At 50.8% G+C, this 142,208-nt stretch overlaps 5 protein-coding genes across 12 annotated transcripts; 2 read left to right on the forward strand and 3 right to left on the reverse strand.

Moving 5' to 3' along the window:
- The first annotated feature begins 5,798 nt into the window (after window positions 1-5,798).
- LOC122386622 (short stature homeobox protein 2-like) lies at window positions 5,799-19,208 on the forward strand. Its single transcript, XM_043375982.1, has 5 exons — window positions 5,799-6,146; window positions 11,732-11,958; window positions 14,106-14,163; window positions 15,247-15,467; window positions 17,239-19,208. Exons 1-5 carry the CDS (start codon window positions 5,918-5,920, stop codon window positions 17,488-17,490), a joined length of 987 nt encoding a protein of 328 aa, XP_043231917.1. The 5' UTR covers window positions 5,799-5,917; the 3' UTR covers window positions 17,491-19,208.
- Window positions 19,209-20,425: 1,217 nt separating this feature from the next.
- LOC122386623 (coiled-coil domain-containing protein 63-like) lies at window positions 20,426-27,090 on the reverse strand. Of its 2 annotated transcripts, XM_043375983.1 has the most exons (11): window positions 26,849-27,070; window positions 26,271-26,320; window positions 25,957-26,161; window positions 25,366-25,534; window positions 24,884-25,027; window positions 24,442-24,623; window positions 23,404-23,588; window positions 22,966-23,255; window positions 22,493-22,640; window positions 21,441-21,684; window positions 20,426-21,162 (listed from the first exon to the last, which is right to left on the reverse strand). In XM_043375983.1, the coding sequence occupies exons 3-11, from the start codon at window positions 26,106-26,108 to the stop codon at window positions 20,994-20,996; spliced, it is 1,683 nt and encodes a 560-aa protein (XP_043231918.1). In that variant the 5' UTR covers window positions 26,109-26,161; window positions 26,271-26,320; window positions 26,849-27,070; the 3' UTR covers window positions 20,426-20,993. The 2 variants fall into 2 exon arrangements, with proteins under 2 accessions (XP_043231918.1, XP_043231919.1); XM_043375984.1 differs by lacking the exon at window positions 26,271-26,320 and having other exon boundaries at window positions 26,849-27,090.
- A 489-nt stretch (window positions 27,091-27,579) lies between these two features.
- On the reverse strand, window positions 27,580-46,876 carry LOC122386595 (E3 ubiquitin-protein ligase TRIM37-like). Of its 2 annotated transcripts, none has more exons than XM_043375921.1 (16): window positions 46,638-46,876; window positions 45,066-45,204; window positions 36,017-36,279; window positions 35,464-35,674; window positions 34,974-35,120; window positions 34,549-34,718; window positions 34,113-34,217; window positions 33,101-33,205; window positions 32,295-32,474; window positions 31,822-31,936; window positions 31,339-31,569; window positions 31,007-31,115; window positions 30,572-30,747; window positions 30,084-30,267; window positions 29,408-29,645; window positions 27,580-29,071 (listed from the first exon to the last, which is right to left on the reverse strand). In XM_043375921.1, the coding sequence occupies exons 2-16, from the start codon at window positions 45,132-45,134 to the stop codon at window positions 28,909-28,911; spliced, it is 2,466 nt and encodes an 821-aa protein (XP_043231856.1). In that variant the 5' UTR covers window positions 45,135-45,204; window positions 46,638-46,876; the 3' UTR covers window positions 27,580-28,908. The 2 variants fall into 2 exon arrangements, with proteins under 2 accessions (XP_043231856.1, XP_043231855.1); XM_043375920.1 differs by lacking the exon at window positions 46,638-46,876 and adding an exon at window positions 45,430-46,090.
- On the forward strand, window positions 45,350-69,506 carry LOC122386596 (TRAF3-interacting protein 1-like). Of its 6 annotated transcripts, none has more exons than XM_043375924.1 (13): window positions 45,350-45,369; window positions 57,576-57,755; window positions 58,135-58,252; window positions 58,622-58,734; window positions 60,640-60,816; window positions 61,401-61,507; window positions 62,096-62,160; window positions 64,687-64,852; window positions 65,261-65,489; window positions 65,793-65,927; window positions 67,170-67,284; window positions 67,607-67,715; window positions 68,296-69,506. In XM_043375924.1, exons 2-13 carry the CDS (start codon window positions 57,621-57,623, stop codon window positions 68,465-68,467), a joined length of 1,641 nt encoding a protein of 546 aa, XP_043231859.1. In that variant the 5' UTR covers window positions 45,350-45,369; window positions 57,576-57,620; the 3' UTR covers window positions 68,468-69,506. The 6 variants fall into 6 exon arrangements, with proteins under 6 accessions (XP_043231859.1, XP_043231857.1, XP_043231858.1 ...); XM_043375922.1 differs by lacking the exon at window positions 45,350-45,369 and adding an exon at window positions 46,478-46,638; XM_043375923.1 differs by lacking the exon at window positions 45,350-45,369 and adding an exon at window positions 56,223-56,302.
- A 155-nt stretch (window positions 69,507-69,661) lies between these two features.
- Window positions 69,662-79,817, reverse strand: LOC122386597 (E3 ubiquitin-protein ligase TRIM71-like). The gene is made up of 5 exons (XM_043375928.1): window positions 79,690-79,817; window positions 75,172-75,784; window positions 73,171-74,731; window positions 72,661-72,837; window positions 69,662-72,262 (listed from the first exon to the last, which is right to left on the reverse strand). Exons 2-5 carry the CDS (start codon window positions 75,678-75,680, stop codon window positions 72,050-72,052), a joined length of 2,460 nt encoding a protein of 819 aa, XP_043231863.1. The 5' UTR covers window positions 75,681-75,784; window positions 79,690-79,817; the 3' UTR covers window positions 69,662-72,049.
- Window positions 79,818-142,208: the final 62,391 nt, after the last annotated feature.

A 142,208-nucleotide genomic window follows, 5' to 3' on the forward strand; every position in this document is an offset into this window, starting at 1 on the left:
TCACCATTATAAGTCAATGGGGAAAAATGAAAACTGCTATTCTGGCGCCGGGAACGATCTCCAACTATCTCAAGCACACAGAATCGTGATTTGATGCATTCCTTGCAAGGTTGGGTGCGTCACTTTTGCAATGTTGACCTTCCGTGACGTCATTTATGACGTCATCAAGGTCATATTAGTTTTTCGTCAATAACTCCCGATCAAATTGAGCTAGTGAGTCGAGAAAGCCACCAATGGACTCAGGAAGACCTGCCGAATCGAATGATATGCGACATGACCTCTTTCGACCAACTTCGTGACCTGGGGGTGCTGACCTGACCTTGACCTGAGGTCAACACCCTAAGTTGACCTGACCCGAACAAAAAGTATATCATTCGACGCGCCTGAGCGAGGCGAACACGATGCTGCCAAAATCGCGGCTCTGCGGCTGTTTTTTGCGAAGTTATTCACCAAAAACTGAACCGTACCCTGGGGCACTTGACCTGACCTCAGAGGTCACCGGTTGACCTAGGACCTTAAAATCGGGTACCAATCTCTGCGTCTCGTAACGGCGCACACGCTCGTTTTTTCCGCGACGCGCTAGCTCCACCAGGGGCGAAACGGCGAGGGGGGGTCGTACCCGCCCCCCCCCCCTCGGCCGGCGCGTATGTAGAAAACCAATAGGTCCGGCGAGGGTTAAGGTATTGGCCTAGACAGCGGTGGCAGATCGGCCGAGATACATCTGGTCAGTGGATGTCAGTAGATGTGGTCAGTGGTTCGGATGAACGGCATGTGGCGTATCTCCTGCCTTCCCGTTTGTGACATCAACGTAGATATTTTCGGAAGTTTGATGGGAGAACATTTATTGGCATTGTGTTCTCTATGGGTGTCGTCAGTAAAAAAAGCAACGCTCAACCACTCACCATTATCATAGCGTGGTACAGCGTGGTACGTCTCGAGCCCCGCACATTGCATCTGAATTGACCCTGTTAAAATCAAAGACACATGATATCAATCATCTTCTATTGCTTGGTAGATCAGTAACCACTAACCCTCTCCCCATTTCCCCACATCTCCCCATCTCTTCTCGACCCAGCCGATCGGCTCGTAGCATCTGTCGGCAACCGAGCGGCAGCGTCATTGAGGTCCCCTCGCCGCCGATTGGATTGCCGGCAAGCGCGGCCGATGTGAGTCCGCTGCGATGGCCGAGACGGTCTCTCTTTATGGTCCACGTCGGGCGGTGCTCGTTCCAAGTTGGCCGTCCGAACATCGAGTAAATCGCTGCAGCCATAACTGTCATTAAGTGAACAATGATTATCTCAATTTGCTATCACAGAATTGCTCCAGATATAATGCTTCGCTCGCTCTCAGTCGGCCACTGCCTCTTACTTGATGGACCCGGCCGACATGGAAGGGCTGCCGCGGGACCTACCTTGGTCTCCGATCGCCATAACCGTTGAACTTTATTCGGTGGCTCTAATCACTTACCGAGCGTTTTACGGGAGGCGACACAGTGGCGACGGAGCAGCAAGATGGCGTCAGTCGACCAAATCGGAGACCGTCTCAGAAATCGGCCGCGAAACTTCCAAACCACCCCTAAAGCCGCCCTAAGGACGCCAGTATATAACCACTTTACCACTTCCGAAGTACCCGGCGTGCCAGCCGAATCTCGCCCCAAAATACTCGCCAGAAATATGCCTCTCTTTGGCGGCGCACACTGGGCCGGGGGCCCGGAAAAGTGCTAGAAATTATTTGTGATTGAGTTGTTGATCTCAGTGACAAGCAAACATGCTAAAAACGAAGTGGGGCTGCTTAACCCTCGCCGGACCTATTGTCGGACCCCCCACCCCCTCGGCCGGCCGAGGGGGGGAGGGTTGGTACGACCCCTTTTTGCCGTTTCGCCCCTAATGGAGCTAGAGCCTCGCGGAAAAAACAAGCGTGTGCGCCGTTTCAAGGCGGAACGATTGATACCCGATTTTAAGGTCCCAGGTCAACCGGTAACCTCTGAGGTGAAGTCAGAAAGCCCAAGGTAGGGTTTGGTTTTTGGCAAATAATTTCGCAAAAAAATGGCCGCAGAGCAGCGATTTTGGCACCATCGTGTTCGCCTGGCTCAGGCGCGTCGAATGGTATACTTTTTGTTCGGGTGAGGCCAACTTAAGGTACTGACCTCGAGTCAAGGTCAGTTCAGAGCCCATCAGGCCACGAACTTAATCGAAGGAGGTCGTATCGCATATCATTCGATTCGGGAGGTCTTCCCGAGTCCATTGGTGGCTTTCCCGAGTCGCTGGCTCAATTTGATCATGAGTTATTGACGAGAAACTCCTATGACCGGTGTGACGTCATAAATGACGTCACGGAAGGTCAAAAATGCAAAAGTAAAGCATCGGATCTTGCAAGGAGTGCACGAAATCACGATTCCGTGTGCTTGAGATAGTTTGAAATCATTCCATGCGCAAACACAACAGTTTCCTTATTTTCCCATTCACTTTTAATGGTGAGGTCACGTGACCTCGAAGAGTAGCAGGCATTAGCAAAAATTGCGAGTAGGGCATGACAGAAAAATGATTAATGGTTTGTATGTCATGGCCATTTTTAGCGGCTCGAAATAACATTTCTCAAAAAGTCTAACCAAAGAGCAAGTTGTTATTGATTATCACTGACTTGTGTTTAGGGGTTAATAATGACTGAATTTTTTAGTTTGGCCCAGAACTGTTGACAGCATTGTGTCTGTTGATCAATTCTGAGCTCAGGGACATATATTTTATTTAGATTATAAGCGTTTGTTTTTCACAACTTCCAGCGTTTTAAAGAGCGCCGGGCCTTCAGTAGAGCGGCGAGGTGACAATTGCCCCTACATCATGTGGTTTACTGGCACATGTCTCGAAAAGTAGCAGGGAAAAGCAGCAAAGCACCTATATGGAACAAAAGATGAGTGATCAGAGGCTAGTATAAAATGTTCATTTTTAGCCGCTCGAAATAACGTTTTTATAAAAGTCTAATTAAGAAATTGGATATGATTTTAAATTACGTCTTGCAGCTGCTTGCAAACAGCTAGCTTATCTTGCAGAAAAGCGATGCAATATGTCAGAATGATGTTGGCACAGTGAACAACAGTGCCCTGAACTAGTCTGACATGAAATTTCGTTCAAAACGACGATTGGTCAACTAATAAATTACCACTAAAGTTCATCATTAAAATCGGTAAATGTGGTGGCCTATAGAGAGTCTAAATTGTCTTGTGTTTGGTGACAACTGACGACCTCAATTTTGACCTTAGGGCAAAACTAGCATCGGAATCGTATTCTTCGATCAATTTGGAATTAAATGATACCTATTTTGTTCATATTGCGGGCAGTCAGTTTGGGGGAATTTCTAGCGCTTTTTCAGGCTGCCGGCCTACAGTGCGGCGGCGGCTGCGGAGAATGGCGGTCGGATATCGCCCTCGATGCCCGTACCGTCACGCCAACCTGATTACGGCCGCGCTGTCGTAGCGGCCGACATGCTGGGCGCGCCGCGAGCGTCGCTCTCAAGCGCCTCCCATCCATCTTGGGTTAATCGCAATCGTAATCGCCTTACCAAACCACTAAAAGCCTGGCGCGTTATCTATTCTGCGGCGCGCGCCGGCGGGGGTCCGACGGATGACTGATGACGCGTCGCGGCCCGCATGCCGGCTCCGGTCTTGCGCACCTCCCGCTCAGTGGTAATTTGGACAAATGAAGCGCTCGCCGCCGCCGCCGCCGGCCGGCCGCCGGTAGTCTGCCGCAGTCGCCGGCCTGCTACACGGTCAGAGCAGTGATATTGCCGGCAGTAGGGCCGCAACAGGGCGGAGAGACGACTGCCATTCATAACCGCAAGTGGTGTGTGCGGAACGATGTGGCCGTGCCAGGGGTGCGCCGGGTCACTGCGGGGTGCCGACGACGGGTGTAATGGGTGCCGGGGTGCGCTGGGTGACTATGGGGTGCAACCAGCCGGCTGCAGCTGGGTGTAATTGTTGTAGATTGTAAACGGACTAGTCATTAGTAGCTCCAATAACATGAACTCTTTATTTGTCTCTAATTTCTTCGATGTCACAAAGTGTATGGCTGCAGCGGATTGTGAAGGAAAGAGACGGGATGTGTGAGAGTCCCTGTCCCTGATAGCTCGACGCATCCTTTGTCGGTGACAAGTGACAATTGTCGAGAACCAAGCTGCTCGATGACTATATTCAACTCAACACTGCATGTTTTAAACGCCTTTGATATTGATAATAAATCTTATATCTACGTGTATAACTGATCTGATACTATTAATCTGAAACTTGAAAGTTAAGTAGATTTAATGTCAGTGTTCAAGTTACAGGGGTACAAAGTGGTGGTTGAGATCCCCTCGCGGTTGCTGCTTCGTCCCTTATTCAGCTAGAGCGTCGCAGAAAAAAAAACGAGTGCGTTGGTCGTCAAGAAACGCGATGAAAAGGGTCAAATTTGAAGACCTCAAGTTAACGGTCAACCTTTTGTTGGAGACCTTTGGTGTCTGGGCAACGGTCCACAAGTCTGATTGTATTTTGTTGAACAGCTTTGGCAAAGACAAACCGAGAGCATCTATACTTGAACCATGTTTGTCACATCCGACCGCGTCGAAATCCTTGGTTTTTGTATAAAGGTTTTCGACGGCTAAGGCGGGCTAAGTCAGAACTCAGAAAGTTAGCCTTAGGATGGTCGTGTTACGTAGAAGGGAATGTATCGTTTAATTTGCGGCTTCTTTTGAGCCATGCTATCCATCGTGACTCGCTCAATTCGATGGAACAATTATTGACGTGAACTTCGATCACCTCAAATAACCGTTATCACGCAAGGGACAAAATTCAAATGTTATCCATGGGGCCATGAAAGAGGCAAGCTGTGAAACTATGATTTTAACGAAGGATTTTGCTCCTAATGAGGCTAAAGATTTAAGATCATGCTTTGTTTTGCAATGAATAAGGAGTTCCTGCATTTCCCCGTTCAACGTTTAGCTATCTTTAATGGGGAGGTCACGTGGCTGATCTGATTCGGAATAGTGATATGTGACCCTTGTGTATGTAACCATTGTGTATGTACTATGTTTTAGTGTGAAGGGACGAGTTACAACGCTTCGAAGATTGTATGCTATCTGATGGTTTCATCATCTTGCAGGAGATCCCATAGCACTAAGAGCGTTGCAAAGTGTGACATTTTTTTAACCATTTGCCTCTAAAACGAATAGCCAAGCCTAAAACGATTAGTTGCCGTTTCCATGAGATGAGTTCCATGAATTCCATGAATTCCAACAATTCAGAAATGGTGTGCACAAACATTATTTTTGTCAATTTTCAATTGAAATCACGTCTAATGTATCCAATGGGATTAATGTCTAAGCTCTTTTTATGGCAGCGAATGATACGAAAAACAAAAACCCTTTCAAATTTTGGCACGACATGTTGTTGCATTTCTGTCACAATTTCACATGTGGACTCTACATTACAAGGGACTCGGCTCAACACTGCAGATTTGATAATGCAGTCACTTGGAAATACGTCTCGTTTCTTAACGAGCTTTGCAAACTCCGACCCCGCCTGCATTACGGCGCTAATGCTTACCACTTGTTGTTCATCATCGCTTTCATCTGTCCCATTTGGCCCAAGTATTCAAATAATTACGGAGACAAACGACGGACCCTCGCAATGCAAGCGCAGCGACAAAGATAAACTAGGCGACCGCTTGTCATTACGTGGCTTAATTCGGCCGGCGCTGCCGCTAGGCCCCGCCCCCGGCCGCCGCCCATTGGTCGGTTGTGCTCGGAGCTCGTCAGTATAAAGCCCCGAGGCAGTATGTCGGCCGGTCGCGGCTGGCTGGGTGGCGACAGCTCAACGGAGGACGGAGCGGGGCGGGCGGCGGCACGGCGGGCTCAGACACCGGGCTAACGGAACTCTGCACTGTGAGCCATGGAACAGCTGACTGAGTTTGTGAGTAAATCGTTTGACCGCGCCGCGGCGGAGGAGGCGGCGACGCGAGAGGAGGTGACCCTCCTCCCTCCGCCGCCGGTGAAGGAGGAAAGTGAGGACGATGAGGACTGTGTGGAGGAGGAGGAGGACCAGCAGCAGCCTGTCGACATGAGGACGGCCGTGCTGCCCGATTCGTCCTCACCGACGCTCAAGTTAGATGAGACGGAAGGTACGACAGTTAAAATGATGATTTGACAATTATTTTGACACATTTGATTCATCTTGAACCAGAATTATTCATTTATGGAAAAGATGGCTATGATCACATTTAAGTAAAAGAGCAGTCCAATATCTTAGGAGCAGTTGACAACAATCCCTGAGAATTTGGTAAATAACAATTAAATGTATCTAATGCCCACTTTAAGAATGCATTAGAGGGCTTGATAGTTTGTTGCACCTACACCTTGTCCTTCCTGGAAGCCGTTCGAAGGCCTACTCTAAAAGAATTTCCAAGATGAGTTGCGCAAAAATAATTTCAACATGTATTCGTTTTAAATTGAATGTGTGAATACTGATCCCACTCGTAAACGCTGTTTGCTTGAAAATCTTGATCGATTAAAATTAAAGAGACAATGCAATTAGGTATTCAGCAATTTCAAGAATTATCGCTCTTGCTGGAAATATCGGTGCAAGACACATGAAACTCATAGCGATTAGCTACAGATTACAGATGGCAATGAGCAGACAGTCGTTCATTGTGCGGAATAACTTTCACATGAAGCTGGACTGGCTTGTGCCTTGTGGTGTCAACGAATAAGTGCAACTCATGCACCGTCAAGCCCGACGGATTTTGGTGAAAGATTCCCAAATCGTTATTATCTATTCATTCTAAGCAAGCTTCACAGCAATGAGCAATACCGTCCGTAGCTCAGTTGGTATATCGTAGGGGAGAGTGGGGTAAGATGCCCAGGGTGGGAAAGACGCCCCACCCCCTCTAGCGGGGAAACAAAGAATCGAACCTGGAAATTAATGGTCTTAGCGTAAAGCAGAAGCCTGCCTTGTTAACTGCACAAAAATTTGCAAAGCTCAGTTGGGCAACGGCTGGCTGGTGATTGCATGTTTTTTATTTGCTGCTTTCAAAAAATATTTTGGCGTCAAAACATTGTAAATATCAAAAAAGGTAGATAATTTTTGCGTCCCTTGCTATAGTCGTGATACATTAACATGCGTTTACTGTGTCCCAAACAGTTTGTTTCAGGGTGTAGTTTTATGACTAACAAATTGTGCTGATTTAATGTTACTTCGGTACCTTGGGGTAAGATGCCCCCTGACCTGATGGGGAAAGACGGACAGCCTAAATCCGTGAAGGACAGCCTAAATCCGTAGGCTGTCCTTCAAGCAGCCCGTCAAATCATGTATTACATACTTGTGATGAGAGACAAAAGCCGATCTGGGACTATTGAGAGTCCGGTACGGTCGGGTGCTTCCCATGCCGGTCTCTCGGCCCACGGGCGGCATCTGACTCTGAGAGCCCTCACGACGGCCTTTGTGGGCCCCATTATTGGTTCTATGGCCCCTCACGACATCCTTTGAGGGCTCCCACGTTGGCTCCACGGGCCGCGCTGGCATCTGAGGTCCCCACGATGGGCTCGAGGGCCCTCAAGCATCATGAAGCCTATAAGGGCCCCACAGTGGTCTCCGAACGCCACCACGGAGGCTTGTTTGGCCACGCTGGACTATGATGGCCCTAACGATGACCTCTGAAGCCCCTTACGACTACTTTTGAGGGCCCTTACGATGACGTTTGGTGTCTACTGCAGGCTCGAAGGGACTACTGATTCGTTCAGGCGATTCACGTGCCTATTTATGTCACTTTTAGTGCAGGGGGCATCTTACCCAGCGCCAGGGGGCGTCTTTTCCACCCTGTGGGGTAAGATGCCCCCTTTCACTTCTTCAGGAAAATGCTTGATAGCAAAAAAAGTTATCATATTTCAGGCACGGAAGTGTGATATTTTTGGAGAAAAATGATGTCGGCTTCCGTTGAAACTCCAAGTTTTGGCTTTCCGATCGTCATTTTCGAATAATATATGACATAGTCAAACCCTGGGCATCTTTCCCCACTCTCCCCTATAGCGTTCGACTCACAGTGTTCGCCCGGGTTCGAATCTGGCCGGCGCTCTATGTATGAATATGAGGCCCCTTTGAGGGTGGGTTTGTGGTTTATGGGCCCAGCCGCTGATCTTTGAAATCAGTTGAATGAAAAGGACTATGTCTGGCTTTGATGGTCTCGCACTTTGGCATTGAAATTCTCCTGCTAACCCGGAATTGCCTGAGCGGACGTCGACGATTGGGCTTCTGACCTGTGCATTGTGCAACAAGCTCTGCTTATAGCAGGTTCTGGCTCTTTCAAATCGATCATTTAAACATTTTAGCGAAATTTATGCAATTTAATGAGGAAGGAAGACTTACCTACAGATGCATATAGTCCTTTTATCTTGTCGCCTACGTTCTCTTGTGACACACTTGTTTTACTAGCATAACGCTATGGGCGCAAAATGACCTTGTAGTCGACGCTCTCTAAAGCTACAATAAACAAACAAGCAGAAAACACATATGTAGGTATGTATCAATCCATGTTATCTGAAAAGCGCCGTCGTCCGACAATCAGCCGCCGCCTCAGTCTGGACGGCTGGTGGTAGACAAACCCGCCTTACTCGCGTGTGCAGCGGCACAGTATACCACCGCAGGTAGCAGCCGCCGCGCCGGAGCGCCATTTGCGGTATGTGCCGGCTGGAGGGTTCTATAGTGATCCTAGCTAAGCCCGTGAGTCTCCGGACCATTTTTGAGCTGGAAAGACATGTTCTGGTTTTGATTTCACACTAAGTGTGTGCTCCATATGCAAAGATTGGATCATGCTTGTGAAATGTGTAATAAGCGCGCGTGATAAAAATGCTTGTGATGCGGACACTATTTAGGTTGGTATGCACTATAGGTACATATTGAAGTTGCATAAAAGACTGGTAACCACGTATTTTCTTCTGGATTTTCCATTTAAGCTTGTTTTTATATTAGATATTGCTGCAAACGTGCTGACTGAGAGGGATGGGTTGCCGGCACAACACCATCCGTCTATTTGTGTTCAAGGGATTTCATCGTTCTTAAATGAGGCTACGCAATCAGTTGGAACTGACGCATTGCCTGGAACTTGAACGAAAAAGCATGCTTAAAGTGAAAAAATGGCCGTTAACATAAAAAACATGGCGGCGACGCAATTATATTGTGGATGCATGAAAATGACCGACATAGCATGATTCAGCGTCAGATCATTAAAAAATTTTTGTCGGCACATAAGTTGATGATGATTTAGCGACGAAAGCTTAATTGCTTTCTTTCTAAGCCATTTAGTTACTACAAAATGTACCATGCACCCTACTGCACTACTGCAACATACACTGTTATGAACAACGCTTCTGCATATTGCTTTAATTTTATATGACGATATAAAATGTACAAATTAAATTACTTATGGTTCTGGCCTCCGGGTAATGTAGTTATGATTCTCTGTCATCCACCAGAACGATAAGTGGATTTTGGAGGGCCGATGGCCATTAAATAACTCTCATCTCCTCATAAAAACGAATCGTCAGATATAGACATCGGCCGTGTCATTAGCGATAGATCAACTTTCGGGAGCAATATTCGGAGACGGTTATCGACTGCCCGATTCCGGGAGGCTCGCTGAAGTTATGAACACTCCAGCTAGTCCAGCATCAGAACCAGTAGACAGACGGGACTGTCTGCCTTCCAAGCATCTGTTGTTCGTCATTGATGAGTCTAAACTGAACTGCCTGACATTGTCCTTTCTGTCAGTATCAGACAGTTCAGAGAGTTATTTTATCTCGTCACGTCCTGTCCCGTTCCGAGTTATTTTATCCCGGCCCGTATTGACCTATGTTCCTTTGAGCTGCACATCTGATCTCACTGTCGGTGTGTTGGCCTGTCCGCCCATCAATTAACCATTTATTATTCCATCCCTTCTGCCCTACCCGAGTCCCGAGCTTCCGTCTCCTCTGCTATTCCATTTATTCAGCCTGAACCCTCTGTCCCTTCTGATCACTTTGACCTGCCATGAGTGTCTACAGTCCGTCCTGTCTGTTCATCTGACCTGTGACTATTCTGATCTCCCCGCTGATACCCATTCGCGCGTCTGCTCTGTCGTTTACCCGTCTACTCTGTCCCACTTCACCAGCCTTACCCGTTCCTGATCCCGTCTCTCCGTTTTTAACCTGGGTCGTCCGCTCTCCCTTTTATCCCGTCCACCGTCCCATATGCCCAGTCTGACCCACAGTCTGACCCGTTCGCACTCCCATCTATCTAGTCTGACCTCCCTGACCTCCTATCTGTCCCATCTGACCTCTTGTCTGCCTTGTCTGTCCCGTCTGACCTGACCATCTCGTCTGCTGTCCCATCTATTCAGTCTGACCTTCCAGCTGACCTGTTTGTCCCATCTGACCTCCTGACCATCCCGTCCGCTGTTCCATCTATTCAGTCTGACCTCCCGTCTGACCTCCCCTCTGTTCTATCAGTCCCATCTGACCTTCTGACCATCCTGTCCGACGTCCCAGCTCTCCCTTGCCTGTCGTGCTGTGCTGTGCCGGTTTCCACTGCTCCCCGTGAACCTTCTCCCGACGGCACAAAGAGCTCTCCTCCCTCCGAGACGAACCGAGAGGGGCGCCGGGGCAGACCTCGCCTCCAACCTCCGCTCCCCCGGGCGACATTACTACATTACACCGATTGACCCAAACGCTGGATAAAAACGTGTAATCTCCGCTGGCTAGCACCGGCCGGCGCTCAGCGCAGACCCACCTGCCGCCGGCGCCGGCTGGTCTCCCCGGTGCGGCCGGCACGCCGCTGCGCTGCGCTGAGGGCCGGCCTTTGTACGACCATTTAGTTAATGTGATTAAATTAATTTGGGATTCACTCAACGTGTAGTTAATGCGATCAGGGCGATGGCAACAAATGCGTCCCCCGAGGCGTTTCGGACTAGTGGGGCGATTATATCGCTTTAATTGCGTGATCACCCGGGCGCACGACCATCTAACTGAGGCGGCCAGATAAAATCAATTGCCGGGCAGGGCTAATGGAGAGAAGTACGGACCCAAAGGGCGACCCGGACGCGGCACGAGTGGCCGGCTGGCGTACCAAGGAGATGGCACTAATGACGCCGGAACACATCGGGGAGGTGCTTTGGTCGCGCGGCGCCGCCGAGACCGGCGAATAAACCGAGATACCGGCGCAGATTTGATTTGGGTAATGGTGTTAAGTGGTGATAATTATCCAGACACAGCTACAACTAATGAAAATGGCTTCCTAATTCTCAGCCAAAATACAGAACATAGTGAAAATAAGACCTATGAACAGTTAAGCCGTTTTCTCATAATCATTCATGCTTTCTTACTGCTTAGATCGTATCAGTTGTTTCATTACTTTACTTTTTAGCATTTAAAGTAAAATTATGCCCCATGACTGAAAACGTTATTCGGCTAGCATGGCTGACAAATGGTTTCTGCGTCTGTTTTAATCAAATGCCTATCTCACGGATCAACATCATATATCCTGATTACAGCTGTTCCTAATTACCTATCTTGAATCCTGCAAGTTTTCAGCTACCTGCTTGTTATCATTGTTTCGATGCACCTAATCCTCACTCCTCGTATATTTCCTCCCATTGCCTCTATGTATGTATCTCGTCTCTCGAAAGGCCCAGCCTGTCTCGACACATTCCCCCACCTAACCCCACCTCCTCCTTCTCAGGGGCTCCCTGCAGTCGTCAGGAGGACAGCGACTCGGCCGCCGCTCCGGCCGACCCCTCCAACTCCAACTCCAGCTCCTCAAAGGTCAAACAGCGGCGCAGCAGGACTAACTTCACACTGGAGCAGCTCTCGGAGCTGGAGCGGCTCTTTGACGAGACCCACTACCCGGACGCCTTCATGAGGGAGGAGTTGAGCCAGCGCCTGGGGCTCAGCGAGGCCAGAGTTCAGGTCAGTTGAGAAGGGGTCATTGAGTTGGAAGTTCAGGGCAGTAAGAGTTCAGGTCAGTGAGGGGACGGGGGTCAACAGAACAATATTCCCGATAACATTTCTTTATGTATTTTGTTTTAGAATGAAACTCCGCTAAAATTTGAAAAGATTGGTCGAAATTTCTCGTTGACTTGCAAATGGTAGCACGACTTGTAGAAATAAACCTAAATATGAAAATTGAAACTTTAAGCAACGTTGCGTGCCATTAGCTTTAAATGCATAATTAGTAAGCTCAGGTGCAAAAAATCATTAGTGACTGATCATTATTGACCCCTGGTGATCCCGATACATCGCCAGCTATTATGTATTTATATCTAATATCAGCTGGATGGTAATGGTATTCAATCAATACTGACGGCCGTAACCTGACAGCCACTCCGTTCCCCGTCCCTTTACATATTCCCTGCTCTGTGCCGAAACATCGACGAGAGAGGAGAGATAAGACAGGGCATGAGAGAGAGAGAGAGAGAGAGAGAGAGAGAGAGAGAGAGAGAGAGAGAGAGAGAGAGAGAGAGAGAGAGAGAGAGAGAGAGAGAGAGAGAGAGAGAGAAGAGAGAGCCACCGCACGCAGCCTTCCTGTCCTTATGCGGGAGGACGAGGGATCTCCCGAGTGGGCCGGGTCGTTCCGGGTTCCGGCTCAGATTATCATTGGCGTGGGCTGCTCGGATAAATCGGCTAATATGACAGTAACGCCGGTAAGTAAGCAGCCGTCAGGGCCAATTGCCCGGAGGCGTTCCGAGGAATGGCTCCTTGGAGAGACGTCGGCCGGCCGGTGGACCCAAAACAGATAGCTCACTCGCCGGGCGCGAACTGAGATCTGCCCTCGCGCAGAGGTGGAGGTTGGCTCGGTGTCATCGGCACGAGATTGTGCCTGATAGTAGAGATCTGGGATTGCCGAGGCTCCGCGGGCATATGGAGAGGGTGGATGGGTACCTAACCTAACCCGATGCGTGGCTGCATAGTGCATGTACACGTTTTGTATACATTCTGGGCATTTGTCACTGTGCATGCATACGGACTTATGAATATATTCCAACATATACAGGGTGATTCATAGCTGTGTGACCGAAAATAAATTAAAACTACAGGAAATGCATTCGTGTTACATGCCATTGCCAAGTACCATATTAAACAGCCAAATCTGAAGTTTTGATCCATGTGTAGCATCAGTCAAAAATACTTTTCCTTCGACTCTCACACTTCTTTCAGACAAGATGTTCAAAAAAGCCACCTCGGCGACGGATGCACTCCAGCGCCAGAGCCTAAAGTTGGCGATGGCGCGGACGCACAACATTTGCAAAGAAATAGAACCAAAGCAGCTTCCAATGGCATCCTTCAGCCCCAGAATATCCTGGGGACTCTCCTCATAGACCTCGGACTTTGCATAGCCCCAGAGGAAGAATTCCACGACGGTGAGCTTCGGCGAGTGTGGCGCACACCTGACCTCAGCGCTCTTTGAAATCAACTTTCCGGGGTTCGCTTACCAATTGTTTTGTGCCGTGTTTATGATTGAACCGTGCCCTCTGCTTTGAATTGATTAACGATTCTATGAATTGTTATCTTCTTTGGAGTTTCTCTTGGGTGTAAGCCCTCAGACGTGCAGAAACATCTTTGTGTTTGCTTGACGGACTGCGTTAACCTATAGAAATTACACATTTTTACTTTTTGCTGCGCTGTGTACATCTTGAGCGATACACACAGACCAGACCAAGATAGAAAAAAAACTTCATAAAATTTTCTACTAGCACGTGAAATTTCACGCGGAAATATGCAATCCTCTTCTCAAGAGAGATCAGCTAAATAGGTCACATGGCTATGAATCACCCTGTAGGTGGCGGAACGGGGAGGGCACCGGGGCACCGTGCCCCCCTTTGATTTTGACATCTTAACATTAGCCCTATGGGCGTTGCATGGAAAGAATTGGACAACAAGTCGGTAGTGCCCCCCTTAATTGAAGGTGCTCCGCCGCTACTGTATTCCAATTATAAACAGCTAAATCAACTATTACTGTTCGCGCATTACCTCCCAAAAATTACGGCAATGAAAAAGATGAGGTAATGAATTGCCTTTGTTGAAAACGTCTCTGACTTGTACCTAATTTCTTTCAGGTCTGGTTCCAAAACCGCAGAGCGAAATGCAGAAAACATGAAAGTCAGATACACAAAGGTAAGTTAAAAGCTTAGCGGCCTAAATCTCGGTGACACTGCACAGAATTAAACTGGCAACACGCACACATCCGCTTAGCAAATAGAACGCAACTCATCTGCATTCTTCCCTATACTGGCTCAAGCTCACGAGTATTTAGCAAGTTGATGTCCATCTCGCTTTACCCTCATTGCTGAGTAGTTCGTTACTCCGCTCACCCACAGCTCTGGTCCGATATAGCCTCGTTGAGCGCTCCGTGACTCCGTCTGCTATCGGCACGGCGGCGCGCCGTTTGACACTCGGCCGCCCCGATCCCGCGTATGACGGTCCGCCTCCTGCGGTGTGTTTACCCCATTTAGATAATCCAATCTGCCCGAATCCCGCGGAGCCGGCGCCGCAGATTTGTGTGTAACCAGCTCAGTCTAACGAGTTTATGCATACCTCCCTTTATTGCCTAGGGATCTTAATCCAATAGAGCGCCGCCGTCCATTCAATAAAAAGCGGCCAAATGGATGATCAGTTGATTTGCCCTTTGAAAGCGGCTTGACACGCGCTGCGTTCGAATCGGCCAATTGAATTGGCCGCGCCGGGCAATCGGGAATCGCCGCGGGGCGCGAGAGAAATGATAATGAATCTGCGCCGCTCCGGTCGCGGACGTTTTATGGGATGGTGACACTCAGAGATGGTGCGTCGCCTGGGAACGCTAAAACCACTTCGGGGAAACGATTTGGAAGGTTGCTCTGAAACAAGTGTGCAAATCCCGTTGTGATTTAATTTTGTGCGACTTTTGATCAGAGAAAGATACCGTAATATTTGATGCAGGGTTGTTTCTGCCTTTTTTAGGTCGATGTAAAGTTTTGATTTTAATTACAGTTAAATCAGGTAGTTTTATATGTTGTAAGCAATGAAGATAACATTTCCATTAAATTTCCTCAAATATCGCTATGAAAATGAAGGTTGTTCTCATGTCCTGTCTTCTATCCGACTGACTGGGAAGGTGACGTCCCTCGATGTTCCTCAGTACCACCGACAGATCATTTAACACCCCGCAGTCCTCAACCGACGCCCTCAATCTGACGCCCCTCTGCACCCGTCCTTCCGCAGCCGGTATGCTTCTTGGTCCGACGGTCTCTGCCGCCGGCGTGTCGGGCCCGTCGGGGGCGGCGGTGCGGCCGGCCGGCGTGCCGCTCGAGCCGTGCCCGATGACGCCCCTGAGCCCGTACCCGGGCCGGCTGGCGGCTCACAGCAGTCACCTGGTGCCGCCACCCGATCAGATTACCGCCGCCGTCAGCCGGCTGTCAGCGCTCGACCCGGCCCTGCTCCAGGTATGGCGCGTATGTATGTAGGTATGTATGTATGTATGTATGTATGTATGTATTGACACCAAAAGCCTTCCAGATATGTCGTGGCGATTACGGCTTATGGCGTGGCGTACAGTACGTGATTAGATCGACGAAGAACTGTAGCACAAATGTACATTGTACGTACATACACGTTAAATAACGTGCAGTGTCTTTTTGTGTTGTTTTGTGGCATACCTACTTACCTATATGACGTAGATCTGCATTTTACAAAAGCAAAGCCACCACCCGACAGCTGGCACATAAGAATTGTATGTCCTCTTTTGGCTCTCTTCCTGTCATCTCTGCCCAACTACATACCATCGGGTCCTCTCTCAGACTGCCCTCCGGCACTCTCCCAGTCTGGGAGAGTGCAGTCCCAGTGCCCTCCGACCCTCCTCCCAGTTCCGGGCCCGGCAAAGTGGCGTCCGCGACGCGACATTTCATTCTCTCCCTGTGGAAACATTTAATCGAATTACGTCCAATGAGAATCGTCCGTCATCAGGCGTTTTATTCATTCGACCAATGGTAATGAGATTTGTATTAGCTCCGCCCCCTGCATCGATCGAGCGACATCTGACGGCTGGCGCCGGCGGCGGCCGGCCGGACGGCAGACTCAAAGCAGACTCAGAGTCGCCCGGACTTCAGTACCGGCCACCGGGCCTTTATTATACACCTGCTTTCATTTTAGGAGTCGGTAGTCAATTTGTAGGCACACTCGACTCGTGCCGCTAGCCTAAATAAACATTTTTTTTCATTGAAGGAATAAAAACGCTATTGGATGTGGCCTTACCAGTTACCAGTAGGTAGTTAACATGGGGAGCGATACACTTTCTAGATTTCATGTTTTCGAAGCAGAAACAGCAGTTAAGTTTTGAAATGAATTCGCATTCATTGCAGTTTTCTTTGGATGCGTGTTGCGTTACTATGAACCTTCTGAATAATTAATATTTAAATGTTCTTTACCACTAACCACATTAACCCGTGTTTACTGTAAATCTCTTTACAATCCACATAAGACGGTCCCATCACATTTCATTGCGCCGCGGCCGGCACCGATCTGCATATGCACCCTCGTGGCTGTCGAAGCGCTCAAATTTGCATGTATGAGATCACGCCTGTCGGGCCGCATCACGGCAACGCGTCTCCAGTGCGGCGTATGTCGGTTGCGATCGTGTCGACAGCCGCTGTCGGCCCCGTGGCTCGGCTGCCACCTCGGATACGTCACACCAAATCTAATACCCAGATTGGAGTCGCAGGCAAATACGCGCCAATGATTCCATTTCTATAGCTAAATGATTAGCCGGCTGAAGGCAGCCCATTTGAATAGTGGTGGGGACAATTTATTTTCGGTGATGGTGCATAAAATTTGCGTTCATTACGGTGGTCGAATGTCTTTGTATCGTATTAGCAAAGGGTCGGTCGACCTTTTAAAATACGATTAACGGTAATTCGAGCAGGTGCATTATCCGCAATGGCTAGTGATTCACTCCAAAACCAAAAATGAAACCTCAAGGAATGAAATAACAGCAAAGTGGGCATAAGTGCGGTTGGTATACAAGTGGTTGCAAGTTACTCTAGCATACGCCATCGCATGATCAAATGCATGCTGTAATGACAGAACACTGGCCAGCATAATTAACAAATATGCGTTTTGCACTTGTGTTGAGCTGCTGGGTGCCTTTACAGCCTCACCAAACATGTTTCTGCTGTCTCTGCGGACCCGTTCTGACGTACCATTCCGCTGCTGTTCCAGTACGCGGCGGCGGCGGCCTCTCTGTCAGCTGTGACCTCCCTGGCGAGTTCTCACCACGCACCACCACCACCCCCGCCACCACTGCTGTTTTACCCGAGCGCCGGCTACCCGCTGGGACTGGGCTCTGCCGTATGGAGTTCGGCCGGCCGGCTCGCCTCCAAGACGAGCAGCATCGCCGACCTGCGCATGAAGGCCCGCAAACACGCCGAGAGTCTGGGCGCCGCGCTCGGCTCCAGGCTCTCACCAGTCTGAGTCTGGTGTTTGAGTCTCCCAGTCTGAGTCGTGGTTGAGTCTCACCAGACTTGGCGTCGGACTCTCCTCAGTCAGTCCTGGTGTGAGAGTCTCACAAGTATGAGTCACGGACTCCGGAGTCTCTTCAGTCTGAGTCCCAGAGTCAGACTCAAAGGCGCTTTTAATAGTATGAGTCCTGAAGTCAGAGTCGAGTCGGTCTAAACAACGGGGTCGGAGTCTCCTGTTTGAGTAACAGTGTCAGGTTCGCTGGTATGAGTCACGGTAGAGCCAGATTCTCACCGATTGGAGTCTACATAGGGGTCTCAGTACGGTCTGAGCCGCACTAGGAGAGAGTCATTAGACACCTGAACTTGTGAGTCGGTGAGCCAGGAGGCTTCTTCAGATGAGCCAAATTGCCAGAAAAGCAGTTTTGAATGAGGGAGTGCTGTCAGAATAGGGAAACGTTCATTAAATGGAGTCATTGCAATGTCAGTGCTGCAGTAGCGTGCCCTTGCTGCATAAACTGGTATTGTGATATGTGCTTAGTGCAAGTATCTACAACTTTTATTTGTTCTCAGTGCAGCTTGAAAAAATAACAAAATTTTCGTTAAACATTGCTGGTAGGTATTGCTATTAACTTCACGGAACGCTAGTTGATAAACTGATTATTTTTGCACCGCAAATACCTACTCGAGCTCATTAAGTTGGTCTCATAGTGATCTCTGAGAAGTACACAGATCTCATGCGCCTAAATGTGAGCGGTGGTTAAAAGGTCCATCGTTGTGTGAAAAGGCTCGTCGCGTTTTTTTTTTTTAGAATATTTGTGCGCGATGTTGGGGTTCAAGCTCCGTTAGAGCTGAGTTTATTCGGCGCGGATGTACCGGGAGCATACAGAAAGTGTTACGGACATATTATTGCCTGTAGCGTGCTTTATTGGACGAAATGCAGCTGAAGCATCCTCTTGAAGTTTGACGCTGGCAGGGCATGCTGTAACCCGCGATGTGCCATCAAGGGGTAAATAGATACACGTGCAATGTGGGTGGGCTGTTGTCATTCTTGTGGAGAGCGTTCCCCGGCGCAACTGTTATGTGCCGATTGCTATTTTGGTATGTGTGTCAGTCTGGGTATGCCTAATGTGCTAGTGCGCTCAGCGACACATATTTCTGTGTAGATGTAGACTTATGTTCCCCTGTATTAAAGGTATCGTAAAAGTTATTATGTGGCAAAAAGTATATGTGTCAATAATTTCTTCTATGAATAATCGGGGATAAAATTAGTCAGTAATGTATGTAATAAAAAAGCAAGGGATAAGCGTCAAAAGTATTCTAGGCATTTATCGGATATATCCGATAAATGCCTTTGAGATCCGCTATAGCATATGCATTTTCATAACCATTTTCAGGAGCGAAATGTTTGATAAATATAGCTCGAATATATTTGTCTCAGCTCGAATATGTTTGTCTTTATTTTGAATTCATTGGCGATTTCATCATGTATGCTATTGCAAAAGTGTGGCGAATTCGGAAAAGCTTGCGATGTGCTATGCTTTTGCCGAAACATGTGAATTTCTTTAGTTTACCGGGTAATATAGTACATCGGAAGCTACCCATTAATATGCTACCAATTTCGCAATATTAACATGTAAATGCTGTTCCCACGCCAGCTTGCACAACCTTTACTTGCCCACCTTTGTGCATGTGTAGGTATAAGGAACCCTAAATAAATTGTTCGGCGATGTACTCGTGGTAATAGCTAATGTGAGAGCGCAGGAGTCATCTCGTCAATTTGTACTGGCACCGACTGAGCACAAGTCGACCGTTGGTGGCCTCTGGCAGGGCCGAGTATTCCAGCAGCTCATGATCACATAATAAATCGCAGACCAGCGCAATGCGCTCCTCCACAATGCACATTTCTTAAAAAAAAAAATAAAGACTTTAGCCTTGCTTATCGACTGTTTTTTCAAGATACAAGAAAAGCGATCGCTTCACTACTTTATATTGTTATCTCGAAAAGAGCAATGCTATTTCCGATCGCACTCAACACGAATCGACGACATTGAATTACATTTAACGCCAACAAAGCTGAGACCATCTGCAAACTGCCACATCGGAAACGAACGCCGGCGACATTTGTTCTCGTTAGTTTTCCATTTGCTGCGCGACCCTGCTAAGTCCGATCGACGCGGCTGGGCCGGCGACCACCGATCACCTCCCACCCTTCTCCGTCGTCCGGCGGCGCTCCGTTTTTACCATTCAGTCGTCCATCCGTCTTGTATGTATCGGCCTGCTCTCAGCGCCCGCGGCCCAAACGACAATTGCCCGGGACGGCGGCATTAGAGAGCCGCTACAAGTCGTTACTGGGACCAGAAGCTCGCGGCGCCGCCGGCCGCCGGCCGCCTCCGAGCATGTTTATTTTATTACCAGCTATTCCAGCCCCGGTCCACTCGCATCACGGGCCATTGGCAAACATCAGATTTTATCCGGCGCTAATCCATCTGGGCCGATTATTGGATTACGATGATATGTGTGTGGTGGCCGGCGGCCGGTTTCCGCTCGACCGCACGGCACGCCGCTGGACTTTGGGGTGGAGCAGCAGAGGCGGCGGAGGCGCGTGCACACACACACACACACAAACACGTCCCAACGTTCGACCGCACGGCCGAGGGGTGGTTTTTAGGGGAGCGGAGAAGGCTTTGGCGAATGCACACAATACATATGTAGACACCAGCGTTCTCCCAAGGAATTGCATCATGCTGGCATGGATAAGTTTTTTTGTCAATAATTTCTGTCGGAAATATTACAAACACATTTAACGTCTACATTGCATTACAATTAGCTCGTGGTAGTTTTGTCAAAAACTTATTTACAATATGTGTGCTATTGTTGTGGAAAAAAACGGTTTATTAATCTTTGGTATTGCTGGCATTATTCTTGTGCCAATTTGCATAAAAAGTTGGTGCTCATACAGGTATATTAGACAAAACCATTGACGATGAGCTACTAACTAAACATGAAGCTCACTTACCTCGGCATGATTATTGATCACCAAAGCCACCAGTAAACGATATAGACCACAATTAGTCAAAGTCAAAGCGATAAGGTAAAATGCATAGATCGAAGCATTAGCAAAAAGCATCATCGATCGTAACCAGATTTTAGATGAAAACATAGTTGAACGTAAGCCCCGATTAATGTTGCATGTTTCTTACATCCTCCTACCATCTGAGCCTCTATAGCTTCGGTGATCTTCGAAAGCATTGAACGGCAAAAACTAAGCAAAACAGCACACGACAAACCTGAAACTGTGATAAATGGCTAGTCACCTCCTATGCCTAAATTTCAAGCAAACTTAATCAGAATAAAACGACCATCGCAATAAAGTGCGCTTTTTAGATTTAAAAAAGAAATCACGCCACAATTTCACTTTCACGGCATGGTGTTTTAACCCTTCTGTTTACCAAGCACACTTAGGGCAACATGAAAAGAATCTTCTCCAAAACCGATCTTCCCCCCATTACCGCCACCTTAGACGATGGGTTTGGGTTTGGACGTCCCGTGAGCGCTGTTGTGGCGCTGGTGTTTCTTCTTCTTGTCTTGTGCGGACGCCTGTGCCGACTCGGCCTGCACTGCCATCTTCTCCTTGATCTGATCCTCGGTTAGCGGCACAGCATCACTCTCAGCTTCACTCTCGTCACTGCAAGGCGTCACAGGGACGTGAGATATCAGTTTAACGCAGATACTAAACGGTTTCAAATCATGGGAGGCAAATAAACTCGAGATTGTCATGTTGAAATCGGGATTACCAGTAAAATTCACCCGAACTTATTCACAAAGTACAAATCCTATCGATCCTGTCAAACTTCCTCTTAGAATACCCATCCTCGCCATTATCAGCCACCTACTCTCTCGTCTCTCCCCATTATCCGACACTTACCCTGGTTCAGCCATCTCTCCTCATTCCTTAGCACTTACCCCGGTGACGGCGCGGCCACCTTGATGTCCACTGCAGCCAGCTGCTGCGGTAGCAACATACGGCTGCTCTGCTGGCGAGCCGAGGCGATCGAGCCCGACGGAGAGTTCTCAGAGTCCTCCAGACCCTCGGCCGAGTCTCGGCGGAAGTCGATGAACTTGCGCACTCGCAGCAGGTCGTTGACGCGCTGCTCCACCATGGTCAGGTAGGTCATGATGTTGTTCTCAGTCACCTGCTGGTTGTCGCCTGTCGAGGAGGAAACGAATGATGTCGATCATGCCGCATTCATTGTTAGGGAATTGTAAAGCAGGCCTTGATTTTGTTCTTGCGACCATGAGTGGCCTGACTGATTGAGATGAGAATGGTTATCCAGAGCTTCAGATGTTTAGCGGTGCTCATTAACTGCAGGTTTTATAATAATGCATTAGTAATGTACTTTAGAGCATCATTTAAACGTGCAACTGCGATGTATAATATTTGTAAATCGATCGTAACGTAATTATGCGATATATTACGTTGCTCTCCCCTCTAACCATATGAGACATGTGAACCGTAAATCATATCTTTCAGAACCATTTTAAACGCTCTGACATTCCGGCGTAAAACTGTGAAGCAGAGTCCGTACCCGACCGGAAACGTCCCATCTCAAGAGATCGTCATTCAAAGGTCAGATACCATGGACGTTTCTACAGAACTCAATGGACAAGACATTTAAGCTGGACCACCGTCCACCAGTCATTCGACCACTGATGTGTTATAGGGCAAGGGCAACAAGTCACGAAATTGACATTGAGTTTCGTTGCGAGAAATGAGGATACGATTGATGAGACGAGATGTGACAAGTTCACGACAAGATCATCATTATAAATTCCCTTGACCACAGTGTTCTGTATTCTGGATAGAGCAGCGTATTCTGCAATCCGTAATAGTTTTCCGTGCCCGATTATTTTCACATGTAAGAAAAAATACTGTCAACTGTTAGCTTATTAGCCCCATTCCTTTGTAACACCAGCCCAGGCGTGCTAGCATGCAGCATTCTAATGTGATAACTCACCGAGCAGCTCGAGAATAGGCGACCGGTCGCACTTGGTCTCGGTGACGAGCTGATCCACGCCCTGGCAGAGCTGGCGCAGCAGCGCCTGGTACCGCTCCAGCGACTGTTCAGCCTGGTCCGCCAACTCGGCACTCTCCTGGGCCTCGCGCTGCGGAACACAGAGACTTTATAGGATCAACACATAACACAGGATTGGTCAGATGAGCCGGAAAGCCGGAAAGCCGGAATAACTTATCAGGAAGGAGAGATGTTCTGCCAAAATGAGGGACGTAAATATACTTTTCATTTCCTAGTTCTATGCATAACATGTCCGTCATATCTTTCGCTTATTCTGCCTCAAGCATTCGGTATTACGCTCTGAAAAGGTTAAATGTTGATGCAAAAGTTCGCAATTCGAGGAAACTTGATTTTCAAATGTATTATGTTGATCGGGAACGTTACGGCGCACCTGAAACTAAGCACGATCACCTCACCTCCAATTTCTGAATCTGCTCTTTCTTATTCTCCGTTTCTTCCACATCTTTCTGTTTCGTTTTCTCAATCTCGGCCTCGGTCATGGCGATCTGTTCCTGCAGCGTTTCTACCTCTGTGTTGAGCTCGTTAACGTAGTTAAAGAGTGCAAAGTTCTTATCCTCCATCTTGACGTACTGCGCTATCAGGTTATTAACGTCCGTTTCTCCCGCGATGTCTCGGATTTTACGGAATGCCTCGCGATAAGCCTGTACGGTTTCCTCAGCCGTCTTCTCCGCTGACTTCTCATGATCTAAGGGAGAGCACAAATGGTTGTCAGTAAGCGCACAAAGGGCTATGGCTATCGGCGAAACTCCCATAACAGTGCCAAGCAGACAAGGCATCGTTTAGACGCAAACAATGAATACATAATGCACGGCGCACGCTGTACATACTCTCACCTTTTTTCTTGAGCTTCTCCTCGTCCTCCTCGATCTGCCTCTCGTGCGCCTTTGTGGACATGAACTCCTTCAGCTTGTGGTCGTGGTCCAGCGTGCGCAGCAGGTCCTTCAGCTCCGTCATGTGTGCCACCGACTCCTTCGTGTTCCGATCCCGTAACGCCGCTGCCTTCGAATTCGCTTCATCGCTGATGAGGGAAGTGCAGCGGTTTTTATATTATTTTTGCTAATTATAATAAGCCTAATATTATCTGTTAAAACAAACGCGTCTAGAAAATTATCAACACCACAAGCCTAAGTTCATGAAATTAACATCACAAGTCTTCCACATACGGCGTGGCGATTACGGTTTTCATTATTTTTCATATTAAATTATCGGAGCTCACAGCAGGGTTGTGCTTGACTCATGAGTCGAGTCAGAAATTTGACTCAACTCTGACTCAAATGAGTCAGATTTGAGTCGAGTCGGATAAAATGTTGAGCTGTTGAGTTGAGTCAGAGTTGAGTCGGACAAAAATATTAAGGTGTTGAGTTGAGTCAGAGTTGAGTCAGTAAAATAACTTTTGACATTGAGTTGAGTCAAAAACATTTAGGAACATGAGTCAGCTGACTAAACTTTCTAGAAACAATATATAGTATAATTTTTCATTCTCCCCCGCTCAACAACTTAGGCCTGGCCCTGCTGTCGGATTTTTTCACCCCCCCCCCCCGCTCAACAACTTTTTTATCTGAGTCAATTTTGAGTCAACACACTTGACTCAACAAAAAATTTGAGTCAAGTTTGAGTCAACTCATATTTTCATTGAGCCGCTTGAGTCATGAGTCGAGTCAAGGGAAAAAATCAGCTCCTTGTTTGAGTCAGAGTTGAGTCAGGGCATTCTGAAGTTGAATGATGAGTCGAGTCGGCAAATTTTTTTGAGTCGAGCACAACCCTGGCTCACAGTATCGAATAACACTATTCCAAACGCAGAAATAAAACTTATCAAACCAGAACACATATATAAATGCAATGTTACAAGTAAGAGACGTTAAGATACGAACCGCTGGTCATAGGCCTGAGTGGCCTGGTCGATGATTTCCGACGTTTTCTGCTTGGTGGCGGCCAGCCGATCGATCAGCTTGTGGTACTGTTTGTTGAACGTAGCTCTTTCGATCAGCAAATGATCAATCTCAGAACGCAGGTTGTTGTTCTCAACCAGCATCGAGTTAAATTTCACATTTGTCTGCGAAGGAAAGGAAATATATAGAAACAACACGACAAATATTATAAAATACAAATCAAGTCATGTTTTTTTTTAAGCCGAAACTTTAGCTGGTATATGGAGCTACACGTTTCCGTTCGCTTTCCATAATATGTCTTTCCAAGACTTATCAGTCTATTTCGACGGTACACCTACCTGAATGACTTGAAAAGATGCTAAGATGGGTTATAATTAAATTATATGTTGTTCTGGATAAAAAAGATAAATTCTGCTGCACATACCGTGTAGAGCCTGTTATCGAGCCGCCGTGCCTTCTTCTGCAGCTGAAACTGTTTATTTCGAACCACGTCGTTGGCACCCCCTCGTTTGGCCTGTTTCGGTATCTCTCTTTCCACTCTCCGAATGCGACTCTCTATATCGGCCAACTGAAACAAAAGCACTTTTAAAATGTCGAAAGCTGTCCAGTGCACATGGACCTTCTAAAGGCTGAGTACGAGGTCTGTTCTATTTTACTTAATTCGACTTTCGAGAAACAGTAAATAATAATTCAAATATTGCTGAAGACCGGTTAAGCATAAAACGTTGGTCAAAGCTGCGAAATACAAACATTTAAACACAATGATTGTTGAGATTTTAGAACCATCGTTTATCGCATCTGTGTGAATCCTATCACGCATCTTTCATTTGGAACAAGTGCCGCGGTCTGCGTGCGCTATTTCTCCAGCTGGCTAAAGGAAACAAGTTGCCAAGTATCAGCCCTCACCTGCTGCTTTTCAGCCTCTATTTCATCCAGCAATTGCTTTTGCTTCCCAACGTAGGAGCTTAGCTTGTTTGAAGCTGCCTTATTCTTTCGTGAGTTGTAATTTGAATTAATGAGATTCATGTCGGTATCAATTTCCGCCTTCTCAGCCATCAAATTATCGATAATTCGCCTGAAATATGAGATTAAATGTAAGTACTATGATAATTTTCAAGGCAATAACGCGACTCAAGCAAACAGCATTCAATAAACGTCTTAAACGAATCCCAGAAAACGGGTGTTTGACCGGATATCTAAATGGATGTGTGTCGTAGATGGCACTCGGCAAGATTGCTACGCGCTAGTTGTGACTTGAGGCGTTCGGTATTGATCATTAAAGTCAATCGGTATGTTTGCAGAAGGAATCGTATACCTCAGTAAAAATTTGACTGTTACTTGAAGATTTATTATAAGACCTAGCACTCTTACGAATGAAGTCTACAATTAAGTGATGGGATTTTAAAATATAAAATGCCAGCGACTTCTGACTGAAAAAGCCGTCTATCTCAGCCATGACCGTCCGGGTCCGAAACTCCCGTCGTCTTTTGCTCTAACCTCTGTTTGCGGAGAACCGTCTGCGTCTCCTTGTAGTAGGCCTTCCTGTCATTGTCCATGATGCGGTACTGGCGCTGCAGTCGCGCCAGTTCTGTCTCAGTGATCCCCTCCAGCTCATTCTCCTCCAGCTCTGAGCGCTTCTTACGATCCATGGTTGTGACGATACCGCACAGGCGATGATGATGCTAAGCTAAGTCTTCAAACGCTGAAAATAAGTGAATAGTCATATTATACTTTTAGGAAATACAACCCAATACGCTCACTCATCACTATATTTCAGCATAGTTAAACACAACGCTCTACACCGTTCTTACCCTCCTTGCATCCTAAGCCGTATTGGTGTTGTTGAGACTTGAGAGCTGTGCTGCAGATATAGGACAATGTTGAGTAATGGGGTAAATAGTCATTATCAACCTCCAGTAATTTCCAACAAAAGGTTACCGGAGCGCCATTGAAGTAATGCTATTCTTTACACCTCGGAGATTCGATGCCCGGAAACGAAAGCGCAGCGTTGAGCGTAAGCGTACAATCGATCTGCGATCAGCGTACCCAAAGGCCGTGTTTCAGTATAGGAGCTATCCGGTACAGCCTACAGATTCAGGCGTTCCATGCTAACGCCATCTAGCGACAAGAACAAAATTATTTCTTACGGGAGGCCCACCCGTTTGAACGTAAAGGATAATGCAAGGACAAAACGATATAAATGGTTATTTCGATTCCTAAGATATTGCAGGTTTTTGAAGCATATGTAGGGGAACTTGGCTAGCAAACTCAAATGTTCACATAATGAGCAAATGCACATTTAGCAACGGCGAAAACGCGGTCAGTGCATACAGCTGGAGGACAGAGTTCAAAACATAACTTATGAAAGTAATGAAGAACTTAAGCTCACCTTCAGGCTTCAGTCTCCACCTCATCACATCATTCAGCCTATTCCAAAGCAATCACGGATTGCCATCGTAGATTATGACAGAAACTCATCGGCAATAATTTGGTGTCTTACCAGGCATACAAAATTGTTAAATAAATACCATTTAATGGCTAGTGTTTCGTTATATCGTTCGTTTACGTTTGCACAAAATGCGACCACAGCCAGCTGTTCACGCGTGCCCAACCGACGAACGCAATAACTCTGTTGCCTAGCAACGCCGTCGAGATCGACTACACCTTTGGACGAGCGAACCGCACGAACGTCAAAGGCTTTGGAAGGCCCGTGGCACGGTACAGTGTTCCTAGTATTACACTGGATAACAGAGCGTACATACACCCTGCATTTGATGGCATTGAGAGGATTGAACCACAAAGTTCACGTTTGAATGCGACTATTCTCATTGCAAGGCAATCATGCCCACCATCGTAACTGACATCCGGACTTTAAACGTCTCAGCTTTATGATAATCCCCCCCCCCCCCCGATTCCACGCAGATAACGAACTGAACACAAAATATATGACTCGCACGTGTTCAATATTTCATTAAAGTTTGTTAGCGAATATATACGTGGCAGCAAGCCGTATTCCTAAGAACGAAGTTCATCGTTATTTGGGGTATTACGTAGACAGAGCAGACCAGATGAAACGGTAATAACCATCTGCCAATAACAAGAGCGAACAGAGACATCCTCAAAAGCAGCATAAAGTGTATTTCTCTTCCATCGACCACACCGACCGCTGTTAAAACACGCACCGACGAGCCGTTTTGTCTATCGCTCCGACAGTTGGCCAACACACCCGGGTGAAACTCAGTACACCGGCTTAGATGCACAAATCAAACAGAGAGGGAATGACATTCAGCGTATCACAGCGAGACAAGTGGTCAGAACCGAGAAATTTCGCACGTATGACGGGCGTCTCCTAACCAGTAGCGACTCTCACAAACAAACTCAACAAAGAACGGAAGTTAAAGCTAACGATGACATTACTCTCACGCCAACATCTACGCACTTCTAAAAACCACTACGAAAACGAAACACAACACTTCTCAGCGAGCGGTAGCAGCTAGAATTTGAACATGACTGGTGAAAAGCGGCCAACCCTGCGCGGAACCAAGGACATGTGACAGAGATTGCACACCGTACGGCCCAGGGAGAACGCGAGCGGCGCGCTTCAAGCGCCGATGACTGGGTTGCACGTAGTATATCACCCGGAGTGAGGCTTTGAGAGGTCGCCCCGACAGTATCAAGGCCAGAGACTGGAGGAGCCTGCCCCCCCCCCCCTCCTCCCCACCCCGACCCGCACCGACCCCACATCGGAACACACATAGCATTGCACACATAATTCGGGTCTCGCCCACGTCCAAGTATAAGCATTTCCGCGGCTCTACTGAGTCCTTCATTCGCTCTCATTGCTCACTTGTTGGTCATCCGATCACACAGATCCACTTTGATGTCACACCCACTCGACGCCTTGTCCACATTTATCCACGTTCTGCCCACATCCGATCCGCCCTAGCATTACGAGCCACTTTCGCATCGTGCACGATCTTGTATGCTGTCTCTAACCGAGAAGCATCCGATGTGCAATAATATGAGATTTCTCCTTCAAGCTGAGCGTTTCGCTGCTACCATCCTACTAAAATGGGCAGTGCTCTGTGGCCGGACAAAATTTCGTCGTTATTCTGCATTCTGGAGCGGAATCGAGTAAAACTTTTAAGGATCAGGCCACCTGTTGCCAAGACGTCGCTATGACAGCTTCTATTTGTGCTCTTTGCCACCCTGGCGGACCTGTTTGACCAGTGATGGATCATTTTGAGCCCAAAGATCCCGGTACGGATGCCATCACGTATCCCAGTACCGCTCCTGTAACCCGTGTGTGCATTTCCCCAGACCCCATCCCCTCTTTACCCCGTGTTGGTTCACAAAGACCTCTTCTTCGACAGTCTGTGCACCGCCATACATCCCTCGCCGGGGTCAGTCTTCTTCTGTAGTGTCATTCTCCACGGCGAAACCATCCGCTCACTTGCCACCTGGCTCGGAGCTGCGCTCTCGGTCCGACACGGGCTGGGCGACCACCGACTGGGAGGGAGCCGCTCCAGAGGAGACCTCGGTGCTGGCCGCCGCCCGCGCCGGGCCCGGATTGGGCTCAGACTTGGCCGCTGCTGCTGCTGCCATCTGCCGACTGGTGGACGAAACGAGAGACGGTCAGTGAACGGGAACGGGACCACGGGTGACGGTGGCAAAACCTGAGCACGTTTATTTTGCGCTAAAAATATGTTTTTTAGTTGAAATCAAACAATCCTCACAGCCACGTCAGCGTATATAATCATTTCGAGCGGTAAGGTTAAATTATTTACCAGATATTAAGACTAAGACTTAAAAATCTGGAGCTGGCATTACGAGCTGAAATTGCATTTCAGATCCACAGCGTCACAATCGGCAGAAAAACAGCTATCAGAACACATATCTAAGCCAACCACCATCGGCCTCAGCCCTCACCGTTCCCCTCGCCACTCACCCAGGTCGCCAGGAGGCCCTGCCGCCGGCGGCGCGGGTCGGCTGCTCGCTCTCCGCAGTCAGGGTGCCACTGGAGGAGGACGAGCTCGGGCCGGGCCGGGCCGACAGCAGCTCGGCAGGCACGGGGTCCAGCGCCAGGCCCAGGTCCGACACGGCACCCACCGCAGGCGGCTGGTCGGACTCAGCGCTGGTCTTCAGACCGGAGACGCCCGGACGACAGAGGTCCGACGAGAGGTTCACTGCGGCGGGACGGAGGGGAGGGTCACATACAAACTGGGCGGTACAGATCAGAGAGGTTCACTGCGGCGGAACAGACGGGAGGGTCAGCTGTAAACTGGATGGCACAAGGCAGAAAGGTTTACTGCGGCAGGACACAAGACGGTATGGGTTACGTTCGAACACTCGAGTATGTAAATGTCATTCAGCAAGCATATAGTGATGTGACAGCCACTAAAATAAAATATAAATAATGTGCGACTATGAGCTAGACATAAAAACAATCTTCCGGCTCTGAGCTGGACAATTAGGGTCACCTCCAGTTATTTTTATCTTCTTAAAAATTGAATTCCTCTACCCCTCCCAAACTCACGTGCCACCAGTTGGTCAGCCAGTTTGGATCCGTCCAGCGCCCTGCTCTGCTGCAGTGTACCCCGTCCCCTCCCCCCCCCCCCACTCACGTGCCACCAGTTGGTCGGCCAGTTTGGATCCGTCCAGCGCCCGGTCCAGCTGCAGGGTGTGCAGTACGCTGTTGGCGGTGACCAGAGGCCGGCGCAGGGAACGCGACCGGGGCCGGGCGCAGGCGCGGTACCGGCCGCCGCTGGCCGACCGCTCCTGCATGTCCAGCAGGTGCAGCAGCATCACCTGCAACGGAGCGGAGTGAAGGGCGATTTGTAATAAAAACATGTCCAGTGAATGTATAGATTGAAGAGTGTGGTTACTTAAGCAATAGAATATACCGACAGATATGTTGAACTGATAAGAGGACTTATTGGGGATGGGATACACTTCACATGCGCTAGTGTTACTCTTCATGCGACCAGTTGGGTAAAAGATTATCTCATACATATACTCAACGTAGACCAAAGACACGATCCTATGTAAAATGTCCGACGTTAATTTCTTCGTCGTTATCTTCACTGACATCTCCGCTCCAGCCCTGCCCTACCTGGTCATCCTGCGAGGTGGATGTAGTGCGCGGGTCACAGCCGCCCACCGCGCCCATAGTATCAGAGAGTGAGTCCAGCTCTGCAGAGAGCAGCGAGTCACCGAGCAGGCTGAGCTGGCCCGAGCCGCGCAGCGAGGACGGACAGCCCGTCAGGGAGCGCTCCACGTCGTTATCGCCTGAGGACGAGTGGTTAGAAGGGAGTCAGAAAATAGTAGATGAGAGAGGCTCCGCGCGAGTAAACCAGACACCGAGATAGGTATTTGGCAACGAGGTTTGTGCTGTCATGGAAATGGTAACAGTGTGAAACATCACCACGAGATGGGTGTGAGACCATCACTTTTTTGTTTGTTGTTGGATTCATGAGATTACTCATCATTACTGGCTTTACAAAGTAGGTAACGAATGAACTGAGGACGTTCCGGTGTTGTTTATTACCCGACATGGCCTCATCATCGACGTCATTTTCGTCGTTGGAGTTCTCCTCGGTGTGTGTCAGAGAGGGCTCCAGAAACTCGAACACTTCGTGCTCTCCTTCGCTGATGTCCTGGAAACACATCGGACATGATGACTCCAATTAGTTACTCGTCACCTAGCAGAAGCTCCGATCGGCATTCGAGCGGAATATGGTGAAATACGGAGGATGTATTCTTTCAGGTTCCAATCAACAGCTGTGCAAGGGAGTTAGAGCTACAATCTTATCCTACTAAAAAGGCACTAGCTAGCTCATCACCGCACAACGCTGTGAAGAAAACATCCAAACCACGTACCTCCGAGTCGCTGGACGTATTGCTCTGCCTCTCGGCCTCCAGTTCCACCCCGACCGTCTCCACCTTCTTGTTGCGCGCCGGCTTGGGCCGGGGCAGCGGCAGCGGGTGCGGGTGCGGCGCCGGGCCTTTGATGCTGGTCGGACCCAGGCCGGCCTCCATCATCTGCTGGTGACAGTCTCCGGACGGCGTGCCCTTACCGCTGGCCACGCGGGTCAGCTCCATGGCGATACGCTGCCGGGGGAGAGCGGGGAGCGGTCAGTGGGCTGACACGGGGTTAGAGATGGGCGTTAAGTTGTGAGCATGGTCCATCAGCTAGAATAAAAACGGCCATGCATCAGTATTGATGATGATTAACAAGCCAAGCACGTCCGCAACATTAAATATCCTTATCAGCATCCCACAATAAGGATGAGATTTAACGTTCGATAGCTTCTTAGGCATTTGTGCTTACTGAAGAGTACCTATCTATCGGATGGTCCTTACCTCCTTGAGGTCGTTGATCTGGGCGACATACTGTCCCTGGATGGTCTGCAGCTGGTTAATGTACCACTGCTGGTCACGACACTTTTGGAAAAACGTCGGAGGCCGCACCTGGAACCTGCAACATAGACACGAGAATACGGTTAATATTCACTCGGTAACAATAGCTGGTAAGTGCTAGGAAATGAACAGTGATGAAGCAAGAGCAATAGGTTGAACTGATCAATCCAATCTGACTGTAAAACTTTGTGCAACTAAAAGAACACGAACTCACGAAAGCCTGATTCAGGTCCATCACAATTCTATTTGCATTTGCATTCTATTTGTCTATTTGCATCAACAATTAAACCCAAAGGATCGTATTCGTCCCTAATCTTATAATGCTTCTCACTACCACATCAATTACCTATCCTTTCCCCCACATCAACACTCGCTGCACCAGCCTCTACTCCCTCACCAGTCCCTCACCCACCCACCTCAGTATGAGTGTGTCCGTATCGGTGTTGAGGTAGCCCTCGCTGGCCAGCAGGTCGAGCCTGAAGAACCGGTTGTAGCCCCAGCACTCGCCCACCTCAAAATCAGAGGCAAACTCGCGCACAATGTTCTTGCTGGTATCGCGCGAGCCCTGGTGGATCATCTCCACGCGGTATTCGTATCTGGGGAGAGAAGAAGGAGATGATGAAGCCGAAGGGAAACAACAGTGCGGCTATTAATTGTGAAGCGAAACTTATGAGCTTCGCTTCTAAGGCTGATTGAGTACTGAGGAGTGAAAAATCCATCTCTCTGGTTTTCATCAGGTAAAAACACAAAGCAGAAAACTTCAAAACCATGCCCACCAAAAGTGGTGTCTGATCCTGTATGGATCAATCCCCGTGCACTATCACCCTCACTCAACAAATGCCAGTATTGATCAAACATTCATCGCAGCGACCGCGCCAAACGACATGAATGGCCTCAGGCGTTAACGACCGGATCCATCCATTTGGCGTCAATGGTAGCCGATGTCAAATGATCTTTAGTGTCGACATATCGACGTAGATCCATCATAAAAATACACTCACTTGTGACTAACATTTTCATACATGAGACGATCGCGGTTACGGTGCCAATGCGCTCATTTCACTTCATAGTTAAGTACTGTGCTCCTAAAATCAATTAAACCATGAATTATGTTCCGATAAGCTACTACAACAGTGCGTGCAGCTTGATCAATATCTTTTTGCCTTCATTATGGCACCGCGGCAGCGCAGCTGAGCCGGCGGAGGAGTGGAACTCAACTCACTTGGAGGTCTCCGGTAGGCCGGCGCTAAGCTCCAGGAACACGGAGAGGTAGTTGCCGCGGACCACTCCGTTACCGTCCGGGTACACCTTGAGACGCCACGACAGACTGAAACGACACACGATATGAGTGTAAATGTACAGGTAGTTGCCGCGGACCACTCCGTTACCGTCCGGGTACACCTTGAGACGCCACGACAGACTGAAATGACACACGATACGAGTGTAAATGTACAGGTAGTTGCCACGGATCACTCCGTTACCGTCCGGGTACACCTTGAGACGCCACGACAGACTGAAATGACACACGATATGAGTGTAAATGTACAGGGGACCACTCCGTTACCGTCCGGGTACACCTTGAGACGCCACGACAGACTGAAATGACACACGATATGAGTGTAAATGTACAGGGGACCACTCCGTTACCGTCCGGGTACACCTTGAGACGCCACGACAGACTGAAATGACACACGATATGAGTGTAAATGTACAGGGGACCACTCCGTTACCGTCCGGGTACACCTTGAGACGCCACGACAGACTGAAATGACACACGATATGAGTGTAAATGTACAGGTAGTTGCCGCGGACCACTCCGTTACCGTCCGGGTACACCTTGAGTCGCCACGACAGACTGAAATGACACACGATATGAGTGTAAATGTACAGGTAGTTGCCGCGGACCACTCCATTACCGTCCGGGTACACCTTGAGACGCCACGACAAACTGAAATGACACACGATATGAGTGCATCTTAGCACCCACTGCAACCATCACAGCCTGAGAGAACACAGGTGAGAGTATGAACAGCGCATACAGCACATACAAAGGCCACAAAACCCCGAAAAACGACGGCTGAGAGTGGCAGCATACCTCATTCACTACGACACTTGAAGCCTGAAACTGAACATGGCATATGTTTAACACTGTTCACGGAGTCTCCACACAGCTGTTCACTCACAGTCAACCACCAGTCCGGCCCCACTTTACTCTGTGTCGTTTCTTTACTCACCCACTGACGTGCAGAGGCGGCGAGTAGACCGGATCGGCCTTGCTCTGCAGAGAGCTGAAGTGGTACATGATGAACGTACTGCTGTCGTACGGCGGCACGATCTCACTGAAACGCAGACGCGGGACCACAGGTAAATCGCTACTGAAGGAAGGGAATGAATAACAAGCTGGTAACTGAAGACAGTACCAAGTTATTAATAAGCAAAACATGTGTATTAAACGTACTAAAACTTACATATCTACATCGTATGACTACGCTAAATTTTCCCGATAAAACGGAACAAGCTGTAGATGCAGCGTGCACCCAGAGAGAATAAACAATGCTCTCTTTCGCCACTCCCCCCCCCCCCCCCCCAATGCATAAAACCTTTTGTGGTGCCAACTGACAGCCGATCACATCAACCTGTCGCTCCCCGGAGCCACGGGCGTCAGCTCACCTCTGGAAGTCGGCGGGTACGGGGGCGGTGACGAACGAGGCCATCGGCTTCTTGTGCACCTGGTACACCATGTTGAGCAGCTCAGGCGAACGGGCGATCAGCTCGGAGCGGGCGCTGGTGTGCAGGCTGTGCTCGATCTCCTGCAGCAGGCTCTCCAGCTGCTCCGTCTCCTGCAGAGGACGGGGACTGAGTCAGGCCCTGGTGAGAGTCGGGGTCATGATGAAATGCCACTGATAATAATGAATTAAATCAAAAGGGCGTGATTGTACACGACACACATCCATCAGCACTCATTACTTCTCATTCATTCATTCCCATGAGACAGTCATCACCCACAACACGCAAGTCACCCAAACGATATTTCAGCACAACTAGTGCAAGTGCGTAGCGGCAGTATGCAGTGATCAAAATCTAAGGGCACGCACCTGGGTAAGCAGGTTCTTCTGCGACATGAGTGTCAGCAGCTTCTGTTTGAGCTGCGAGTCGAGCCGGGCGATCATCAGCTCCACGGCGTTCCTGATCTCACGGACACGCTCGTCCTTGGCGGCCCGCACCGACTCCACGTTACGCTCCTGGGAACACGGCGAGGGGTGCACTGGGTTATACGGAGACAGTGTGGCCCGACATCTACTCAGTTACGTACTTGAACAACATGCGTGTGCTATACAGATATGACACCCGGTAAATGAAGACATTAAAAGATTTTTGGTAAAAATGTACTTTCAACCACGTAAATAACGCTGGTCACTCGTAACGGTGACTATGGACCGTTATCTTACTTACTGACACTATGGACTGTTTGACCTACGGCGCGAAAGCTTTCTAGCTTATTAATGCAGTTCCGAGGGGCAGCAAAGATCGAGAGCGATCTACGAAGTAGTTCGCCATACCGTCCCACCTTGACACATCACTCACCACCTCCTGGACGAGACTGATGAGCTCCATCAGTCTCCTGCGCAGCAATGACACCTCGGTTTTGATCTGCCCCACGTGCTGCTCATACACCTCCTCCAGGGGTTTGAACACGTGTCCCGAGTGGGTTCCGCCCCAGAGCGCGCACTGGTGGCAGATGCACTCGCGGCACGTCCAGCAGTACACCGACATCTTCTCCTGGTGGGTCTCGCATCTGGCGGCGCACAGCGGGGATGGTTTACATGCAAACGTGCTTATTAAACGATATGTGACAAGCCGGACTTGAGCCAGTGAAACGCAATTAATGAAACACCTTTCCGCTCATTTATCCTATGCAATGAAATAAAACGCGTTAAAAACGTAAAAGTGTCAGGTTTGAAAGCACGCAACTTTCACGTTGCATCTCAGCTACCATGACAATGATACATTTCAGAGATCGGCCTCTAAAACACATAATCACAACAATGTGCCCCATCCATTCACCTATCACTATCCCTCCCCGCCCCGAGCACACCCATCCGTTCCCACCCCGCGACCCTCTGACGATTTTTCTCACTTGTCTCGCTCGCCGGTGTCCAGTTTGAGGTTGGCGCCGACCGCCTGCAGTGTGTCCAGCTGCTGAGTGACCTCCTGCACCCAGCGGCAGTTGACCAGCTCGTGTAGGTGCAGGCTGGCGCGGCAGTGCGGACACTGGCTGCGCTGCTCAGTCAGCCACCGGCGGATGCACATGTAGCAGCAGAGTTTGGAGCAGTGCGGGCACAGGTGGGCGTCCCGCAGACGGTCCATGCAGATGAAACAGCGGAACACCTCCGCCAGACTCTGAGACGGAACGGAGAGAAAGGGGCGGTCACGGAGGGCACCTGTAACATAGCAGGTCACGGAGAACACGGAGAGCGGGGAACCTGGCTTCTCAGCTGTCAAGGGAAAATACCGGAGAACAAGAATGGAACACACTGAAACGATTCGGAACGGTAATAAGATAAGTAATTGTGCCAGATGGATATGTTGTGATCGAAGACTACGAGTACAGCCCACATTCGTCAGGAAACAACCAAAACTTGACTTATACAGAATCAGAAAAGAAGCACACAATAAGATATTACGAACAAAAATGCCGACTCCTACAACGAGTGCCTTCAGCTCAATCGTCGTTTACCTCTTCGGGTGGAGACTTGGAGGCCATGGCGACACCGCACACGACCTACACTTCCTCGCCAGATGGCAGCTTAGCGACACAGTGACTGACTGAGCAAACCAGAGCGACACACCACGCGTGCACAGAGATACCAAAGATGTGGCGCCGGCAAAAGTGCCCCGAGCAGGATGCGGCCGGCACGACCCGGGTCTCGTCAGATGCACGAACTCTCTCGTGGAATGTGGATAAATGAACCAGATCAAGAGTGAGCACAGAAAGAAGATATAATATACGTGAGATAAATAACGGCGAATGAGGCTTGCGAGCACCGTAGACCGGTCTAGTCAAAGGTAGAATGGCCAATGATAGCCAGCGATTGCGAACGTCCCCCATCGGGCGCAGAGAGTACAGGGTGGCATATCGACCACGCAAAGGGCGACAAGCATTCACGGCGGCGATAGGGAGACGTGTCAGACGTGCGTGGGGTATTGCCGGGGCGCTATTTATCCGTCCCCGGGCCCACGGCGTTCTGTTGAATCGATAACCGGTGCACAGCCGGCTCATGCCTCGAACGATACGGCACTGACGCCGGGCATAGCGGCCGTTCCAGTACCTACGGCCTGGCTCGAGACTAAGCAGGGGCTGTACGATTCGAAAAAGTTACCGAGCAAATATGCCTTACTTCAGCACCTACAATCTACATACACAAACACATACATAGACCACTATATATCGATATATAGTGGTCTATGAGTGACACATATATGTGACTTTTCAAGAAATGGTAATGAAATCACTGAAACACTGTTTCCACACTCAATTAACAGGGAAATGATAATCTTATCATCTGGCAGCAATGCAAAGGTGGAATGTTCTAAGCACAGGTACCTGATTTCAAAACTAGTATTTTTCATGCTATCGTGAGCTCTGTTATGTAATTCTTCACTGGGCAAATGGGCTCCAGTTCTCATTCAAAAACACCACACAATTCATACCATACAACTTGGGTATGTAGGTCATAAATGGTGCCACAATACTGACAACAGCCAATCAACATCCAAGTGCCTTTGCTTATCATAGCTAATCAAACACACTTATGCTCAGAATGCTTTGCATGCTCAATTCTCAGAATGCTTTTCCTTCTGCACTACACTGCCAGGGGTTATAAGTCGATTGGGCATCAAAGAAATGATGAGAAGTGGCCTTATGGAAGAATGAGACATCCGTTTTCTGCACTGACAGGGGTTGGCCGGAGTTTTATGAATGGGGTGACCGATATCATGAAATGGATGTATTTTGTTAGAAAAATGAAACAAATGAGAAGCAAGATTGCACCAACATAATTCTCATTTGAATTCTTTATTTTCCTTTGTTAGGAGAGCTTGAACATTTTGAATGAGTGACTGGTTGTGAAGCCTGCATCTAGGTTGAACTTGTGTAATAACATTGTTGTAACCCCCAGGACATCTCAAGCCTTGAGCATTCAAGGTATGAATGTTGGAATCTGTCACATACCCACATAGCGTGAGTGAGGAATGCCCTACACTGCTAACTGCATTTGTTCTCTTCTACAGAAATACCAGATATGACCATATCTTCCAAAGGCATGGAAAGTGTATCATAGCAGGCCAGCCAAGATTGTGCCTGAGGCTGGATCCCACCCAGGCAACCAAACATGGAAATTGAGATAATCACCAAATGAATGGTCTTTAAGCGCACATTATTGTGGAAATATGTCCTTCTAAAGCCCTTGAAATAACTAAACATTCTTGCATTCTTCAGAATTGAGTTCTTAGGAACTCACAGAATCCAGCTCAGATCAAATAGCTCTGGATCCAAGATTCAGCAGGATCCTGGGCAGTGGCCATATGTGTAGATGAAGTATGGTTGGTAAATAGTAGGTTGGTAGGTTATAGGTTTTAGGTTGGTAGGTTGTAGGTTTGTAGGCTGTAGGTTGGTTTGTTCAATGTTGTAGGTCAGTAGGTAAGGTTAGGTCAGGTTGGATTGTTTTTTATCTTCACCATATTTCATCTGCACATTTACTGGATCCTGGGCCATGTTTTGCATGTTATGAACCTTGGAAGCAAAAAATTATCACACATTTGAGATGTTGATGCCAATATATGGGATGAATTGCAACATAGCATTGTAACTTGCTATATGTTGCCACTATCTCTGTGGAAAGCCGAAGGTAGAAGTGCCCGAGGCCAGGGAACAAGTCTGAAAGCAGCACACCACAAAAAATGCTTCTGCTTCTACCGAGTACCACATAACATTTAAGGGTAAAAGTATACATTGAGTCCGAGTGACTGTTAACCCTCGCCCGCACATGGGGGGGGGGGGGTGGTTGCCACCCCACCCCCCCCCCCAGGCAGTCTTTCTGCTCTGCACTCAACATTTTTAGAGCTAGAAGGCTGATTTTTCGTATAGCTGCTCGTCTATTCTTTCTTGATGTCCACTGAAAATTTCAAGTTTCTGTGATTTTTGGTTTCGGAGATATGACCTTGTTTTTCAGGTCATGTCATGACCCAAATGGCCAATTCTCAACATCTTGCGTTTGCCATGGGCCTTGTGAGCTTTTGACACCCTGATTTCGGCCTTTTTTGCCAGTCTTACCTCCCACCTATCATGGAACATGTTGTTCGACGATGTACAAGGGTCAAGGTCAGGGTCAAGGTCAACCTAGGTCATCTAAGATAATTGCGTTTTAGGCAAGCTGAATTTACTTTTTGTGAATTTTTTTGACTGCATTTTTGGTAAAAGCTTCTCAGATCATGATTTCATGTGATATGGACCCAAAAACAATCGGTGCACACATCAGTATACACACAGACACACACAGACATACAAACACATATAATTGACCTTGACCTAACTTGACCTGAAATGACCTCAGCAGCAAAATTCTGGTCGGATAGTTTGACAAAGAGGTTCTAGCTGGCTTGGCACCAGAAAACAGCCTCGTCATCGGTATTTGATAAGCAGCGCACTTGATATCTAACGGTGACCCAAAACAGCAACATTTTTTAGTTTGACCTGACCTGGAAGGTCAATGCCCGACTGGAAAAAATGCACGCTTTCGTCGAGAACTCGAGCGTAGTTGGGCGTTTGCGCCGAAAATTTTCGGCGTACTTCGGCGTAAATCGACGGCTTGCGCCGAAATTTTCGGCGTACTTCGGCGTAAATCGCGAAAAAAAACGTCCGGGGGGTGGCACCAACCCCCCTCGGCCGGCGAGGGTTAAATGTCTTCGGGAGTTAAACATCTTAAATATCACTTATCTTGTCTCGTGTTCGTCTCAGGGTATTTAAGTCATGTTCAGTGAACCTGATTGCGACTCTCCCACGGCGGGAACAGTTCACCGATCCAGAGTGAGGTTATGGATTGTCGGATCCCCTAGTTCAGATAACGTATGCTATCGTGTGCGTATTGACCGTTGTGATTCCTGTATTTCCGGCGTGTGGTTTGTGAGCGAACGCTGGCAATCGGTCCCGCGTGGCCTGGTATCTGCCCGATCCCATCGGCCGTGCTTGCACCATGCCTGTTGAAGGCCCAGTCAGGCGTCAGTCACCGGCTGGGCACTACTGCTGATCAGAGCCGGGCAACAAAATAAAGGTTACGTTATGGAACATGCCAGTGAGTTTGTGAGTCAGGAGATTTTGTGATAGCAAACCCTGGTGCTCGGTCCCGCATGGCCTGCTGATGTCTTTTGTCTGCCCGATCCCGTCGACCGTGCCAACAACCGTCTGTAGACAGTAGTCACTGGAAGACAGTCACACACACACGCCAGCCCCCCCCTCGACGAAAAGTGCGTGGCTACAGCCTGCAGCCATCAGTAAGCCTTGAAAATTTTCGGCGCATGAAGCATGGCTTGGTAAAATAATTTCGGCGCATAAACCCTTGCGCCGAAATTTCGGTGCATCACCTCCGCCGAGAACTTCAGCGTAGTGGAGGCATTTTTTCCAGTCGGGGGTCAATGACTGACCTGAGAAGGTAAAACTGGGTATCATTGGATTCGTCTCTTCCCAAAGAATCTTTTTGGTCTTTACTGCTAAGCTCTATCTCCAACAGGAACGAAATGGCGCGGGGGGGGGGGTGACAACCCCCCCATGTGCGTTCTAGGATGGGAAAATGGCATGTGCGGGCGAGGGTTAAAAGATAAAGTTTTCATATTCTTACATTATTTGACATCCTGAATCCAAAAATGATACTTATATGTCCTGGAAATAAAAGAAAAAACATAATCAAACCTGACCTAACCTTACCTATTTACCTACAAAGTACAACCTACCAACCTACAACCTACAAACCTACAACCTAACCTAGCCTAACCTACAAACATACCAACCTAAAACCTAAAACCTACAAACCTACAACCTAACCTAACCTAAAACCTAAATCAGTTGGGCAAACTAGGCGGCGTGAATCAAAATATGGAGGCATCAAAATATTGATTCTAGTGGGCGGAGCTTTGACCATATATGGGCATAGAATCAATATTTTGATTCAATTTGGGACGTTCCCACCTTCAGACGACCCGTTACGGCGGAAATAACCCCCATGACGGCGAGATTTTTCGACAAGTCAATACAAAAAACTTCCCCGCTTCAATTTTTCGCTGCATGGCTATCAGCCGTTTGTCGCGCGTACCTTTACGGATGGCATAAAGATTTCGCCGCCATAATTCAACAAAAACGTGCTGTTAAAACTTGCTCTGTTTATCATTAACGACAAGCCTCTGTAATTTTTTCATAATTTTGTCTAAAAGAAAATAAAAAATGCGTTATTTAGTTGTATAATTCATTTATAAGAAATATTCTTTTTCTTTGTATCTAGCCACGATTTCCGGTTCCCGCCATTTCGCGCCGGCGTCGTGGGTGTTTGGATGCAACGTAGTGCTCCCGGTTTTATTTTGTTTAAAGGAAATAGTTCACTTTTTAACATGGGTTTTGAACTGGAATAGCAGTTCCGTAGCTTGGGCTGAGACGAGCATAAATCAGGAGCTTTTACAGCCCAACGATCACCCTAGGCAAAGATATTCTATTTCTCGTCCCGAAAAAGGTGTCTTGCGTTGAGGATGTGTGCCTTGCATATATTTCCATCCAGTATGAAAAGAGCATGGGTCCCGAAAATTCTTCAGAAACTAGATAAATTATCTACGAGAACTCTAGAGAAATTCTCGTACTGATCAATTAGGACATTCAGGGGAACATTATTAGATCGAGCAGATCGCCCAAATGCCGGTGGCTGCGATAATTTCTCTGTTTCTGAAGAATTTTCGGGACCCATGCTCTTTTCATACTGGATCGCGTGTGCCTTACAGAAACTGAAAAGTTCTTCCTATATCAAAATATAGAGAAAAAAATCTTTTGTTATAAAAAGGTTTTATTTTCTTTGCTGATTATTTTGAACATAAAAAATAATAAATCGTTGCAAAAAAAATAATTTCGTGAAAGTGAACTATTTCCTTTAAGCGACCTTTTCTGAAGTGTAAGTAACAATGGATCATATTTTAAGATACTTTGAAGTGTGTTTTTCAATTTCAGGCATGTGATCTTAACGTTTCTTACCGAAAACTCGTTTTAAGAGATGGTTTTAGGAACATGGCGCGGTAGCGACGTCAGCGGCGCGGGACGCCTTCTCACTTTTCTGCTGTCTTTTTAAGCTATATTTTTTTGAAAATGATGTCTTAGGTGTAGTATTTCAGTGAAATATGATGTCCTTTAAAAGTTACGGTATAAATTAGTTACAAGAAGCCTAATGTTTTGTCTCACATGATAGAATTGTTGGGTGGACTCATGAAATGGGGGCAGTGCATGTCCAGTATTTTACATAATTTGGATGTTTTAGCCTCTGCTTGTGTCTCACTCACCCAATTGTTGCTACAACTTTAATTTGTAAGTGCAACAAAAGCAAGTTGCTGAATGGTGTAAGCCATATTTACATTATGCGTGATCTTCAAGAAAATTATGTGTCTAATGTACGTCAGTCCAGGGAATGCTGGATAGTTAATTTTCAGGATTGTCCATGCCAAAGTTAATTTTAGAGGCCAGTTTTATCAACACAAATAGTTGCATGCTGGAATTTTTTGCCTAAAGACTGCTTCACATATGGAGCGTTACATGATGGGCACGTAAACGGATAGGGCTGTACTGTTCATGCTCTGTATGTGAAGTAACTTTTAGACAAAAAAAATCCAGCAGCCACCTATTTTTCTGTTGGTACAGCTGGCCTCAGATCTACTTTTTTGGCAGAATTTATATAACTGCATGAGATGACAGTTGTTGGCGCACCTGGTGACGTTCAGTGGAAATTTAAGCGACATTAAGTATTTAATTTTTATTGAATATATTCTAAAATTAATAGTTGCTGAACAAATAGAATAATAACACATATAGTTTCCTAATCTATTGTCCACAAATGTCCTAATTATTGTGTTCTGTTCTGTTGTTTGCTGCAGGTCAACCAAGGCTCAAACACTGGTCGTTGCGGGGATCAGCTTCAGAGGGTCAAGGATGGCGTCTTGAATCGCTGTTCAGTCGACAGGCAACTGTATGACAACGCCATCCCTGTCAACCAGAGCGTCGACCGAAGAAGGGCGGCGTTGCGCGGACCTGGCCGCACCCGACCAACCGGTGGAGTACCTGACTCGGGCTGGGCGGAGACTACCTACATCACGACCTTTTGAACTTTGATCTCGTAGCGAGAAACAATATGACGTAAGGAAGTGTGTATGTGGCTGGCGGGGCCGAGGGTGAAATGCGCCACGTGTTTATCCTGCCGGATGACGACAGCGTCACCAACCTGTCAAAGAACGAGCTGGTGCAGCGCGTGATGACTGCTATCTCGTCCCTAGAACCGGAGTAGAAAAACGTGCGCATAGCCCAAATGAAGCGAACCAAAACACAGACAGGACTGATAGCTTTTCGGTCGAGAATGTTCTGAAGATGCTGATCAGTAGACCAATTGGTGACCGTTTTCGGTGGTAATATGGGATCTTGTGGTGTTCCAAAGCGACCTGCTTTGGGTGTGGACATAAGTGGCTCAACCTGACAGGATTGATGTTTTAGGTAGCCGTGCTAATCATAAACCCTATATTGAGTGTATCTGTACAAATTTTGTTTATATTTATTTCATGTATTTGATTCGAAACCGAAAATTGTTCTTTGTAAGTAGGCAACATCGAGACGTTGAAGTCATTCTCCAGACGTTTATTTGTTTTTCTTACCTGTCCATGGTATGTCTTATTGGTTAGGTCTCAGTTTCAAATATTATTAACTGCATGTTTTGCAAATACGTAGCCATATTGAATAAGAGACGTGTCCTAAAAGTGAGTATTGCTTTGCATGGGATGTGAGCATCAACGACAGGGCTTTGTGATGGCAAATGTGTGGCAATTGCAGGGATCTTTGTGAAATGTGTTATGAATATCATCGTATTATTTGCGAATGCAAATACATCCGTGTATCATATTTTCATTCAAATTGTGCAATTTGTGCAACGGGCTTGAGTATATTGTTCGGCGAAATATCTCTTACTGTACTCCACAGAAATGGGACGGGATACAGATGCGTAGAAACACATTCATGAACACGTGAAAGACGATAAGTTAACTTTTTTTTACTCAAAATCAATGCTACAAAGCAGGGATGTGGAGCCGTGAAAATGTCAGACGGCTTCGGCTCCGGAGGAAAAAATCGGCTCCAGCTCCGGCTCCGGCTCCGAGTAAAATGGTCGGGCTTCGGTTCCGGCTCCGACTCAGTACAACCCCTATACAAAGGTCAGCACGGCTCCCTTCACGCATTCCCTCGAAGGCTTGCAGCTTTGAGCAGGGAGCTAGGGTGAGTGCTGAAAATCCCTGGTCTACCGTGGGAATAAGGTCTAGAAAAAAATTACACGATCCTGTGCTGATAATATCTTCATGAATTTATTGAATTTGCATTATTTGCACACAAGAAACGTTCCATAAATCAATTTGAAGAGTGAAGTACATCTGCAGAAAGTCAGTTCGCAGAATCAATATATTGATAGACCAGCTGATTTCAGAATCAAAATAATGATTAGCCAGCTGTTTGCGGAATCAAAATATTGATTCTCGCCGGGATTAGCCGCCGTGATGAATCAAAATCTTGATTATTTTCAAGACGCTTTCCTAAACTAACCTAAGAGGTTAGGGCTATTGTTTCGTGCCTGGCGGGTAGCTTCAACGTTGCTCTTCATTTTGTGAAGAAACTATCTTGAAATTGTAGCCGGTTGCTGAAGAATTGACGTTTCTGTGATGGTCTGCACGTATGCCCATATATGGTCAAAGCTCCGCCCACTAGAATCAATATTTTGATGCCTCCATATTTTGATTCCCGCCGCCTAGTTTGCCCAACTGAAATTTTTTGCTGTTACATATTTGTATCAACAGCGTCACAATTATCCACTCGGACCTAATATATACTAATACCCATTTTAGTTTAGCCTTACCTCCACACTGTGTTCATTTTCCTTGGTTTCTTCAGGCTTTTTTCTCTCGGCAGGCTCCTCAGGATCCATCTTCACCTCTTGTTTGACTTTGGTATTAATTGCAAATCATTTCACATGGTATAGTTCACAAAAGCATGACCTGGAAAAGGAGCACAAACACTCATTCATCAGTCTTTCACGGCAGGACAAGGTGATAATAGATAAAGCGAAATCATAAATGACACAAAGAAGTCAGCACTGGCACTGAACTGAGAACTCAATCCCACCAGGCACCAGCCACTAGTTATCAAAACGGAGATCTCAGGCATTTATGAAATTTGTGAAGCATAGCAAATGGAGAAAGCTTGTCCCTAAGTTCACCTACCACGCCAAACGCTAAAACCTTGCACAGGCCTGGTCGGAATCGGCTGACAGAACTTTGTCAGCCGAGAATAAGCCCCGCCCACACCACGCTGCTGATGGGCTTGTTCATAATCGGCTGACAGGAAACGTCAGCCCAGATGGCGCTTAGATGCTAAGATGGCGCTCGACAGATAGGGTTGAGAGTTGAGACTTGAGGAGAGGTAGCATTTTCGCGCTTTTTTCAACGACTATCTTCCGTTAGTCGTTACATTATATTTCTGAGGTTTATTTGCCGAGGCTATAGAAAAAATTACAGGATTGATAATTGAGGCAGTGCTGGCATTTCGATTTGTAGGTACTGTTTTCAGGCTGACTCGCACATTGCGCCATGAAAAAGAAATAATTGCTATCTTTCGCGAAAAATATTTAATACAAAATACGTCAAAAACATCGTATATAAAAACTAACCACCTGCACTATAAAGCTGCGCTTTGACTTACATGCGCCACTTTCGAGCCACTTTGAATTTCGGCTGACGTGCTGCTGCCTTCTCCCAGCAGCCGAAAAGCCGGCTGTCAGCAGAGGTATGACGTCACAGCGCGGGAAGGCGTGATACGTCATCAATATCTCAACCAATCAGGGGCTTGGATCTCAGCTGACAACAGCACAGCAGCCGATTCCGACCAGGCCTCACATCTCATTCGGTTCATTCATTCATTTCACACGGATTGGGATTGGGGGATTAGAAACGAAATTTCTCTCTTCTTTTGTTGAGTATAAACTATTTAGCGTACTTTTCACTAATTTCTTTTTCTTCCCTAGCTTGATAAATTATAATCAATGGGCAACGAAAGTTATCAAACTTGGGCAAAGTAAGCGCTAAATAACATATGCATGTTTTTTCTTGCACTATTTGTGTTAGGAAATCTAAAAGTAGCTGAATTAAGCCTGCTACCAAAGTGCGAAAATAAAGTTACAAGTCAGATAATAGGAAGTTGAAGTAAAGCTAAACCCGGAACCAGAAATTCCTGCCAGCTGTTCACGACCCAATTATGATATGACATAAAACAATACATTTGCATCCTGTTTTTGAAACTTTTGACCTTAACATTGCTGGTAGCTGAAATTAAATGTTTCGAAATAAAATCTGTTGCGATTTTTATACTGAACTTGTTGCAACATAGCACAATTAGTATTCTTTCGCAACGGCAGAAATGGGAGCTGACTTACGGTAAGTGACGTAAAAATGAAATATTGGTATGTTTATGAGTCTACAGGTTAGATAGCTTAAAAGCAATAAAAGAATATCACAAAGCTAGCTAAAAAGTACCCGGAAATATAAAATTTGTGTTTCAAAGAATTTCACATTTGAATCCTTTTGATAAAGTGCTTGCCACAGCTGGTCGTTTCTATGGCAACGCCCCTGGCATTCTCCACAACACTGGGTGGATTCTCGGCACGTAAATAACAAAGCGTCTGGTCCGTCTGGTCCAACGTCTGGTCTTGCCCAGGGGGCTGTCATCCCGAGCTTTCCTATTTGCCGGGCACCCGGATCTTTAACATTACCCGTGACGTCAGCGGACCGGACACTTCTCAGCTGGCCTTCCCCGCAAATTTGGCCTTGAATTCGATTTTGAGGGTCACGGACTCACGGTTGTAAACAAGTTCATTTCCTGTTTCTTGCTTGTGTTGTACCTTGGTTGTACCCTCGAGTTGATTGTTTGAAACCATTGAAACTTAAATTGATTGAATGATTCAGGACTTGATTCAGGATGTCGTACTGTGCGGTGGCTACATGCCGAAGTTACCGAAGGACTGGCAAGTTCTGCACAAAATCGTTTTTTCGGTTCCCGAAGGATCCAGCCACATGTGCGACCTGGGTGCATAGATGTTCGAGGCAGGATCCTATAAATGTGTTGCAGGCAAGGATTTGCTCAGACCACTTTCTTGATTCAGATTATGATCCTTCCTACCTTGTGAAAGCATCCCTGATGCCAGGTGTGAGCCCATGTCTGAAGACTGATGCGGTTCCAACACAGAATCTGCGCAGTGCTGGGTCTTCGGGGTATGTATTTCATTTTAATGGATTTGATATGAATGCCAACTATTCAGTTGGTAATGTACTAATTCGAATCTTTCTTATTGTGATGGAAATTGTAACAAATTTATATTTGCTTTTGGATTTGCACTGTGACTGTGTGCGCTTGTCAGATATGTACCATGACACATTAATTTGTAAATTAGGTTGCTAGTAAGCAGGTAGGTACCAAGTTAGGTACCGCTACCGACATATTTGCATGATACTTGAAACATTTTGCATATCAATATAATCTGTGCATCAGTCACCAATGCTCAAAGCAGCTCACTGAAGTTGTGCCCTATTTGAATGTTGATGTAAATGGTGTTTTCACAGACCGGCGCAACAAAGCACTCGGGCTTCAAGGAGTGATCGCCGACAGATGAAGTCCCTTGCGCAGGACATCATCAACACTGAGGGAGCATCCTCATCTCTGAGTGATAGATCAAGGTGAGGAGATAATTGAATTTGATATTTTCTTTGTTAGGTGCTTGAACTGTCAATACAAGGGCCCTGTTTCACCAGTGATAGCAGCACGCTGCTATTACACGTGTCAAATTGGGTTTCCATGGAAACATCAACAAAGCATGACTCAGTCAATCTGTGTGATGTCATCAAATATTGCTGCTAGCATCTTCACGGCCATGCGATCAAACAAATGTATCAAACGCAATTCAACGAGACAGCAACTCTGGTCCAAACGAAGCTCACGGATTGCACGAAACGTCATTAGTGTGACCTCATCACATTACGTCAGCTCGTGCAATTTGATAGTAGGTAGCGTGCTGCTATCACCGGTGAAACAGGGCCAAGGGTTCCAGCAATCAGTAGTTTTGATAGAGACTGAATACACTCAGATGCTAGCTTTGAGAATGATGTTGCAATCAGACTCAGACTAAGCTTACCTCTGAATCACTTGAGTGGAAACTGTGGGCAAGGCTCTAAACCTGGGCCCTGTTTCACCGGTGATAGCAGCACGCGGCTATCAAATTGCGCGAGCTGACGTAATGTTCACGTTAGCTGACGCTAGCTGACATTAGCTCACAGTTGTGCAACTCTGAACTTATATTTATTCTATTGCTTTACATTACTCTGAAGAAGACTATTCCTTAACCTTCCAGGCAGGGGGAGTGGGGCCGGGGGGCATTTTCTTACATGGCCATAGTAAAATTGAGTTCATATTGTTTTGACTCTTGGTGACCTGACCTGTGACCTGAGGTGGTATTATCAGTGACCTCTCATAGCAATATATGCACTAGGAAACTGGCGCCCTATCGCTGATTTTCGATTAAATGCATTTTACTTGATGTTATATTGCATTCCCAAGAAGACCCGTGAACAGTTTATTTTTATTGAACATTTTATTTTTGACCTGACCTGTGACATCATCGGTAACCCCAAGGTCAATAAAATTGGATTTCCCCCGAAAAATTAGACAGGGCTAAAGCACGCTGTTTGATTTTGCAGATCCATCCAGTAGTTTCGGAGATATGGGGGAGGCAAAAAAGTCCCACCCCCGCTCGTAAGGTGGCCCGGAGGCCCACCGCCTGCTGGGTCAATTATTAATTTTCAGCTTAACCGTGATGATAATTCACCCTGAAAATGAAGCGCGCTGTTCATTTTTTTTATTTCAGATGCAAGAAAATACTAATGCTCTATTTCCTTCCCACAGATCTATCTCACTGGATGCTTCGAACCAGATGGAGTGGTCTCCTGCAGCTACGGATTTGCCGGCTGGCGAGGTCCAGTATCTGTCTCCCCTGGAGGAAGTGCAGAAGTTGAGCCAGCAAAATCGGCGTTTGAAGCTGCGCATGGAGAAACAGAAGCGGCAGTGGCGGCAAGAGAGACAGATGCTTCTGCGGAAGCTGCGAGTGGCTGAGCGGAAGGCGCACAAGCTCCAGAAACTGCTCAGATTGGGAGTCGTCACGGAAAAGCAGGTCTCGACTGTCCAGTCGGGTCACAGAGTGCAGTGGACAGCAGAGGACATCTCTCGGGCACTTGGACTGCGGTGCAGGAGCCGAAAGGCCTACGAGTATGTGCAACAAGTGATGCACCTGCCTCTTCCTTCCGCTGCGACCCTGTCTCGCTGGATCCGCGGCTTCCGCGTGACGCCCGGAGTAATAGAGGCAGCTCTCGCCGTACTGAGGGCAGCAGTCCAAGGTATGGGCGCCTTGGAGCGTCTATGTGTAGTGTCCTTCGACGAGATGGCACTGAGCAGCCGATACTGCTACGACGCATCAGCCGATCAAATCCTTCAAGGATCTAAACTGCAGCTTCTGATGGTTCGTGGACTCTGTGCTGCATGGAAGCAGCCACTATTCTACGAGATCGACTCTCCTATGACTAATCAGAAGCTGAACAGCGTCATCTCCGTGCTGGAGTCGCTGGGTCTGAGGGTGACAGCGGTCGTCAGCGACATGGGCGGAGCAAACGAGGGGATGTGGCGCTCCTCCGGCATCTGCGCCGACCGGACGTGGATCATCAACCCCGTGGACGATACCAGGTATTTCATTAGTGCCAACTTGAATCTCCTCTGTAGATCCAGAATCAATTTTGGCTTGTACTGCAATAACAATGTTAAACAGTTACAATTGTCGTAGTTTATTACGAAAATTATTTTTATGATGCATGAAAATGTAGTAGCTTCGTGATCAATAAGCCATTTAATGCTGTCGGTGACCGATGTGTTTCGCTCCACCACCCCCACTGAACCATACAGCATTGAGATAAGTGTTGTTGGAGGCAACTTTCAGACATATTCATGGACACCCTTGTCGTTAACGTGTGTGTCCGCATCAGTATAAAACATAAATGAATCTTGTTCATAAGGATCTTAAAATTGTTATCTTTGTATGTATGATTTCATTGCCATTTTGTCGATTGATCCCAGATACCTGACTGATCATTTGATGCTTTTCAATATCTTAACAGGTTTCAAGCAAGTGCAGTGGCGTAGTAAAATCATCCTATGAATTTATGAATCATAAATTATGTTTTCGCGGCATGGCCTTGTCCCCGATTCCCACAGATCCAGCCTCACAGTAATCTTAATCCTCACACGTATTGCATACAAAGTGAGCCTGCTGCCCGTGACCCGGTTAAAGTGACCATCCCTGATCCCACTCTAACATTAGTTTTGAGTTGAGATAGCCAAAATGGGGTCCCTGGCTTGCACTTACCGGTTTGAGCACTCACAAGATCGAGCAATGCCTCAAATCGAAAATATCTAATTTCAAAGTTGCAGCACTTGGATTCAGAGGGGCTAATGCATTAGAATGCTCCCTCTGAATGTGTGACGTCAGCGCAGATCTAAAGATTTCAAATCTTTTACTAAAACATTTGGTAGCACGCGATGGTATACGCTGCTTTGCGCGCAACAAGTGCCGCACTTTCAAATAAAGTCACTAGGAACAGCGGAGATCCCAAAAAGTAAACAAACGTAAAAGTCCAATGTCTTGAAAACCGGTGAATATTTTTCGATGAAATTTGGTAGATATTCGTTTTGGCTCTTTCTGAACCGAGCGACATCACTTTCATGCCATTTCATTAACTTTTTTATTTTAACCGCTTTTTGAGCCAGCTATTCGTGAAAAAAACGAGGGAGAGATCCGTTTGACACTCCCCCTACCCTCTCCATGAGTGTGATGGTAAAGGCAACTTCCCAATAACGTTTGGAGGAGCTTTCCTGATCCTAATCCTGCTTGTCCCGTCCATTCCTTTTATCCAAGGAGGGTGTGGGTGTTCGCCGACGCCCCGCACCTGATCAAACTGATGCGGGTGCACACGGTCGCGGACGACGGAGGACTCCTGATACCCGATGGTCGCGGCGGTCGAGCACTGCTGGGTCGAGGTACCTTCCTGGAGCTGCTCGAGCTGGATCGTGCCGAGCTGCGGGTCGCCCACAAGTTGACGAACCTTCATGTTCAGGTAAGTATTTTCAGACGTTTCAGACGAGGTAAATGCTATTTCGATCGATGTTTTTAAGCTTCTAGATCTCATCAGAGATCTTCCAACCGTTTTGCAACTACCAGAGTGGACCGGCTAGAGGGTGCCCTGCACTGGCCACCACCCTGCACTGTCATTTGGATGTCTCGCTTCGTGCTTTACGACGTGCAGGCTGTCTCGCTCCTTCGTTTGTCGCTCAGCTGGTGTCTTGCTGCGGGCTAAACGTGGTTTCTTTGACACATTGTCGAGCTTTTAATATAGCATTTAAGAACTGCTTTAGGGAACGCTGTGACTACCGAACATTACCGCCAACTTAGCTGCTTCAGACAGCGGCCCTGTGCAGCTATGTGTTTTGACTCCTCTGTGGCAAAACTGATGTAGTATTCGCCGCTTTGCTTTTGTTTGTTTGTTTGTTTGTTTGTTTGTTTGGTTGGTTGGTTGGTTGGTTGGTTGGAAGGTGGAACGATCAGTGAAAACATGCATTTGCTCGCAGAAGTACTGCATAGATTGACGCTTCACCTGGAGTTCCGCCAGCAGCCTCTTAGCAGCCTCACCGCATTTTTTATTGTTAAATTTTAAATAAGTGAGGTGGTACGATCAGTGAAAAATAAACTTTGCTGGTGCGAACCAACACGACGCACAACACCCACGTTTTCCCTTTCCACTAACACGACCTTATAGCACATATTATTGCTTGTAACGTGAAAATGCAATAATATGTTGTCAACATTGTTTTGCAGGGCACCGGTCAGGTGAGCCAGCGGGTCCGGCTGGCCACGCAGCTCTTTTCGCACACGGTGGGCACCGCCATCAAGGAGCTGCTGCCGCGCCGCCAACCACAGGCCGAGGCTGTCTTGACGGCCAATGCGTGGTTTGACGTTTTGAACAGCCGGAGTCAGTTCGACGCCACAATCGAGCGGTCCGCCTATGGGAGGACTGCTGAAATCAAAGCGGTCCAGGACCGGGCCCTGGACAAGATGACGTCTCTGATCTCCGACACTCGTAAAACGTCTGCAAAGCACCCCAACGGTCATCGGAGCATGCTGCCGTTCCAGCAGGGAATGCTACGAACCACAGTATCTCTCCGTGGGCTGTACGAAGAGCTCCATCGTACTGTGCCCGAGCTGCAGTTTGTCCTGACCAGCCACCTGAACCAAGATTGCTTAGAGAACTGCTTTTCGCAGATCCGGAGCCTGGGTGGAGCGAATACCACGCCCAACGCGGTAGAAGTGCGCTCCCGCCTGAAAGTGCTGCTAATGGCGCCGGCTCCACAGGTGGCTGCTTCCAGCGGTCGAGCAGTACTGCAGCTGGAACCCAGCGACTTAATGTCGACGAGCCGCGCACCGCAGCAGCTCCCGTGCGTCTCCAACGAGGCCCTGGAGGGCCTGCTCATTCAGGTACTTAGACCTACCAGCTGGGGGCACTGCCTGAATTGCTACATGTCTACTATCCTCCACGCCCTTGGAACGTATGAAATTTTGCAAATAGAGGATCATATGATTCTATCTTATTATTAAGCACTGCTTTAAAGTAATATTTTAAGTTTATAGTAGAGATTCTCATTTTATGCATAATCGTGCAGGCATACAAAAAACGGCAATGTCTAGGCATGCAGTGCCAACTGCCAAATATAGCTGATTTGGCATTCGTACTATCATTGCATCCATTTCCAGCTTTGACAGTTCTCAACTTTTCCAGTTTGAAGAGCCGGACCAAGAACTGGCGGCACGTGAGGACAACGAAGCAGAAGGAGCCTACCAGGCAGTAGCCGCTCCTCCATCTTCATCTCACGAAGAGGTCACGCCTCTCCAGTCGGAATCTGCGACAGCTGGAGACGAGCGCCTGGAACGGGAGGCCCTTGCGTTTGTCGCTGGCTTCGTCGCGGCCAAGTGCCGCCACCTGGATGCTGGGCTGGGACAGACTACAGACCAAGCTCCGCCCAGCTCAGTCCCATCCAGCTGGGTCCGCGCCCTCAGCCGGGGTAGGCTCACCGTGCCATCGCCGAACTGGATGACCATCGTGGAAGAGTTCGAGGTCATCTTCCGGTTGATGATGGGTGATACCGTCGACGGTCAGTCCGGTATCGTGCAGAGGCTGCTGGCGGCACTCCAGGTAAAGCGTCCATCTCTGGACGCCAGGATCGCGAGGAAGCTGGTGACGACGCGGGTCCACCTTCGGATCCGCTCACTAAACCAGCGCCAGGACGAAGTCGCAGCCGAGAGACGCGCCGCCAAGCAAGTCCGCCAGCACGTCCGGAGTGGTGAGCTGCATTTATTTCTTTTCGACTTGCTCGACATTTTTATCGCTATCATTCAATCGTCTTCAATCGTCATGGTAATCAAGCCATTGTAACCAGCTCTATGAGTGTAATGTCTGCATTATCTCTCCTATTTTTGTTTTGCACTTGAATGTGTCTATTTATTGCGCCCAGTTCAATTGGACAAATAGTCGAAATCGGAGTTGGCGTTAAACAGGACGGATTGCATGCTATATCTTGACTTTGGTAATCAGTAAAATTCCGGAGAGTCAGAATAGTTGAAGTGTCTACCGACCCTCCTTTCCGCTAGACCAATCGTTTAGTAGTGCTCCCAGCGAGCAGTGTTGTTACGATAAGTGGTGCTCGCGCTAAGATATTGTACAGTCTGTCTTAAAAGTACCGCGCAAAGTGACGGTGGATCCATCAAGCCTGACCGAGGGAGGGCCTGCTTAATTTGAGTCATCGAAGCAATTGATATTCTCGTCCATTCCTCAGGTCAATTGGTTCGGTGACTTTTAAATTAAAGCAGGCCTTTCTTCGGTAAGGCTTGATGGATCCACCGCCACTTTGCGCGGTACTTTTAAGACAGACTGTACACACTAAATTTTGGGGTTTCCCACTTAACATTAGTTTAAGCTCACCGACCGTCGCCATTTCAACAATCACTATTCACTATTAATTCTATCTTTATTTAAACAGCACCTTAATTAGATAGATTTTGTGGCCATTGATACGTCCACGTATTGCAGAGCTCAGGCCACCACTTAGGTAAGAAGGATCATTGATTTCACTTGACTTTGTTTCAGGTAAATCGGCAGGAAGCAGCTGAATCAGGTGGAGAACGCACTGCGTCTGCCGGCGGCGTCCAGTGCCGACATCTTTACCCCGGCATCACTCGCCAGTGTGGAGAGCGCCGTCACTTTCTGTCTTCTGAGGCTGTCAGACAGTTCAGCCGGGCAGCGAGCAGCTCCCGGCGCACCATCACTGGGAGCCAGGCCGGCCTACGCGAGGAGCGGATCACTTGTGCTTACGACTTCGTCCTGGCGCTGGTTTAGTGAGCGGATCCGAAGGTGGACCCGCGTCGTCACCAGCTTCCTCGCGATCCTGGCGTCCAGAGATGGACGCTTTACCTGGAGTGCCGCCAGCAGCCTCTGCACGATACCGGACTGACCGTCGACGGTAGCACCCATCATCAACCGGAAGATGACCTCGAACTCTTCCACGATGGTCATCCAGTTCGGCGATGGCACGGTGAGCCTACCCCGGCTGAGGCGCGGACCCAGGGCGTGATCACGCGAGCTGCCGGCTTGGCCTCTTGCTCCTTGTGCCGACTCGTGGTTGCGTTAACCATTCGTGATTGCGTTGTGCCGACTCGTGGTTGCGTGAACCATTCATGGTTGCGTTAACCATTCGTGATTGCGTTGTGCTGACTCGTGGTTGCGTTAACCATTCGTGGTTGCGTTAACCATTCGTGATTGCGTTGTGCCGACCCGTGGTTGCGTTAACCATTCGTGGTTGCGTTAACCATTCGTGATTGCTTTGTGCCGACTCGTGGTTGCGTTAACCATTCGTGATTGCGTTGTGCCGACTCGTGGTTGCGTTAACCATTCGTGATTGCGTTGTGCCGACTCGTGGTTGCGTTACCCATCGTCTGTGTGCCCGTGTGTGCGGGGACACGGACCACATGTGCTCCCTCACTGGATGGATATTGGATAGACATGCGCGAGCAGTGTTGGGGTCGTTTTGTTTCCTGTCATGGAATACATCTGTTGGTGGTTCTTAATTGGTTCGGTACCTAGGCTTTCGGACGGAGTGAATCAATGCTTTCGTTATTGTGCCCATGTGGCCGAACAAAAACACGATATCATCACCATTCACCATCCAGATACACCCCAGTTGCCCGCATGGCTTTGGCCCCCGGGACCCTAACACCGATAGCCCCGCGATTACGCACAGGAACATAAACCAAAACATAGTCCTTGCAATGCATTCCTCCAGGCTCCATCGCAGTCCTTTGTCTAGCAATTTTCGGAGTACGTATCTGCGGTATCGCGTCCGTAGCAGCCTTGGGAGCTGCTGGTGACTACAGGGGCCTCACGGGTCCCGAGTCATGTGGGCCATAGCACCACAGGGCACCGCATCTTTTTCGAGATAAATGACCGTTATGAAGCATGTCGCATTTTCCTGAGCATGACCTGGCGTTAACATAACTTAAGCGCCTGCCGGCCCTCGCCTGCCTGCGGCTGACAGCTGACGAGTGACGAGCCACCTGGAGATCGCCAACTCAACCCTAATTACGGCGTTGTCCGCTAGGTGGCGGGGTCGTACGATCCAAGTCGGGACAGGGGATTCTCATAATTATTTTGTTATCATATTTTCCCCCTTTTTAAAGTCATTTAAAAGCGCTATTGCACAAGTAATTTTTCGATTAGCAGCGATTCCAGCCGCCGCATCAGGGTCAGGATGGAGCCAGGGAGCGTATGCGCCGGTGACGTCACCGTAGTGTTGCAGATTTGTAACATTAGCGAGCCCGGACGATCTTACCTAACTTATACGGCCTTGGTCTTGCCTCTGGTATTCGGGTACTGTACTGTCGATCTGCGACTGCTTAAGCAGGTAATGTATTTCTACAGCGAACTTGGGATTTGTATCATCTACCTACGTGCACTGGCTTGGCATATTGGCGCTACAGTATGCATCTGCTAACTGGCAACTGCTTACCATAAGACCTACCTACCTAACCCCTAACCAGCCAGGCTATCGCCTATCTCAGACTGGCCCATGTTGATGTGCTCCCATGTTGTTCAGGCCCATGTTGTTCAGTGTCCATCTACTCACAGCTTATTGTTTTTCAGCGGAAACTACCGGTAAAACGCGGTTTGCCGGTAGAAAACTACGTTTGTCGTTTGCCACCGGTCTAGGCTACGTTGGCGAATGGCGCCTGGTGGTATGGCAGAGTGGCTAGGCTATGAAATGTTTTTGGTGTATTGTTTTCCGTGTATTGATAGCAGCCACTTCTTAACCCCGTGAAGTGCCATGTTCGTCCAGGTCCTGTCTGTAGGCCATTGGCAAGGCGCTGGCGGTCATTGAAGTCGGTCGACGGCAGGCGTACGAATGGACCGGTACGACAAATGTCCTTGAACCTGCAATTTTGTTTTTTGTTTTGTTGGGTTAGGTCGTTTCGGTCCAATCAGACCATTTCAAAGCCGGGAGGATGATAGGAAATAGGGGGAGACATTGGTCTGGGCAGGCGCCCTAGTGAGTCCAAAGTGAGTCACTGGGGCTGAGCCCGTCCAGAGGACAGGCCGACCAGCCCCAAGGTACTCACTGCACCCGGCTACGGGGTGCGCTCCCTCGGGAGCAGCGGTGCCGCTCCAAGGGAGCGGCCCGCATGAGATAAAGGTGCCTGCCCAGCCCGGAGTGGGAGTTGCGGCGTGGAGAAGGATATCAGTATCCTGAGGATAGAAACGACGGAACGGAGGACCTGCAATAAAGTTTATTGGTCGGCAGACCCTCGACGTGGAGCAGTTGAGCCGGGAGGCACTTAGAGCACCGCTCGGCTCTTTTCTGACTGGCTGTCCCCTGTCCCTAGCCATATATAAACCGCTGCGATTGACCAGAAATGCAATAAATATTTATCATGGGCAGGGTTGCGAAGTCGTCTGAGCCGGAGTCGCCGAAAATCCATCGACTCCGCAGCCCTGCATGCGAGCCTAGATGAAAGGCTCGCAAATAAGGGACAAGTTGCACCCGTTTGGTGGCCCGTACTATCTATGTTCTAAGATTAGTGCGAAATTTAGCCGGCGTTTCTATTGATATTGGACGTCACCGTACTGTGTTTCTGCTTTGCAATAGGTATATTTGACACCTGTTATCTATCTGCCTGCAGGTGAAAGCTTCAGATCGAATCAGATAAGTCATCGGTTTCGAAGTCATGGCAGAAGAAATAGACCCTATAGTGCTGCAGGCGACCAAAGATTCGCTGGGAAAATACATCAAGAAGCCACCGCTATCTGACAAGCTTCTTGGAAAGCCGCCCTTCAAGTTTCTTCACGATATATTTTCTGTTGTGAGTGTCACAATCGTCAACCAATTGGCTGGTCACTTCATTCGTTGCTTATATGGACGCATTGTTGTTTCACGGAAATTGTTTCGATTATTTTTTTAACACGTTCACGATTTTAACACGTTCGTGAGCAAGAATGTGCTGTGATAGAATTAGATGCTGATTGACGTGCTTCTACATCAGTTCACGATATTGCCTTAGAGTAATCATCGACACGCTGCTTTGTTTAATTCATATCTGCCGAGCCGACATGTCTGTTTAATAGTTAATATTCTGGAGTTATAACTCCAAAATGGAGTTATAACATACTGAGTTACTGTAACCGCTATGCCGCCGCCTGTAGAGTTTGACATGTCGTTACCGATGTGACGTTTTCGCGCAGGTTATTAAAGAACATGGCCTGATGGAGGGACTCTTCACCCCGGCCGAAATGAAGTCAGACACATTCAAGGACAAGGAGAGCAAGGTTGCATACATACAGAAGGTTATCGATGTCATGGGTAAGTTTGAGTTTGCTTTTGGCAATCAAACTAAAAACGAGTTTGTGGGTGTTCTATTTAGTCGGATATCGTTTTATATCGAGACATTTGTTTGACAAGTGATGACCCTTCAGTGTATCTGGTACTGGATGACCTGCGCGGTCACTTCAAATACGATTCTTGTGCGATGTCGTAATATAATCGGTACCTACCCAAGTTCGCAGTATTTATAGCCACAGTATTTATATAGAAGCTTATTATGTCCAGCTATAGTAGAGATCATTCAGTCAACTATTTCCAGTTGTGTCTGATTCACTCACATACCGAACATCAGTGTCATGCGGTCAACTATTATAACTGCTTTACAGATGAATACGTTTATTTTTGCAGAGTTTGTCACCGGTGATAAGCTTCACATCAAACCTGGAAAAGTTGTGGCCGGGTTGGAAACTGCTAAAACGAATGCACTTCTTCAAAGCATCGGGAAGGCGTTAGAAACAAAGGTAAGATCCATTTCTGGAACACAAGTTGTTGCCTTTCGCTGCGCACGGAGTAGGCATCTTAATTATTTTTCCTTATTTGCCCTTCTCCATAGTACGATCTACATCGTAATGGTTTTGTTCAAACATTTCATTCTTCTCAGTATTACTGTGTAATGGTCCTATTTATCCCATTCCATCATCAGCTTTATTCCGTCTTCCTTCCAGCCTCCTATCCCATCCCGGCAAGGATACAAGCCCAGCCACCGTGTCACTGCCGGACCACGGGCGAAGCCGCTGTCATCTGCCTATGAAACAGTGTGCCGAAAATGTCATCTCGCCGAAGGAATACAGTTTGTAGTTTTGTAACCGAGTGATAACCTCGCTGTGCTAGCTAGGGAATGAAGTGAAGATCGTCGTACATGGAACAGGCGCCTCACTGATCAATGTGATATAGATGTGCCAACCAGCTCTAGCTCTTTGCAGACAGAGGCACAGAGACTCAGAATAGTCTGTAATTAGCAGCTCGGGAAGCATTGTTTGCCTTGTGTTTAGTTATGCGATTTATCAACGTGCTGTATGATGCAGTTATTTTGATTGTCTATTTATTATTTAGTTATAACCGTGATATCTCGCGATCAACATATCTGATCGTAATGGGACAGATGAATATGCCTTTCTCGCTGGTTTGCTTGTCTGTCGTGATGCGTTGAAATATCTTATACCTATGTACTTTTTTATTATATCAGCTGGTTATACGTCAATATGACAACAAACGGACAGTTATGCTTGCTCTTCGTCGGGTCATGTCGGGTCAAGCCCCGAGGAACAATATAGGGAAAGTGGGGTCAGACATCGAGGGCAGGGAAGACAGCCACCGCCTTTGCAGACCTAACCAGTAGCGATGCGAGCGAGAAAAATTAGCACCAGGCTTGCCTGTCCCACCAAAGCATTGAAGCCTGGTGACATTGTGTTCAGGCTTCAGCCGATGATTTGTCATTCTGTCAGGGAATATTCAAACTTCAAAGCATTCATTAACACTACCTAAGTCCTAAACATGGGGACTGGTGCTCACCTTTTACAGTTTTACCCTATGATGACAATGTTATCAGTGACCGGGTCACCGGATGCCTAGCCGATATTTCATATTTGGCGGCGTCATGCGCTCTCATTTCCGTAGTAGCCATCAATCATCATGATGTCCGCAAGCAGACGTCCCGCAACATTGAGAGCACACCATGTGTTAGTCATAAATGCTGATTCATGTGCCACATTCAACATTCCGTTTCAAGATCTACGCCTGTATTTCTATAAAAAAAAATTTGTGCCTTTATACTTTAGCAGTAAAATAGCTCAAAGCAATTCCCTTCTGTCAACCTTGAATGTACACCGTTGTCATGGCAACGGGGCACTCATCCCTGCTTTGTTTACATTTGAGTTTGAGCTGTTTTGGAGTGGCGTTGCCAGAGGCGTATCCATTTCATTATTCATTTCATCGTTTGTTTTGCTTCAAAGGGGAGCATGTCGCCCGCAAAAAACGTTAAGTATAAAATACGGCCCATTAAAAGTTGCAGCTTTGCAGTTGCATTGTTATGTGACTTTCATTGCTATATTCCATTGAAGCGATCATTCGTTGCAATCGTTGAGTAGGTACCTACCATTGCATTCGTATCGTACCGCAAAATTTTAACAAATAAGTATGCTTATCTTTTAAATGAACGTTTAGTGTCAGTGCGATTGGTAATAAGATCCATCCTTGCTGATTTTGTTTTGTTTACCCTTGAGGCCTTCAGGCGTTCGATAGATTAGAAGTCCGGGCCTGAGTCCGTTTGAAATAATTTGTAGCTGTTTCCTCGATTTCAATATGCTATCCTCAGCAATAATTTTTTCTTGTACTTGTGTATGTTCATTCAATTCACATTTTTACAGGCAACGTCCGGCGAGGCAGTCAAAAAGGTTCTTGCCGGGGAGAAGCCAGGCAAAAAGAAGGACAAAGATAAAGACAAAGATAAGTCCAAAAAGAAAGACAAAGATGGGGCCTCGCCCAAGAAGCCCAAAGGTGGTGCGTCATTATCAGACGCAACCAACAAGTCGCCTGACAAAAAGGTGAGTACGAGTATAGGTACCTACAGCCAACGACCACCAACTTCAGAAAGGGGGATAAATCTGTATGGTAGGTAGATATTCATATTTTACTTCCATCATGATCAGACTACGTGAAGAATGCATATGCAGAAATGAAAAATGTCGGGCAGAGAATAAGAGACAATAATTTTGCCGGGAGTTAGTAGTTAGGTACTATCCACTATCCAGTGTGATACGAGGAATGATAAAAGGGAGCTTATAAACTGCATTGCTCAAAATTGTGTTGACTACCCAATTGTTTATGTGAAACACATGCCTAATAATTTGTAAATTCATTCCATCGTCGTTTCAGACTTGCTTGTTTGATTGAATCGAATAATTATCTCTATTACCGTCGATCATTTTTCTCATTCTATTTAACGTATAATAATTGATTTGGCACGTAGTTAGTTTTTAAGGTAAGCAATTAATCCATGTAAATTGCGACATACAAATGTCACAGGGTTGATAATAAACTCCGATCTATGCACACTAGATTCGTTCATAGTAAGAATGCTAAAAAAAATTATTGTATCACGTTCTATGTATTCCATGTTTTATTTCAGTCAAAAAAGGACAAGGACGATAAAAAGAAGTCCAAAAAAGATGATGGTGACGAAAAGGGCAAGAAGTCAAAGGACAAGGACTCGGACAAACCGAAGAAAAAGAAGGGGTGAGTCCGTCATTCAATTAGAAATCCCTATATACACCATGGCATATTCAATCCCATAGTAACATTTCGAGCTGTGAAGAGGGCGTTTTCATACCCCTCCCACTCTAGATGCGGTGCATGGTTGACCCAGCGACAAGCGGCAAATGGCGTTCGAAGCGTAGCAAAAAGCAAAAAGACTTTGAAAATCATAACAAATTAATGTCAAAACGGACAGTAAAGGGTAATTATGTATTGTATATTGCACTGTCAGTCTATCCATATTGTTGAGCTGAACGTTGTTATCATCGATCTATCATCCATCGATCTATCATCTTTGCCAACACTTATCGCCGAAAACAAAACTGTTCGTTGGCCATTTGCGTAACAACGCATGACCTCAACTGGACCATGTGGGTTCATGGCCCATGGGCACAATTAGTCTTTATCTTTCTGTTAAAAAGGCTTAATCTACTAAAATTATCGGGCCGAATAGCACAACAATAGCGCTACCTCGCGCTAAAGCGCCGAATGGGCTATTCGAATTTCTAAATGGTTTTATATTGCCGATGCCTTCATGTCGGTCATGCTTAACGTGTATTTTTATTGCAGAGAGGGTAAAGAAGATGACAAAGGCAAGAAAGGAAAAGATGACAAGGAAGGGAAGAAGAAGAAAAGTAAGTACAATCGGCTTACGTTTTCTGTCCTGGTGAATGTGTGGTGCAAGAGCTTAGGAATGAGTATTGCATTTACGGGAAAACCAAGCGATCATTTGGGGGGTACGGTACCATTTATCCCTTAGCAATGCTACAATAATAAATTATGTTGATTGTTATTAGAAAGGGAATAAAGGGAGCTGTTAAGAAAATCATGCATGTTTAAAAAATCGCTCAAGTGCTTCGTCAATTAGGGTGAAAATAGGTACTCTCTCTTTAGGCAAACACCATCTATATATTATATAAGCATAATTAGTCGTTTTCGATATTTTCGAAACTCTGGTTTACTATCTTTCCTTCATTTAATTAAAGGTAATGATGAAATTGATGATTGATGATAATCACAAAGGTGATAAAATGCATCCGATTTAAAGTTGGCATTTGGTACGAGGTGTGATCCTTATTTCATTCATGAGCCTATCAGTGTGTAGCTCGCTTACGCAACTGCGGCGCGTATTATCAGTGTGGGCGTTCCCGTGCCGTTTTCACCGCGTGGCTGGACTGTCCGCGCTCCTTGAGTTGTGACTGAGTCGGCGGGCCGTATCTAGCGCCGCAGCCCGCCGAGGAGAACGTCCCTCCGCCGGCGGCTCCGGACCCGGTACCGGAGCCGGAGCCAGCCCCAGAGCCGGACCCTGAGCCGGAGGACGAGGGCCCGGCCGTGCTCGAGGCACGCCCCATGTCCCAGAGGCCGACGTCCGGCCGGCCGAGCTCCCAGCGACCCGTGTCGGGCCGACCGGGTTCTCAGCGACCCGTGTCCGGCCGGCCGGGCTCGGTGCGGCCTAGCCGCGCCTCCAGCCGGCCCGTCACGGCCGCCGCTCTCGAGGAGGAGGACGAAGGTGACTGGAGAGCTCTTTCGGCACCGGCACAGCTGCACCCGTGTCCGCCTCATGTCCGCAGCTGGCGCCCGGGACCGGCCAGCGCTGTCAGAGCACCAGCGTGTGGTTCCGATCAGAGTCCACTGCATGCTTTTCCGTGTGGCGTGTACTTACATGTGTACGGCTGAGCAGTGTACAGCTGTACAATAAGTGTGTCATACATACGAAACATACTCGTACATCACAAATGAGTGGCGTGGCAGACATTGGTGCATGAGTATTATCGTGCAGATTGAGCATGCCTTCATTCATTGGAATCCGCCGCATGCTTCCGTCTTTTGCAGGCCATGGGAGTGGAGCCCTTCATCGGGCAATTCGTTATCCACTGCTCTTCGTTTTGTCTTCTTCACACACATTGCAGACCAGATAGTTATAGGTGTTCCCGAATGACATTATTCCGACGCAGCATTCTGGCTTCCAACCGCGTCGGTTTGTGTGCGTGCTGTATATTGAGATAACGTACACGTTTCTACATACATATCTCACACCTCTGCAGCTTTGGAGGACTGGCTGCGGTGTGGGGCTTCGCACTTCTGCTTGGCAAATGGCACTGCGGGAGCTCTAGTGTTGTTTGCTGTGGGTTTCGCTGTTGCATGACCGCGAAATCGAAGTATGGTATCGTCACTGTATCTTGTTCTATAGTACTACTTTATCATCATGCACATATTGAGAGACGGTGCACTGAACGACGGCCGTGTGAGTGAACTTGTCAATGGTCCAAATAAGTTCAAGCGGACTCTTTTTTCAGCAACATGCCCCAAGCTCATCATGCTGCAAAAAAAAAACGTCATGACAATGCGTTTTTTAGATTCGCCTGTTTGCATCACGATATTGTTTTTGCGAGACCCATGGTTGCGTTGGTTCCTAAATAATGGCTTCCAAGGGGAATCGACAATTATTTTTAGCTCGCAGTGGAATTTCTTTCGTAAGTTTTGGTAATTCTGCACATGGAGCGTTACCTACGCTTATTTTACGTTACGGCCTTGTCGTATGTCATGTCCCACGAAGAACATAATTGCTCATTTGTAGAATTGGCTTGGCCCAGTGGTAACCCTGTCGTGCTGTTTCGATGCTGAAGGGAATATTTGCTAGCAGCAGCAGCACCGTAAAGAAACGCCAGGTCGTCAACGACAAACACACCTACACAAATCGTCATGAATAATTCACACCCGTGCCATTTATTCAACAGCTATGCACGTATCTACCTACTACTAAAGTGGATGGCTTAGCTAGTTTGTTGCAAATCAGTCTGACCTTTTCTACGCCTGTAACTGTTGAACCAATCGACCTAATCGATGGCATTACTGCTAACTCTGATATTGCTTCGGGGAATAAAATGACGCGCTATTGCTGCGACAGTGACGCAATGTGGCAAGTGCGACATCAATAACTGAGACGAGTCGTGTATTCCAGACTGATTGGTTTCAGATGGCAATTCTGAAATGCTAGTATGGCAACGGCTAATAATTTCTAATACTCGTTTGAGTATGACCAGGTGCATGTATAAGGATCTTTGCCTTTTTCTCTCTCACCCTTTCTATCTTCCTAATTCCTTCATCTGTCTTTGTCACTCCCTTCACTGACCTCAACGCCACCATGTGCTGCCGTACAGAGAAGAAGATTCCCAAGTTTGAGGACATCATGGCGGACATTGCTCCGACGGGCTCTGAGCCCGGTGTGGAGGCGCAGCCGGAGCTGCAGATGGAGGCCAAGGAGGCCGAGCCGGCGCCGGCCGAGGAGGAGGGCGACATCACCATGGACACTACCGTCCCGCTCAGGTATGTACTCGTCGGGGTGCCGTAACGTTGGACCGCTGGCCGCTGGGTGGGCAGTACCGGTCCGTGAGCGGGTGACGATTATGTACATACAATGGACATGGCTTTGGTCAGGTAAAACATGATCGGCTGGCTTCGCCGTAGTTGAAATTACGCTGCGTATTATGTAGTTGCCGACAGGTGTCGCAATACGTTTATTAGGCTAAAGCATCTCCGGAAATTAACATGACTTGGAATGAATTACATAACCGGGAGTTTCTGTACAACCTTTCGCATTGTTGATATGCGTGAACATAAACTACGCGTCGCATATGATATCGTCCATCTTCATGTATCCTTCGGTCATGCACCCTTCCAGCTCCACTACAAGACGTGTTTAACCACTCCTAACCCCACCCCGGTCCTTCGCAGTGACGGCGGCACGGGTTTCTCGGCGCCTCGGCCGCGCACGGCCCGATCAGCGCGGCCCAGCAGCGCGCGACCGGCCGCTCCGAGACCCAAACAGCGAGCGGCCATCGAGCAGCAGCTGGATGACGTGGCGCCCGGTGGAGCGGCCGCCGCCGCCGCCGTCATGTTCGACGAGGATGACGACGACGACGATCACTTTGTGGTCGAGGAGAAGAAACTGGCGCCCGACCCGGTGGGTGGCGTCATGAGGACATGTTTCAAAGGGAGTGACAGAGAGGACAGGTGGTGGCTGTAGATGTGTACAGACTAGCAAAGAAATGTCAAGCATAATAGCACAATGTGTGACGTGAATGCATGTAGATTGTGGGTATCGTAAAAACTCACAATACTAGCCTTCTTTATTTATTGTCCCTTGTCTTCACTAAACAGTCCAGCTTGAGCAGCATTTACGCAGCGGCAGATCAACCCACGCTCTCGTTGACCGCAGTGAACCTAACTGTCCCCGTCCCCTGACACAAACTGTCCGCTCCGACAGGGTCTGGCGGCGATGATGCAGCCGGACGAGAACCTGGCAGAACAGGCGGAGGAGGGCGAGCACGGCCTCCTCGTCTCACAAATCCTCGAGACCAAAAAGTCCATGGAGGAGGAGCTCAAGGGAAAAACGCAAATCGTAAGTGCGCGTCAGCTTAGTTTGCTTAGTTAGCTCTGTGACACTCGGAGTCCATGTCTTGCTCATAATGCAGGACTGCCCTCGCTCCTGATATTAAATGCCTGAATGATCGGAGCGAGTCCACTGACATCTTGTGAGCATTCAGTACACGATGCACTTTTAATTGTTGATGGCATTAAGCATTCTGTATTATTACAGCTATGCAGTATCTCCCCCATCACGCCCCCCCCCCCCCACACACACACCACCTTTCCCTGGCCCCGAACCGTTTGTCACACCCACGTATGACCGTCCATTGTATGGTCGATCGCATGGAAACCACAGGTAAAAGTAGTACCTTCTTATACTGGTATGCAGCGCCTTTCCTTTGGAAGTACAGCAGTGCAATATGAGCCTTGCAGAACTCTTCTCGAAAGTATCGTATGTGACAGCTGGTGTCAGCTGCTGTGCCCATATAAAGCATGTAATGCATTGTTACGAATGAGCTGTGCCTAATGTCGCCGTCAAGTGCGCTCCACTAAGACGTAGCGCATCACATATTATATAAACACGAGATAACTGAATGATGCACCATAGCGACACCAATCTATAAATATGCATTTTGTCCGCAACTCAAAGTTCTGTGACTGTGAGTTGTTATCGTGTGCATACAATAACAAGACACAATCACTTTATGCTGTCAAGGAATCTGCAAACAAGGAATTTGGGGTGAGTACAGGTGGATATAAAATATGCGGTGTCTACTTTGAAATAGAATGATAATCATATTTGGTCGATATTGTTCATTTGCTTATTTTTCATGAGTCCAAAACGCACGACATTAATTGCGAAATGGTCCAACCAGTCGATTTCTTTTACAAGTAGGTAACTTTTGGAAACTGTAGCAAAGCTCCCTTTCGAATCGTTCGAGTGCGATAATGAATTAATGGATGGTATGCGACGCTTGCACTACAATGCATCAATGATTATTATTCATAAGCGCAATGCACACAGTTATTATCTTCGTCCATATAACGCATCGCATCTTTCATCAATTGCTTTGGAACCACTTGATTGATTGCCTTCAAAGCTCGGTAAGGACTAATAGTCTACCCCCACTCATCTCAAATATCGCCCGTCTCATCTGACATCCGTGTTCCGCAGTCGAAGTCGGCTCTGAAATCCGAGCCAGCCATCACCGTGCGGTGTCCCCTTACCCCCGCTTCCCATCAGTAACCTGACCTCCGTACCGTCCGTCGTCAGGAGCGAGACTCGGGTGCCGACAAGGGCAAGAGCCGCGACAAGGACGCCGTCCGTAAGGAGGTGGCCCGACTTAGGGAGAGCATACAAAAGGTCACCAAGTCGGCCAACCCGCTAGGTGGGTACCTACCCCTGGTGTGGGGTACCGTTGTGTGGGTACCCCCCCCCCCCCACACACACACATACAATAGCTGAATGAACCTACTGAATGAACAATTCAGTGGGTTCATTCATCCAATCGTAGCTCCCTGCCATGAATCTTCGTCGTTGCCTCAGAATAACCGATAGCGGCGATGGAACCCACTTTTGTGTTATTGTAGGCCTTCATTGCAATCTAACCGACTAGCCGCAGTCTTAGAGTACTTCTATGCATCGTAGAGTCTTGCAACGTCAGAAAGGCATCCAAAGGCATCCAAACTGACGCATTATTCCTGCCGTAGGTAAAATGATGGACTTCCTTCAAGAGGACGTGGATTCGATGCAGCGGGAATTGGACAAATGGAGACTGGAAAACAAGGAAATGACGCAACAAATCCGCTCAGAAATGGAGTGAGTATGCTTTAAAAGCTAGTTCACCGTATCCCGCTAGTTAATTGACGCACACTTTTTAATGGAGACCGCTTACCTAACCCCTCGTGTGCGTCCAAACAATGTTTGTGAGTAAATGTCGGATGTGCCCACTGCCCGCAGCTGCCCAGGACGTCAATGTATGGCCAGATTATGTTCATTCATGTATGGAAGAAACGTCACTTGGTAAAAGGGTCACTTCATTTCGCATTCCTTGATATCGATTCAGGGCACTGGCTATGGCCTGGAACACGCAATAAGTTCGCCTGCCGTGCTAGATCGCTACGGCCCAGATCGTAACTTCTCATACCATTATGTCCAGGGATGCGGAGCCGTGGAAATTTCAGACAGCTTCGGCTCCGCCTCCGGCTTCGGAGGAATAAAATCGGCTCCGGCTCCGGCTCCGGCTCTGGCTCCGGGTGAAATGTCATGGCGGCTCCGTCTCCGGCTCCGGGCAAAAATGTGCCGGCTCCGGCTCCGCACCCCTGATTATGTCTCCCCCACCCCATGACCGCGTTGCTAGGCATGGCAGGGCCTCGCTGACCCCCTCCCCTGCCTACAGCACGACCAACACGTCTATCGAGCCGCTGAAGGCGGCGCTGTCCGAGTACGAACAGAGCATCCAGGACCAGCTGGACAAGATCTCGGCAGTCCGCGCCTCAGTGCTCAACAACGAAATGAAAATCGCCAAGATGATGGCGGGCGTGATGAACGTAGCGGCCTCGGCGCCTTAGGAACGGAGCCACTAGGTCTCCCTCGGCCACGAGCGGTGGATGGAAGACCTACGCCTTCTTGACTGTCTCCTGTCCGTCAGCTGGCGGTGGAAGCTGTGATAACGGCCGCACAGCAAGACAGATGATCTGGAGTGCACCAGGACGCGAGGCCAGTTTGGCTCTCGGGTGCCTCACATGTTCTCGGCCGTCTCCCCGACTCCGTTTGGTGGTGTGTGAGGAGATGCACGGAATGAAAGGGGGACGGCAAGGATGGCTGCCTTCAATGTTTGTTGTCGTTACGGGAACTGTTAACGTTACTATGAAGCGCTGTTGACCTTCAAGTTCCGCTAAGTTAACCTCACATGCTTCTGAGTTCCATTCACCTTATCAGTCAAGTAGCATTGTTTTTATCACATTAATATTTGTCTTGGTGTTATCGAAACCCAAGCATGGTCTCGTATCACCATTGGCGTCACCACATATGCATGTCTTATGTTTGTGATGCATCCCGATATAACCGTTTGTCTGAGCGTATGCGTTAAATACTCGAAGTTGTGTCCTCCTCAGCCATTTGTGCCTGGAGTTGACCGTATCAGTGATCTCAGTGCGATCGTCTCGAGTCAGTCGGTCGCGCACAGAAGATATCGAGAGTCGTGCCTATCAGTGGTTCAGACTTCAGATGCATGCGTGGGTGAGACGGTTGGCAAACCCAGTGTTCCGGCACCACGCTGAAAGTCGGAAGTGCGCCTCATTTCGTCAACCAGCTGATACCATTATCTCGCTGTTTTCGTGACGTCACGGCGCGGGCGGGAGAATGTTTGACACAACTTACCAAGCGGCGTTCTCTAACGAAACGAGTTTCACCGACGCGTGTGTTCGATGTGTCAGAATTCGCCGATGCTGTTCGCATAGCTGTTCGGCCTGTGGCGGACACTGATGTTCATTGTAGACGTGTTACCCGGCTCACGCCACGGAGGAACTGTGCGAGTGGTGACTGACTGGTCATCGGATGATGGTCGAATGCACGATATACACAATACAGGCGCTGTGGGTTTGAGAACGCGAGTGTATCATTCACTGGACTCAGAGATACGACCATCAGTGAGTGATGTTCGTTTTGTAATGGCTGCCCATACCGCCGCAGGTGTGTTGATTTCATCACGGCGCGGTTCGCTCTTCAGGCTTTGATTCAAACACTCGGACGTAAACACAGTAGGTAAAGAAGAACTTTATTTTTGAAACGCACGCAAAGTTGAGACGATAAGAGAATGATTACAACACCTATAAACAGAGCCGTGAGCGCGGGCCGAATTTCGCCAATTGCCACCGTGATTCGTGATTGTTGGCATGGTCCTGAAATACGCGTGCCGCATCACACTGACAGGACAATAAGCATCCCAGTAGTTTAAACAGAATACATATAAGGCTGTCTCCGGGGATAAAAGCGTCTAAAAACCAAATCACCTCGCGGGTAGAAGGCAGGAGCTGTGAAGTACGCTCGCGAGAAGTCGGCAAAATTGCCAACCCTCTAGCAAAAGCAGCGGGCAACGAGCGGGCGAGTGAAGCGAGAATATCATACAGCATACAGTCTTAGCTTACAGCCGAAACAGACCGGTGTGTTGCCAGCGCGCGAAGCAGCGTGCGGAGCGCGGTTAAACCATCGCCGGGCGCGCGGCGCGGCGCCGGCCACCTGGATTTGATCCTTCTAAACTAGCATCGCTAGCACGGCTGAATCCCTGAGTCGGATGTGAGCGCCGCAGCGCACCCTGAGAGCCGGGCGACCTGAGGTCACGCCCGCGGCGCGCGCCAAATGACCTGAGGTCGACACGCTGGTTAAACCGGACTGGGGGGCGCCGGCGGGCCTGAGGCCCCGCGGCTCCCTCGTCAGCAGCACCACAGGCGGCAGCGCCCTACAGAGACAAGATTACGCACGTAAAACCGCTCGCACGCGTATAGCTAAAATCTTACCAGCAGACCCGTGATCAGAAAATCGACCCGCCCGCGCCGGCGGCCGGCGGCAGGGACGGGGACTGCGGCAGCCTCGCCCGCCCCCACACCCCAGCTCGCCCCGCCAGGCACACCCGAACCATTCTCAGGAACCCGTAGTCGTTCGCCGGCCCTCACGCAGCATACCCGCCAGGAGCCGGGAGGGGGCGGCCGGGTCGCAGCAGAGGCACCGGCCGCCGCCCGCTCCCGCTCCGCACAGCTCCGAACAGCACGATACACCCGAACACCCGACCCGCAGCGCGACGGCCGCCGTCCGCCCCGTCTCACACAGCTCTCATCGGTACGATGCACCCGCACACCCCGTTATAGTCACAAAACCTGCGCGTCGATTCCAGCTCCTGGCTACATAGTACGTATGTGCACGGCGGCATACGGCCAGCACCGACCGAAATGCCGTCCTACGCAACTGTCGTGGCTTCCTAGTCACAAACCGTACCACGCCAGTCAACCTAACTCCCTAATAGTGTACAGAGGATAGAAGAAAAACTGTCAAAAGCGCTCTCACGTCTCTCAATGTTGTCGGAGAGCCCCGACACGCCGCCGGCGCGCTCCACCCGTCTGACAGCTCAAACCCTGTACACTTCCGTCTGACGGAGTTGGCGCGATTCCGTCTGACGGCTACCCGGCAGCGTGACGCGCCGACCGGGAGCGGGCAGCTGTGCCCTCGGCTCCGTGACGCGTCATCGGCCCTGCCGAGCCGGCCACGCGATACAGGAACTCGAGCCGCGCTGCCGGGCGGCGCCCTCCCCGTCTCAGAGACGGCTGAGGTGGCGCGCGCGCGCGGCTGCGGCCTCTACCGGTGCGTAGCGCTGTTTACTTGTCGACCAAGGTACCCGTATCGGTAACGTGAGGAACCGCGCACCGCCGGCGCCACTGGCGCGCCCAGATTGAACCTGAGCCTGCAACCCTGAGAGGTGCCGTCTGAACAGCACCAGCCTGAAACCCTACTTTGTACAGGGCGCCGCCCCGCGGAGCCCGCTTCACGCGAGCGCGACAGCGCCTGGCAAGCAACACACGACGTTGGACGAGCTGCTAAATACATATGCAGCCGCCCAGCCGCGCGCAATTACATCTATGTACAATCAAGGCGATAGAATACGCACATCGACCCTGTCTTCATTCCTGAGAAGTCGTTGGCCCATTAGGGCGTTGTACCCGAGGGGTCGGGGCGGCGTGCACCCCGTCCCCGAAACACACGTAACTGTTACCCGTACAAATAAAGGTACATATGTTTGAACACGCGGGCGGCCGGAGACGGCCTATTTAACCGTCCCCGGTCGCCCAAAAAGTCCCTGATCGTTCCGCGACGGTGCGCGTGACGAGGTAGATACCCTGCCGTTTGTAGCGGACATACGCTGCCCGATAAACCAGTCCAGTGTCCTCTCCCAATAACCAGGCCACCAGCCTCAGCCCGTCTCGACTACTGTAGACCTGAATCATTCAGTCATAGTCCAAGTTCGTCACCACTGAACTTCCAAAGTCATCTCTCTCTCTCTCTCTCTACTCAGTCCTCAGTCTCTGCTCTCCCTCTCCGCGGCTCTACCCGCTCCCCAGCACCTCACTGGCCTGTAGGGGACCGCCCGACGGGCCGCCCCCTCAGAAGAGCTGCACGCGGTGGTTCTCCAGGCAGACCACAGCCAGCTGGCCGCTCGGTCCGATCGCCACGCCCTGCGGCTGGTCAAACTGACCGGGCCGACTGCCGTGCTCACCGAGCTTCATCAAGAACTCGCCGTGTGGCGTCAGCACCTGGACGCGTGAGTTGCGGCAGTCCGCAACGTACAGACGGCCCTCGTCGTCGGCGGCAATACCCTGAGGACAGAGAGGGGGGCGGTTAGCAGAGGGATGAAGTCGGCCACCGCCCTAGGGGTGTCACGGGGTGCCAGTGACATCCTGGAGACGAAGGCCGGGCAGGAATGGATGAGTTACTGCCCATCAGATTTGACAGCAAAAGCCAGCGAAACTCAGCAAAGCAAAGAAATATTAAAACCCCGTGTTTGACCAGTCATATGAAAACTAAACTGAAATCATCCCGCAATGTCACCGAGATTCAAATGTATTCGAAGACGTCAGAGTCCTGGGGTCGACCAGCCCCACGGAGCTGGCTAATGGGACATTCTATCAATAAGGGCATTTTTAGGGCACTACAAGCCCCTGAAGATCCAAATATTATCGCCAACAAGAGACGAGTAGCGTCGAATAAAACTGACCTGAGGTCGCAGGAGTCGGCCGGGCTCGGAGCCCTCGCGGCACAGGTAGGTCATCTTGCCCGTGTCCGGGTCCAGCACTACGATCCTGTGGTTGTTGAAGTCTGTGATGTAGAGCTTGCCGTCCGGGTGGAACGTTAGGCCGCGCGGAGAGTCCAGCTCCTTCCACTCAGTGCCGTCCTGTGAATGGAAAGGGTCGCCGTAAGGCGGTGATGAGAACAGTTATGGTTTACTGAAGTCGCACCGTGCTGCGTAGGGCGAGGCACGGAATAAGTTGGCGGTGAAGGCACAACTCCAAGTTATAACCCTGCATAGCACAGCCATGAAAATTTTTAATACCTATCATAATTCCGGTGAGAGATAGCAGTCTACCATAACTGCTACATTTGGTTTCTACTTTCTAGTCACTATCAACTTAACCGCAGCACTGACTAAAAATAGTGCGAGTGAGCACCAAAAAGAAATTTTTACTTGATCTATCCTGCCTTGTGTATTTGACGTATCGTCTCTTACCTGTGTGAATTTCTTCAGAAGCATTCCGTCGGGCGAGAAGAGCTGCACACGGTGGTTGCGCGTATCGGTGACGGCGATCTGGTCCAGGCTGTTGCACGCCACGTCCCACGGGTAGTTGAACATCCCCAGCCGGTTACCCTTCTCGCCAAACTTGAGCAGAAACTCGCCGTTGGCGCTGAACACACAGATGCGGTGGTTATCCTTGTCCGCGACCACGATACGCTCAATCGAGTCGACAGCCACGCCGGCCGGTCTGTTCAGCTCCCCGTTCTTCGATCCGGGTCCTCCAAAGGCGAGCAGCAGCCGGCCGTCGGCGGAGAACACCTGGACGCGGTGGTTGCTGCGGTCCGACACCACGATCCGGCCGTCACCGCCAAACGCCACGCCCCAGGGGCGGCACAGCTGACCGGGCTCGGTTCCCTCCGAGCCGACCGTCAGCCGCACCGGGCCCAGGGAGGAGAGCCGGCGCGGGGAGACGGCACGCCGTGTCCACGGGCTGTGCGTCAGATGGGTGCCGTTCACGGTGATACTGAAGGTGTGCTCCCCAGCGGTGCGTGCTACGAACGCCGCGCGGTACCGGCCGCCGGCTAGGTGCTCCACGTCACAGCTCAGCATGCGCCGGTCGGGCGTCACCACACGCGCCTGCACGCGGTCATCTCCCGAGCGGCGGTCGTCGCCGTAGTGGTCTCGCACCTGCACCACCAGCTGGTAGGGCCGCCCGACCACCGGCACTGCTGCACTCTCCATGAGCAGACTCTGCGCGCCGCAGCCGGCCGTCTCGACGGTTCCGGCGGCGCGCAGCAGCGACTCGACAGCGGCGCCACCGGGTGGGGACACGAACCTCACGGCCGCGTCCTCCGTCGGCGTCAGCTGGGCCTGCCCGATCATCAGTCGCAGCTGGTGGTCGGCCGTCAGACCCCGCACCATCCACTCGGCGTCACCGTCGGCGCCCGAGCCGCTGGCCAACTGGTCGAGGAGAGCCAGCACCCTGCCGCGCAGCTGATCCAGCTGTTCAGCCTGCTGGTGGAGCCGCGACACCTTCAGCTGGCACACGGCCGCCGCCTTCTTCTCCAGTCGCGTCTGCCAAGCGGCCAGCGCGGCGCGTAGCTTATCCCCGGCAGCCGCGGCGTCCAGCTGAGCGCGCGCTGATCTCTCCCGCACCAGCTCTGCCATGGATACGGTGCGGTGGCGCGCCTCGGCCAGCGCCGCCAGGAACGCCTGCGCGTCCTGCTGCGTGGAGCGGGTGCGCTGCTGCGCCATGGCCGCGGCGCCGTCCACCGTATCTAGGCTGTGTTCCGAGTGATCCAGCGCGCAGGTGTAGCAGAGTGGCAGTTCGCAGGTGTTACAGATCATGGTGAAGACTGCCTGGTGGAGCGGGCAGTTACCGGTGGGACGGGCGTTCACTGGGAGAACCGTGTGGGAGCGTGTGACCCGCACACGCCGGTGGGCACACGCGCAGTTGTAGCAGAGGAAGTCGTTGCACTCGACACACTGGTGTGTGGCCGAGATGGAGGTATCGTCACAGGTGCTGCAGAAGAGCATGCCCATCAGACAGGCGTCCCTGCGGCGGAGAGCGGTACGGTCAGTGAGGTCACAACGTGGACAAAGATCGAGAGTCCGAGACCTCGCGGAATAAAGCGTAATGGGTGCTGAGGGGAGACAATGGGGACAGAGTTACATAACCTGATTTGTTACAAAACGCCAGATACTGATCAGCTGCTTAGTCAGCGCCCAAAGAGCAGCGTTACATAATGGGAAATGGGAAATGAAACCAATGGAAAGGCTTATTACGACAGGCAGCGTCACAAAAAAACATGTTTTCTATCACATACGAGTAATGCTTCAAAAACCAACCCTAAAATACATTAGCTTTCCAGATATTTCAGCAACATTCGGTCATTCTATGTAGTTAATAAGTGAACAGGTAACTGGCAGTAACAACCACTTTCCACTACTGCGAGCGCCGTCTAATAACCAATAACCATGCCCATTACAACTGACCTGGTGCCGCTGCTGTGACCCGAGTCGCTGCTGTGCCGCGATATCTGCTGTTCGGAGGAGCGCATCAGCTGAGCGGCCGCGTTCAGCACGCACTCAGACTGGGCGTCGAAGGCGGGCGGCGCCGAGCCGGTGCCGGTGGGCCGCTCCGGCCAGCCGCCGCCGCCGGAGCTGGTGGTGTCCGTCAGTCCCAGGGAGCCCAGCAGCGCCAGGGTGTCGAGCGCGGCGCCCGCCGAGCCGCCGCCGGCCGAGCCCCAGCCGCCGCCGCCGCCCAGACAGCCGTTACTGGTGCTGACAGAGTCGGACAGGCTGGCTTTGGCCAGTGTCTCGCTCAGCTGCCGGGCCGCCTCGTCTCCGGCCCGCCAGCGCGCCACCGCGCCGAATGTGTCCGTGTCGAGTCCTCCTCCGGCGCGCCGCATGCCGGCGAACAGGTCGACCGTGGCGCTGCCGCTGAGCACGGAGGCGGCCGGCCGGGCGGCCACCAGGTGGCGCAGCTCCGCGGCCTCGGCCATAGCGCCTCTCAGAGCGGCCGACACCGGGAGGACGGGAGGGGCCGGGGCGCCGCGGCAGAGGGGCTCGCCGGGACACGCCGCATTGAGGTAGCAAAATCAGGTCACTGAAAGCACAGGGGAGAAAATAAGATTAATTTCGAGCAGTGTCAATGCGAGATCATGAGAAGCAGCTCAACTACTATAGATTGCCTGTTGCCATCACCCGTCATCTCAGCAATCATAGCAACAAAATATCTACCTATCAATGTAGCTTGTTAACAGAAATACCAATAGCCAAATAAAGTTGTGATTTTTATGAGCAAAATTAATGCATAAACAAAATATTATTTTTGAACATTGATGAGCTTCAATGTCACAGTGGACTGAGACCTTCCCATTTGTCTCATTTACTGCAGATGGAACAGGCAAGATGTATTCTCTTAAGGAAGTCGTTAATAGTTAAAGAAAAATGCTAGGTATAACATAAAAAATGTTGATACAGTTTCAGCTCACCAAGACCCTATGCTTATGTTTGAAAAATGACAAATGATGGCTTACTGATTTGAAAAGTGGCAAAAGAACTTGGTGAAGTAATAAGTAAAAGGCATACATCAATGGAAAATACAGAGATTCTGAATAAAGTTGAGGTCAGACAGAGACCAACTCAAGGGGAAATTATTAGCATTAACATAATTTGTAAGGACTTTATCTTATAGCACTTTTTAAAAATCATAGCCCATAAACCTTATGTACTGATAGCTTGTAGATGATGTATAAAAAGCTATTATCATTGTTCTATTATATCAAGTAGAACCACATAAATTATGTGGACATAGGACAGGCACATGATTGAATGCACAAGCCTATGCAATTGAACCTTAATCTCAATATATATGCCCAACCGAAATAAAGTAAGAACTAGGAGCATGATTAACCTTGAAATATCATGTATAGATTGACATGATTACAAATCTGAAGCATGCTTCAGGCAGGAGGCCTGGAATCCAACTTAAACTTAACATCACAAAATTATGTACCTATTCTAGATCATTCTTGCCCAATGGCTCTTATCTTTAATTTTGCATTCAATACTTTATTACCAAGTCATAAAACATTGCCACTTTCCTTTTTAACTTGGGCATAACTCTAATCCAACAGCTGATTGTGCAGAAAGGTACAGTACCGTAAAATGGGGTGTTAAGGGACAGTGGGGTGTTAAGGGACAGTTGCATGGGAAAAACTTTGAGTCATATTAACTTCCTAATTTGAGAAGGTTCAATAAAAACTTCAGTGTGGTAGTTGACACTGTTTTGCTCTTGACCATAGGACAAAATGCTATGGTTTTTCATGCAAGTGATTTGGTTCAAAAATGGATTTGAAAATCATGCTACATTTTCACAAAATTGAAACATCTCCAAAACTCTGTGTGTACCTCATAAACTAGTGGGTGTACAGGGAAAATGAATGCATAGGTGTATTGTCACATGTATTGCACATGTTTCCTGAAAAACTTGTGCAAATTCACCCATTCATTCATCATCCTCTTTCTCTTTTCTGGATACATGCATATTTTGAGGTGGATGTGGGGTGCTAAGGGACAGGGAAGAAAAAATAAAAAATAAAATCTAAATATAATTCAATCAAGTTTTCTTTCAGTAGGCATGGAAAACACCAAATTCCACATAAAATGCTGGCAAGTTCATGCTTTTATCTCTAACACATCTTAACCCGCGCGGGGCTGGGGTCTCCAGCCGAACGCGCGGGGCTGGGGGGGGGTAAATTTTACCCCCCCTGTTATCTCCCGAACTAATGGTCCGATTTGGAAAATTCAAACGCCAATCGAAAGCTCTCATCACGAACTACTAAAAACATGTACTTAATTTAAAGTTTGAGGTCAAGGTCAAGGTCAGGTCAAGGGTACAAATTGCAAGTTTCTACAGTATCGGCCTTGCACCGTAGTTGCCGAAGAATGGAGTCATGGACTGAGACTGATCGCCCAAAACGTGTTCTTAGGCTACCAAGACAATATTCGTTGCATACAATATCATTCAGAGGTCAAGGTCAAGGTCAGGTCAGGTCAGGTCAGGTCACCAAAAAACAAAATATAGAAAAGGGCATGTGCGACACATGTTTTATGGGTCATTTCACTCATAGAATTCAATAGGCACACTCAATAAGTGATATGGACCACCTCTGGATGAATTTCAGGTCGAGGTCAGGTCAAGGTCAGGTCAAGTGAGGTCAAATTTTGAAGTTGGTTGTTAAGGCCTAAAAAGGTGTCGATCTGATGCAGTTTTTCACGGCGAATCGAATGGTGCTATTTTTGTTTCCGTACGAGGTCTAGAACTTCCAAAAAAATCATTTTTCAAAAATTTTGTGTGTCGTGACGTCATAAAATTTTGAATAACTCCCACATTTTTGAACCGATTCTTCTAAAATTTGGTATGTAGGTGCACATAGACCACTTCTCTGACATATATTCCGGTTTTTTCGATAGACTCGAAATTTTGGATTTTATAATGATTTTCCCAAAAAAATCAGTTTTTTGAAAAAATTTAGGCCAAAATCCAAAATTTTCAAAAAACCGAGATAGCCATTTGATAGACAAAGTAAAATTACGTATAACCTTTTTTGTTACGTCTTGATTCCTTTAAAAATGAAGATGTTAGCGGCGTTTGAACTTTTGCCGTTTTTGAGGCGAAAATGGCGAACATGACGTCACTAAAACGTCAATTTCTCAAAAATTTTCCGACGGATTTCGCTCAAATTTTCAGGGAACGTGTCAAATTGATGTAAGAAAAGGTACTGAAAGTTTGGCGGCGCTGCGCACCGCCGTTTTTGAGATATCGCAAAAATTCGCGAGGGGGGGTAAAATTTACCCCCCCCAGCCCCGCGCGGGTTAAGTTATGTAACAAAACATCTCAACACTCTCTTTTACAATGATGGGTCAATGGAGACTGATGTAGGTAAATGTGATGTCATCATAAAAAGGCCAAAACAAAGAGGGCAACATAATGACAAGTGACTAGCTTCAACATGGGTTTTTATTGATGACAGAAGATTACTTTTTGGTTCTGTTTACCTTATAATTAGCACATTTTCCACAAGCGTAAACAGCATTACACGTAATTGGCTAAAAGGGTCATTAGTGGTGAATGAACCTGACTTGTTTTGTGACAGAATATGCAAAACATTTCAATAAATAAATTGTGTGCCCTTCCACACCCCAATTGTGGGCATTTGATGACCATTTCTAAGAATAACGTAGGTGTCCCTTAACACCCCACATTGGGGTGCTAAGGGACAGTGATGAAAAATAATAAAAAATAATATGCAGGCATAAATCTTAAAAACTTTAATGTGGCAGGCATGTAAAGCACCAAATTCCACATAAAATGCTGACAATTTGATGCTTCTATTTCCAACCCTTCTTGAGTTATATAACAAAGCACCTCAAAACTGTCCCTTAACACCCCGTTTTACGGTACCTACAAAGTTGTAGAGCAAGTGATTTCAAATGATACCTATTTTGGCAATAAAAATATTATCACCAAGCAAAATTCTCACTGTAGGGCCAAGGAAAAGAGGTATATAATGTAGAATAGGTACAAACTCGTGGATGTCACCTTATTTACACATTTTGCTTCACATACGTATCAAATGATAACTGACAGAAGGATTCAGTAATATAAACTGCATTGAATAAATAAAACAGTGCAAAAATATTGTGACCTAAAACTAATACATATTAAAATATATGCAATGTAATGTGACAAGATTGACGATGGAGGTGTAGCCATCCCATCAGCATCTAGTTTTCTCAAAATTTTACTTTCACTTATGCTGTTCACTGCTGGATAGCATTACACATAAAAATATGTATCAATATCTGTATCAGTATTTGCATGTATATGTACAACATACTTTATTATTGTTATATCAATGACAAAACCCATGCCGCGCCGGTTTCGCCGCAAACTTCAAAAACAAGTCAGTAAAAGCCACGTGCGACAACTTCTTTCTAACTCACCTTGAATAATGGTTTCGAACCAGCTCAAGCAGCTAGCAATTTCACAAAAAAATATATTGTACCTAACATTAAATTAGAACGGCTTGAAGCCAACCCACACTACCCCAAGCATTTTCAGCCAGATGTTTGCGGCAAAAGATGGTGCATCAGGAATGCCCATTTTGTAAGCTGCCAATTTTCCACTGCTACCATATTTCTATTTTTTCCTTCATAAAATAAGAGCTGAAGTTTTTAATGCACGAACTTCCTGATAAATACATTTCTGACTTCAGATGCTAAAGAATAAAAACTCATGTGCAGGTTCCTGACTGTTGCCATGTGCAGGTTCCTGATTGTTGCCAACTATCAACTATCGTGGCCAACTATCGGTAGCAACGGGAGAAGCTTATTACCCCGGTGGCATGTATGGCATGGGAAGAATAAGCCGTTTATTGATACATGATAATCGCACTGCCGTGACGAACAGGGTGTATAGAGCATCCGTGACGAGAGACTGGCACTTGGTCACATAGCTGACAGTCACGTATGATGTCTTCATGCATTTAGGCCAGGTCAGGTCAGGTCAGGTCAATTAGTAGGCGTATATCCATAGTAGGTGTCAACCAGACGTCATATTTCAAACATGTTACGAAAGCATTTAATTATTTTAAACTACTTCGTAACTTTTGAGATAGATGGATGCTAGATTTGAAATCAATTCCAAAAACTAGCCTAGAAACATGCATAACTCGAAAAAGCGAGCCAAGGCCATCTAAGATCAATGACCTTGACCTGACCTTCACGTGACCTTGGCACCCACCATAAGGCATGTGACCGAATTATAATGTCCCATGGCCCATGCTTTATGGTAGGTGCAAGGGTCACGTGAAGCCGATTAACATGTTTGAACGTTTACATTTTACAATCACCAAAAGACTGGACTAACGCGCGAATAAGGTGAGCTGACATCACATATACCTACGCCGAATCGCGATTCCGGCCAAATACAGTCTCGAGAAACAGGTCCGAGAGGATGTCGAGAAAGTCGGAGAGGGTGTCGAAAAATTTCCGAGAGGGTGTCGAAAAAAGTCATTTAGACGAAGCGCGTCCACCCAATGTGTTGTGTAACCCGGTATCAATAGTCGTATGGGGCGTTGCATAGAAAGGAGGGGACCAAAAGTCGGCAGTGCCCCCCCCCCCTTACTTGAAGGTGTTCCGCCGCTACTGGAGACGTTTGACTTTCGTCCGATAAAGGCAGAAATCATTTTTTTTTTCATTGACTGTGGGTTGGTAAATAGATCACAAATAGGCCTGTTCTGAGGTCAATGAGCGAAAATATGAGATGATGTAACTTTTTAACTTAAAAATTGAATCACATGACATTCATGCCGTCGGTGTACCTAATTACGGCAAAAATAAATGGCTTAGGTACATATAGGCATCCATTATTTTAGGTGAAGTCACTTGCCCGTGATCTGTTTACCTACCTATCTAACATTGAATAACCTTTTTTGTATAAATCTAGTTCGATCCTTTCATGAATAGAAGGATTCACAAGGACAAGGCCATCGCTAAGCGAAGATTGTTGCGTTGACCCTGCCCTCTACCCTCCGATTGCGCTATTCCGGTTCTATGGATGGAAGAATTTGGAATCCAAAGTTTAACGTCGCACCTAGCCGCGCACGGCTGGTCCCCTCACTGACTTCGCCTGGCTACGGCCTGCCACCACCCGCAACCATACCTGTCAGGAGGCTCATAAACGTCAAGCGCCCGTCGCGCTTCGAACCCGGCCGCGTGCTCTACTACGCGGAGTTTAACGCTCGACCGACTGAGCTGCGGACCGACTCCGTCGGTGCCTGAACCGAGTAGTAAATGAATCTTGCCTGAACCTGTGTCTGAAAATTTCATAACGTTAATATGTGAACCTTATGCATGCGTCATGCGTGCCGAATCGTGAGATATCGGTGAATTAAAACTTTTGTAGGGTGGGGAAGTTAAAAAACGGCCATCAACGGCCGCGTGTCAGTTGACTCGCCCATTATCGGTTCCGGTTCAGGTTGAATGCTTCCATCGGCCCGAGAGAGACCTCAGTCCTCTCGAGTCTCGACGCCACCATTCGCTGGGTCAGGCTCATCAGGAGGTTGAGAGTTGCCAGAGCCGCAGGCTACGTGACTCAGAAGTTCGGCACGAGCTCGAACCGCTGGGCAGCGCACACACCCTCGGTTTTCTTCCGGAGAAACGAGTGTCTGAGTGATCCGGGGCGGGCACCGAGTCGGCAGTCACTGCCATAGCCTGACTTAGTGACTAACCTCGATGAGTCATTGTTTGACGGCGACGGGTCAGTCAGACTGAGGAAGCCGAAAACTAGAATGAAACCTTCTCTCGTCAACATGACTGCTACCTAACTATCTTAGCGTTCTCCCGGACAAATGTCAATGCTTATCAGTTGGTAAAAGGACGCACGCAAAGACACATACACGGTAGGGTGGCACTTAGCAATAGGGTGAACTTTATGTCATCCGATTTTTAGGCGTGCGGGTAGTTTTCTGGTTCCATTCCCGTAAAAAATAATGTGTGCAAAATGATTTTGAAAATATTGATATTTAGGGCTCGCGAATTGAGGTCAAAGTTGACATTTTTTGGGGAAAAATCGACTTTTTGGAAACTACTTTAAACCTATTTGGAATGACATATGTGGTCATTAAACGTCATTTTCGACGTATTTTGACCTTTATTTGTGTAACAATTGTTTATCCCATGACCCATCACTTCCGGCCGATCGTAGCCAGTCCAGGTCAGGCCAAGATAGGTCTGATCTGGGCTGTTTTACCCATGTCAGGCCTGTTTTGACCTGCGACCAGTGCCTTCTCACAGTGGAGGTCATATCCTCTGATTAGTGTGAGGAGTGACCGGTCTCTCCTGTTCCAAAGGGAGGACGAGCCCCACGGTTCTATCGGTTCTTGAGACATGCTCCTTTTCTGTCAAAGAGAATGTTAAGAAGTTGGAGTCAGTCTATAGCCGGCGGGCAAAAGCAGAGGCGAGAGTGTGCATTGAGCTGCACTGGTTTATTGTGCTTTCGGGATGTTCTTCCGTGGGCGCTTCTTCCGAATCTAGTGCCATTGCCAGCAACAGACTTACCTGGCCGCTGCGGCGCGCACACGGAGGGAACGTCTTTGACGATGGCGACCATGAGAGAGAAACGCCGACTCACACTCCCAAGCGCATGCGGGCGAGCGGACGTCCCCAACAGTGAACTGGCCTCGACCGGGCCAAACTGCCCAACCGTAATGTGTGAAGAATACGTGAGCCTGTTATCAACTGCGGCATGGAACTTAGGATGCGACTCCGGCTGAACCGCGAATCCTGAATCGCGAGAGAAGGAGCGTCGACCGATTCTACGTCCTGGTGATGGGGAGGGGGGAGGGATTGGGGTGGCCAAGCTCCTCGCCGCTCCCAACCTCCCCTCCATCCAAGCACAGGAGGCCATGCTCACAGCGCTGGGGGACTAAGAACTGGAGAAGCGGAACTGCGGCCTTTTACTTCGACGCCACGACGGCGAACAGCATGCTGGTGAGCGGTACTTAAGCCCTTATCGAGCAGAAGCTGAATCGGCCCGTCCTCCAGCTGGCCTGCCGGCACCACGTGTAAGAGCTGGTCCTAGAGAAGGCCTTCTCCACCTGCCCTAGAATCTCGAGCGGCCTCTAACTACATCCGGCTGTTTAAGAGGTTCAAAGGCGGGTGGGAGTTCATATGACAGGATCACATCGATGGCGTTCGCCGTCGACGACGTTCCGGAGTGGGACGAGCTGCTGGTCAGCTTCCATCGCTTCCATCGCTGGACTATGCCTAGCTCCGGGAATACTACCGAAAACTTCTGGAGCTCTGCGTAATTGCTCTCGGTGGAGTTGTTCCAAGCACGGCATCCGTTTCTCCGCCTCAGAGTACTCCACTGAGTTAGGTGGATGGCAAAGACCATCCGCACTGTGGATGCCTTCCTCTTCAGGGAGCGGCTCCGGCTGACGGCGGCCGAGGCCCAGGTCATCAGACGCTGTGCGCTGTCCGTTGCCTGCATGTTTGCCGCCGCCGCCGCCGCCTGGTTTGGGACTCTACTGCCACTGCGCCGGCTCTGGACCTGACCTTCGTGAACTCGTTCTGCACCTACCCCGAAAAGGAGCTGTCGAAGGCGACAGTCCCGGTCTTCAGCCGTCACCTGTAGTACTTGAGCGATCGGCTGGTGACTGGAGCTTTTAGACCCCGACCCTCGGGCTTAATCAAGACATGGTGCGGGCAATAGACTTGTAGGAGAGGGAGGACGAGGACCCGCCCCATAAGTCCTTAGTGGACACTATGAACGCCGCTCTCGCGACCGAGACGTTGGCGAGCTTCCTCACACCATCATTCAAAAAGCTCTCAAGGATCCACGACCTGGACGCGGGGCTCATAATCAATGACCAAGGCCACTGGGAGGACAGCAGCTACCAAACCGCAGCTCGGGTAACTAGTCCGGGAGTTGCGTATGGTGAATGACTTCACCAGGCGCAGTATGGCGCTGATGTAGGACTGGCACTCATGAAAGACAAAGATTAGCGCCAGTTCTTCCTCCATGTAGTTGAAAAGATCACAGAAAAGGCTATCCTGACACCCGAAGATCGACTGCAAATTGCTAACCAGGCTACACACAAAGTGATCTGGGTGCCCGTTGCCCATGATGCCTCTCCCTCCAATGAGGCGCCAATAATCTATCTACTAAAGAGGAGGAACTGGAGTAGTGGAGTACATAGACCAGCGTTTCGGTGTGACCGAAGCTGCATGAAATGTCAATAAACAATATGAAAATTACTAAGAAATGCCTTATTATCATCCGATTACAGCGTAATAGGAAAGTCAGAAACGATTTTAATGATATTGAAATCTGCTACCAAAATCTCAATTCTGACCTTGATTCGCGACCTCTAAACATCAATATTTTTCCATACAAATTTGCCTCCCTGATTTTTTACGGGAATGGAACCGGAAAACCACCCGCACGCATTAAAAATTAAAAAATGATTTTTAAGTGCCACCCTAATACACGGCTTCTTTTTCAAACGTTGGTTGCATGGTCTCTTTCAAACGTACCTAATTCTCTTTTTCGAAATTATTTATTTCCTTTTTCATTATCGTTCATTTATTGTTATTCCTCGACGTATGCTGTTTGCACACTTCACACTTTAAAACTTTTGTTAAGTTCTTTGGTAGCGACCTGCCACCTGGCATGAACATAATGCGTGCACAAGCGCATGTACCTAATGATAATGAAGTATTTTTGCATAATCATCCTACGCATTTCTTGAAACTTGAAATAAAATGTGGCTGCTCTACATGAACCCGGTTTACATAGGGTTTATTGCAAGCTTATATCTCCGTCCGTGATGTTGCAAAAGATGCCAATGGTGCTTAACAATTTACAAAATGATCCCCTCTAAATATTTGAAGACCACTGCATCGAAATTATTGCCAAATTAACAAGCTAGAGCCTCGTCAAAAATGCTATGTAAACCGGGTTATGGTTGATTGTTTTTTTTTTTTTCTCATTTTCCCTTGTTTTTATCGTTTTATCCATGGATATATTTATCCTTCGAAAGTCAAATTGAGTGTATAATTTTTTTTGAATAATGAATGAAAGAATGCGTAAATCTTTAACAATTATTTCTCTTTTTCGTTTGCCGAAACGACCTGAAAAGAAGAGTACCGATACTTTATTTATTTTGCCCAGCTCTAGAATATCGGATTGGGTTTTGTACAGCACTATTGTCAGAATGGAGGCGATCGTGGTGCGTGTGGTGGTCTGTGATCTGCGGTCGTTCTTGTTATGATGTGTTTGAAGTGATTTTTTTATTGAATTGAAATTAGCGGATTAGGACTACTGGTGCTTATTGTGCTTCATGATACGTAGCACATCAAGTCAGTGCCATGTCTGCTGGCGACGTGGACCCATCCCAGATACCGGACGATGTGAAGGAACGACTGGCAGAGTTGGATTTGGAACTATCTGAAGGTAGGTCCCTTAGAGGTTTTTTTTTACATTACTGATCTTATAAATGCCAATTTTTGTCACAACTTAAACTGTTTGACCAGTATAAAACATCCATTTTTTGCATATTTCTGTTATGTAATTTGCATTGCTTTTGACAAAATATTATGTTCCGACAGCTAGGTTTATGATAGCAATTCTCATCCATATTCGCTTGCTTTTAGCTTCCTGGCATGCTATGATGACATTTTGTGAGACACTCGTCCAAGCATAACTTTTCCTACTAAACAAATAAGCTAATCATATTTTGATTTCATTACTTCCGTTGTTGCCTGCTCTCTTGGCCAGGGATTCTGTACCCAACCACCCAACCTGACCTGATGAAGATGGACAAAATACTTTTTTGGAGACACTAGGTCCATCAGTCAGTGCATATTAATAGGCTGTTTTTTATGAGCTGACCAAGCCTCTTTTGATCAAATGATACCTATAGATTGCTGATCAAGACCTGCGGATCAAGGTGTTCCAAGAATTAGTTCTTAGTTTTTGCCTGGAAAATCTGTGCTTTAAAACATAAAGACATTTTTATCTAGAAAAAAAAGTGCCGGATTGTGATATGTCAGTAGGTTTCTGTAAGTCTCAAGAGTCTACAACAGACTAATTCAAATTCAAGTGCAGAGGTGGGACAACATTGCAGCAAACAGCATGTCAATTTCAGCTGGGGACTAGACAACATTGATATGCTGCCTGATACTAAGTTTATTGACATTGTATTTGCAATCTTTGAAGTGCAGTGTCATTCATGCAATATTCAAATGCCTCAATTTTTACATTCATTTGTGCAATATGCAGTGCACTATGTGTAAACTTCTTTGTACTCATGAACTGGAACTCATGTGAAGGTGATACAAGAACCTTATGTCAATGAGACTTTTGTCACCTGATAATCTCATCCTATCTCACACCCTAGAGGCTCAGTTAGCAAACAGACAGACGGTCCCACCTGAGAGTTGCCAGTTGGTCAACCTCAACAGTGCCTAAAGAAATGAGGGTCAAAGCAAGGTCAAAGGCACCAGGGTCCCCAAGATCAGTGGCAACTGGCAACCAACAGGGGCGTCTGGGTGTTGCTACATTCCAGCAATTATGTTGTAAATAATCAGATGATAATTGTGCCCAGGAACTCCTTTTCTATTATTGATAGCTAGCTGGGGTTGGAGACTGTAGTAATAGTGATAGTAAGTCAAATGTATCATATCAAGTGGTAGGCACTAGGCTGTACCAGTACGATTTGGCCTTTTACTAGTGACCTGGGGCCTGGGGGTCAGTTGATCTTGTGTGGACATTAGTGCCCAGTGGTTATTAGACTCCTTCCACCTTAGTGAGAAATTGTCAGCTTCAGTCAAGAAAAGTCGATAGGTAGGTAGTTGTTGTCTTGATACCAGCTTCTCACTTTCATAAGCGTTGACAATATCATTGAAACGATCTGCCTATATTCGTTTTTGTCTCGCGGTAATCTCTGGGCTGTCGCATTGTTGCATGTTTGCCGTTGCAAAATTAACCTCCAAGGACATACAATGCATCGAAATCCACGGACAATGGTAAGGCAGGAGGAAATATCTTTGCAGAGGAATGGACTGTTAGCTCTCCGTAATGCAAGACGCACGCTTCACGAGAATTCAGTTCGTCGGCCGGGGGGGGGGGGGGGGGAGGTGTAGCGCAGTTTACGTACGGCTCGTGAACGCCTCCGCCTTCTCTAACCGACGCTGGACTAGGCTCGATGATCGTCGCAGGTCCCGCCGACGGGCCTATCGTTGGTCTGATTGGAGGGCCCTCGGCTCTGCCGACTCGATAACCCTTGTCGTCTCAAGTGTCCGCGCCGCCGGTGGTCGCTGGGACGAGCTGCGCTCTGTCCGTTCAGAAACTGGGAGGTCGCTGCCTCACTGAGTCGGGTCCTCTGCGGTAGGGCCGGTTCCCCCTGCCGCGACCCGCCGCTGGACCCGCATCTCCATTCTCCACCAAAGTCGCCGCTCGAGAGGCCCGCTGCCTACGGCGCAGGGTCGCCAACCGACCACCCTTTGTCCCTGCTGCGTCACCTTTTGTCTCCGGTGCGTTAATGTGCGCCGGAAATGCCGCACCGGACGCCGGCGTCCTTGAGGCGTGTACGCGGTCGCAGTGGGGCCCGGTGGTACTGGTCTCACTCACTCCCTCTCTCCTTCCTTCCCTCTCTCTGCACTGCGACTAGGGTGACAGGTCGCTGTGGAATGAGGCTATTCAGAGGAATTTTGCGCCCTGTATCTCGTGCTGTCGTATCGGTCTTGTTGTATGGGCGCTGTGCGTAGCGCCTGCGTACACCTCCCTTGTGGCCCAGCTCTTCGATCGTTATGTAATCTCCCATCTAATTCCCCACGATCACAAAAATAGCTGCTCAGTCTTCGTTATCGTGCTGGGATCTGCTTGGAGGCTGGTGGTGCTTGTAGGCTAGTTTCGCGGAGGGTCACCGAATTGGTCTATCGGTCGCCACGCGGGCCCGCGACCGATTGGCGAGTGCCCGGCTCGGACGCATTATCGGGGCCGGGCACCGTGCTCAGTGCCAGGTCGATGTCTCCGTCCGTCCGTCTGTCCGTCTCTCCGTCTGTCCGTGTGTCCGCCGCCGGGGAAGAAGCAGCTGTGTCGAATGACGCGTGCCTCGGGAATGTGTCGATGGCCGCAGGTGCCCGGGATGCGCGGAGGGTGGGGTGTGCCGGTCCCGCCGTGAGGGTAATCACCGGTGTCGACCGACGCTGGTGGGCGTGCGTGGTGCCGGGGCGGTGTCAGAACGTGGAGAGATGGTGTTAGAGCGCCGAGAGATATCAGAGGTCGTACAATGTTGTGCCCGGAAAAAATAACACTGAAGGGGATAAAACGTAGTTTTGCAATTAGCTTCGAGGTTTGACGGCTTATCGCTCCTCCCTTCTGTTTCGCTGTCAAACTGACGCTTAAGATTTATGAAGCAATAAGCTCGATTGTTTTTGTGGGTTGAATCAGTTAAGGTAGGCGTTCTCTTACTCGCTTAAAAGTTACGCTCAACTCACATATATCAAAATTCACATAGATTCATCGCCTAGCCGCGCAGGTCCTGATCGAGGAGTGTTCAGCCGAGGACAGTAACCTGAGACTCAGCCTCTATGTGCCGTGAGAGCCGGGAGGCTGGCCGGCCCACCGGGCGGCGCTTCATCGGGCGATAATGACGCCTTGTCACGGCCCGGGAGGCGTCAGTTAATTGATGACGCCACCGCCGCCCGCCCGCGTGGACTCGACCCGACACCGTGCTGGCCTCCGCGGAGATGGAGTGGAGAAGAAGCCGTTCGGGATGGAGATTGAGACCCGTGTGGTGGGCGGTGGCCGGCACTCGCCGGAGGCAGTGCGCCGCTCATCTCTGCTCCACGCGCTCCACATGGCTGGCTGATAGTGCTTCTTAGTGTCCTACCGCCAACATCTCCATTCCTTTTGTCATTTCGACCACCTTTCTGGTCACCGCTGCACCTCTGCTGAGTGCTCTGACGGTCACCGCCGCCGCTGTCGAATTTTCACAAGCCAGTCGAGCCGTTTTAGCCCATCCTGGTGCCCTGACTGTGTTTTTGGGTGAGAGTCGAGCGCCGGCTGCTGTCACCGACCGACCTCGTGAGTGTCCCCATGGGGGACACTGGGCCCGATCGGTGTCGCACCAACCGCCGCACCGGCGCCGAATAGCCGCGACGGTGGTGGCGCAGTTAAGCCTCAATTCATTGGCCGGAGTCATCAGGGACCCAGCAGCGGCACAAAGCCACCAAATTAGTGGCACCAAACGAGACCGAGCCTACACGGACCGGCGTGCGAGATATGGTTCCAGGAATAGCTGCGCTTACTGGCGGTGAGTATTGAGCTCGGCTCGGCGTTCTGCGTGGAGGCTGGAGAGCGGCCTGCGTCGGGCCCCGCCCCGGCCCGCTGGGTCAGCAGAGGCCTGTCGGTGCGGGTGGTGCGGCTCGTTCGCCGAGAGTCGCGCGCAGGACGGACAGATCGAGGACCGGACGGACCGGATCGGCCGCTGCCGGCTCAGAGCAAACGAGCGAGTATTTTTGTGCCTTGGCTGGCCTCGCACGCTGCCACCGCCCGACCGGCGGAGCGTCGGAATCGTCTCTGCGGCCGTTGACAGTGCGGGCATGCGCTGCGGCGCCGCGCGCTGACAGAGGTCAGCGGTGGATGACCGGGCGAGGGCGAGTGGTCTCATCGGCTGCTATTGGGACGGGTGTCCCTGGCCGCTCGTCGCCTTCGATTTTACGGCGCGTCGTATCTCGTCGGTCCTGAGCGCCGGTCGGTTATGTCGGCAATCACGTTGGGACTGTGGCGTCGGCGGCTGCACGCCGAGCGGGGGCGGTTCTGCAGCCGCCCCCGCCGCCGCCCGGCGGCTGGCCTGTTGTCGTCCTTGGCGGACCGGCGAGTGTGTCGTCCGCAGGATGCGATCAATGCGTTCCGGCCCGGCCGGCAGTGCCCGAATCCCGGCTCGGCACACGCGCTCGGCCGACGCGGCGAGCAGCGGCGCGCCGCCCCGGGTGGCGGCGACTGTGGCGCACCACCCCCTGTCCCACTGTGGACCCGGCTGTAAGCTACGACCATAACGGCGCTAGCACCGGCAGCGAGGCGACTCTGTGGCAGCCACGCGATTGAAGGTGAAACGCAGACCCGTCATGAAAGTCAATGAGCCGTCGGATAAACATAGCCTCTCCGAGCGTGCCGACTTAATGCAGCAGTTATCGACGGTTATGGTGCGACCGAAGCGGCCAAACGGCTTAGATCGACGCTTCTGAGGGTTGGCAGCGCGTGGGTGACCTAAACGCCACCTAAGCGGTCTGTTTGCTCCCCAGAGACGGTGATCTGCCTCTGCAGTACGTGGCAGGGCGGCCGGTGCTGTCCATAGCGGGTAGCTGCACTGCGCGGCCGATGGGCCACCAGCAGTGGCCGGTTTTTATGTAGCGACTTTAGTGCCGGTCAATAGTGGTGGGAGACCGAGTGTGGCAATTGGAGCGCAGAAATCAAGGCGTCGTTGAGCTCATCGCTAGTGATTCTCAGAGCCGGCTGCTGCCTTTGTTACGCTGCCTCGGACACGCCAATGTTACGGAGTGACTGGCCGCAATAAGGAAGACATCTTCCCGTAAAAGCAAAACAATTTACAGAAAAGCAAAACAAATAAGCAAACACCTTATTCTGCTTACAGTTAGAACATGATTTCCGTTTCTCTCATTCCGCACTCATTTCTCTCCATGTCATTTCTCTCCTCTCCTCCCTTCCGTCAGCTCCACGGTGGAACGTTTGACCGATTTGTCAAACGGTGATCGCTCCGTCCCCTCTCAGCAGTCGCTCCGTCCCTCTCAGCAGTCGCTCCGTCCCTCTCAGCAGTCGCTCCGTCCCCTCTCAGCAGTCGCTCCGTCCCTCGCAGCAGTGGCCAGTGTGAACCGGGGTCGGCGTCCCGGGGCGCCATTGTGGTTGGCACGGGTCGGACGGCGGGCGGTAAAGCCGCCGGCCACCCCCGATCGGCCAAATCAAACACGGTGCCGCGCCATGGGGCGAGGTCAGCGCGCAGTGCACCGGTCTGGTCTGCCTTCGGGCGGGTCGGTGTCCTGCTCAGTGGTGTGTCAACAGTCTGACAGGTAGTACTTACCCTTATGAAGTCCTACGCCAGTTTCCTGTCCTTCGTTCTTTACTGCGTTCTGGGCTGTGTTTTGTGTCATTTGTTCCCTGTGATGACCCATGCCGGTCTTCAGCTTTCCATAGATCTATTGTCCTGCACCGTCCCTCATGCCCCACCAGTTTCGCGTTGCTCCCCGCGTTACCCGTTGCAATAGTGTCGGGATGAATCTCATGCGGGAGCTGATACGGTATACGGTGATATCACCACTATCCACCAAAGCCCAGCTCACCACGCCCCCGCCCACATTGTTGGCCGGCTCATGGCGCACCTGTCACGCCGCGGTGGCCGGGGCACCCAGAAATCTACTGGATCCCTGATCTGCAGCTCTGCACTGCACCTGGGCCGGCTCTGGGCAGACTGTCCCTGATAGTGGACGTGCTCTGGGCCTGCATGGCGGTGATGTATGGTGTCTGGACTCAGGAATGCGACCAGTGAATGCGATGCTCTGGGACATTTAGTCCTCTTAGGTAGGTCTCTATCTGGTAAATCCTTTTCAGCTTCACTATCCGGTTGCAGAATGGTCGAGGAATCTAGTCAGGTTAGAGCCACTTGTGCCGGATCCGACCTAGTTGTCTGAAATAATATCGTCAGGATTCGAGTGTGTTTTTTTTTGTGCTCGCTGAATAAGCGCAGTCCATCCGGCATAAGAAACCTTTCCTTCCAAATGTCATCACGTCCAGAAGTCCTGCATTATCGCTGTTGATGTCGGTTATTACTCCTTTTAGCCAGGAGTATTTAAGCTGTTTCCCTCTGTGGTATTCCCCACTTCTTTCGCAGTCTGCCGCTGACAGGAAAACTATCCGCTACTTCCACCTGCGTCCCGGTCGGCTGCTGTTTATTTTTACATCCCAGTAACCTCCGCATGCCTCCCGTCACCGGCACACTCGCTCGGCGCTTGCTCGCTGCCATCCCGCGGCTCTCGGGACGGCCGCAGTGGTCCCTGCGCGCCGCCTCTATTTCGGCCCCGTCGCGTGCGACGCCGGTGGCCCGGGGCGCGGAGGTCGTAGCGCCGCCCAGAGACGCGGTCCACCGGGCCACCAAAGTCGCTACCGTAGGACCGAGAGCGGCCTGTCGGCGCCGGGCGCTGCGACCTCCCGCGGCGGTATTCACGGCTTCCGCGGACCGGCAATTGCCGCCGCGGAGAGAGAGACGGTACAGTGCGCCAGAGAGAGAGGGGACAGTCCGCCGCGGAGAGACGGTACAGTCGGCCGCGGAGAGACGATGCAGTCGGCCGCGGAGAGACGATGCAGTCGGCCGCAAAGAGACGCTGAATGGGCCCGTGGGGTGCGCCACACACGGCCGACCGGCCGGCACTGGCTGCAGCAGGACTGAGAGACGAAGGTGCATATTGGCTGAGGGTATTTGGGGAGTGCAGCCAGGCAAAATGCGGACAGTGGGTGGGTCGTAGCGAGGGTAAATTCGGATATCATTATCTATGGAGAGACTCCTTTGTTGTGGGCTATCCAACCACGTTTGTTGATTTTGTTCTTTTGTGGGCCGTCCATTTTTATTATTCGGGTCTGCTCTCCGTCCCCAGAGGGCATTATATTTCGCCTTTCTCTCTTTCTCCCGAAAACTTATGATCTCCCGCTATTTTGCTCAAAGTCCCTCCCTTTCTGCAACGCTTTTGTTTTCTTTTTCCGTAGGCTCGTTTTCTTTTCCCCATCACTTCTTCGCTACTTGGCCTCATTTTATACTCGCCCGCCACCCAGGTGGGAGGGTGGTGGGGTGGGCGTGGGCGGTTTATTTTCCCATCACGCGCCACGCCGCCTCTCTCCGCCGCCGCCGCAGGCTATCCACCGGCACTGGGCCACTCCCCCACACTGGGGAGGGGCGCGCGGCGTCTCAGGCCCGCCCTCTGATATCAGAGATGGGGCCAATACAGGTGGGAGGGCAGCCGACGCCGCCGGCGCGGGCGGAGCGTCGATGGCACGGCGGAAAGGTGGGGCGGTGCCGACATGGGTAGATGCTGCCTCACCGCGCCCTTTCGTTAGTCTGAGGCCGCTCATTCATTCAGTTTGTCTACACGGCAGTTGTTTTCTGCATCCTGTGCAGCAGTTTGTTCTGCATCCTGTGCAGGCATAGTTCTTTCACCATAATCCATTTGACTGTGTCCATATGCGGTTGCTTACTAGACCTCGGCTGATCGTTGGTAGCCTTACGTTTGACTTTGTCCTTTCTTTTGGTGTTGGTCCTTTGCGACCGTTCGTTACCTTTGGCCTGTTTTCGACCATTCGTTAGTCTCCGTCCATTCGCAGCTATTCGATAATTTTGGGCCGTCTGGTATTTAGCACGGGCGTATGGTGGCCCTGGGACAGATCGGCGACAAATTCCCACGGGCCCTCACGGCTTGGGAGCCGGCGTGGTGTCAGTATGCATAGGACGTACTCAAAATACAACACATCGCGCGCCTGCCTGACTGCCAAAGCGACGTGTTTATTCAGCTTGTAAATAGAGACTGGGCTGGTTTGAGCGGCTCTAGGTCGGCCTATTGAGTGCTGAAGTTTCCGTTTGTGATGAAAATCCGCCCTACAGCCGTATCCTAGTTTGACGTCAGCATATATCTAACCTTTGAGTGGTTGCTGATAAGAGACACATAATCAGGGTCAAGTGCTCTCGTGGGAGCAGAATTTCTTTGCTTTCTGATACTGAATGGAAATATAATTTTGTGATGATTTGGCAACAAAACATGAGTGTCCAGATGTCTTTCAAATTTTAACTAAATTGAACGAAATTTAATGTGTTGATAAGCATTAGTTATTCAACGGATGAATTCGCAGAAAATCCAAAAGTTGAAACGTTATTTACTCGCTGCTGTGGTCTTATGGTTGCCAAACAACTTGCAGCTCAATGTGTCCACTTAGCAGTAAGCAGTGAAGCTTATCAATGAACCACAAACATTCTTCCTCTGCAACTACGACGAATGTTTAACCTGATCCCGCACCTGTCGCCAGCGTTCGTGTCAGCGGTGCGTTTTCGTCGAAATCGTCGCTGCTGAACACCGATTGACATAATCACGCTTCTCTAACCTCACCTAATCTGCGTGACACGCCACTGGGCTGCGTGACTTGGCTGATCATCCTCCGTGGCCGTGTGCGTGAGGTAGCCCATTGAGCCAGTTAGTGGTCGCCGCCGGTGACCGGTCGGCGCCGCCGTTTGACAGCCAGAGAAACTGCCCGTCATCCCCGGCAGCGACCCTGATCGGCCACCGCGGTCACGGGTCGGGCTCGCCGCCCAGCTGGTCAGGACGTGATGACCGAATTCGGCCTGATTTATTTCGGAGTGTGATGGTAGAATTCGTGCTCTGACGAGATGTTGAAGCTTTAAATGAAATGCATGCTTGCAGTTTTTTCAAGTCACTGTGCCTGGGTATGCGTTTAAAAGTTATGTGGGTATTTACAGACATGACTTAATGGACACCAAATGACCTTTCTGTCGACGCGGCCTCATAACTAACATTCCCCAAGCCGTGCCGCAACGCACTCAAAGGCGTCCCGAGCAACAAGCGTCCCATTTCACATAAGCCAACCATCATCAAACAAAAGCATTAGACTGAGTGGGCCACATTTCACCGTGACCTCTGCTCGGCGGATCTGTGGCGGGTGGGGGCCGCAAGAGCCCTGATATCGACCGTACCCCTGTGACCCGGCGGGGCAGGTGTCAGCTGATAGGTCACGGCGCACCAGGTATAGGTGGGCGGCGGGGGTGCAGGGTGAGCCCGACAGCCGCGCCCCTCGTCTAGGGAGCGGGGTCTTTGGCTAGATGGATAGTCGACTCTGAGTTGGGTCAAAGTTTGGGTCGGGTGGGATGAGGAGTGAGGCCGAGCGAGCAGGGATATTGGAGCTGCATGCGAAAAGACGGTGACAAAGTGGTTTCCAAGCCTCTTCCCAACACCATGGGAGTCTTCCAGGGATCCGCCCTTGGTCCTTTGTTGTTCACAATCTTCTCCAATGATCTCAGCTTGCACGCGCCGGACGCTCATGTGACCCAGTACGCTGACGACACCCAAATCCTCCTATCCGATGTCAAACGCAACCTTCCTGATCTCATCCTGCGCATGAAGTCCACCCTGTCTTCTTTAGCATCGTGGTTCCATGCCCACGGCCTTAAGCTCAACGAATCCAAAACGGAAATCCTTCTCCTTGGCACCCGCCAGAACACCCGTAACCTACCACCTGTCAGCGTACGGGTCGGTGGCGAGACCATTCAGGAGAGCCCTAGCGTTAAAAACCTCGGTGTGACGTTTGACCGTCACCTCAGCTGGGACGTTCACGTCAGTGACGTGGTTCAAAAGTGCGTCGGCCTCCTGATAGGTCTCCGCCACCTGAGACACTTCCTCCCGCGGCATGTGATGTTAACCATTGTGCAGGGGCTGGTCATCTCGCGCGTGAGATATTGTATCTCGGTGTATGGCAACGGCTCGTCTAAAAACGATACTAGACTGCTTAAAGTAGTCAATTTTGCCGCGAGAGTGGTAACGGGGCTAAAGAAGTTCGACCATGTGTCTCGCGCGCGGGATGACCTGCACCTGCACACGCCTCGGCAAATGTGTGATATGCAGACAGCGATTGCTGCTCACAAAGCCATTTTATATCAAGAACCCGCCGAGCTTGCCATGCTTTTACATACCCATGCTGACACTAGGAATGATGAGCGTTCGACTAGACAGGACAACTGTTTGCGCCTCTCAGCCGTGCGCACAGCGACGGGGCAGCGCTGTTTTCAGTACCGCGCTGCTAGTCTCCTCAACTCCATGCCGGGAGACGCGAGAAATCTAGACCCCGCGGCATTTAAACGAGCTGTGAAACGTATTTGTACTCGGCGATGACTTGTATGCGTGACTGTGTGTACTGTGTGTGCGTGTGTGTCATTGTGTGTGTGTTTATGCGACATCATTGCCTTGCTCTTTTATTCATCTCTGACTAAGGACACGTAAAAGCTACGCGTTGCTGTAGAGTGTCTGCTATTGTCAAATACAAAGACGGTGCGTTTTGGCAGGGCTTCCAGGTTGAGCTTTAAGTTGGGAATCACCGGTCAGTAGCCTACATATTGAAACTACAGGGAGCTGGAAAGCTTACCGAAGAGATGCTTACCGAAGAGATGCTTACCGAAGAGATAGGAGTAGGAGGCATGGGAGCGGATGGCTCATGAGGGTTGCCTCCTCTCATTGTTAGTTAGCATGTACTTGTCGAATCTTCTCTTGAATTGATTGACATTCTCACTTTGTATGACAGTTTCAGGCAGGCAGTTCCACTTGTCGACAACTCTAGATGGGAAGAACTCGTTACGTTTTTGTGTTCTGTGTCTTGGCTTAATTAGCTTCATACTGTGTCCCCTTGTTCCTTGCTGTCCATGATCCAGGACCAGAAATGCACAGTCTGTTTTGATTCGGTCAAAGCCTTTGAGTATTTTGAATGTTTGAATCATGTCGCCTCTAGTTCTTCTCTTTTCCAGTGTGGTTAAGCCAAGTCTTTGGAGCCGCTCTTCGTATGGCAGATGAGACAGTGATGAGACAAGTTTTGTGGCCCTCCTTTGCACCTTCTCCAGCTTCACGATATCTTTCTTGAGGTAGGGGGACCATGCTTGAATTGCAAATTCCATCCGTGGTCTTACAAGTGCCTTGTATAGCGGCAGGAGGGTTTCTTCACTGAGACATGTTAGGGTGTTCTTGATACGGCCTAGCATAGAGTTTGCTGCTGCTGCTGCTCTGGCGACTTGCATGGCAGGTTTCAGGTCAGTGGTTATTAGTACCCCAAGGTCTTTTTCTTGCTCCGAGTGTGCCAGTTGGGCTCCTCCCATTCTGTATGAGTATTTGGGATTCCTTTTGCCTATGTTCAGTACAGTACATTTCTTCTCATTAAATTTAAGAAGCCACCTGTTGCTCCACTCCTGTAGCTTGTCGAGATCTGCTTGCAGTCGCTGCCTGTCTTCTGGACACTTGATGCGTCGAAAGATCTTTGCATCGTCTGCAAAGAGCTTCCCTCCTGACTGGAGTCCATCCAGCAGATCATTTATATAGATGAGGAACAAAGTCGGTCCCAAAACACTGCCTTGGGGCACGCCACTCCTGACCTTCCTCCAGCTAGATCGTGTTCCTTTAATGCATACCCGTTGCTCACGGTTTGTTAGAAAAGATCGAATCCAGTGTGCTAGTGGGCCCTCAATGCCAGCTGCCCAGAGCTTCGCTAGAAGATGGTCGTGCGGCACCGAGTCAAATGCTTTCGCACAGTCTAAGTACACGGAGTCAACGCTGTCTCCATCATCCATCGCATTCTCTAGCTCACACAGATACTCCAAGAGCTGTGTTAAACACGACATCCCAGATCGGAAGCCATGCTGATGGATGCTGAGGAGACCAGACTCTTCAAGATGGCTGATTAGGCGGGTCCTGATTAGTCGTTCTAGTGTTTTACAAGCAACAGATGTCAGGCTTATAGGTCTGTAATTGAGTGGGTCGCTCCGACTGCCCTTCTTATAAATTGGTGTCACGTTTGCCGTTGTCCAGTCCCTCGGTACGCGTCCTTGTTGCAGTGATGCTTGAAAAACAGTTGTCAAAGGTGTACTCAGACTGGTCGCACAGTGCATTAGCACAACCGGGTGCACTCCGTCAGGACCTGGAGCTGACGGCTTCAGACTACGCAGTGTCTTCTCCACTTCATCCCTGGTTATTTCCACCTGTGTCAGTTTTTCACCCTGGAAACCTGTTAGAACTGACCAGGGGGGAGAGACAGCGGTTCTTGTAAATACCTTCTCAAACTCTTCATTTATCACTTCACATGCCTCTTCTAACGTCTTTGTGTCGGCCCCATTCTTGTTTTTAACAGACAAAACTTGTTCTTTAATTGAGGTTTTACTTCTAGCATAAGCATAAAATGCCTTGGGGTTCGTCTTGGCTTCCTTGGCAAGCTTGGTTTCAAACAGGTACTTTGCCTCCCTCACACTCTTTGTTGCCTTGTTCCTTATCTTCTTGTACTGGTTCAGGTGGGTCTTGCTTTTTGATTTTCTGTATCTGTCCCAAGCATGCTCCTTCCTCTGTATGTCCTCCATTACCTTCCGAGTCATCCATTTCTTCTTCCTGTGCTTTCTGTTTGGGCTATTCATGTGGGTTGGAACACAGTGATCAACAACAGCGTTGTAGTGCATCATAAATATGTCCCATGCAGCTTGCACATCTTTCCCTCCAAGTTCCTGTATCCAGTTAATATCAGCAAACATGTTGTTTGCTTCTTCATAATTGCCCTTAAAGAAATTCTTTCTAGTATCAGCTTGCAACTGTGGTTCATTACCTTTTATAAGCAGGTCGAAGACCAACAGACAGTGGTCACTGGCCCCTATGGGTGATTTATACTTTAAATTGTCAACTTCCAGGGAGTTCCGAGTAAGTATGAGGTCCAAGAGTGAGGGCTCATTACTTCCTCGGACTCGAGTGCATAAATTGACATGCTGCTGTAGAAAGGCATCTTGGGTAGCTTCATAGAACTGGCTCTGCTCTGTTAGCATGCCACCCTGTACAGTATTATGCATCCAATTAATCTGGGGAAAATTAAAGTCACCACAGATGACTACTTGGCCATGCTTGTTACTGAGTTTTTTCAATGCTTCTCTAGTAGCTTCATTGTAGTTAGCATCTGCATTTGGGGGTCGATACATGCACGCAAGATTCACAGTATGTTGTCCAAATGTCAGCTGGCAAGATACACACTCAACATTGTACTGATCGGCAGAGTCTCGGGCAGTGATATAATCTTTGACCAATATTAAAACACCACCTCCTCTACCATATCCCCTGTCCCTTCTAAAAACAGTATAGCCAGAACATTCAATGAACTGAGAGACAACTTGGGTTTCGTCCATTTTTGTTTCAGTTATAAACACAATATGTGGCTTGAAATGGTTGATTGCAATATTAAGTTCATCTCCCTTTGTCTTGCTTAATCCATCAATATTTGTATACAGACAGCTTAACTTGCATTGCATTTCACTCCTATTTCCCCCGCGCGGCTGCCGACGCTGAATGTGTGCCCTGCTCGTGTGCCCGTGACCCAGTGAGCTGCCAGGGACCCAGCTGGCTCGGAATGAAGCAGGGATGAGCATACTTTGCACACCTGTCAACGCTGATGACCAGACGAAGCTGGGGCGTGCCTGCAAGGGTGGGAGTGGATTAGGGGTGGAAGGGAGGAGTGGCTAGAGGGCGGAGCCGGCTATTATTGGGTGTCGAGTGAACCATGTTTGGACTGGGTATATCTGGGCGCATGGCGAGGGGGAGTGGCAAGGACCAGAGGTCAAGACGAGGGCGGTTGGATTCTGCCTATGTCTGGGGGATGAGTGGGTTGAAGTCTGAGGAGGTTGGTGTGGACTGTGGAACAGCCTTGAAGTGGTTTCGAAGGCTGCTTGAGTGTTTTCAAGACAAGAAGTACACTTTGCATGTGGTCCGCGTTTCTTTGGCCAAGTCTGAACGGACTGCGCAGGACCCAGCTCCCGTCCGCTGTCGCCCCTCATTGCCAATCGCCGAGTACGGCCGCCCTTCGCCGCCGTCTCGGTCACCGGCCGATACGGACCGGCCTGCTGACGTGCCGTGAAGGAGCCGCTGACTCACAGGCCCGTGCATTATGCAGTGTCCCGAGGATGGCCACGGAGCACGACAGCGCCCAGTGTTGGACCGATGGCGACCGGTTTACCACCGCTGGCGCCGCCCCGCCGCTCGGACCTATTATCCTGTATTAATTGTCTGTGTAATTTGGCACGCTACGCGGCGTGTTTGTGTGAATACGAATAATGGACATTCAATAGGTGCTGTAAGAATGAATGGATGCCAGTACCCCGCGGAAAACTATCAATAATCGACATAGCGGCACACGGTACGCATTGTGTAATACGCGTATGCGACTATGCGTGATAGCGGGGAATTGGAACGCCCCATCGACCCTTCCCCCAAAAGGCACTGTGTTATGACGAACAAGAACAACCCTGGCTTATGTCCAAATGTGGATGTTGGAACGTAAGATAAATTGCCTACATGACTGGAATGTCAGCGTTCTGCGTTTGGCGTGGAGCGCTGCCTTTTCTCAGTGTCCTGCTGCAGTGTGCAGTGTGCACCATCCGTATCACCCCGTGTCCTTGGCGGATACGCACCCGCGGTGGCAGTCGCGGCGGCGGCCCGCACCGTCCCTTGTCTCTGCCGAGTGCGTGCGGGCCTCGCTCGTCGTTAGCTCGAAGGTCGCTCGTGCGAGTCGGTCTCGGTGCGCGCCGATGTCGTCTCCCGCTGTCCGCCGCGCCTGGTATGCCGAGCGGTATCCACTGGCGTGATTTATCCACCGTGCACTGAGCCGAGACGCTCTGCGCCGTCTCCCCGCCGTCTCTCTTCGGTCTCTCTACTGTCTCCGTGGGAGGAGACACACAGGAGACACGGACTCCCGCTACCACCGCCGGCACACCGCTAGCATAGCAGACGGGCGGATGTTTAGGTGTGATCGTGCGAAACTGTCGCGCCTGTAAGGCGGCTGTTATCGAGCTGGCGATGGGACACAGTTTGATTTGGCACGGATGACCATTGTTTGGCCATGGTGGTTGGCTCGTGGGATTGTCGCCGCCTCGGTGGCACTCAATCTGACCCACTTGGCGCTGCGGTTCTGCTGTTAATTAAAGGAAGCACGGTTCATCATGCCATCCGTCTTCAATTAATTACGTCATTTATCATATATGATCGCTTAATTCAAATCCCAGGCGTTAGCGTGTGAGTGCGTTAGTCGGGGCCGGAGATGGGGACACGGCCTCGCACGGACGTAGCTCCCCAGTGTCCCTCGAGGCGGAATGGTCGTCCAATGGCCATCGTTCCTGCGAGGCCTGCTGCACGGTGATGACACTGCTAAAAGGGAGCTGAAAGGCTGCAGCGACTGCCTACAACGAGACAGCCCTTACAGGCATATCTCAATTGTTCATCGGGTGAATCTGATGAGCCTCTGTCGCCCCTCGTCGTGGATGTCGAACCAGTGAGGCGCCTGGCACTGCTGCCTGCCCTTCTTCCCCTCCCCCTGACGGGTGCCGGTGCGGTGGGCGGCCCGCAGCGGCCGACCGTGCGCCGCCGCAGCGACACCGTGAAATAGACTGCGTTCCCGGGATGGCTCAGCCTGAGAGGCCGAGGGGAGGGGCGTCGGCATTGTGCTGTGCCCTGGCGCCGCTTCCTACGTCTGAGCTGGTAGCTTTGGTCGCAGCGCTCGCGTGTCCAGTGCCGCGTGCCGGGACCTCAAACATGCACCCCCTTTGAGCGGACATAGCTTGCAGAATCAATGGTGCGTAGAGTTCTGCACGGCTGCAATTTTCCACAGCCTAGCCGCCCCGCAGCCGTGGCTCCACAGCCACAGCCGCCCACAGCCGTGGCAAACTGTGGGCAGCCAGCCGTCAGCCGGCCGTGGATACTTTCAATGAAATGCAACCAAATAGTATATAATAAGTTGTTTTTAGTTGAAACATATAGCCAAAAGCACATTGCAATGAGCTATAGATTCTCAAGCTCATGAAGCATCACAGGTTAAGTGGTTGTGTATCTGGCTTTAGGCCGAAGGCCAGAAGCCTGATGCGCATCGCATACCTACCTACACAAGCCCTTGCAACTTGCAAGGGGTTAAGAAAGATGGGTAGGTAGGTATACCTACATCAACAGAAAACATAAACAAGGAACCAGAATAGAAGCACTAGCAGTGTAGACATCTAATGCCAAATCCTGAAGCATGGTTGTGGGACAGAACAACAGACTCTGATGCTTTTCATTATCAATGTTAGGTATGGAAAATGAAACTTGAACTGAAGTTGATGGACTGTCAAACAGTGATTGTCTAGTCAAAACTCTTGCTTCTTTCTTACCTTGCATATTTTCTGGGGTGTGATATGCCAGGCTTGAAGCAGCCTTCTGAGCAAGTCGATCAAACTAATTTGATATGCAACGCATCAAAACACTAGTGAGCATCCAAGAAAGAAAAACATTCATCTATTTTGATTTTTCCAAATAATGATCTTCGCTCAAATCCCCAAGGACGTACGAGCCACAATTGCCTCTTTCAATTTAAAATTTTACTTGAGTTTTTAATGACGTCAATAGCAAAGAAGTGGCAATAAATTGTTTTGTGTCACTATAAACAGCCATAAAAAATTTATTTAATAAACAATAATGCTATATAGTTCAAAACCTGCTCTCAAACAAAGATAAATTATCAAATTTTTACATTTTCAGAAGAAGACGTCATTTTATTAGTAAAGTCAACAGCTCGCGTAAGAAATATTGTGTTCAGGGTTTTCACCGTCATGTGAATTACGTGTTCAGGGTTTTCACCATCATGTGAATTAACCGTAAGTAAGGTTCATGCTCACTTATAATCTAATTTCATTGGCTTCGTTGATCAGCATTTTCTGTTAGCGGTCACTCACACACCAGTTAGAACATAAAGCGCCAGTTTTATATTATGTAATTGGACTTGCCGAAAATCCAGAAATACATCTAAGAGTTATTTTAGATAATATTTTAGGAAGCCTTTACATGCCTTTACCTAGACGTGATTTCTTTTTCTATTACCTGAAAGAATCATTGAACGCTCGTCTTCAATAGCTGTAAGGTGCTCTCCTAATGACCAGGTGAGATTGATTTGAGAGGGATGTGACAATGCAACATGTTGCATTTTCTGAAACTGTAAAGTCTTGATGATGAAGGAACAATTGGTACCTATAATTAGTATTCTGTACCAGAGTGCAAACTCCCCTACAGCAAATGGTAAAACCTTTACAGGTTTTCAAAGGCTTCACCACTTTCAATGTTGCTGGGCATCCTTTGCATGATTTTTACAGGCTAGACTGCTTCGGAATGTAAGATTAAGGATTTGAAATTTTATATTTGAGTACTTAAGATTGAGCTTGAAATCTCACAGCCGTGGCCACAGCCGTAGCCGTGTTCTTGGAGATATTTGCAGCCGCCCCGGCCCACAGCCGTGGGGCTGCAGCCAGCCGCGGCTGCAGCCGGCCGGTGCAGACCTCTAATGGTGCGTGTCGCTCTGCGTTAGTGAGGGAGGGGGACGGCTAACATCGTACAAAGGGTGGGCGGTCACGGCGTGACGATAACCGCAGTCCGTCGGCGCTCTTTGAAGTCAGGTCGCTGACGAGGCGACGCTCGTCGTTTGAAGTGACCGCCTGTTCTGTAAGGTGCTGCTGATACGGCGGAAGGTGAATGAAGTGGACAAGCTGCTAATGGTCTGTGCATGGAGGCGGATGTAGAAGGGGAAGAGAAGAGAGCTTCGACAGAGCTTTCTAGCTTAGAAGCTCAGAGCTGAAGAAAACCTTCCCTGAGATTCATCTAGTACTATTTCAAGCTCGAGCTTTTCGCTTTGTCTTTATTCACGCGGTGTGTGACGTTCGAGGGGGAATATCAGGTGTTCTAATGCATATATGAATTATAAGGCGCCGTTTGTGAGGGATTTTGTTTGTGGTTCATCTCATTTCATATTCGCCAACCTGACTGAAAGTGAATATCGTCGATCAGTCTGATATGCGGAACACATCCCGTAAAGCGGGGTGAATGGTTTAGCAATTCACTCCGGTGCCAACTGCCAAGCTACGCAAATAAACGTTGTGCTATCGTCGCCAGGTTCTTACGTCCTCATTTTAAAGCCGCCATTATATGGTGGAAGATACCGCTTGCGTACACACATTCCTTCAACCGCAAACCAACAACGTTTTACTTGACACTAAAACGTTGCTTGTGTGCGTGTAGATTGTGTTATCATTGCGCGTCATTACATCCACAGCTAGCTGCTAATCATCGCCTCCCCTCGGACACGTTTATGGTGACGCCGACTCTCTTGTCACGACATAATCGCTATCTCCCCACGGACCGTGGAGTGTGTTTATCCACGGTTTTGCCGGTCGCGTGTGGGCCAACTGAAGCACGTGAGTCAGTCCAACAGTGTTTGTTTGTAGCTACAAAAATATCGAACATGTTTCTTTAATTGTTTCCTTTTAATGTTAAGAGTTCTTTTTAAGTGAATCACTTGGTAATGTTTCTCAAAACCAAACCACTTATCATCTCCCCTCACCTGTGTCCGTTTTTATCAATAACATGCTCTGCGTCTTTTGGCATTAAACACAATGAAAATCCAATCGTCATGCCGCTGTTCTGTCTGTACAGTTGGCGTTTTTGCTCGCGTTTGCGGCGCCGGCAGTTGCGGCAGCGGGCCCGAGCCCTCACATCTGACCACCTGCGCCGAGACTAATAATACCCCGATGGGTTATTTACGGCGCCTCGAGCGATGTCGGTCGTTAGGGACGGATGCCTCACTCATGGCGGTGCTCCCAGGTCACAGAAGGCCGTTATGGACACCGAACTAGCCGTGGGTTGAGTTGCGACTGTCTGGTCGGACTAGGGGCGTGGCTGCCTCTTGCTGGTACGAGTTGGATTCCTGTGACATTTTAATGGAGCCGCTAATGACTGTGTGGGTTAGTCGGTATGCGATTTCGATCGCAGTTGGCTCGATGGCAGCTGTGCCGGCTCTGTCTGTCATTGGCTGCCGGCCATTGGCCCCTGGAGACCAGTGACCTTCCACGGCCGGCCATCGGTTATTGGAGGTCTATGAATGGCAACATCGACCAGCGGTCTGACGGGGTGCCGGTCGAACCACCGAGTCCGTTTGACGTCAGCTCACCGATCGCGCCGAGCTCAGGCATGGCGGATTTATGTGGTGATTGTTTGCTCCAATCCACTGTCTTCTATGGGTACCTTCCCCTATTTTCTCTTTTAGGAATCTTCCCTATGCTCATTAGTGCAATTCTCTTCCCACTGCTTCAGAGCCGAATCACGCCGCCCCAGCCAACTCTCTATGCCTTGCGTTCTAACGAGCTGGCTGACTGAGCCGTCCGTCTCTGTCCGCTGTGTGCTGACCACACACGGTCCATGCGGAGAGAGCCGCGCCCTTCTGACCCAGCCGACCGCCGAGGCCAGCACGGGTGGCCCGTCAGAGCTCGACGTTCCGTCCGGTGCATCGAGCGTCAGTCGGGACTGCGCAGAGAGCAATCCCTCAGTGGGCGGCCATTGCCCCTTAGTGGGCAAAGGACGCTAAATTGACACTGCTTGGCGTGGGCAGGAGACGGAAAGTTCGGTTCTCGTGACAACCGAAGTTTGAATTAATATGTAAATCCTTTGTTCAAAAGGAAACGTGATAAGTTTTGAAGAGGATGGGGAGTTCAGGTGATCCACTAGAATCCTCAGCTCACCGAGCCATTAGCCCAAGCCATTAACCCCAAGCGCACTGTCTACTGACAAACTTCGTTTGTAGTACTGCCGCTTGGTCGCTTCCCTCTATCGTCTATCCTCCCTCCATCGCCGTTTCTCGTCGGTGTGCCGCACGCCCCTCCGGCCCGGCCGCCTGAGACGGCTGATTGGTATTCAGCGTCCACGCACGACGCACACACATGGCAGCGCTCAGTTTCTTGCCCCGTCGCCGTCCGGTTTGCCGCATGACTAAAGCCGACAGCCAGTCGGCTAAAGGCCCATTAGTCCCAGCGCTGCTTGTGGGGTTCCCTGTGCCGTGCAGCAAACAGGCAGTGGCTTCTGGGCTGGTCGGCATGTCTCTATTTGTCAAACGAAGCCGCCTTGGTTAACTCCCGGCGTACTATCAGCAGTGCGATGTCCGGGTCGTAGCTAGCCCCCAGACCGCAGCGGAGGGATGTGGGATGAGCTGTGTTCGTATGGGGGCCTTACAGGGGACGATAGCCGAGTGCAACTGATGTATTGTGGCCTCTGCTGTCGTCGTGCCATAATCAACACATTTTCAGTAGATGCAAGGAAGAGTAACAAACTTGATATGTCCTGGTATGTTGGTTCTCCCGTGTTTAGCTTTAGATGACGCCACCACCAGGCCGCCATCCAGTTCATGTTGACCTCCAATGCGGCAAGTTTGGATCTATTTCGGCCGACGCTCATCTAAGCTCTTTAAAGGGACCCTCCCACCTTAACATTAGATTTGAGTTGAGATAGCCAAAATGGGGTCCCTGGCTCACAATTACCGGTTTCGGCACTCACAACATCGAGAAATGCCTTAAATCGGAAATATTGAATTTCAAAATTGCAGCAATTTGATTCAGAGGGGCTAGTGCTTAGGAATACCCCTCTGAATGTGTGACGTCAGCGCAAATATCTAACGATTTTTAAATGTTTGACTAAAACGTTTTGTAGCACGCGGTGGTATATGCTATTTGCGCGCAACATCTGCCGCAAACGCCACACTTCTAAAATAAAGTCGCTAGAAACAGCGGAGATTCCAAAAAAGTAAACAAAAGTAAAAGTCTAATATCTTGAAAACCGGTGAATATTTTTCGGTGAAATTTGGTAGATATTCGTTTTCGCTCTTTCTGAACCGAGCGACATCACTTTCATGCCAATTCATAAACTTTTTTGAAGGTGGGAGGGTCCCTTTAAGGCCATTCGAATCGGTTTCAGACTCATTTGGACCGGTGGCGGTCGACCACTGTTGTTCGATTCTCTGATTGGCCCCCAGGGCTGCAGCTGCTTGGTTTCAGGTCGGTCTTTTTTTTCGCTTCAGGAATATTTATTTCATCATAAACGGATGACACAACGGATAACACAACAAGACGACAAAAACAAAGCAAGCATGACACATCAATCACGATGTTGCCATGTCCGCGGTGTTATGTGCGGCCCGTCCGGCCAGGTTCAGGTCTGTCGTCATTAGTTCGCTGTTTCGTCTGTGCTCAGTCTTGGCTCAGTCTAGGTCTTTACTTGTTCTTAGCTCTTCTTCTGCCTTCCGTTGCTCGATCTCATCCCGACTTTCTCCCTCAGTTTGCTTAGTCGCAGCTTCCATTTCATCCTTCTGGTGGCCCTCAGCTCAGTCTGTGTTTGGTCTCAGCTCCTCCTCAGTTCGACGTCAGGTCGCCTTCTTTTCTCCCTCTGCTAGCTTCTAGCTCAGCCTGTGTTTGGTCTCAGCTCTTCTGTCCTGCCTTTACTCACTCTCGCTCAGCCTCTGCTTGGTCTCGGCTCGCTCAGTTCGGTCTGAGTTCGGCGGCCGTGACGGCTCGGCGCGCTGTACCGGCGGCCGCCCGGCCTCGGCTGACTGCTTTATCGATGGCTGGTCGGTCGGCTGCCGCTGTAGCTGTGCCGACCCGGTGTCGGTAGGCTCGGACCTGATGCGTGACGGCTACACGGAGGCTTCGGGGTTCCTGGCCAGAACCGGAGCCGAGCCGGGTCGATCGATGGTGTTGTATGATCATGTGGTCACGTGGTTACTGGAGAGATCGCTCATAAAGTAATGCGGCTGGATGCGGAGATTCATATTCCCTAGATCCGGATTCGGACTTTTAGCTAATGCTAGCTGGAGTCTGGAGATAATTAACCTTGAGACATTGAATTGTTTGCTGGTATCTTAGCATTTGATGATGGTGATACAATTTATTGCATGTGATGCGAAAAGCCCACTCAAAAAGGGGCTAGTCTTTCAGGTCAATTTACTTTGGACATCCTGACCATTCAGCCCGTGACCCGTGCGCTATCTGGTAAGCGGCTGTAGCATCGCCAGACGTTGACCTGACCCGAGCCGCGGTGCCGTGTCAGAGACGTCCGGACGACGGACGCGGGACGCATCTTGCCGTCGGTCGTGCCTCATTGGCATTCCGCTTGGACAGCCACTCAGGCGTTCGTTAGCCTTGCTGGTGGTCGGCCCCGAACCTTCTCCTCCGTGCGTCCGCTGTGCGAGGGGCGGGAGGGAGGCGGCTTGACCCGGAGGTGAGGTGGCGGATACAGGCCCCGCGGGCAGTGACTCATTCAATTTCACCTGCACTACGTCTACGCTCGCCGGCCGGGGAGGGTAGTGACCCACGCCGGGGTCACGGTGTGCTACACCCCTGCACTACCTGGAATCTGGATGGCCTACGGTATGTACCGTTCAGGCGGGACTGCAGGACACTTGGTATGTGTGGGATACCTGCCCGTGCCGCGAGGCGCCCGCCGCCGGGCTGGAAATGGACCTGGCAGCCGCACACCTGCCCTTCCTGTGGGGCAGCGCGCGGTCGGACCGCGGCCGGGCTGGACCCGCCAGCGACGCGTGGCCACCGCAGCTGTCTCCTCACCTCTGTCACGGTCGCCGGCCGTCCGGGCCCGCCGGCCATCCGGACTCAAGGGCGGTGTAGAAAAACGCACCGCCGTCCGGATGATAGCCGTGGCGATAAGTGAGCCAATCGCGCCTGAGTGAGTCATGACGTCTGGTGACCGCCGCGAGGTGAAACTGGTTGAGTCGAGAGGGCCGGCCGGACGATGTGGAGGCTGGCCGTGTGGGGCGGAGCGGCGTGTGTTGTGTGAGCTGGTGGTGGGAATGAAACTGTAAATGGGAAGGAATCATTAATTTACCCGATGTCATTATGTCGTTGGTCAGTGGCCACCGTCTGGCGTTTAGCGACCTTGTGGAAGTCCTAGTTCCCAGATGTTCAGTCCGCCCTGCCTCAGGTGATTATTAGCGCCCCTGAATTCGGCCCACCGCTCCCGGCTTCCTACCTGGCACCTGCTGGTGAGCGGCTCACACCTTGCCAGGCTCTCCGCGGCTCCCCCGGGCTGGCCGGCAGTGCGGCGTCTGGCCATGGCCGCACCTGACCTCCGGGTTTCCGGTTACCGCCCCCGCTGCCGCCTCCGCCGGTCGTAAAGGCGAGTGGAAGATGCTGCAGCTTCACACCCGTGCCAGCCAGTCACGAAACCCAGCTGGCAGCTGGGCTGATAGGAGACCGTTGTGGGGAAGTTAGTGCGACGAGTGGCTATTCATCATGCGGTGAGAAATCCACCCACTGAGGCATGTTGCATTGTCTAAAGAAGACACGCATTCTGGACAATTCAGGTTCGGGTATTTCCTGTAAGACTTACCATACCTGGTTGCTATGCGGTAATTGTTTACAATAAGCGAGCGATCCTTCCGTTCTCACACGATGGCGTGTTGCGGTCCGGAAATGCTGTGTGCTGCCTACCTTTCAATAATTGGGTATGTAGCTCTGACTATCCGCCTCAATATGTCGCTCATTCAGCGATCGGAATGGTTGCGCCGGTTTCCCTGATCCGGTGTGCCACTGTGACGCAGAGGCACTTTAAGATCTGTGCTGCCGTTCACACGCGGTGAGTCACTCGACAGAGGTGCACGACCCGTGCCATGGTGCCAGCAATGCCAGGTAGACCTGCCAGATAGCCGATCTGGGGACTTATCTGAGCGATTGGCGCCTAGTGACTTTGTACTTTGCTGGGTAAACGGTGCATTGTGCAACTGGCAGGATGCGATTTCGCCAACCTCATACATCTGGGGAGTGCATTTGGGTAAAAGTAAAGACGTCATAAATGACCCTTCCCCCCAAAATGGAGAGAAGAAACATATTTTCAAGTAAGCAGCTTGCATTGTGTCGTGTTCTAGCACCCAACTCAGACTCTGGGGCTCAAGACGTGGCGACCTATATCCTCTCCCATCCTGCGAAGCCCCGACTTCATTCCGCGCCTGCGTACGCCATCCCTTGGTACCGTCGGCGACCACCTGCCTGTGCCGCGCGCCAGCTGCCGGCCTGCACCATGCCGTGCACCTGGCCCGTGCACAGCCCGTGCACAGCCCGTGCACCGGTGTCTGCGTGCACAGTCGGGGAGTTTTTGTCGGGTGTGTCGATTGAACGGGCCGGCGCTAGAGGCGGTGGTGACGCCGCGCTGAGTCAGACTGCCCGGACCCGTTCGGCCCAGGGGCCAGGGCTCTGTTGGCTCGGTGGTGGTCAGGTGGGCGCCGCCGGCGGCGGGAGAGAGGAGGGATGGAGGAAGGAGGTGGTCGCGGTCAGCCGAGTATTTGTGTGCGGTGGCCAACGAGCAGGAGCTGCCAACACTCCACGTCGTGAGTGCCGGACCCGTGTCGCGGTTATGAATGGAGCTGTCGGGCTCTGGCACCCGTGTCGAGCCGCTGTCTGCTCTGTTTACTCAGTCGGTGCTAATGTTTCACACACCTGTGTCGGATGTAGGATGTCCAGCGAGGGATGTTTGAGACATCTGGTGTTGCAGGAGGGTGAAGCGGCGATGTTGTATGGTGATGACAGTGATGGCTTCCTGCTCTCCGTGACATGACGTTCGCTGTCAGGGCCTCGCTACAAGACCTGTGAGCCATTAGGCGGCTGTTATCCTCGATAATTGAGAGTGTCGGGACGCAAGTCGTGGGAGCCGAGACCTGCGATGCCGTGGGTCTTCTGCCCTTGCTGAAGTTATATGCTGAAGTGCACTGAGGCGGAAAACACTGTGGGCGTCGACTGTGAGGAGTCACATTTGGCTATAACTCACACTGGTATCTACCAAATCATCGATGATCAGCGTGGATATCTATTGTCTGAGTTCGGTGATGCCTTCTAAGCATCGTAAGTGTGGACATTGTAGGACATGGCTTCTGCCCGAAGATGCCTGCAAGACATGGAGTGTCTCAAGGCTCATGCAGTTAAAGGAGCTGTATCTCAATGGATAGTCGCTGCACGCTTGTGAAATATGCATGTGACGGCGTACCCACCGTCCAGCTTGCGTGCTTCACCACGCCCCGATGGCAGTTTCAGAGCCGTTACTGTGCGAGCTCAGAAACACACTGAAGCGCCGAGCACGCCTACTTTCATCGCTTTACCGCCCGCCGACATCACTGTTTATTTCCAACCAAAACGTTAGCTCATCATGGCGCTAGTTGGAAACGTGGTTCGCAGAAACAGTGCTGAATGAATTATCTCGGGACCGTTTTCTCATCGGTGAGTTTTATCCACATCAAAACCTGTTTCAGCATTGGACTTTTATCCAGATCAAGGCCTGCTATAATATTGGGAGCTGATCCTGATAAGAACCCATTTTATCATTGAGACTTTAACTTGATCTGAGCTCGTTTCATCATCAGGATCATATCAATACGCCATGGGCGTGGCTTTGGTCTCGTGACGACGGCCGTGGTGCCAACGCGTTTTGTGCTGGGCATAGAATAAAGGATGGCATGGTCTTCATTGGGTGGGATGGTATGAGAGTGAACGCTGGTATGTATGTAAGGTGCTGGTGTCGAGTTCGACTTCGAGGCATTAGAGGCTGCGGCGATGGCCGCTCCGAGTGGGCTTACCGAAACGCAGTAATCAAATTAAATGGATCATCCTTCGGCTGGCTTAGCAACCACATGTGGTAAATTCAGCCCACTCTCCTTATCTTGCCAGCCCCCAGCCTTCTGCCTCCCATTCATCTTCTGCTGCGTTATGGCCGAGTGTGTGCCGGAGCCCTCTGCTGCCATCTACCGGTCATCTCTGGTACTAACCGCAGCAGCCATGCCAGAGGGTCCAAGCTATTTTGTCCAACGCGACGTAAATGAATAAGGCATTGGAATGATGGATCAGAGGCTGGGCCAAAACCATATTTGATAACGAAGACTCAGGAATTTCCGTGTCCACGATAATGAAACTCGCACGAGGAGAATATGACAAGAAACATATCAAACCTATTATGTAGATTTCTTTTCCGAGTCTTTTTGAAGTGGTGTGATAGTGCTGGGCATACAGAGACGAGCTGGCTGCGAGCCGATATCCGCCGACTGTGTGTTCGGTAGTGAGACTCCGTCATGATTACAGCTATTCGGAATAGAATGGGAATGTCACCGAGTGTTCGTAAACGAGGCCTCATTATCCGCTCTATTGTCCTGGTGTTTAGCCGGAAGGACCGGGGTTTACACGGAACACTCCGTGACGTAATTGGGTCAGCTAGAGGTGGGAGGCAATAGACGTGAGATACAACACTGAGAGCTTCTCAGCGGGTCAGCAGGTCTCCGGGCGATAGACCTGATCTGGGCTTAGAGTTAGGGCGTTATCTACCACTGCCTGTCTTCGGGTCAATTGAGGCGATCCGGTCCATTCAGATAGCTCGGTTGGACCACTCCGAGCCAGCTTTGAACCGCCATTGACCCCGCGGCTACTGCCGACTGGCGATTCTCGGGCTGGTGAGACGTGCCGAGCGGCCTGAACTCACTGCCGGCGGCTGTGAACGGCCCGGCGTAGCCCGGTCAGTATCGGCTCGGCGCGGTCAGTGTTGGCCCGACCCACCATTGATATCGTGTTTCCGCGTCAGCCCGGCCCGGCCAGGTCAGGTCGCCTGGGGCGGCACAAAGGGCGCCCTGCCGGGTCGGCCGGCCGGTCTGCGTGCGGCGCGCCGGCCGAGGTGCGTTCATCGATCCGCCCCGCCGGCCGCCACTTCCGCCGTCGATAGCGACGAGCGCAGCGCGCGCGGCCCGGCGACCGACAGCGGCCGCTGCCGGCGGCTACCGGAGGATATTGGGGCTTTTGTGCGCTGCTGGTGGCTGCTGTCAGCCATTGGCCGTTTCTGGAGACAGCTGTGGTCCAATGTAACTGCATGTAGTAGCTCGCTGCGCAGAAAGGCTCATCGTTTTACACAGCCGCACGATGCTGGGATCACTCGTACGCGGGGAGTAAGTCTGATTTCAAGTACCAAAAGTGCCTCTCGTTATATCGACAACATAAACCTTGGTACAGCCCACCGCTAAAGTAATGTAGGGTTTTACCAATCTCAACGGTTGGCTTTGACTGGCGATTGTTTAATGCGGAGTGATCGAAAAGAAGACGTCAATAGCTAAAGTTGCAGCTGTAAGGGTGACGATACATATAAGCTACATTCAAAGTTTCATTGTAGTCTGGCTAATCGTTCCTAAGCTTCAGAAGCAGAACATACCCATGACTGAAACCGCACATTACTTCTGCTGTGGACTGTACATTCAGTACAGTGTGATATCATCCTACCGTTTATGTCCGACATGTTCAGGCGATATGGAGCAGGCACCTTACTATTTCGCATTCATTTAACATTACACCCGCTACTGTGACCTCCCATCGGCCGACCTCTGCGGACAACAGCTCCAGTTCCCCGACAGTCCATTTATTTCCCTCGGTGACTGTCATCGGATCGGGAACGTTGGTCCAGCGCGGTCCATCAGACCGAGAGTGGTCCGTGGACGGTCCACGGACCACTCTCGGTCATCCGATCGGGACCGTCGGTCCAGCGCGGTCCATCAGACCGAGAGTGGTCCACGAACGGTCCACGCCCTGCTGCCCGTGTCGACTGCTGTACGCAGGGAATGAATGTCCGACGGGTGACCTGCTGGCCGGGCTGACCGGGGTGGACTAAACAGCGCCCGTCAGTCGGGACCGGCCTGACACCAGCGGATGGGCTGGGAGAGGTGTCTGGGCGGGGATTGAGAGTTGAACTTTTTTGTAAATGCTTATCAGCTTCAATTGTTTATCTTTCGCATGTATGATGCCTTTGGGCAATGTGTGTCCTGTAAATTCGTAACGGAATAACCTGCTTTCCCAAAGGACAAATTCTAAATAAAATACGGAATTGTTGTGGTTGGCTCGGCCCACATTTCCATGATACCATTTCCTGCATGGGTGCTACATTCTTACTAGCTTCTCCTACACATCCCTTGTCCTCTCTGCTACCCCCCCCCCCCGAACCCTCCCTGTCGCCCCCGGTTCTCCCTGCTGCCCCAGGCCCTCTCTGTAGCCTCTGGTCCTCCCGGCTGACACCGCCGCCGCCACCGCTACCGCTGATTTCCCTCGGGCTGTGGTGTCGTCCCTGTCTCTGGATCGCTCCCTCTTCATTTCCATCCTCGGCTCTGATGTCAGATTCTACGCTCCTATGTCTCGCTCTCGCTCTCTCTCTCTCTCTCTCTCTCTCTCTCTCTCTCTCTCTCTCTCTCTCTCTCTCTCTCTCTCTCTCTCTCTCTCTCTCTCTCTCTCTCTCTCTCTCTCTCTCTCTCTCTCTCTCTCTCTCTCTTTCTCTCTCTTTCTCTCTCTTTCTCTCTCTCTCTCTCTCTCTCTCTCTCTCTCTCTCTCTCCTCCCTCCCTCCCTCTCCTCCCTCCCTCCCTCCCTCCCTCCCTCCCTCCCTGCCTCTCTTTCTCTCTTGCCCCCCCCCCTCTCTCTCTCTCTTGCCCTCTTTTCTCCTTGCCTCCCTGATCCCCAGATGTGTCCACATTGGACTTTTATGCCCTTTCCCTTTCCTTTCAATCCCTTTCAATTTTCGTACCACGTCCTGATTTTCTGGTCATTCTCCGCTTCCCTCTCCCACCATCTTGTCTCCATTTTCACTTCTAACACCCTCCGAACAGAAACGCTCGCAAACGGCTCACCCTCGGACGGCGAACTGTCTTCATTTGGCGTCGGCAGCCGATTTCAGCCGACACCTGTCAGACCCAGGCTGGGATTTTTCTGTCGATCTCCTCCGCCGCCGTCCCGTCGGACGACGGCGCTCGGTAGCTCCGTCGAAACCGACGCTCGGCGTGCGTCGGTCGTCGTCGGCCGACGGCCGGTCGGCCGAGATCGACGGCGGGGTCCCATCTGGGTCAGGCGGTCACCGTAGGACGGGCGCCGCGGCGGTTCTGAGGACTGGATGGGACGGGCGCAGCACACAGCCGAGAGGTGGAATGTGCTGAGATTTGACCTACCGATGGGTGGGCCGTGTTGGTTTAGCTGGTTAGTTTAAGTCGGTGGCTGCTTTAAATGGATGGATCGATTGGCTGAGCTATGTTGATTGTATATCTATAGGACGGTTCGTGTTTGGGCTGGATTTATTTGAACTGCCGATCGAACACCGAGGCGGTTTGTCGTGATCTAACCTGCGCCACGTTCGTTGGGTGGGCAGAGGAACGCGTCACGAAGATATATCACGAATTGTGATTTTCCTGTCTGATATGACCAGTTTGCTAGAGATTCTGAGTACGTGCCGAGGCTGCTGAGAGGTTGGGATAACGTTTTTATAGTTGTCATGATCTCCTCCCGAGTGTCACTTGGCGAGACAGTGGTGTTGCTGTATGGTGGCGTCACCTGTGGTAGAAGTAGCAAACTATAGTATAGAAACCGCCGGCTAGGTGGCGCTGCAGGTCTGATGGTGGCGGCTCTTGCTGCCCTCTGGAATGCCCATTACGAGGATTTATTTGGAGCGTAAGCCGCGTTTCAGCTGACGTTCGGACAGTAAACTGGGGATTTGTTGCTGCTTCCCAGGGAGCCGAGTGTGTATGCAATCTTCTTTGTGCAGATGTGCTGTGTCGTTGCACCCAGCTCTCCCAGTTCTTCCAGATAAAAGGCTAATTGTCCCGAGTACCCACTGGAAAAGTTAAGCTGTTAATGTCATTCAAACAATTTTACCGCAAAAGTTCTCACGAATATGCATTATGCGGTTGGTGGGCTGGGTTTGTGAGAGGAACACAAACGCACCTGGGCATTACGTTATTGAGATGAACGAGCGAATGAGTTGCAGCTCGCTCAGATTTATAGCTCTTTTCTTCTAAACTCAACTCCATTCTTTGTGTTGAACGTGACCGTGAGATGACCGGTTTTTGCCGGGTTGATTCAGATCTAATCCATTGTGTTGTGGCTTAGGCCGCAATTGTGGTGGTTATTCCCGGGAGATTACATCAAACATGCCGCGCTCTGGCTCAGTGTCTGCGTTTTAGCTCCGCCTCTTCCCAAAATTCCCTGATAACGCACTGCTCCGGATGATCTACCGATGTCGACGGGCCATACCTCATTCAAACCTGTGACAGCTTAGATGAGGCGATGATGAGTTTAACCAGGCATAGCAGCGAAAATTACCACACGTGCGCCTGCCGCTGCGAGGGCTGCCGTGTCCTATGGTTCTCCTGTGAGCATCCCTCGCTATTTGCATGGTAAGTGGGGGCGTTCACATTGCGTCGGCACTTTACCGGACCGTATAATCAGCGTCCATCAGCGGTCCCCCTGCGGTCCGTCGCGGGCCGAGCCTTTGTCGCGACACCGGCCAGGAATGTGGCGATCACCGCGGCCCGGCCCGAGCCCCGCGCGGAGCGGCGGCCACTTGGCACCGCTCAAAATACCTGACGGGGCCGCCCGCCCCTCCCCTCCACTCCCCTCACCCACCGCGGCCGGCTGGTGGGCCGTCTCCCCGAGGTAAACAGCCGGACCGCAGCGCTCGTGTTCCTTCTCAGGGGACGTGGCAGGGTTCTCATCAAGGTCGACCGGCGCCGGCCGGGGGTAACGTCCGCGCCGCCCGCCGCTGGGCGGCAGCACCGTCGCCCGCCCGAGCCGAGGTCCGCCGCCGGCCGAGCGGCGGCCGGTCGGCCCGCCAGTGTGAGAGGATCGCCGACCGGGCCGGGTGTGTGTGCTGGAGGTGCGCTCGGACCGCGTGAGCGCCACGCCAGGCGGGCGAGTCAGCGGAGCCCAGGCGCCGGTCGCCGGCGGCTACGACCAGCATGAGTGACGTGTGACGCTGTGACTATCACATCACCATGAAGGGCACACTGGAGAAGCTGCGGCGCATGTTTTCGGCCAAGCGCCGGCCGGAGGACGACGTGACTGTGTCGCGATTCGCCCGGAGCACCTCGTTCAAGAAGGCGTCCATGCGCCGTTCGGGTCGACGCGCCGCGCGCAAAAAGGCTGTGGTGACCAACCGTGGTATCTACTATGTGGACGATGACGGTCACGATGGCGAGGAGGTGGTGGGGGAGACCGAGCTACCCGGCACGCTCGAGAGCCAGTCGACCCAATCTCAGGGCACCATTTCGTACACGGACTGGATCCAGATCAGTGACGACGACACGCTCGACAAATCGGCCGGCTCGCGTAACTTCTCGCTCGAGGGCAAATCGGTGCCGTTCGACTCTCCGCTGCCGGGTGGCGGCGGGGTCAGCCGCAGCGGCAAGGCGGCCTCCGAGTCACCGGTGACCCGGCAGCGCCGATCGCCGCCCACCGACGACGGCCTGCCGGTGACCTCCACGTTTGGCTCCTCGTGCACGTCAGGCGTGCACTCGATGGAAAAGCCCCGTCTTGAGGATGCCGATGAGGAGAGCCGGTGGTCGCGCGCCGGTGCGCGCCGCCGCCAGCCGACCGTGGTCGCCACCCGCGACAACCTGCGCCGCAGTCTCCGCCGTCTGTCCGGCAAGAGGGCGAAGAAGGCTGCGAGACGCCTGGACGGTGAAAACCCCGAGTCAAAGCCGCTGTCAGTGATGGACGATGAGTTTTACAGACGCTTTGCGCGACTGCCGCTCGTGTACGCGAACGACGACCCGCCCGCGTCGCCGACGTCTCCGGCGGGCGGTGACGGAGTGTCGCCGCTGACGCCGACGCGCGCACCGTTCGCGTTCAGCCGTCAGAACCCGATCACCCGGTGGCTGGAGGAGTCTGAGAAGCTGAGCCCTCGTGCCGGCTTCACCGACCTGGAGCGGCCGCTGTGGTCGGAGCTGGTCAGTAGGCCGCCGCGGCCCGCGCCCGCCGCCGCCGACGAGCGCGCGCGCCGGCCCGCCAAGGCGGCCAAGCGCACCTCGCGCGCCCGCACGCCCTCCCGCAAGAGCATGCGGAGGAAGGCGGCCAAGGTAGCGCGGCCGCGCGTCGACCGCATCCGCTCCGTCGTGGGCGACGCGCCGGCGCCGGAGGACACTGCCGGGGCGTCGGCGGCGCCGGAGAGCCCGGCGGCGACGCGCCGCAGCCGTTAGTGGCTCGATGTGTGGTGCTTTTTGTCTGTGCGGCCGCCGGTACGTGCCGGCGCTGACTCTTGTGACACTGCTGGGACCGACCGTGACGCTGGCGGAGGCGCGTGATTTTCGTGATTATCGTGATTGTGTGTGTTCGTGAATGGGCCCGGCCGTGCCCGCCAGTCTGTGATAGGGCGGCGGCCGGGCGCGTGGGTGGCTTTAATAAATCGCCTGCAGGGGATCTGCGACCACCAGTCGACTGTTTGCGGTGCGCTGCACTCGCGTCTGACACGAGCGGAGGGGTGGGGTACCGTCCATCGGCTCGAGTTTTCCGGCGCTGACCGTTCGACGCTCACACCTGTGGGGACTCGGCTCAGCACCGACCCATGTACGCTACTAATGATCCACAGCTGGACCCGACCCTGGCCGGCGCTGTCGCTCCGTTTGGCCCGTCCGAATCCGGGTGCGACACCCCACCCCTGCCGGGCTCGCTCGTTATGGTCCGCCCGCGTCGCCAGTGGGCTTTTTCCCCGTGTCAACGAGGCGACCTGCCTGCCGTGGCCAGTCGCCGGCCGGGCCGCTCGCTGGTCCGTTAGGGATGGCGAGCAGTCAGCCTTGGGCGGCGACCGGCGTCCGCACCCAAACTCGCTCCAGTCGACATTTCGTGCCGAGCTAACTGTACACGGATCGGCGAAAGTGTCAGCTGCTATCTGAGCCGCAGATTGCAACGACCAGTGTCGGATTAGCGATTCTATTAACGGGAATGTTTCACGTAATTGAGCACAGTTTGGCCAAGTTTTATACTAGCCAATTTCTTGGACGAAAAAGACCTTACGGGGAATGTTACCATGCATGGTTCACTTGGTTCTGAGTCAAGGATAACCGCGAAGAATCCATGTTTCTGTCAGTCTTTTTTTACGGTATAACATTAGTGAATGTCAGTTTGACGTCTACTAAATCATCAGAACCTCTGACCCTCCAGGAAATGCTTTTCACCAATCAGTCACAGTATTAGCATCTTTGTCATGTAATTAACTTGTGCGCCCAGATAATTCGCACATTATTCATGGGTTTAATTGATTTAGGGGCCGCCAATGCCTGCTGTAAATTGTTTGCTGACAGCGTGTACTTTACCCGTACTCGATGAGTGAAAAGGGAGATCATCGATGAAAGGTGGATAAATCGCCGCAAACATACAAGCCCAAAACAGAAAATTGCTTAATATCGTTCTCGGTTTATATGCTTTAGTGATCCCACTTTCTGATCAGTTTTGTTTTGTCTGAAGGCAGAGTTCTGAAGGTACCATCGTGGAACAAAATAGTTCACTAAGCTGCCACGCCGTTATAGTTAAAATGCTGTTGCACTAATGAGCTCGCAGGATTATTGCATTGCTAGCGGTTTGCATCATGCTCAGAGAAAATCCATCCTTCAGCTTATCGCTCTAGTCTGGTATGCACTGGGTAAGACCACGTCCACAGTGAAGACATTAACCCGTCTGGCTATGGATATATTTGTATGTAAACTTTGGGGAAAGACACCTCAGATGGTCTGGTTATTTTCCGTGTTGGATGACATTTCAGACACTCGCGGATGCAATTACTGATATTACCGATCTGAGCGCTGACGGCTTTTGCTAGGAATGCAAGGTCTCGTCCTTACTGAACACGTATATTCCCGACAGCTGGGCCTCTACCTACATGCACAATGTGTCGCTAATTAGTAACAAAGACGTCTTTGAAAGATAAAAGAACTGCGACAGAGCACCGTTGCATATAACAATCCAAGGTAATAAGCATTTACAGATGTATTGTTATGCCAAGCAATAGATTAGGATGACGGCAAGTCTTAGTTACTGGAACTTACTTTTTATAATAGTCGTATCTTTTTAGTTCTATCTTCTAGACGAGGGTGGGGTCCTATCGGAAACGATAGCTGAGATTTGGTTTTACACTTTTTATGTCCTTTTCAATCCAAATTTGCAAACAGTGCCCGTTTTCGCCACAAGACAAGCAAAAGCATGTTATGCCCACACCCTGGGTGCCACTCCATTTGTAGATCTCGACCATTTTCAGTGCATTTTCCGTGTCGAATGTGAGCAATCTGACAAAAAATTAGCCGGTTTCGGTGCCAGGCTTTCCTTGAAACGTTCTGGTTGCATGCCACGTCAATTAGCTGAGCTTTGGCTGGGCAGCTCCATGGCTATCGACCCCCCAGTGGCGCCGCGATCCCGTCTGCAATGTGGGCAGCACGAGGTGTCGGCCTCGGTGACGTCATTATCAGCTGATGAACGCCCTGATTGCGTCATCGGTTCGGCTGATTGGTTCCCTGTTGCCAGGTCGGCGACACTTTGCACCGCTTGGCAGGTTTAGAGGGCGATGCATCGCGCCGGCTGTGCGCCTGCCACGTTTAAGTGTACATGCAGTCGATGCTGAGTAAGACGCCGTATTTCATCAGCTTTCAGTGAGACCTTTTTAAACTCGTAACTTCAAAGTTGGTGGTGGGTCAAGGCGGTTTATTGCAAATTCGTAGGTAGTGCGGCCTCTCATCACCTTCAAGCGGGACATATGGGGGCGGACAGGTGGGACAGACCAGTGGCAGGTCTGGAGGCTCCAGGACAGACCCTGACAAACCCGGACATATTCCACCGACAGGTTCTAAGCAGGCCTCCCGTATGCCACGACAGGAGCGTGTAACAGGCCGCGAGGCCACCCCCGTTGCGACATCCTTCTCAGGCGGACTGGCGGGGGAGGAGCGGGCCGTTTTACTGCCTTTCCGAGTAACGTTCGGCTGTCGCGCCGCGCGCCGCACATATCTGGCTCTGCACGTGCAGAGGTTCGCTGGAAGGTCACGGCTGGCCCCGGTGCTGAGGTCGGCTCTGTTGCTTCCCGCCGCTGGCGCACAGGAGACGCAACGGGAGGAGTGTCGGCAGGCGCTAACGAACTGCGGAGGTAGTAGACGTGCAGGGCGGAGGCCAACGGAGCGTGAAGAGTGGGTTATCTACTCTGTGTGGGGCAGGCCGTGATCCACGTGTGCCGGCGATGCGGGAGACAGACACACGCACAGGAAGAAGGTAACGCGCCGCTCAGAGCGGATATGGGGCAATGATGAGTCGTCTCCGGGCTGCTTGTGCTGGCGCCGAGTCCCCCTATTGCTGTGAGGCCTCGTGTGCTGACGATGGCGGTGGGTGAGGCCGGGCTCAACTCTGGGCGCGCCAGTGAGGGCACTGCTTTCATAACTGCCATCATGTGGGCGTGCCCGGTGTCACGCCAGACCGGGCACTCGGCGGCACTCGGCTCACCAGTGTATGGGAGGTTTAATGGCGGATATACTGGGTGCTACCTGTCACACCGGTGCCCGCTGGGGGCTGGTGGAGATGGCACATCCACTATCCAGTGACCGGTTTGTGTCGAATCCTTGGCACTCACCAGTCACAAAGCCTTGTCGCATGAAAATCGAAGCGTCGTAACTGAGATTTTCATCGTTTTGCGTTGGTACATATTATGCAGTACTTTTGCATTGTGTAGGCCTGTGCCAATATCCCGCTTCTTCTCCACCACGGGCCACTGCCCATTCTTTTTATCGATTCATTTCATTTAGTTCATTCATAACCTTTCGTTTGATCCATCCTTGACTTGCCCACCTCCTTTCGGTGGGTTCAGCACGCGCCTAGTGTCCGATTGTTCGACCGTCCGTGACCCGTGGCACGCGCTCATTGGGCCACTCCTCTCACCTCTCGCTGGCTCCAGCTGACCCCTCTGACCCTCAGCACTCTCCCTGGAGAGTGGAGAGGCTGGCACAGCCCGCTCGACCTGGCCACCACCACCGCGGCACGGAGATCCCGACAAATCAATCAGCATTGCGCTGGGTCAATCTGGTAATTTGAAGGGGATTAGGGGGTTTTGATTTCGCATGTTTGAAACGTGACCTCAATGGGACTTGGTCAGCTAACTTTGTCAAGCGGTGCTATAGGGGTCCAATTATTTTACTCATAGCTCCAGCCTCAGCTGAACTTGCAGTTAGCCCTCACAAAGAGAGATGCCATCTTCTCCGTCCTTGTCCAATGTCCACTCCTCTACATGCCATCCGCAGTCTCAGCTAGGCGACATGTTTTCCCTGCTGCCACTCTGAATCACCCCTCAGCACGTCGCTCCTTTGTCCTTCCTGACAGTCCGACTCTGGCTCTACCCTCCTCGCCCGCTCCCCGTCGTCCTCGCCTGCTCCCGTCCCACACGGCACCCGTCTTTGGTGGTCCGTACACCACCACCTGTCACAGTGATGACAAATGGTTCGATACGGAGCAAGTATCGGCACTGCTGGGACTTTAGACGACCTTGTGAGGAACGGCGAGCCTGCGCCGTTTGCGCGGCGTGTTAGACCGTCCGGGCGGCCGTGGTGTTTGTGCGTTTGTCGCTGTGTCGTGTTTGCGCGCCGTCGTCAGACCGCTGGCGGCGCGCTCGGTCACCTGTGTAACGGTCACAAATGGCCGGGCAGGAAATTGACCGTAAACGCTACGGTCTCACTTGCTCCGGCTGTGTTTCCTGGTGTTGAGATCGTCAGCGGGCTGTGCGGTCCGCGAGGAATCATCCCCGCCTTTCCTGGTGATGAACACTGACACAGGGCGGCACGGCCAGGCGCAGTCATCCTCCCACATTTCCCTCTGATTAGATTAGCGGTGGACGTAAGGTCGAACGGGAAGCACCTAATTTCCTGATGGCTGGCTAGGCGTCTGCCTGTTCTGGGCAGACAGTAGTCGGCGGTCTACATTCTACAAAAACGACACTAAACACACATGGTTCCCATGTGGTCCGTTAAATGGGAGCCGCCGCCTGGCTAACTGTTGTGATTGAACTGTTTGAACTCGTGGGCTGTAGATGATCCGTTATTCAGTGGTTTTTCGGGGGTAAATATCAGCAGATACTGAAATAAACTCCAGATAACTTACCGGTCCGTGTGGCATTATCAGATGGTGGTGCTGCTGGATTCGTCTTTATCCGAGCAATTGCGGTGCAACATGACCTCGGCTGTCGGCCCATTCTATAACCTTGGCTGTTGCTGTGTGAAGATTGTTGTCCGTTAGGCAGCCGTGGATTGGGATTACTCTGGCGTTGGAAAGTACGGCTTCCGGTCTTGGTTCTGACATGAGCACTTGGGCATTCCTTCTCTTTCTCTCGCTGCCCGCACTGGACCACCTCTAGTTCTGTGTGTCCTCTTCACATCCCCGATCCCCACCATTCGCTCATTACCGAGTCGTGACCGGACCTGCCTCCGTGCGCGCGGCTCCTCGGGCGTGTGCGCCGCGTCCGACACGGTCCCGGCCCACGCCGCACCGCCCATCCAATCTGGGCTGAAGGTCGTCTGTATGACCTGCTAGTGGCCTCTCCTCCCCTCTGACGGTTGGCGTCTCTGTGGGCTTTTGCCTTCCAATATATACGTCTCCTAACGCTCCCAGGTATGTCAGTTTCTGAACTGTCGAGCTACCGGAGGGACCAGAGGGGCCAATTACCTCTGCACTCCTCCCTCATTTCTCTCGCGCTCTCGCCTTTCAGTCTTCCGCGTGCCTCGGGCTCCAAAGCAATCTGCGAGCCCCTGTCGCGGTGGCGAGACGCCCCTGCTGCGCCACCGTCACGCCCCTGGCGTGGCTCTGTCTTCAAACCAATCTGCGGTGACCGCGGGATCGTCCGGGTCGGGCGGACCGGGCGGAATGGAGACTGAAGAGGCTGGCGCAGGGCGGAGGGCACAGTGGGCGTGCTGATTAATTGTTGACCACGGACGTACCGAAGGAAATGGAAAGTGCGGCGTGATGTGGCGCGGTTGGTGGAGTGGCGGCGGCGGCGGCGGAGTTTCGACGCAGCCTTGCAAGGTCATACGCGCGCGCCTGCAGCGGGAAAAAGTGGGACTGAGGGAGAGCAGGTCTCCGTGCTTGTTGGTGTTCTGTTTGGATTTGGCTGAGTCACCGAGAGTTTGTATCCTGTCCCTGGCGCGCAGTTTTCCTGACTCCTAGGTCTGAGTGACAAGGCGACCAGGCATGAACGATACCGGCGAACCAACGGAAACCGTAGGCACGATATTCATGGCAATTGAGACATGCGCTGACAGTATGGCATTGGGACATGCGAAAGTTTGCAATCGATTTCTGTTTTACCTCATGTCTTTTTCGATGACACTTTGTAGTCATCACGCGAGGGAGTAACATTTGGGACACTGGGACTGAATAGTTCCAGGAATAACGTGTTTTTGTTGTGTATCGAGTCACGACAGTCCTAACCAGCACTGGCATTTGGCCGACCACAGTCGCTCGTGGGAAAAAGGGGTCTGCGCGTGTCGACAGAAACCTTGTGGAACAGCCCTGGCCTGATCTCGGCACGCTCTTACCGGGAAAAGGTGGACCGTCGAGAAACGGGCCCGCTCTGCTCGGCACCTTCCTCGGCGGGTCGGCGTCGGCTGCTGCGATTGTGGTCACCCTAAGCGGATTGTATCGGCATATCGGCCTAGACCGGCACTTTGTTTTGCTCTCAGAAGACAAACGTTTGCCTGCTGAAGGTCACGAGTTGTTGGAGCCTGCTGAGTAGTCCGATTCGCTGTAACGGTAGCAGTGGTTTAATTTAGCTCAGCTGTCTCGGAGGGGCTAAGCAGCCTGTCGGACGTTCTAAGAGAATCCAAAGCTCGCCTGTGAGCCGACGCCGCAAGCTCCGTCGCGATGCATTATACACCAACCACCATCTCGTCTGACGTCAGGTGATTGAAGAGTCCCGGGTTCGTTGACATTCTGCCTGGGGGAGTGGTAAGCGACTGTTTATGCTCGTCTCCATGACAGCAGACATCAGTTGGTCCGACCGCAGGCCGCAGGGGGCGGCTCATTAGACAAATGGTGAGAGACTGACGCCTCGTTTGGTTACCATCCGTGATGGGTCCGTGACTGGTGGACCTGGTGGCGCCGTTCCGCTGGCTTGTTTAGCTGCTGCGCAATGCCGCATGCCGCGGGATCTCGGGTATTGTTTGCAGCCGCTGCCGTGTGGTGATGGCGCCTGAGGCTAGTGTTAGTATGTACTCGGTTCTGCTTGTGATACGTTGTGCAAAGGTACGAGTAAGACCTTCCTGCTGACTCGGTACAAACTTTCGCCGTTTCCGCGCTTCTGGCGATCTCTCCGTTGTTGGCAGCGTTCGGCGACGGCACACTCCTCTCTGCGACGCACCAGACTCGCCCCTCCGACCTTTCTGCAGGTCAGCCCTGCTCGGAGGGTGGAGGAACCGGTCAGGAGGCACGTCCGGATGCTCCGGCCGACGCTGCCGGCGGCGCTCTCCCAGGACGGCGTCTGGACCGGACCCGTCGTGCCTTCACGTCCACACGGAGAGACCGCGGGGTGTCTTGGGGAGGCCGGAGCGGTGGTCCGGGAGGCAGGGCCTCAGGCGATCGTGTTGCTGGTCCGGGAGATGACCGAGCAGACCTGAGGGTGGCAGGAATTTGACATTGAACGCTGCTTCGTGAGATAGCTGGGTGGATTTTCGGACGGCTGGATCCTGACGCGGCGGAGGTTGCGCTGACGCCAGACTTGCTGACATCAATGTGTCGTCAGGATGTTTTAGAACTATGATCACTGTCCCGCCATTGTTATTCGGTGATACACCCAATATTTTTGTTGGGTTTGGGCTCTTTTGTCACGTATTTCCGTAGTTTCATGTTTTGGTTTTACGATGCATCACCATTCAGCCACGCAAGCGTATTTACCTAAACAAGTCTTTGACCGAAATCGGGAACACTGCCTTCCGGTTTCCCCTTTCCGTACATCACTATACCATCATGTTGACACCAAAACGCCAAGACAATGGTGTTACCACTCAGCTGATAGCACCCCCACCCCATTCCCTCTTGGGGGGGGGGGGCAGACCTTCACATTGGGTGGACCGTCGTGCCGTGCCGTGGCCAGCCTTGCAACGCATGCAAATTGGGCGGTGTTTCCGCAGAATGCGGTCGTTTTCCTCGGCGCCGAGCGACGGTGCCGCTCCGGCTGGGCCAGGTCCGGGTTCGTTTTCCGCCACAGCGCTGTCCGTCACTGACGGCTTGATGTCTGTCGCTAACTGATGTCAAATGATGACTGACTGGCTGATGACAAGACCATTGATGCAAGTTCGATTAGGGATGACTGGCTGAGCAACGAGCATGCCTTGGTCCGGATCATACTGTTTTGTTTGTTTACTACTTAGGAGTTTAGCTCTGCCTGTTCCCTACATATTTGCGACTTGTGAAATCGCGTGCAGAAAACGATTCTTCCATTTACTATGACATAGGTTACGTCAAACTTGTGATGATTTCTAGGAATTTCCGACTGCAATGGAAAAGCAAAATACTGATTTTTAATATGAGCCCAATGTCTGATAAAACTGACTGGTTGAGTAATGAGTTCACCGCCTTACATGACACTCTGCAACTCGTCGCTCAAATAAGCTGTGGAATTAGTCGTGGTAAGCCATTTTATCAGCCGTGCTCAAACAGTCTGGGAACCGGCCAGGACCGCTCCAGCCAGCTTTCTTTACGCCAGCTCTCTGGGCGGATAAATCGGCCTCATCACCGGGGTCGATTATATGTGAGTGGCCGGGTATTCTGGGAACTGCGGCGCCCCGTTCTCACAGCGCGGACCGTGTCAAGGCAGGGCCCAGCTGCTGGAACTAATTGCTCTCCCGTCGGGGTGTCTCCTAAACCAGCGACTAACCAGACCTGGGCCCTGGCCTGGCTCCGGGACCGGAACGGACGCCGGTGAAGCCGTCCGTCCCAGGGTGGGCGCCGGGCGGTCTCCCGCGGCGACTGTCACCTAAACCAGCTTCCCGCCAGCGTCCCAACGGCGTCCCACAGGTGTCCCACGGAGCCGGCCATCCGTCGGTCTTCCCTCCGGCAGCTGTGAGCGGGTCCCCGCTGTGCTCTGTCGGGTTGGATCCACCGCACGTGGAGGGATGGTCCAGGCTGGCATTGTCGAGAGAGATGGCCCGGTATTTTGTTCTGACTTATTGTGACCGTGCGCGCACGTGTTATTTCCAGCATACTTACATACCCCTGACTCCTTAGCTCGTCTCTCTTGTCCCTTACGGCTCAGCATTCCGCCTGCTGTTGTCTGTGCTGAACCGCTTCCTTGCCACTCCCATGTAGAGTCCCGGCGCCACCCGGTACCAACTCAGACGTCTTACACTCCCAAACTGAACCTCTTCGAGGCTCGGGTTGAAATTCCACCCGATTCCGGCTCAAACATGCTATCCTATTCAAGTCTGGAAAGTACGCCATCGGTGATGAGCCCCACACAACCCTACTCAGTGACAAAAGTACAAGGTCGGTTTCATGCTGTTCTCATGTGCACCAAGTTTTACCCCAACCACTCAGCTGTTTCTAGGCTGTGTCTGCTCTAGCCCTACCTTAGCCCTGTCTCAGTCATTTCCAACCCCTTCTTCATGTTAAAGGTAGTGTGCCAGCTTTCTTGGACCGTATGGAGTTAATGGCCCAGATAAGGAGAACCGGATTTTTAGAACTTATCCATACCTTCAAAACTCATGGAAACGTCTTAAATTCTTCAAATTTTGAGTACCCCAGTGCGAAATTCGCCCCGACGGGTTGTCGGTCGTACCCCAACCACATTTCACACCACTATGAACAATAAATGCACACACTGAAATCGCTATTACCGATATGCTCATCCAATCAAGTTTCGATAAACCCGTTCATCATCATCTCCTGCGGTTTCGAACACGCCTGTTAGGTGGCTTCTGATGCTCGTCGAGGTCGGAATTTCCAAATACGCGTGGTGCGTCGGGCCGCGCGCGCTCTGACTTCGGCCAAGAAAAATGCGTCAGCTGATCATTGTCATTTCTGCCACTTGCGTGTGGTGAAATGGGGTCATAACTTATAAGACGGCTTTTTCATATCAATTATTTTACATAAAATCATATTTCAAACCATAAATAATGTTCGACAGCCAAATAAAAGAAACAATACCAATACGGGCTTACAGTTTAAGGCTCGACATTGTGTTGTCTACGATTAGACAGCTGATAACTCATTCCCGTACGTCGTATGGTCGTAACACTATAATGACCTTTGCTTATTGTCACAAGTGCGCCGCATTCGCGATTGTTGCCCGACGCCTGTTTGCAGGTGAGCCCACTACAGTTGTTATACATATCTAAAAACCGAAAAACTTTTAGGCGAAAAAGGCACTATTCCAGGCCCATTTTTGATTTTTTTTTGCGATATTAGGTAAAAACAGAAGCTTCTTATCCTAGGAAAAATAAAATGGGAAATCTTTCAAAGGTGGCACACTACCTTTAAAGTCGTCCTTCAACACTTATTTCAGCACTTAGTGCGCTGAATTTCTGGGTTTGTGAATGGAAAATCTCGCCCAGCCAAAATTTTCATTTCCTTGCCAAAATATATGCGAGTGCAAAAAGTACGAAAATATGACATTTCGGAATCCAGTTTTAGCCGTGTCTCAGTTGTGTCTCGACTATCTCTAGGCCTTTACTCAGCCCTTCCTCAGCGTTTCCTAGGTCCTTCTCTCCCGCCCTGTCCTCACGCCGACCCTGCCCCGTCGACTGCGGTGTTTGTGTTTGCTCCATTGCCGGAAGTCCGGTCCATTGGAGCCCACTGACGGGTGACGGGAATGTAGCAGCGGTGGTCTAATGTGCCCTATCGGTATGCCAAACATCGTAAAAACGCAGTTGCCAAGCAGCACATTTTACCATAAGAAAAAACTTCTTCTTACACTACTTATAGTCGAAAGGGTGGCATGATACCGAACCGAAGTTAAAAAATATTCGGCGATTTTAGCTCACAGTGTAAAAGAATATGACCCCGCCGAACAGCGAATTAAGGTCGATATCCTGATATTGTGCTGGTTAGGGCTGATTGGTGTCTGCTGTTCCATCTTTCCGCTGACGTTATCAGCGAGATAGGGGCTATAAGCGCTGCCCTATTGGGGTAAAGCCTCCTGATTGGCTCGATTTCACGCAGAGCGAAGATAGGATGGACGTGTTTTAAAGGCCGTAAGTGGGGCGGTTGGTTGGTCAGGGTCAAAAGAGGGCGCTTGGAATGGAGTGCTGCGGGGCTGAACTGCAAGCAGAAATGCCTGAAATACCACTCATTGCATGTGCAACGCTGCAAAATGTTGACTATTCTTAGATAGGGGATAAGTTTTGTAAGTATCGTCGGATTGATATGAAATTAATGCGCTCTTAATAATGGACACTAATTTTCCCGCCAGCTGCTGGCGAAAAGCCGATTGTGATCAATGCATGCTTTTATAAGCTTTGGCTTATTTTATTTCTGTTTGATTTATTGTCTGGCTTTGATGTTCCGCTGCTGTCTGGTCCTTTTTTTGGAGCTGTCAGTCGGCCCGGGAGCCATGGTCCGGGTCCATTGACAGCCGTCTGCTACCGTCGACCGATGTCTCGATCGGTCGGAGGGAGCGGCGTACCGACCGACCTCGGACACACTGAAAGGCGATTGGCCGCTGTCATGGGCCTCCATTGATTGGCGCCGTGACAGTGTCGCGGGAGACGATCGGAGAGCTCCTCTTCCATTGGAGGAGGTTCTGTTTGGGATCGCCTTTGAGATTCTGGTGACGTTGGGAGTTTGGGACTCATCCATACAGGAGGTCAAAGCCTGGCTCTGCGCGATTATTCGTGCGTCATCGGCTGGCATCTGAACGAGGACGCGGTCATCTCTCTGGGCTGTGGTTGTGGAAAGACCAGCTGTCCGTGCCAGCAAGCGAGGTCTCTCGGTGCACAACACGCCGGGCTGTGGCGGCTCGAAACTCCTGGGAACTGGCGGCCAGAGCCGGTTTACATGGCCAGCGGGTATGAAGCAGCACCCTGCAGAAAGTTGTCTGCCGAGCATCGTACATAAAGAGCCGTTCCTCTCGTGAGATAATAACCGCCTTTCCACCGTGAGTGCCTGTTAAACATTGACGGATCATTGAACACGGATAGCCAGACACTTGAAGAGTGCCCTTCAGCTCAATCATCTTCATTACCAGCGGCAAGTGGCTGGTGGGCAAAAACCACACACGAAAGAAGTGAATGGGCCGGAGTCAATGAGATGATGGTCGCTTAATTGCATAATGGCCGTGCCAGTCGATCGTTAATTGTATACAGTTAAGATGAGAAGCATTGAGTAAGCCCGATATGAATTGGATAATGAGCATTGGACATGCCATTTATATCGCTAGCCGTGCTCTCTTAATCAAATGAATTACCTTGACTCCAGTCTCCAGCTGTCAACGATGCCTTTTTAACACCTGCAACCTCCCACGAACTTGTCAAACTTGAAGTAGGAACTGTCGTGGAACTGTCCTTGTTTATGAGCTTTTCCTACCACCATGGTGTGGACGTATGGCCTGAGGTGAACCACCACGGCCTTGTGGTCCTGTCAATGAACCACACGGACAGCAGTCAACGAACCAGTCGACACCAGTCGACACCAGCCGACACCATCTGGCGTCTCACGGCACATCGAACTCCGACCAGGAGGGTAGCGCCCAACCCAGCACAGCACAGCGTGATTCTTCACCGATGACCTCGGCGGCTCGCCAGGCAGCCGGCGGGACCCGTGTCCGGGTGTCACGGGCGTTGTCACGGATAATGATGTCCGGTGATATCACGGCCAGTGTCACGGTGTCGACTATCTGCTGGGGTGTCGCCTGTCGGGACTATCTGTTGGACTTCCCGGATGTTTACTAGTGGTGTCGGTTGCCATGTTGCCAATGGATTACTGCAGCTGCATCAGGCGGTGTTTATAGTATTGGTGCCAATCGGAATTTCTTTTCTTGGAATTCCAATTTTTGTCCAATTCCAATTTGGAATTTGGACGGAATTCTTAACATTTTTTGGAAATTAATCGGAACACAAGGCCTTTAAAATTTAAAATTTTAAAACGGAGGCCTTTAAAACGCTTTTAAACACTTTTAAAATTTACGCAAAAAATGCAAAAATCGTTAAAAATTGGAATAGCCCCCGCTTTGGACAAAATTGGAAATTTACTTGGCAATTTCTTGGAATTGGATCGGAATTGGAATTGAAATTTCATGAAATTGGCACCACTAGTTTATAGCATTTGATTCAGTATCGAGGCGTTTATGTTGTCTCCTGCTATACCGGTTCTGACTGGTCACCGGAGATGGGTGGTGGTTTGTACAACATTGGCGCTGGAAGATAACTTCCTTTCCTCTTCCTTTCCTACGTCTTGTTTTGGATGCAGTGATCAACTGCTGATGCAATGACGTCGCCTCTTCTCATCATGCACTTATGCACTTGACAAGCTTCATGGTAAAGCTCCAGACGTCAATATTCTCAGAACGAATTGAAGCCACAAAAACTGCGGCGTAGTTCGTCAATCGACATGTCATGTTCTGTCCCATCCCTCCCCCACAGTCGCGGGGGCCGAGAGGCCCACCCTGGCCGCACCTTTAGTGTCCAGCATGCACCCTGTGCCTAGCGCGATCCATCTGGAGAACAATAACCGAGCTGCCAGCCGCAACTATCAGCGCCCTCGGCCAGCCACGTGGCAGGGAGGCCTCAGGCCGGCAGGGCGCTCGGCACGCTACTGTCGGCCGGCCCCAAATTGGAGCCACTTTTGGGCGGTGTTCTCTGGCCGACCACAGCTCTCGTTTAGGGTCTGTTCACGCGGGGAGTGGTGCTGTTTATCCGGTGGTTAGGTGGAAATTCAAGGCCTGGGTTCGGCGCCATCGGGTGAGAAAATGCGGTGGCATAAATGACATGGTTTGACTGATGAAACAACTTGTGGCAAAAAAGGATGGATGGGTTATATTATGATTTTTGTAGGTATTGTTATTGATAGTTTGGTCTGATTATGGTTTTCTCTGATCAGTCGATTTACTGATCAGCTAAATTAATATCTATCACATAGTTTATTTGACCGCAATGCTCGCAGATACATCATTGTTCGTGTAGACTAGCCTGGCACGCTCGCAGTCGGCATGCTGAACCCAGTTCACCTCGAACCTTGCTCACGGCAGTGCCTTGACAGATGGGAACTGGGAGCGGCCTTTGCACTGTTCGTGACGCCCTGCGACGTATCGGGAGCTGTGGGCCGCGATTGCCGAACGGGAAGCACATATTCGGCGGTGGGTGATTACCCGATACGGGGCAAAAACAGCCCGCCGACTGCGACTGTCGAGCCGCCCGTCGGCGAACGCGCCCCTCACGTGCAACTCTGCAGCGTGGCGGACTCGATTTGCAACGAGTCTACGGTCAATAAAGGCCCGATCGAGCCCCATCAGTCGTGTCGCGCCGTTGTGTTGCGACTGTGTTTGCATCGAGATTGAAGCGAATGTGACTGGTTGATATCTGTTCACGGTATGATGATCGGCTATCGAATCACTGTGTGGGTTGATGTGGGTCCAATCCCGTTAGGGTGACCTTAATGATGCTGGTCGCCCACCGTCGAAACAATGCGTATTTGTTACTGAGTTCGTGCCGGCCGTGTTTTGTGCCGCCGATGATGATCAGTGGGGGGAGGGAGCCACAGAGGGATGCCGTGACCGGCGATGGCCTGATGGGCGGCTGGGGCGGTGGCGGTGACGCGCGGGACACGCAAAAACCTCGCGCGCGTCCGGCCGCCGCGCCAGAAAGTAGGTGACTGTCCCGTGGATTCCATTGTTTGGGGAAAACGGCTCATTGTGCCGCGTTCCGACCGGTCGCCGGCCGGTGGCGCTCGGACGGCCAGCCGGCGGACAGGTGGGCTGGTGCGCTGATCCGACCTGCGACCAGCTGAGCTGGGAAGCCGGATCAGGAGCTGAGCTCCCTCGCCGCCGGACCGGACGGCCTGCCGGAGCCGGAGCCGGTGTCGATGCCGCCGGTGTCAGTATCGCCGATACGGCCACGTGCCGGTGTTGTTTTCACGGGCACGCGGGCGAGACGGACACCTGTGGCGCCTCCCGGCAGCTGTTGTCAGAGGCAAGGTCACTTCTGGGCCGCCTCCGCTGCTGCCGTGATCGGTACAGCACCCCACCAGCGCCCTTGCCGACGTCATCACCCACCTCGCTCCCACTCCCTCCTATCGCCGCCTCTGTATGCGAGACGCTGACGTCTGTATTGGCGGCATGCCGCTGTGGGCGTTGTCGCTGTCGAGCTGTGTTGAACGGGACCTTGTCCGCCCGAGGTCGTTTGCCGTCCCGCCGGGGAGAGCGCTGTGTTGACATTGAGCGGGCCCGCACGGATCGCTGGGCCCTCGACAAACGGACGTCTCTATCTGCGACGACGCTGTTTGCGCCGGACGTCTGCAGCGGAGACTAAGGGGCGCCTTTGTGCCACACAGGTGTGCGCGAGGCCGCCCGCCGCCGCTCCGGCACGGTGGGAGGCATTGAGGGCGGCAGTGGAGGCGAGAGCCGCCCGCGTGCCGAACACTGGGGGTATTCTCAGCGCTGCCAGACGTCCTTTGGACTTTGAGTACTCAGTGTACCCAGATAAATCGGCAGGTCCTTTTGGACAAGAGCTCATTCTTGTATTCTGTGAAAGATAAGGCCAAATGGTGAGTTTTTAAAACTGTAAAATAAATTTGGCATTAGAGTCCCTGGCCTGTCGAATTTCCGCACACGAGTATCGTATGACCTCAGACGCCCACGAACCACCAAACGTACCGCTTTGGTGGGCGTGCCCAGCCAACTCCTTCATTTGGCACTCCCGGTGAGTCCTTCTTTGGCCGTACCGTGGGCGGTCTCGAGAACCCTATCCTTGGCAGCCAGCTCCCTGGGGGTCCCGACGGGGTCCCGACGGGGTCCCGGCGGGCCCGGCAGTGACCGGCGCGGCAGCCGGACAAAAACGATGCAGACCTCCGGCGGGGCTGACGCCATCTCGGCCGGCGACGCCCACGGAGGCTCCTTTACGGCGGGCGCGCCCATGGCCACCAATTACCGTCCGTGAGAGGACCGCCTCTCCTGTGTGCCCGACGCCGATGGGAGGTGCCTGGATCCCGGGGATTGGCGAGAGGGAAGGTGAGGAGGGCGATCCGGCGAACGGGGGAGATGATGAAGAGTCGTCAAGTGAGGAAAGAGGCGCCGCCCTGCATCGCTGATGGCCCCATCAACCTGGCTGGAATGCAGAGCTCGTGACTAAGCTATTTGGTGGAGGAATGCGTTACGAGGGGTTGGTTGAGTGGTGCGAGGGTTTTGTGCTGTTTGTGCGTGAACTGCGCAGGGAAAAGATAACCCATTGTGATTTACTTGTTCTGATGTGTTTCAGTATGAATCGTATATTGGTGAATTGCATGAGTACATGAGATGTCGTGGGTCGGTAGTAAATTGAGTCATATTCAGACAAAGCGTCGGTCCAAAGTCCATCTGCCTGGCCTGTGGAAAGTTGTGAACGGTCCGACTCCGGATGTGGATGTGGCGCAGAATGAGTAACTCGTGCCGCAGATAGCTGAGGAAGTGAGAGAGAAATGGAAACGGAGATGACTGGGACGCCGTCAGGAGACGTACCTCCCAGACAGATGAGATCCCGGAACAATGGTCCGACAGCGGCACGTGGCTCACGGCGGGCGCCCCAGTATATCACCAAGCTTTGTCCTGGAACTCTCTCCGGTGGCGAAGATGACGCATCCTGCGGGATGTCGTTCACTTGTCCTCGTTCGAACGGTCCCGGCACACGCACTGTCCGTGTTCGCCCCTCACCCGGTCTTTGCCTGGCACGGAAGTCGCGCCTGTCGACGTCAGGCGTCGTGTCTGGCGTACACGCCGGTACCTCGTGTCTCGTGTACCGGAGGTGTAGTTGCCGCCACCGAGGCACGACTCCTGGTAAAGACATGGCGGCACAGCCGGCGGTCCGGCCGGCGTGACTGAGTGTTCTTGGACTGACACGCCATTCCGCCAACCCCTACACCACGTCACCTCTTCGGCGTGTGTCAGCCGCCTTGTACCGTCACACTTGACTTCTGGAGCACCTGTAGCGCACGCCTTTTTCGCTCTTCTCGCCCACTCGAGTGCTCTCGTGGTGTTCACTTCCTCATCGGCTTTTGTAACTCTTTTGTTGAATTCAGTGGAGAGATTATTTGCTTCATTTGACCTTTCGTGGTGAATCGAATCGGGCTTCGTTCGGCTTTTTGAGACCGGCCCACTTGAGCAAATAGGCTGGCCTTGATCGTTAGCCTTGGCGGCGTATGGTAGCCAGCACCTGTGGCCTGTGCCGCCTAAGTCGACACGCGCCGTCGCCCCGATTGTCGCTGAAGTCAGCCGGCTCTTCTGTCTATCTCCCGTTCTGACGAGGTCGTCGCTCGCATTTCGGCGTGTGGAAGGTGAAGTGGCCGCTCTCCGCTGACCCTGGGCGCTGTTGATGTCGCGTGCGGCACGTCCATAACGCAACGCGGGTCGCTGTATGTGGTAGAACGTAGATCTCGCCGACCGATAGCCGCGCGCCTGCGCCGCCCGCGTGTGTGCGTGCGTGCGCGCCACCATTGTCTGGCGGTGGCGATCGTGGCGCTCGTGATACAGTCGTGGCGCGGAGGCGATTGTGATGCTGGATGCTGTTTTGATGGCCACTAGAGGCACAATGCGGTCAGACAAGTTCAAGTGACTTGAGGTCTTCTCCGACAGGACTTCTTATTTGACCTTGGTCGACGGATAATTGAAATCAGATGATGTATTATTTGTCATTCATTGCACAATGCACATGTCCACTAAAGAAGTTTCGATTTCATTGAACTAGTGGATCGAGTTTTTGATGCAGTATTTAACCTGTTGACCTTATTAAAGAAGATTTACTGGTTTTTGGACTTGCATGCTGTTTTTATCGTGCATACATTCATGCATGCTATCGATATTTGTGATGGTTTTAGACCTGGGCTTTCGTCAGCTAAGTTTGCAATGGTTTTGCACTCTGGGTCCCGTACTCACCGCTTCACTCATTAAGCCTCACTATTTGGCTGCACTGGGCACGCTGTACCACAAATATACGGCGCTGTCGTGCTCAACTCGTCATCGTCGCCATCAGCGCTCCGACCCGACCCTGTCGGCACGGCCATAACTCTCCGGCCGGCGGCGGGCGCCTGCCCGGCCGTGACTGGTGTCGCCGTGTCGCCGCCGCTCCTGCCGGCTGTTGTGACGCGAACGGCGGCTGTTCTCGGCTGTTTGTCGCCGGCAGAGGCTGACCTCGCCGGGTCGGGGTCACGTTATGACCCTGTCACCTGTCAACACTCCGCCGTGACCGGCAATGTGCGCTCGACGCCCCCCGCTGGCGGCCGGCGTGCGCGGCGGCGGATTTATGTGACCGCATGCCGTCACCGGCTATGAGCGGTCGGCGCAGGTGGCACCGGATAGGTTACGCTGTCACGCGCGCACCTTGTGTATTTCGTCAGGGCGTGATGTCAGCTCACCGGTCGGATGCCGGGTCACGACTCTGGAGTGCTGGTGGATGGATGGGTTACGGTGGCGTTAAAATCGTCACTTGTGCAGGCTGTGTGGAGTAGGTCAATGAGTGTTGATGGCGTAGTGTGCAGCGTAGCATGAAGAAGTAACGCGAGCCGTGTCACGGATGGTCTCTTCCTGCACCTGGGTCAGGGGTGACGACTCCTGACAACTAGCTCATCACTTTCATGGCGGGACGTGCGTCATTCTCAAGTCAAGTCCAGGGCTTTAAGTTTTAATTCTGTTATGATGAAGTGAGACGAAAGTCAGCTAAGACAGTTTCGAAGCCAGTTGATCCTATCAGACTGCGGTGGCTGGTCCAGGAATGTGGCCTAACGTTGCCATGAGACTACCATGTCGTACTGATGAACTTTACCTCCCGTGCTGGGGCCCAGGGGATCATCCCACAAAATCCTACCGAGCATGCAGCCCGCCGGCTGTCTGAGGGCTGCTGCAGCCGCCGACTGCTTCCCTGAGCTGCCCGAGCCTCCGGACCAGACCAAGCTCAGGGACTGAGCCTTGGACCAGAACGAGCCACGGAGCTGAGCTGCGGCTCTTACGTATCACGGCACCCTGGTCTTATCCGACGCTGCGACTGTTTACATCCGGCCCGAGAAGCGACGAGTCGGATCGGTCACATTTCCAAGACAGCAGTCGGCGCTGTAACAGTTTCGCTGAAGTCGCGAAACTCTACTGCAACCTTGCATAGAACTGATTTATCTCGTCCATGGTTACAGTGGCATCTGGGTGAGGCGTTTTTGTTTGTTTATCTGCTCTGAGAGATGGCATAGTTAACAGCTGGTCAGTGGTCACTGCTCGTGGCGAGATACGGTGTTTGCGCCTGCACCGTTGTTCTGTTTGTGACATTTGACCTGGCTATTTGGGATTGATCATCACGCGATCGATGACCTGGCGTCGCTCGCGGCACCAGTATAAATACACCTACCTGGAATGCCGCCCTGCCCGTCCCTGCCCATGTGCCCAACCCGGCCCTGCCCGGCTCGGCTGAACCCGACTCGGCGTGGCTGGTATTCGCTTGACACGACGTTCAGCCCTGGCAACAGGTTGGTAACGTGGGCTCGCCTGACTGCCATCGTCTGTGGACAGCCCGTATCGGGACAGATAGCGACGAACCCTGTCCAGTAGACGGGCGTGTTCCGCCAGGTGGATCGGTACATTCTGCGAAACGATCCTCGACGCTTTGTTGTCTTTTCCCTCAACAACAAACTATTGGCCATGTTGGTGATTGAGTGATTCAGTTGCGGTTTTCGAAGCGTACCATAGCGACAGTGACATGCAAACTGATACCACAGATAGGCTGTATCAGCTTCAAAGCTATGCTCCACATAATGCTTGTTATACTCTAAATCTAAACTTCTAATGAAAACGTCATGCGGCTTTGTGGCAAGCGTTTGCCCTATAGCAGTTGTGCATAAATTTGTAGGACGAAAAATGGACGCAGATTTGGGACAGCTAGATCTCAATTTCAAAAGAGTTGTCCACAGATCTTGCAATTTTTCGTCGCTATCTGGTTTGGTGTTGTCCACGGGTCAGCCATGAATCACGCCAGTCACGGGCTTTTAATTAGGCTGTCAATTGGCGTGACGCTGCTCCGTTTTTCACGGACTGACTGGCCGTTTCTATTCTGTGCTGCCGTCACGGCCGCTATTACAACCGCTTGAGCCGTGGCAGCTCATCGCTACCCTCGAGCCGTGGCAGCCCGTCCCGTCCCTGGGCTGCGGCAGCCCTCCATGTCCCCCGTGGGCTACGCCAGCTGCGCTTCACCGTGACCGTGACCTGCAGTCAGCCGAACCAGATGGTGCCGCGCACCTGTGTGGGGGAGCGGGGACGCCACACGCGGCACACGCACCACGCGGCGGTGCCGTGTCTGGTGATACCGCCCCTCCCCTCTGGTCCCGCCCTCTGCCACCCCTGCCCCACCCAGCAGACACTACCCACGGTCGGTCACGGTCTGACTGGTCCCGCATCGCACATCCCCTCCCCTCTACCACCGCACCCAGCCCAGCCATCCCATCGAGCCGCCTTGGCCGAAACGGTACCGTCGCACCGTCCGCCTATTGTTGCTCACTGTTCCCCTGCCCCCGCGCCACGAGGTGGGGAACTATGCATATGCACGCGGTGACAGATCACAAAGCCACTATCACAAAGGCACATGTGTCATCGCGGTCGAACGGTTTGCCACCGCCAGCTGTGGCAGTACGCTGCGGCAGACCGTCGTGCTGTGTCATCTATTGGTGGAGTCACAACTGCGTAGCGAAGCCGGCGCTGGGCATCGAAAAACGCAGATGTAATTGCGCTGCTATTTCAATTCCGCCTACTTACGCAACAAGTGAATTATGCTAGCACTTTTTTAATGATGCCTTATTAGTCCGATCCTAAAAATGCGCTCGTAGTAATGCTACTTGGTCGTTTGCGCGGCCATCACCGAATTATTTCATCTTTTTTTAACCGTGCTAGGCTTGATGTGCGATTGTGTGCGCAGTGCGAACGGTACTCAAGCGACCCAATAAGGAATGTGAACTTAAGCTCTGGCGCACGGTCTCATCTGTGCTCAACTACCATTCGTCGTTTTGTGAACCGTTTGACATTTATGTTCTCATTTTGTTCCAGGTAAGCGACTCTGAAATTGTGCTGGGGTTTCGCTCTGCGGCTGTGGAACCTGAGAGAACTGCAGAGTGGCAAGGGTGGTGAGTACAAGTGCTGGGGAGGGGGGAGGGAAAGAAAAGGTGGACAAGAGAAGATATAATCAGATACAGGAGTGTGGGGAGAGAACAGAGGTAACATGGGATTGGAATCCTTGAAGAGTAACGGTTGCAAGATGTTGTGATATCGAATTCGGTGGCTGAGCCTAACCCGACTAGTTCGACAGTTGGGATCAGCGGATCAGCGTGAGAGGTGGCTTTTCGGTAACGGATTTCGGCTCACGATTTAGATGTTTTGGAATCATCAGCTCGGTGTCATCAGTCGACAAGTACCGCGCTAGCGCCCTGACCCACATGCCAATGATAAAATCGCCATATTGCACACACGTCCAGTAATTTTAGATTACGTTTGGCGGGCTGGCCAGGCATTCCCGCTTGTTGAAGTGAAACGTGCTCATGAGCGCAGTGGGTTTTTATTCCGCGCTTGGTCCCAAGATTACGCCATCACTCGCCGCCAACCTTTTGGCGATGTGAACTCGGGAGCGCCCTCCACTGAACGGACGTTAACAATGCCGAATTAACACGGTCCGTAATGAAGCGGGACGCCTGCCCGCCGCCTCAGTCTGCACGCGGCCGTCTGTCCTGGCGTGTGCGCCGGTGATTAATCCGCAATTAGAAACCGCGACGACCCGAGGTGCCGCCGCGCATGCCGGAAATGAAACGAACCGGAAACCCGACGAGCGAGACGCGTCTGGCGCTCGACGGAAACATCACTCTGGCGCGTCGACCGCGACTGAGACGGTGCCGAGCCGCGCCCCGCCTGGCCGACTCGCTCTGCGCTTTCTCGATCCAACTCGCCGTGAACGGAGAGGCTGTTGACGCCGTGAGGTCCACAGAGGCAGTGCCCGGCGGCCTCGAGATGAAAATGACAGCGAAGGGCGCCGCGTAGAGCTCGCCACTTCTGCGCCAATAACGTGGAGTTGATTAATAGTCCAGCAGTCGATTTGATGGCCTGGTGGTGGCTTGTGGATCGTGATTAATACATATTTGTTTGGGGCCAGGGGCCGGCGAAAGCAGTCGAGAGTCCCCTCTGAGCGGGCGCGCGCTCGGCGGAGCCACAACCGTCGACACCGCCCTAGGGGGTCGTCACGCGCCTGGTGGCAACAGTCACGTAGTGGACGTGTTTGGAGTAACACCCACACAGGGTGCACCAAACTGGCCGGAACGGCCGCAGGACCCCGCTGACCCAGAATGTTTTGAAACAGCCGTGAAATGAAAATAAAAGTGAATTTGTTGCCGCTCAATGCAGTCATGTTCACGGACAATGGTTGGCTTTATTTTCCAGCTAGCTGGGATGTTGAGTTGTCAGTTCCTTCAATGGTTGGTTGATGTTTTGGTGATAGTTTTGTGTCAAGTACGAGCTATCGCCACGGTCGGTCTGCAGCCTCGAGGTAACGCGAAGTGGGCAATACCGTGTCAAAACTGCGGACTGCGGTCGCTGGTGGGATAGTGACAGGACCGGCTGGTGAAGACGTCCAAGGCCGGGGTGGTCACATCGTCCACAGCTGTCGACTCCAGCTGGCAGGGGTGCGTCCGGGGTTGGGTGGTCGGTTGGAGGATGCGACCCTGTTTGTCTTCTGGTGTAGCATGTCTGTCTTTGGTGGTCGCTTGAAGGATGCGACCCTGTTTGTTTCGCTAGTGTAGTTGTCATATGAAGGTCGACATGATCGATTTAGATGCAGTGTCTGTGCGACAGCGCATCAGTTACGACGATGCCTTGGGTTGCAGCGGGCTTGGGATGCACGATTTTTTTTACTAAATAACCATATCACTGCTTTGTAAACATTTTAAGACGAAAACACATTTCAGTTTTGGGTAAGCGTAAGCGTTTTGGGTTTCCATTGTAAAGAAATCGTTAAAAGATATTGCGGCCGTCCTTTTTTCTTCAGGTATTTGTTTAAAGTAACATCCCCGTTGATTTGGCAGCTATTAACAGCATCCTTCAGTTTGTATTTTAGTTTTATTTTCCAACCTTGTCTTTACATCTTTAGACCGGAGACTACTGCTATCTGGAGCCGACCCCGGTGCCGATCGTGTCCCTGGCCCGCCCCTTCGTGCCGCTAGGTCGTGGTGCCACTCCTGTCTGTCTCGCGTTCGTCGCCCGGCGTGGGAAACTGACTAAATTTGTCACACGTCTCGTTGGCATTTTCCGCCGATTCGCCATCAATTAGTGTCGGTAACAAGCCGAGACGTGATTTACTCGCCGTTAGGCTTGCGGTCTCGTGCCAGACGGGGAATTCTGATCCTGTCGTGTGAGACGTGAGCGTGATTTAGGAAATGGCCAGGCCTCGTACTGACATGTTGCGGGTGGTGTGGCAACAGCGCTGGTACGACCTTGCGGGTGTCGCATGCTGGTTGACAGGCAACCCTTGCATCTTCTACATTCATTTCTTCATCAGTTGCATCTCTGACATGCCGACCAGTGCACTTGGCCTCGAATGCCCTCGGACCTGCATCCGTGTGTCTGCCATCGCTGAACCCGGTTTTTAAGGCAGCAGGTTTTTGTTCCGACTGCCTGCTTGTGCTGGCTCGTTTTCGCCGGGCCGAGTAGTGGGAGACCCGTCGGGCAGGGCCGACCTGACCCGAGACCCGTTCTCGACAGTGGTTAGTCGGGCTACGCGGGCGGCTCAGACTTTCCCCGGCCTGGGTATCGCCGCTACTCGCATAGGGTTAGCGTTTGCGGAAGGCCATGCCACAGGATTACTGTGGTGGGGAGCAAACTCAGGCCGTGGTTTTGTTTGCATGAGCGATGCCACTGAACAACGGAAGGTGGCGGTTCTTGTTATCCCATTGAGTGGGACGCAGTCGGCTGACTCAAGGTGATGAGTGAAGATTGGGTCCATATTTGCACTGGATGAGACAACAAAGAGCCTAGAAAATTTACCGGGTTGTTGGCGCCGTAAACCAGTTCCATGTTTGCAAAGCCGATAGAAATTTCATGGCCATCTGGGTTCAGCCGCACTGGAAGCGCTTACCATAAGCAATGAGATGCCATGACTGAAGTGATCCTAATTGATATGTCTTGCAAATGAGTCGCATTGTTGGGTGATGTCACGGTGCATTCTATCAAGCGTTCGCGTGGCCGCCGTGGCTGCGGCGGTGACCGGGCGCCCTGCCCTGGCGTGCAGGAGGGCGCCGTGCACTCCGCCTGTCCGGCCTGAAGGCTCATTTATCGCCGCGTTGGTCGCGCT

This window comes from Amphibalanus amphitrite, unplaced genomic scaffold (genome assembly GCF_019059575.1).
Source record: "Amphibalanus amphitrite isolate SeventyFive unplaced genomic scaffold, NRLGWU_Aamphi_draft 000257F_arrow, whole genome shotgun sequence".
Classification (NCBI taxonomy): Eukaryota; Metazoa; Arthropoda; class Thecostraca; order Balanomorpha; family Balanidae; genus Amphibalanus; species Amphibalanus amphitrite.

Bases quoted from the DNA above. Each gene is read 5' to 3' on its own strand.
- LOC122386596 (XM_043375924.1), top strand. From the start codon at position 57,621: ATGGCAGAAGAAATAGACCCTATAGTGCTGCAGGCGACCAAAGATTCG. The intron at 62,161-64,686 runs GTAAGTACAATC...GCTGCCGTACAG, and splicing joins GGAAGGGAAGAAGAAGAAAA to AGAAGAAGATTCCCAAGTTT. The intron at 65,490-65,792 runs GTGGGTGGCGTC...CCGCTCCGACAG, and splicing joins AGAAACTGGCGCCCGACCCG to GGTCTGGCGGCGATGATGCA.
- LOC122386595 (XM_043375921.1), bottom strand. From the start codon at position 45,134: ATGGATCCTGAGGAGCCTGCCGAGAGAAAAAAGCCTGAAGAAACCAAG. The intron at 33,206-34,112 runs GTGAGTAAAGAA...GTGTCGTTTCAG, and splicing joins CCGCCTCTGCACGTCAGTGG to TCTGTCGTGGCGTCTCAAGG. The intron at 31,116-31,338 runs GTACGTGGTTTG...ATGTGTTTCCAG, and splicing joins ATACGTCCAGCGACTCGGAG to GACATCAGCGAAGGAGAGCA.
- LOC122386597 (XM_043375928.1), bottom strand. From the start codon at position 75,680: ATGGCCGAGGCCGCGGAGCTGCGCCACCTGGTGGCCGCCCGGCCGGCC. The intron at 72,838-73,170 runs GTAAGAGACGAT...TTCCATTCACAG, and splicing joins TTCTGAAGAAATTCACACAG to GACGGCACTGAGTGGAAGGA. The intron at 72,263-72,660 runs GTCAGTTTTATT...CTCTGTCCTCAG, and splicing joins GCCGACTCCTGCGACCTCAG to GGTATTGCCGCCGACGACGA.
- LOC122386623 (XM_043375984.1), bottom strand. From the start codon at position 26,108: ATGGATCGTAAGAAGCGCTCAGAGCTGGAGGAGAATGAGCTGGAGGGG. The intron at 25,028-25,365 runs GTGAGGGCTGAT...CTTTTGTTTCAG, and splicing joins TAGAGGCTGAAAAGCAGCAG to TTGGCCGATATAGAGAGTCG. The intron at 21,685-22,492 runs GTGAGTTATCAC...CCTCCTCGACAG, and splicing joins GCCTATTCTCGAGCTGCTCG to GCGACAACCAGCAGGTGACT.
- LOC122386622 (XM_043375982.1), top strand. From the start codon at position 5,918: ATGGAACAGCTGACTGAGTTTGTGAGTAAATCGTTTGACCGCGCCGCG. The intron at 6,147-11,731 runs GTACGACAGTTA...CCTCCTTCTCAG, and splicing joins CAAGTTAGATGAGACGGAAG to GGGCTCCCTGCAGTCGTCAG. The intron at 14,164-15,246 runs GTAAGTTAAAAG...GTCCTTCCGCAG, and splicing joins TGAAAGTCAGATACACAAAG to CCGGTATGCTTCTTGGTCCG.